We start from the raw sequence: 144,179 nt of genomic DNA on the forward strand, positions 1-144,179 counted from the left end.
CATGCAAGGGTGACAGTAAAACCCTCGTTTTAGAGATTCCATAGTAAATCACGAGGGAAACCCAGGAAAAAAACTCACATATTATGTAAAGAACTAAAAACGCATGTATTTATTAGTCACATTTAAAACATGTGTTTTACAAATTTAACTGTATTCGCACTTTAAAACACCATCTTCAATACATCAGTTAGATTTTAATTTTATTTGGTCCGCCATGTTGTTTGTTTAATAAATCAAGTACATGTTTATAGTGCTCTGGAGACAAAGTTGGAATTGAAAAGTAGTTGAAACCCATGGAGGTAGTACACATCACCTAAAAGCAAACAAATTCATGCTTAGTTATAATAATAATAATAATAATAATAATAATAATAATCCCCTTAGGTATATTATATTAATAATAATAATAACCTTATCCCAGAGACTAGACGCAATTCGATCAAAAGCGAAGTCGAACGGGAGATTAATAACCAAGAACAAGTTTTAGATCAAGTCCCTAATGAAATCCTCGATGAGCAGACTCCTGAGATTCCCATGCCAGAAACTCAACCTGATAATACACAGCAGGAAAACAACGAGTTGCGCGATAGTCTAGCAAACGAAATGGCTCGTGCCGTACAAGAGTTTAATGGAACAAACCCACTTAGCAGACCACCGCTACCACGAATAAACTCTTGTAAGAAACTAGGTGCGCTGTTACAAATTGTGAACACTGAAGTCCTACCCAACTATGTCGTAGAAGCTCACACGTTGGAATATTTGCATATGCTAATCTACTGTGCAGCAACAGCAATTGCTAATGTAATGGGCGTTAAGATCAGAACACGACGGGTTACTAATAACGAAAGAACTGGTAACAGAATTGCACCCTGGGAAAAAAGACTGCTCGGAAAGATCGAATTATTACGTAAGGATATTGGTATAGTCACAGAATACATACGAGGTGTAACAAGTAGAAAAGTCATCAGAAGAGCTGAAGATATAATGCTGACTACCGCAAGACACTCAAGATATGATCCAGAAAACAACACAGCCCATCAGTGTCTGGACACATTAAAACAAAAGCTCTCCGTTTATTCAGGACGACTAAGGAGGTACAAAGTTAGTAACAACCGCAAAAGCGACAATGCTCTTTTTGAAAGTTCTGAAAAGGCGTTCTATCGAAAACTCAATTCCACTGTAGAACGTGTCGATAAGACTTACCCAAGCCAAGAAGAAATTCATGAGTTTTGGGGAAATCAACTTTCCACGCCAGCTGCTCTTAACAACAATGCTGGATGGATAGAAGAAACGACACAAAACTGCCAACACTACATTACCACCCTTTACGAACCCTTCACTACTGAAGAAGTCTCAAATACCATCAAAGAGCTTCACAACTGGAAATCTCCTGGACCAGATGGAGTTCAAAACTTTTGGCTCAAGAAGTTTTGGAGTGTTCATGAATGCTTATCAACACTAATTAATCATGTTATTTCTAATCCGCAGGATATACCATCATTCCTAACTCAGGGAACCACTTATTTAATTCCGAAGGATCAAAATAACACCCAAGATCCAGCCAAATACCGCCCAATTACTTGTCTTCCAACTTTGTACAAATTGGTCACATCCTGTGTAGCCCGGCGTATCTACCAACACTGTGCTCTGAACAATATCATAGAGCCTCAACAGAAAGGATGCGCTAAGGGTTCCATGGGTTGCAAAGAACAACTCATCATCGACTCGGTCATTTCTAACCAGGCATATTCCAAAAAGAGGAATCTTTTTACTGCCTTCATTGATTACAAGAAGGCCTTTGATTCAGTGCCGCATGAATGGCTTATAGATATATTGAGAATATATAAAGTGAAGTCTGTCTAGCTATGAACCCATTATCTCAGCTATTGAACTCCACAGACGCAGGTTTTAGCATCAAAAATGACAACAATGTTGTGGCGAAGCTTAATCATTTATTGTATATGGATGATTTGAAATTAATGGCTTCCACTCGAAACCAACTCGATGAGATGCTAAAAACTGTAGAAACTTTTTCTAATGATATTAGCATGCACTTCGGACTAGACAAGTGCCGTATTTTAAATATAGTCAGAGGAAAAGTACAGCCCGGAGGATTCGATATGCAAAATGGCCAGAACATCGAGGCCATGGGTGAAAACGATATGTATAAATATCTTGGAGTAAATCAAGCGCGGAGAATTGACCATAAACAAATGAAAACAGAGATAACTACTGAGTTTATACGAAGGGTAAAACAGCTGCTTCGCTCACACCTTAATAGTAGAAATTTGTTTAAGGCACTAAACACCTACGCATGTTCCGCGCTTAGCTATTCATTTGGCATTGTTAAGTGGACAAAAACGGACATAGAAAATCTTCAGCGAAAAGTAAGAACGCACCTCACAAAGGCACAAAAACACCATCCAAAAAGTGCAGTAGAAAGAACGACATTACAACGGAATTTAGGAGGAAGAGGACTTATGGATATAGGTGAGCAATTAGACAAACAAATTGCTAATTTAAGATCTTATTTTCAGATGCAGGCTGAAACATCTACTCTACATCGCGCTATCTGCGCAGTAGATGACACAACACCGATAAAACTGAGGGAAGCAGAACTTCCCATAAACCACCTTACTAAGGACGAAAAAGTGCGCGCCTGGATGGTTAAACCTCTGCATGGGCGACATCCCAATGAGGTCAGCCAAGATTATGTCGACAATATAGCGTCGAACTACTGGTTGACATCAGGAAAGATGTTCCCTGAAACGGAGGGTTCATTACTGGCCATTCAGGATCAGGTTATACCAACCAGAAATTACCTGAAATATATCATCAAAGACCCTCATGTTCAAAACGACAGATGCCGATATGGATGTCAAGCCCAAGAAACCATCCAACATCTTACAGGGGGCTGCCAGGCATTTGCTGCAACTGAGTACAAGGAACGGCATGACGCAGTGGGAAAAATCCTTCATCAGGAGCAGTGGCGGCTCGTGACATCTGCTATAGGGTGTGCTGCATGAACCACGGCCAATATAAAATAATAGAAATAGAATAACATACAAAAACAAAAACAATAAAATTAGCTTTAATACTAATTAATAGTAACTAATAACGACATGCTATAAAAATCTGATTAACTTACATTTATTGCATTTTTCTAAATTGGAAATTAATACGCCGGTCCTTTTTTGTCGCAAACTTTTCGATTACTTTATCGTTACCTAAGAATTTCTAAACACGGCACAGATGCAACGGTCACGAATAACTGTCGTGAATTGCAGCTCGCAAACACATTTCCGAGGCCGTTAATCAGCCGATTGCCGAAGCACATCGGCTAAGATCGCCGTTTGCCTAATAAATGCATTTTACCGCTGCCAGTGTTTCGGTTCTTATCGACGCGGCTTCACTGGAGCAGCAAATACGTAAAAAGATTGCTTCACTGGAGCACCAAATACGTAAAAAAATTATACGGTTTCACTAGAGGAGTAAATACGTAAAAAAAATAATATTAATCATCGTTGTTGGTGAATTATTATTAACAGTTGATGTTTAATATGATAATATGGCAGATTTGAAATAAAACTATATTAATTATTCTTTAATAATTAAGATTTGCTATGGTTGTTTGGTAGTTCTGCAGCTCAGCAGCACATAAAGAAAAGCCGCCACTGATCAGGAGATAGCTATCAAGCTGGGACTTCTTCAAACCGACCATCTCCCATATTATCAATACGTCCCTGAGAGTATGCTTGAGGATGGCAACTACAAGCTATACTGGGACCGCACTGTGCTCACAGACCAAACAGTGGCGCATAATAGACCAGATCTCGTATTAGTCAATAAATTAACGAGACAAACAACCCTCATTGATGTGGCGATTCCTAACAACAATAATCTACGTACTAAATTTACTGAAAAGATCGCCAAGTACAGAGATCTGGAAATTCAAATACGGAGACAATGGAGAATGCAAAGTACCCAGACGATACCGATTATTATGTCTACTACTGGAGTCATTCCGAAGACCCTCCTCGAAAGCATAAAAAAGCTGGGTCTTAATGAACATCTTTATAAGACCATGCAGAAAGCAGTACTACTCGCAACGGCCAGATGTGTACGAAAATTTTTGGGAGATACACCTGCATACCAAGTCACCTAGGGCTCGATAACACAGAAAGAGTCCCACCAGAGCTCAATCCTTTTGATACCGTAGGTATCTGGGATGAGTCAATTTTCCCCTTAGAGGGAGTGTGAGCCGTATGGCTAAATCTGGATAATAATAATAATAATGAAGAAATAATACGGAATACTGCAAGACACTCAAGATACGATCCAGAAAACAACACAGCCCAACAGTGCCCGGATACATTAAAACAAAGACTCTCAGTTTATTCAGGACGACTAAGAAGGTACAAAGTGAGTAACAACCGAAAATCCGACAATGCCCTTTTTGAGACTGCTGAGAAGGCGTTCTATCTGAAACTCAATTCCACCGTAGAAAATCTCGATAAGTCTTACCCAAGCCAAGAAGAAATTCATGAGTTTTGGGGAAATCAACTTTCCACACCAGCTGCTCTTAACAACAATGCTGGATGGATAGAAGATGCTGCACAGAACTGCCAACACTACACTACTACTCTCTACGAACCCTTCACCACTGAAGAAGTCACAAATATCATCAAAGAGCTTCATAACTGGAAATCTCCTGGACCAGACGGAGTTCAAAACTTTTGGCTCAAGAAGTTCTCGAGTGCTCATGAATGCTTATCAACACTAATTAATCATGTTATTTCTAATCCGCAGGATATACCATCATTCCTAACTCAGGGAACCACTTATTTAATACCGAAGGATCAAAATAACACCCAAGATCCAGCAAAATACCGCCCAATTACTTGCCTTCCAACTTTGTATAAATTGGTCACATCCTGTGTAGCCCGGCGTATCTACCAACACTGTGCTCTGAACAATATCATAGAGCCTCAACAGAAAGGATGCGCTAAGGGTTCCATGGGTTGCAAAGAACAACTTATCATCGACTCAGTCATTTCTAATCAAGCATATTCCAAAAAGAGGAATCTATTTACTGCTTTTATTGATTACAAGAAGGCCTTTGATTCAGTGCCGCATGAATGGCTTATAGATATATTGAGAATATATAAAGTCGATGATAATATAGTGACCTTTTTACAACATATAATGACAGAGTGGAAAACTAGAATTCACCTTCAAATACCTGGTGAAAGTAACATCGAAACTGAAAATATCTTAATCAGCCGGGGCCTGTTTCAAGGAGATTCGTTGAGTCCTCTGTGGTTCTGTCTAGCTATGAACCCACTATCTCAGCTATTGAACTCCTCAGATGCAGGTTTTAGCATCAAAAATAACAACAATGTGGTGGCGAAGCTTAATCATTTATTGTACATGGATGATTTGAAATTAATGGCTTCCACTCGAAACCAACTCGACGAGATGCTAAAAACTGTAGAAACTTTTTCTAATGATATTAATATGCACTTCGGACTAGATAAGTGTCGTATTTTAAATATAGTCAGAGGAAAAGTACAGCCCGGAGGATTCGATATGCAAAATGGCCAGAACATCGAGGCCATGGGTGAAAACGATATGTATAAATATCTTGGAGTAAAGCAAGCGCGGAAAATTGACCATAAACAAATGAAAACAGAGATAACTACTGAGTTTATACGAAGGGTAAAACAGCTGCTTCGCTCACACCTTAACAGTAGAAATTTGTTTAAGGCACTAAACACCTACGCATGTTCCGCGCTTAGCTACTCATTTGGTATTGTAAAGTGGACAAAAACAGATATAGAAGCTCTTCAGCGAAAAGTACGAACACACCTCACAAAGGCACAAAAACACCATCCTAAAAGTGCAGTAGAAAGAACAACATTACCACGGAATCTAGGAGGAAGAGGACTTATGGATATAGGTGAGCAATTAGATAAACAAATTGCTAATTTAAGAACTTATTTTCAGATGCAGGCTGAGACATCTACTCTACATCGCGCTATCTGCGCAGTAGATGACACAACACCGATCAAACTGAGGGAACTAGAAATGCGCATAAACCACCTTACTAAGGATGAAAAAGTGCGCGCCTGGATGGGTAAACCTCTGCACGGGCGACATCCCAATGAAGTCAGCCAAGATTATGTCGACAATATAGCGTCGAACTACTGGTTGACATCAGGAAAGATGTTCCCTGAGACGGAGGGTTCATTACTGGCCATTCAGGATCAGGTTATACCAACCAGAAATTACCTGAAATATATCATCAAAGACCCTCAGGTTCAAAACGACAGATGCCGATATGGATGTCAAGCCCAAGAAACCATCCAACATCTTACAGGGGGCTGCCAGGCATTTGCTGCAACTGAATACAAGGAACGGCATGACGCAGTGGGAAAAATCCTTCATCAAGAGATAGCTATCAAGCTGGGACTTCTCCAAACAGAGCATCTCCCGTATTATCAATACGTCCCTGAGAGTATGCTTGAGGATGGCAACTACAAGCTATACTGGGACCGCACTGTGCTCACAGACCAAACAGTGGCACATAATAGACCAGATCTCGTACTAGTTAATAAATTAACAAGACAAACAACACTAACATGATCTATTGTTTAATATTACAAAATCTCATATTTTAAGAAAGAAGATATTGAGGAAAATCCAAAAATGTAAAAATATACAGGGTGTCCCATTTAAAAAAACCAAGTTATAAGCAACTTCCGGTATAACCGGAAGTTGCAAAGAGATAAAAATATTTTCATTTAATAGATCATCCCTCAAAACTTCTTTGTTCAAATTTTCATGATTCTGTTACCTTTAGTTCTCGAGATATTTCTAATAGGCCAGTTATCTGCCTCACCCTATATAGTTGATCCAGACTTGTTTGTGTAAAAGTCTGTAGCCCAATAAATGACCGTTTTGGAGTGTAATTTTCAGGGGCAACTCCGAATTGCATGAAAATTTGGATTTAGGTTCTACTTACTCTCCACTTCAAAGTTGAATTTGGGGTGACAGTCACCCATTCTCGGGGGGTGAAAAACGCGTGTTTAAAATAATCCCGGAAATGGATAAATTGGCAGATTATAAGCAACTTTCGTTCTATAAAGTTTTTTACGTAAGTCAATACTTTTCGTGTTATTCGCGATTGAAAATGTTTATTTTTCGACAAAAAAAACTACGTTTTCAGACCGTTTTTCGCAAATAACTCAAAAAGTAAATATTTTATCGAAAAAAATATTCTTAGCAAAAGTGTAGATTATAAAAAATGAAAAAAGGTGTATCAGTAAAGTCTATAAATTGAGTAAAAGCAAAGTTATAGCTCATGAAAAATACTTTTTATTTGTCTAATTCCAAATCGAATATTTCAATGCGAAATCACCGAAAAATTAAGCACTTTTAGGGAAAAGCTTATTAACATTTTAAAAGTATCTAAAAAAGCTTTTATACTTGTTTTTTTTTAAGTTTCTAGCATCAAAAATAACCCAGTTACACTAAAAAAAAGTTAGCCCCTTTTTTTGGTAAAAAAATCGCGAAAACCTCCCTCTACTTAGCACCCTAAATATAATTAATCGTTACCCCTTTACCATTTATTTTAACTGTATGTGTATTGTTTATATGATCAGTAAGTTTAATTGGTTTGAAGTGCTTATTTTTGAAAAAATTTGGTTTTATAGTAAAAAAAAATTTATAAAAATATTTGAAAAATTTCCTTTTTTCAAAATAACTTAAAAACTCTAGTGATAAGAAAAATTTTAAAGAGTAAAAAAATGTTGGTTTTGCTGTTATAAATATGCTAGTTTTATTTTGTTCTCCAGTAAGACAAACATTGGTTAAGATATGGCTGTTTAAAATTTGCATACACTCGTGATTAGTGACCCGTTCAAGCTTTTTCAACTAACGAGCGATTCAAAATTATTGGGATCAAAGCTAGCCGTGCAAAAAATTACGTATGTCCTCCTTTAATCTGAATTTATATCATTGGTTTATCAGTTAATTTTGATTAACATTATAAAACATAAAAAATCAGTCAAAACCTTTAACACAGAACTTTAATCAAAAATAAAAAGAATTAACAAAATTATAAGTAACAATAATAAATAAAATCAAACAACCAACATCTCTACATGACCTAACTTTTCTTGAAGTTGACGTACACAACAAAGTTGACGTAAACTGGTAAATCTATCTGAATTAAGAATAGACATGCACTGTATAGCTATCTCTGTCGTTCAGAGCCACCTATGGTGACAATAATTTTGGATCACACGTTATAATCCTTTCAAAAATAAGCACTTTAAACCGGTGAGACTGACAGATCATATAAAAAATAGATAAGTAAGTAAATTTTTTCTAAAGCCGTAACGATTAATTTCATTCGGGGAGCTAAACACAGGGAGATTTTCATGATTTTTTTTTACAAAAAGGGAGAGCCAACCTTATTTTGAGCGTAACTCGCTTATTTTTAATGCTAGATACTTTTTTATAAACAATCAAAATAAGGCTTTTTATAAACAATTTAAAAAACGTTTGAATGAGTTTTCCCGAAAAGTGCTTAATTTTTCAGTGACTTCATCTTGAAATATTCGATTTGGAATTAGACGAATAAGAACGTATTTTTCATTCGCTATAACTGTGTTAGACTTTATGCATTTAAATTATGATGGATGAGGGGTTAAATATACTTCTCATTTTTTCTTAAAATACGTTAGTCATCAATTTTTCTTGCAGCATATCTCGCTTAGTTTGAATGTAATCGACATTTAATATTGCTCATTTTAAAGGTATTTTCAAGAACTACAAAATGTATTGTTAGTATTATACACCTAAAATCGACCGTTTCCTTTTTTTTCAAGTTGAATAAACCGATTTGAGCATGCACCAAAAAAACAAACTCTTCTCACCTACCACATCTCTTTTTGTGTTATAACTAGAAAATTTATGAAGGTACGAATCTCTTTGTATTTTTATAGGCTACAAAAATATTTTATATAGTTTTTTTCGTTACATGCGTAGTTTTTGAGGTATTCGCAAATAACCTTCCAAAAAGGTGTCATTTTTCAATGAAAATGGTTAATTTTCAACCACGAATAACTCAAAAAGTATTTAATTTTCAAAAAAAACTTATAGAACAGTTTTTGCTTAAAATTGGGTTCTCTAGCCACTTCCGTAGTAATTTTAACCAAAAAATTTCCCGCTCCCGAGAAGGGTTGGGAAATACCTCCAAGATAAAAGCACACATCGGCATAGGGTAGACTTTGTTTCTTGAGCTATTCTCTACTCACTGTGAAAATATCAAATCGATGTAGTACGATGGAATTCGGAGCCCAATAACCTCATTTACTGCCCTACATAATCAGCCAATTTACCCATTTCCGGTCTTATCTTGAACGTATGTTTTTCACCCCCGAGAAGGGGTGACTGTCACCCCCAAGTAAAAGCAACCAACGACATAATTTCAACTTTGAAGTGGAGGGTAAGTAGAACCTAAATCCAAATTTTCATGCAATTCGGAGTTGCCCCTGAAAATTACACGGTACCGCCGTATTTCCCGTTCATTTACTGGGCTACTGGTGACAAATTTGGTTATTGCAACAGATGTAAATTACTAAAAAGCAAATTCATTAAAAATTTTGTATTTTTTTCTTTTTTTATTTATCTAAAATATTGTAAAAATCTTCTTTTCCTTGATGTGCTTATCCGTGACGTATGTTGGCGATCCTCATAGCAATCATTATTTTATTTATGATTTATGAGTTTATTATTCTCAAATTTGTTTAGAATGCGTCGTCTACTTTAAAACACTAAGTCAGGAAATTATGAGGCTACGGTAATACTTCGGACAGTTTATGAAAGAAGAACATTCATAATGTTTATTAACTTAATTTAAAAAAAAATGCCAAAAAGTAATTTTAAACAGTGTAAAATTATTTTGCGAAACATGTCGATTTTTTGCTTACTTATAAACAATTAGAATAACTTTTTAACCGTTACCCGTAGAAAAATTATTTTTTCTAGGGCCGTGCTAAAACAGCCACTTTCCCGCACGCATTTCGTTTCCGAAAGTTGCACTTTCCCGCACGCCGTACAGGTTCTATGTTAATTTTTACATAAGTTGTTATGAATATTATTTATAAAAACTCAAAATTTATCATTCATTTTGCAATTTTCTAAGCAACCAATAAGGACAGACATATTCAGCGAACGCCATATTAAAGTTTTTTTATAGAACCGTGTTAAAAATGCAATTTTTGGCACTCCATACGAGCGTTAAAAATGTTACTTTAAGGCACTAGTGCTTTAAAATAATTTTAAGCACTGCAGTTCGTATTGACCGTATAGGCAATTTTGATGTAATGTCAAAAAAATATAAAAATGGAATGTCAGTCAAGTTCAAGTAAAATTTTTTGTAGATATTGTCCTGTAATTACGTTTGTAGAAAAAATATTGTATGATATGCGTGTTAAAAAGTACATTTTTAAGGCACTCATATGAATTGCAGAACTCGCTATCGCTCATGCTGCAAACTTTCACATGCGTGCCTTAAACGTGTACTTTTAACACTTATATCATAAATAAATATTATTATATACGATTTATGAGTTTCTTACTCTCAAATTTGTTTAAAATGCTTAACTTCTTGCCAATAAACGAAAAAAGCGAAAATTTGCCGTTTTTTGAACTTCATTTGTTTGTAACTATGTATATCATCAAAATCGGCTACAGGAAACATATACGCTGTGAGCTCGTATAGTCCTGTCGCCAGGGGGGGTACAACGGCCTCCTTAATTCAGATGGACTTACCCAAGTTTTTTATATATTTTGACCCGTAGAATACGAATTTTTTTGGTAACAGCTGATCCGGATGTCGATAAGATTGTTATAGACAAAGAACTTGAGGAATTACATAACAGCGATTTCTCGCAAAACAAAACATATTTTTATATTTTTTGGGTCATTTTAAGCAAAAAATATTCCTACAAGTTTTTTCGTAGAATGTATAGTTTTCGAGATAACCGCGGTTGAACTTTCAAAAAATCGAAAAATTGCAATTTATGAACCCGAATAACTTTTGATTAAAAAATAAAGTAGCAATTCTGCTTACCGCATTTGAAAGTTTAAGTCAAATTATATCGGTTTTGATTATTTGCATTGCTAAAAATTAATTTTTTTATTGTTAAACTAATCTATAAACACCTACTCTACTCTACTACTCGTTCGATTTTAAATGAGAAATCATAGAAAATATCACTCACATACTAGGTGTTTATAGCTTTGTTTAACAATAAAATAATAAATTTTTAGCAACGCAGATAATCAAAACCGATATAATTTGACTTAAACTTTCAAATGCGGTAAGCAGAATTGCTACTTTATTTTTTAATCAAAAGTTATTAGGGTTCAAAAATTACAATTTTTCGATTTTTTGAAAGTTCAACCGCGGTTATCTCGAAAACTATGCACTCTACGAAAAAACTTGTAGGAATATTTTTTGCTTAAAATGACCCAAAAAATACAAAAATATGTTTTGTTTTGCGAGAAATCGCTGTTATGTAATTCCTCAAGTTCTTTGTGTGTAACAATCTTATCGACATCCGGATCAACTGTTACCCAAAAAATTCGTATTCTGCGGGTCAAAATATATAAAAAAAAACTTGGGTAAGTCCATCTGAATTAAGGAGGCCGTTGTACCCCCCCTGGCGACAGGACTAGTACGTAGAGAGGATATTTACAAATTCACGAGCGCCAGTAGTGGCAAGTCTGTAAACGTTTACCGGAAATTTGACATAAATGTCAAAGTGATTAATTTAAAATTAAAATTAAAAACATTAATTATAAAAAATATTAGTTGGTCAAAGCTGTGGTATATATTTTTACCTTAAATACATATACTTACGTTTTAAATACTGAAATTTTTTTTAATGTTCCGTAATATGTAATTATATTAATCTTAGCGCCATCTACACGATAATTGTGAAAGTATCCGAAGTAGGAAATTCATATTTTATCAATAGATCGTCAAAATGATTAGCAAAATCTTAAAAAAATCGATTACAATTTAATTACTTTTTTGCGTTGTAAATATTAAGCGATAACAATTAAATAATAAATTTATAAATTACCGGTGAAAGTTGAAATAGTAATCTGCCAGGAGCGACACCAGCGAAGCTCAGAGCGTATAGGTTATTATTATAGATGTCCATACTACTCAAAAAATTTGGTTTCGGCCTGGAGGGGTTGTGTCACCAACAGGATATTTTTTTCCTTATTTCTCTGAACTATTATACACAGTTGGTGGCGCCCGCGGTCGCTCGATGAGAGAACCTCTCACATGAAGCGCATTGACTCAGCAATCTGATGAAAGGATAGATAGGAGACTAGAAGGAACCTCAGCGCGTAGAATTTCCCAGAAAAAAGTTGTGCGCAATTTTCTGAAACCGTGAGAGACAATCTCATATTAGACCAGTAAGGATCTGTTTTAGGTGGATGTGAGAGGTGGCATTCAGATTTTTGCGGATAAAGTTAGGTGATAATAATTCGTTAATAATAATTGATTTATGCTCCTTCTCAAATATGCCCGGAACATTAATAAAAAAAATAAAATATTTAAAAATTTCAAAAAATTTCGTTTTTTTTTCTAATTTTTTTGCTTATAACTTAAAAACTATTCATTTTAGAACAAAGTCGTATAGGAATAAAACAAAGATAATTAAATTTTCTATCAGATGCAATTGGTTAAAAATGTCTTAGTTTATCACCCTTGCTTCAAAATAGCAATAAATATAAAATAAGGGGGCAAAACAAGCCTGTCTTTATTCAATGATTTTCCACCACTTGGACCCTTCCTAATTCGCTTACAAAATTTTTGTAATGTGCTAAAACCGTACACCAAATTTCATTAAAATTGACTTTCTAGATTTTGCATAATAATTTTGCAATCTAAACTTTTTTTTTAATTAAAATATTTTAAAATCTTGCACAACAAAAACTAGAACATACAAAGATTTGTCAATTTTTTTACATATCTGTGCTCTGTGCGTAAAGGGAGTTAAGTCCAAAAATGGTCGAAATTAGAAAATGGACTATGTGTTAGAATTTGATATCTACATGTGTGTATAATTTGTCAAGTCCAATTCCATTTCTAAACTGAGATATTAATGAAAAACAATATGTGTAAAGCGTGTTAAGTCCTGAACTTAGACGCATGATTATTTAAGAAACAGGAAGACTCAGTGTGTTAAGTCCCACGCTATTGGGACTTAACACACTGTACACTGATGAGTTATTAAGTGCACCACGGGACGTTGCAAACTTGGAAAACGGTGTTTTAGGACTAAATTCTCTTTACGCACAGAGCACAGATATAAAGAATTACTCCACCTATCTAATGCACTTTAGAATTGAAATCGGATTATTTAAGCAGCCTCAGAAATGTTTTAAAATTATAAACAATTTTTTGGCTTATAAACAAATTAGTGCTGTGGCCAGGAGGGGGTGCTACGGGCTCCTTTATTTAGATGGACTTACCCAAGTTTTTTTTATGTATTTTGACCCGTAGAACACGAATTTTTTGGGTAACAGTTGATCCGGATGTCGATAAGATTGTTATAAACAAAGAACTTGAGGAATTACATAACATCGATTTTTCGCAAAATAAAACATTTTTTTGTATTTCTTGGGTAATTCTAAGCAAAAAATGTTCTTACAAGTTTTTTTCGTAGGACGCATAGTTTTCGAGATAAACGCGGTGGAACTTTCAAAAAATCGACAAATTGCAATTTTTGAACGCGAATAACGTTTGATTAAAAAATAAAATAGCAATTCTGCTGACAGCATTTGAAAGTTTAAGTCAAATTATACTGGTTTTAATTATTTGCATTGCTAAAAATTAATTTTTTTATTATTAAACAAAGCTATTTGTTTATAAGCCAAAAAATTGTTTATAAATTTAAAACATTGCTGAGGCCCCTTAAATAATCCAATTTTAATTATGTAAAGTGTATTAGATAGGTAGAGCACCTCTTTATATGTAAAAAAATTAGCCAAATTCTAAATGGTCTACTTTTTGTTCAGAAAAATTTTAAAAAATTTGAACTTTTTTAAAAACATTTAGATTGCAAATTTATTATGCAAAATTTATTAGGTCGATTTAATGACATTTGGTACACGATTTAAGTATGTTACAAAGAATTTCCTAAGCGAATTACTAAGGTTCTAAGTACCACCAAAGTTGTTAAAAAATATTGAATAACAACAGACTTACTTTGCCACCTTATTTTGTATTTATTGCTATATTGCAGAAAAGGTAATACCTTAAGACATTTTTTACCAGTCGTATATCATACAAAATTCAATTATCTTTATTTTATTTCTCTACGACTTTGTTCCAAAACGAATCGTTTTAAAGTTATAAGCAAAGAAACAGAAAAAATCGATGTTTTTCGAAATTTTTAAATATTTTAATTTTTTTATTAATGTTCCGGGCATATTTGAGAAGGAGCATAATGCCACATCTCACATCCAAAAATAGACGTTTTTTCGAAGATCCTTACTGGTCTATATAGCGATAACTGCCGGGTTAAGTCAAAACATAAAGTGAAATTTACGTCGACGTGTATATACATTGTGTATACTGTATACTATATACTACACACATCGGCGTACGTTTCACTTTATGTTTTGATCTCATTTGTTTGAAAATGACCCATGATGCATGGGAAAAGATAAAATGGAACAATAATAACTGAACATTATATCTCCAACTACACAATATTTTATATTATTAAAATGCTTTATATACATCATTCGTTTAAGTAATGGAAACTTATAACAGGATCTTCTCAGGATTATACATAGTTTTAATAAGAAGTTAGCCATGAAAAATAAACTATTAGTGATGACTATGGTTTTTAACAACTAATTAACGAAGTAGATATACGTACCAATAATAAAACAAAAATTATTATCGACTTCATCTTAAATACAATAATGGAGAATAATTTTTCTAGAACTGTTTGAAAATTTCTATTTTTGGTTACTTTATACTGAAAAGTTGTGCGTGGTTATGATTAAAAACTATATTGATGACTATATGATTAACTTCTACCTACTAATACTGAAAACAATCTCTTATTGTCTGAGATTCACCACAATTTATTTTAATTAAAATTTTAATAAATTGACATGATCATAATTTTGTCCGAAAAACACGAAAATCAACACCCATAGACTTTATACCGTGTACGTGTTTCTCGGGACACTCAAAGATCCAAGTAGCTGATTACTTTTTTAGTTATTGTAGACCTATAGGAAGAAAACCTACCTGTTTACTGCCTAGAGTTCGCGTCCGTTTTTTAATTATTAACAATTTAGTGCAAAAATCGCAATTTTTTCGATTTTGTGCACTCCATTCAAAAACTAAATAGTTGACATAAAATTACAAAATTTAGTTTTTTAGAACATTGAAAATCCTTCAAAATTCCGATTTTCAACAGTCAAAAAGTTAATTTGTTGCTACGTAAACTGCAAAATAAGTGAAAGTCGTTATTTTTTAATAAGTTTTACTAAAACTACTTGAGAATTTTAGTGCTTCACCCAAAGTTGTGTATTGGGGTACTTAACAAACCCTCAAAATTTGAGACCGATCCATTAATTAGTTTAAAAGTTATTCTATTTGTTTATCCATGAGACCTTTATTTTGCAATAAGATAAGACAGAAAATAAGGAAGATAGTACAAAATTATGAGTATGCTAAATGAAAGTAGAAGAGTGATAGTATCAAAATGTATTAAAAAAAAAATAAAAAAATAATTAACATAGTCAAAAATCCTATTGCCAAATTTTTAAAATTTTGTAGTTTATAATCATTTAGATTACCTTTAAAAATGTTGTCCGTAGAAACAATATTTTTATATATTCGAAAAGATGGTATTTTAACACGAATTTTCAAATAAAAAATTTTTGCCTGGGCTCATTTTGGACAAAGTTAGCCATATGTTTTTTTTTAATTCACAGCTAATTTGTTTATAATAATTAAGGAATCTCATTAATGCCATTTTAAAGAGTGGGATTTGTATTTTTTCTTAAAAAAATTGCACAAACATTATACCTTCACAGCACCCTCTACGATTTTTTAAAAATGTAGTGCAAACGATTACTAGGGGGAATCTACAAATCCAGCGAGCTAAAATACCAAAAAAGTAATTTCAAACGATTCTAATTTGCTGTATCTCCGGATCAACTCAATGGATTTTGATCTTTCTTTTTTTTTAATTGGTATGTAATTTTTGCGTACATTACAAATATGCAATTTGTTTATACTTACATTTATTAATTAATAAACAGTCTAATTTGTTTAAACCATTCTTGAAAAAATATTTTTTTACAAAAATCTATTTTTTTAATCATAGTATCATTAATGATTACAGAAAAAGTTAAAGTACACTTTAATAAATAAATGATTTTTATTAGATAATTATTTATTGAAGATAATTTATTTATTAAAGTATAGCTTAATTATTTCTATGATTAATAGGGATAGTATGATTAAAATCATGGATTTTTGGGAAAAAATTATTTTTTCAAAAAATATTTAAACAAATTAGACTGTGGTATTATAATATCACCCTGTACAAAATATGTTTAAAACTCATTCAAAGTCATTAATCCATGTAGTATCTGTTCTTGTATCAATAACCGCAAGTAACATTGAATTGTCATGTTTTGTTATTATTTAAATGTGTATATAAACATTAACTCGGTGGAGAAAGATGGTTGTACTCAGTATTTAATTAACGTAAGGTAGGTCGCTACTGATATATGTAAACAGATTGTTATGGTTAGTCATTGATGGAGTTGAGTGTAAATAATATAATGTATTTGAACTGAGAAGAGAGTTTTAATTAATTACGACCTAGAAGGCAGTAACAACACACTATTTATTACATGGCGATCCTGTAAATTAATTGGGAGAATCTTCTGACAATGGGCGACAAAAATTGGAAACGGAGACGGCGAAGATGGACCAGGACGAAGATGCAGAGAACCCAGGGAACAAAGACAAAGTGATAAAATGTAAGTAAGAATGTCTATCTTTATTAAAAATGCTTCCCTCGTTTTTATATTGTTATTGAACATTGAATATTTATCTTTGCTGATTTTTGAATAATTTATGAAGTATCGATTTTTTTTAAGAATATCTATGAATTTTGAAACATGAAGTGATTTTTGAATTGAATATTTTTATCAAAGTTTATTATATATGCTATTCTTGAATTTTTATTGAATTTTGAATCTTTATTGAATTTATTTGAAAAATCTCTATCCGATTTCTATTTTTAGTACGGTTATTTTTGAATATTTTATGGAATATCGAATTTTTTTTCAAAAATTTCTATCGAATTTTGAGATATAAACTTATTTTGAATATTTTTATCTAACTTTTGCATATGCTATTTTTTCTTGAATTTTTGTCGAATATGTATACTATTATTGAATTTTTATTAGCCAGTTGTTTTTATTATTGATATTTATTGATTCTATAGATACATTTTAATCGATTTTGTGTTAAATTTTTTATGATATGAACCTGAATTAATAATTTTTGTGCGATAAATGATATATAAATTATTTTTTTAATGAATAATGATTAGTGATGACATACGTTGATAAACATTGCTATAAGCAAGAGATTTATTTTTAACGAACCGACCTGATGAGTCGAGATAAGGAATTTGAAGAAGAACTATATAGATTAGAAGAAGAACTAACAATAGTATAAGCTAAATATTATGAGACAACTTGAGACAATAAGAAACCCACTGCTCTTGTCAAATTGGAAAGGTACTAAGTGATTTATAGAAGCTTGGAAGCTTATTAGAGACCCACTCTGTGTTTTGAGAGTACCTATTTTATTCATGATTATTCGTGAATAAACAACGGCCTCAAAGCAAGGGATTGAGGTTGTGATATTTTTAGAAGAATTTGAACCGCATAAAATACCTATTTCGTGTTTTGAGTTAACTATACCACCTTAATGGTGCGTACAGATCAGGGCGAAAATTCGGGTTAATATTGGCGGAGAACTAAGACATCCGAGTGAAACCTCTTTTATTAAGGTAAAACGAAGGTATCGGAGCTAGTATATGAAGTGATGATTATGATGTTATATGAAATGATATATGAGATAAATGATATATGATTGTTATATGAAATATGTATATGAAGATGAATTATATACACTGTAGAAGTGCTATTATATGAAGAAAAATTAATTATATGAGTTGTAGTACCAGACAAGAAGAAAAGAAAGAAAAAAGAGAATTTTTAGTAAAATATGTGGGAAAAATGAAAGAAGACACATAAAAATTGCAAGAAAAGAAGCAAAATTAAGAAGATACTAAGCAAATAAGTAGCTAATCATTGAATATGTCTAAGAATTAAAGCTGTAAATTTTTTTTCTAAAGTAACGTAAATTAAATAAGTTATAAGTTTTAAACGTAGATAATGAATTCAGATTAAATTTTCGCGGAAAATGGAAGTGTTTGAATTAAGGATAGACAATATCTTACAATAGTGTTAGTAGATAGTAAGCAAAGGGACACAGAAAGTGAAATTTTTAGACATTCAGCAACATAGATTAAATCTTTATTATAGGTACAAGAGAGTTATTAGAAGTTTTTAGAGACACATTAGAAGTTTTTTAGAGAGATTACATTTTTATTATAGGTACATTATTGTAGAGTTAGTAAGACATATATAAATAAATCAAAAGAAGACTGAAATAGGAATTATTAATAGAGTAAAGGATACATTTTTTTTACTTATTCGAGTAATATTAGCTTAGCTTAGGACTTTTAGGTAGATACGAGATTTTTAGTTAGGTATTCCCCCGCTTATATGAGATGCCTATAGGCACTAAAAGACTATTTAAAAGTTAGGATCAATTTCATTCACTGTGGACACTGTTTTGATGAAGTGAATTAGTGAACGAAAAAAAAAAGGACGAAAAGACACGACGTGAAAGTACGTGAACTAGTAATAGGTTATAAAATACCAGTTTTAGTATAGGGAAAATATGAACTTTTGTGTAAAATAGGAAAAAGAATATACATGTTTAGGGAAAAATTGATTGATCTGAAATGTACCATGTTACAGTTAGTTAGCATAGTTAGGAAATTTAATTTTTCAAAATAGTATTAGGTAACCATAAACATTTTTGTAAAAGGGAAAGAGGAACATCACATTTTAAAAATATATAATTTTAACAAAACGGGGAGGTGTGGTATTATAATATCACCCTGTACAAAATATGTTTAAAACTCATTCAAAGTCATTAATCCATGTAGTATCTGTTCTTGTATCAATAACCGCAAGTAACATTGAATTGTCATGTTTTGTTATTATTTAAATGTGTATATAAACATTAACTCGGTGGAGAAAGATGGTTGTACTCAGTATTTAATTAACGTAAGGTAGGTCGCTACTGATATATGTAAACAGATTGTTATGGTTAGTCATTGATGGAGTTGAGTGTAAATAATATAATGTATTTGAACTGAGAAGAGAGTTTTAATTAATTACGACCTAGAAGGCAGTAACAACACACTATTTATTACAAGACTGTTTATTACAGAAAAAATACATACAAATTAAAAAAGAACGATCAAAATATATTCAGTAGATCCCGAGATATAGAAAATGATAGTAGTTTTAAGTTGCTTTTTATAGTTTTTGAACTCGTGCATTTGTCGGCTCCTAGCTCCCCCTTCACTTACCAAGACTAGTCACCAATTAAACTGCATTTTTAAAAAAATCGTGTAAAATACCAGCTTTTCTAATATGCTAAATGACTTTTTCTACAGACAATATTTTTAAAGTTATTCTAAATGTTTTTAAACTACAAAATTTCACAAATTTGGCATTATGCTTTTTGACTATATTAGATAATCTTTTTATCATTTTTTAGTACATTTTCATAGTATCAGTTTTCTACTTTCGTTTGGCATACTCAGAATTGTCCTATCTTCATGATTTTCTGTCTTATGTTATTGCAAAATAAAGGTCTCTGGGATAAACAATTAGAATAACTCTAAAACTAATTAATGGGTCGGTCTCAAATTTTGAGGGTTTGTTAAGTACCCCAATATACAACTTTGGGTGAAACAATAAATTTCTAAGGTAGTTTTTGTAAAAGTTATTAATAAATAACGATTTTCATTTATTTTGCAGTTTGCGTAGCAACAAATTAACTTTTTAACTTTAAAAAATCGGCATTTTGAAGGTTTTTTAATGTTCTAAAAAATTAAATTTTGAAATTTTATGTCAACTGTTTAGCTTTTGAAAGGGGTGCAAAAAATCGAAAAAATCGCGATTTTTGTACTAAATTGTTAATAATTAAAAAACGGACGCAAACTCTAGGCAGGAAACAGGTAGGTTTTCATCCTATACAATAACTAAAAAAGTAGTCAGCTACCTGGATCTTTGAGTGTCCCGAACGTGGTCTATTTCTAGCCGTGACCCGTCAAAATAGCCCGGTCAAAACAGCCCCGTCAAAAAAGCCCCGTCAAAATAGCCCGAACACAAAATAGCCTCGACAAAATAGCCCCCACACAAAATAGCCCCGGTCAAAACAGCCCCGGCTAAAATAGCCCCGGCTAAAACAGCCATTTATAAACAATTACATAATTATTTATACAAGGTGTCCAAAAACTTTTTTTTTAATTTAAATTATTTGACAAAAAGGAAGAATGTATTTAATTTATTTAATTTAAAATGCATTTTACTGTTGCCCGAAAACAGAAAAAAATGTTTATATCATAAATTAACATTGATTTCCGCTTAACTTAAATGTTCAAACTTCCAAGGGGCAGGAAAGACAGGACTCGAGTTCTCTGAAAAGACAATTTTTATTTAATGAGGTTAAGATAAACATCTGAATAGAGGATAATTACCATTTCCGAAAAAATGTATAAGGAATTATTTCATGATGAATTCTGAAGGGAGCTTTTTTTTCGGGGCTATTTTGTCGGGGCTATTTTGTCGGGGCTATTTTGTCGGCGGGCTATTATTCCGCGGCTATTTTGTCTGCAGGTTATTTTGTCGGAGCTATTTTGTGTGCGGGCTATTATGTCGGGGCTATTTTGTCGGAGCTTTTTTGACGGGGCTATTTTGACGGGGTACCATTTCTAGCTTATTACCCTGGTCTACAAAACTTATTCGATAAACCGTTGTCGATCGCGGCTGCACAGTTCTATCTTAGCGTGTAGACGGAAGTTTTGGCGATCATTCAGTTCGTTCTTAAGTTTTTAGACTTTGATTGATTGCATAATTTGTTTAACTACTTTACACATACAAATATCTCAAAAGTAATAATATATATTTATAAATGTTGATAATATGAATTTATTTTATTATCGTACATAATTATCTTGATAATTATGGTAAAGTCAGGTAATGGCAGACACGCGGCTAAATCCGGACACATTATATTTTGGCCAGACTAACTCTCTAATATTTACTTTGCCGCGCTAAGTGTAGCAATACACAAGGTCAGTCGTCTGACAAGTTTTGAATTGAGTAGTGCTACGCTTGTAAATTTTTCAAACGAAAAGTGATTTCTTGAGTGTGCATTACAACAAACTGTGTTTTTTAAAGGTAGGTAAATATTTTTAAGTATTGCAATATTTGTGTCTCCAGTGCAGTTATTTGAATGTGATTCTTTAGTGAGCATTTGAACATAATTATTTTCATTCATTTCTTATGAGGTCGCCGTTACAACCTAATATTTTTGAACATGCATTTCGGCTAATATCGGACACATGATTTTGGTTAATGGCGGACAAGCGGGTAATTGCGGACCGACCCCTTTTCTTACCTGCAGCGACTCTGAATGATAGCAGACCAAGTGAAGAGACCGAAAATAATTTAAATATTACACGTGTTCAAAAGGAGAATGAAACAACTTCTGAAAAATCATCGACTGAAGTCAAATGCCGTTCAACAACTGAGAAATCTCCCATTTCTTCGACTTCAACTAACAATGAGAACAAAGCGTCAGATGAAGTAATTAAGACAGAAAACGATACTGTAGGAACCAGTTTTGCAGAAATATTAGCATTGCCTTGTACATCGGAAACAAGATAGAAACCTCGAAACAGCAAAAAACAACACTCTAAAATTTTTACTTCAACACCGTTTAAAGCAGAAGTAGAAGAAAAATGTCTTAAGAAAAATTGACTCTTCAAAACGAATTATTGCGAAAAGAAGAATTGTGGAAGAAAAGCAATCCGAGAAGCAAGAAAAATCTAAGAGAAACAAAGGTAAAGTGAACTATGCGGACGAAACTGATCAGGAAAAATTTTTTTGGGACAGTGAAGAATACAAAGATATTAATGAAGGTATTTGCTTAGCCTGAGGTAGGGATGGGAAAAACCTACCGGTTTAAAGTTAAAACCGGTTTTTTTACTTTGCAGTAACCGGTTTTACCGGTTGTTTTTTTGTCCCGGTTATAACCGGTTTTTTCTTTTTAAAATAAAAACCGGTTATTAGGTTTTTACAGTGATTAGGATTAGGTTAGGTATTATTTTGGATCCCAATCATAATTATTATTCTCAAGTAATTACTCCAAACAAAACCATAATTAAAATTTTATTTTATAAGTACAGAAGCAAACTGAAAGTGCAAACTTACATCAGCCAGAAACAATTAAGTTTTCTTATAATATTTCGTTTAAAAGGTATTTGTAATCATAATATTTACATAAGAAGTGATCTGGTTGAAGAAGACGCAAACATCATCTATTTTTCACACTTGAAGCTTGACATTGAAAGTGTGTGAATGACTTTTTCTGATTACCAAAATAATGTTCTGACTATGAATATTGAATTACCGATTACGAATACGAATCTCCAAGGATTTCCCTACGTTTTCAAAACGATACACCCGTACAGGAAGTATTAAATGAGTTAAAATGTACCTATTATAAAAATAAACAAACGTGTTAAAAGAAATACATGATAATTTTTTTTGATGATAGTAAAAATAAAAGATAAATTGCATTGTTCAATTTAATTTTAAGTAAAATATTTATGTTGATATTATTTTTTTTAAATCCCATTTGAAAGAGTCTGGGAAATTTTTTATAAGTTGAAATGGTTATGTTAAATTGTATATTATTGCAATATGTATATATTAATCTTACGCTATATTATATTTAATAATAATCAATAAATATATAATAATAATAAAATAAAAAATAAATATAATAATTAATAGATTAAAACGGTTTTATTAAAAATTGTGTTTTATTTATATTGATATTGATGTTCTTTCGATACTACTAATTTTGATCATATTGATATCGAGTATCGAGTCGAGTGGAGTATCGCAAACTAAAGTGCATTGTAAATGTAACATTGTAACTTATTGGATTAAAAAAACCGAAAACCGGTTTTTGCAAAAACCGGTTTTTTTGGCAGGTTATAACCGCCAGGTTAAACCGTAAACAAAGAAAACCGGTATAACCGAAAACCGGTGTTTTATCAAAAACCGCCATCCCTAGCCTGAGGAGAATTTGGAAAAAACAACGAGGTATGGATGAGATGTACATTATGTGCGCTTTTTGATCATAAAACATGTATTGATGCACAAAAAAATATTTGTGTGTGACTTTTGCCAATAAAATTGGGATACGGCTAATAGGGGCCCTCTGACGCCATTACCCGACAAGCATGGCTAAAACGGACACAACTGTATTTTTTTAAATGTTTATTACATTAGTTGTATCTTTGTTTATGCTGTTTTTTAAATAAAGTATCAATAAGTAGTCTTTATCATTTAATTTGCACATGTTTTAAATACTATGAAGTAATGTTGTTCTGAAGCTATTTTCTTGTGGCATTTTTACAATTTTACCTATTTAGAATGGGAAATAAGCCACAATATTATTAAAAAATGATTTTTATTAACGTTTCGACGCCCAAATCGGGTGCCGTTGTCAAAATACAAAATACTATTAACATAAACAAAAATGTTGTTGTTTAGTAAAAAAATTCTTCTAATAATTTATTTAATTTGACTCATTTATATCGGCAATTCAGATACATATAATACATTTTAAAGTAGAAGACTTTAAAATGATATTGCCAATATTTATGAGTTGCGTTCCTGGGACGACTTTACTGAAAGATAGTTCATTCGATTACATGAAATCAACCTCAACTCAAGAATATCCGTCACAAAAAAAAATCATAGCATGTGATCTGTCTTTAAAAAGACAACCACATGCAACGGTGACATTAACATTCTCGCGTTAGAGATCTCATAGTAAATCACGAGGGAAAACCAGGAAAAACCTCGTGATACTATCCCGACATCGTAAGTATTTGGTCTTACATTTAATTTTGAGAGTAAATTAAATGTAAGACCAAATACTTACGATGTCGGGATAGTATCACGAGGTTTTTCCTGGTTTTCCCTCGTGATTTACTATGAGATCTCTAACGCGAGAATGTTAATGTCACCGTTGCATGTAGTTGTCTTTTTAAAGACAGATCACATGCTATGATTTTTTTTGTGACGGATATTCTTGAGTTGAGGTTGATTTCATGTAATCGAATGAACTATCTTTCAGTAAAGTCGTCCCAGGAACGCAACTCATAAATATTGGCAATATCATTTTAAAGTCTTCTACTTTAAAATGTATTATATGTATCTGAATTGCCGATATAAATGAGTCAAATTAAATAAATTATTAGAAGAATTTTTTTACTAAGCAACAACATTTTTGTTTATGTTAATAGTATTTTGTATTTTGACAACGGCACCCGATTTGGGCGTCGAAACGTTAATAAAAATCATTTTTTAATAATATTGTGGCTTATTTCCCATTCTAAATAGTTAAAACTATGAAGTAATAATTGATATTTTTATAAGTAAAATACCTTAAGCGTCCGCTATTACCCACCTTTACCCTATGACATAAAAAAAATCTGTGGCAAATGGACTTGCATCCAAGCCAAAAACAAGCACACACACACATACAAATATTCTTTGCAGCAAGTCAAAAATACATAGTATTTATGTATATAAAAAAGGAATATTCATTCATTCATTAAGCATTACAATTCGTAGGGATTATAGCTAACGCCATAGCGTTTAAAATCCTATTTTTGAGTGAGGTGGATTATTTCTCTGTCATTTTATAGCTTGCTGTGTGTCTTTGCTGCTATCGTGACTATTTTCCATTTCTTCCTGTCCTTGCACTGAACTTTCCAGTCTTTCACATTCATTGCTCTTATGTCTTCTTCCACTTCATCCAGTCATCTTCTTCTGGGTCTTCTTCTACACCTGGGCCATAGTGGTGTCCAGTTAGTTATCCTTCTCAACATATCTGATTGTGGGCGTCTCAGTATAATATTTCCTATCCATTCTAAGCGAAGGGATTTTATTTATCGGACTATATTTTCTCTCGTTAATTCTTCTTTAATTTCGGCATTTGTTTTCATTCGTATTTCTCCCTGTCTTGTTGCATTGTGGCCCAGTATTGTTCCCATTATTTTTCTTTAAAATTTCAGAAGACTATCTTCTTCTTTCTTGTTAATCGTTGTTGTTTCCATCCCATATGTAACAACAGGTCTTATTAAGGTCTTGTATAGGTTCTGGAAACGGCTCGAAACCGTATGAATTTGACTAAGTTAACGCGATAAATAACTCGTAAAAGATGCTGGTTAAGTGATTACAACGTGTGAAGAATATTGACTTTATTATCTTTAAGGCACTAACATTAAACAGTAAAATATAAGATAAGTCCGTTACACTTGAACTGTCTAAAGTTTTGATAAAACACGACACGACACTTTGAATGGATATGCACGATAAGGTGGGATTGTTTCGCCCAAGCCGTGGTGTTTTGACGCGTATGCCTTTACGAACCTTTTCTTGAGCAACTGCTTTGCCGACTGCATGTAGGCGACTGGGATTTATCGTATGATGTGTGGATATATTGGTATAAAACTACCACGTTGCCAGGTCATAAAAAAGGCAAAAATAAAGGAATTAAGAGGGCATAAACATGGCCCCCGCCTTGGCAAACACTGCCAACAAATACCGCTAAATAACTGTTCAAATGGCTTAACTAACTTAGTCCGAAATAGGCAAGGACACACTTTGGCGAAGGAACGAGTAATAATACCATTGTCTGTCTTTATCTTAAAAACTCTTGCTACACCATCGCTGCCGCGAATCAGTTCAATCACGCGACCTAACTTCCACCTTAATGGAGGCGAATTGTCCTCTTTAATAAGCACTGACGCGTTTTCCGTCACTTTACCATGAGTAGTAGTCCACTTGGTACGCTTCTGTAGTTCGGAGATGTATTCCTTGTTCCAGCGTTCCCATATGTGCTGGATATGTTGAAACTTCGAGAGACGATTAACTGGAATATGACGGTATTGGATCTGGATTGGTAGTAAGTGGTATATGATATATATCTGGATTGGTAGTAAGTGGTCTTCCGATGAGACAATGTGCAGGAGTCAAGGGGGAGAGATCATTAGGATCACAGGATAAAGGATGAATAGGTCTAAAAATCTATCCTTAGAAAAACTCGAAATCGTCATATTAAGATAAAGTAAGTTAAGTACATGCAAAACAGTGTATATTTCAATAATCTGACGATTTGAGTCACAAAGTTTCACAAAAAAAGCGAATATTTCGCAAAAACTAAAAAATACATGTTAAATATTTTTCAAAAATCTATCAAATGATACCAAACAGGACCCACCACGGAGGTAGGGTGGGGGGTCACTTTAAAATCTTAAATAGGAGCCCCCATTTTTTTATTGCAGATTTGGATTCCTTTCGTAAAAATAAGTGACTTTTATTCGAGACGTTTTTTCGAATTATGGATAGATGGTGCAACGATTGTTGGAAATGGAAAATTAAATTAAAAAATGGAAAGTTTCCCATTTTATGGAAACACTAACTTAACTTTTTCTGGTTTTAGGACCTAATCTTTACAACAAAATAGGTTTGCATAACTCTCGAGTAACTGCTGAACAGCTGAAAAAATAGTTGGCAGGTAACAAAGTGGCTTCTGTAGACAGAAGTCAACAATAGACCAGATATTTGTTCTGCGAAAGATCCTCGAAAAAACAAGTGAACATAACATCGACACACATCATCTCTTCATAGACTTCGAAAGCGCATATGAAAATATAAACCGAGAATTCTTAATAAAAGCAATGAAAGAATTTAATATACCAACACAACTAATAGAACTGATAAAAGAATCTCTAAAAGTAGAAAGTAAAATCCGGATACAAAACGAACTAACGGAAACAATAGATGTGAAAAAAGGACTACGTCAGGGAGACGCTCTATCATGCATCTTGTTCAACATCGTACTCGAGAAAATAATGAGGGACACAACAGTCAATACTCGAGGAACAATAATTAATAAAAGCGTGCAAATACTAGCATTTGCAGATGAGGTTGACATAATCGCAAGATCAAGAAGAGAAATGATATAGGCATTTAATCAAATAGAACGAGCTGCACAAAATAGTGGCCTTAAAATCAACCAGAACGAAACAAAAGATATGCAGGTAAGTAAAAACACAGAAATAAGGCAGCCACAACATATAATAATAGGATAATACAACATTGAGGGGGTAAAAAACTTTACATACTTGGGATCCCTAGTCACATCTGATAATAACGTAGCAGAGGAAGTGAAGAGGCGAATATTTATTGCCAATAAAAGTTACCATGGCTTAATTCGGCAACTAACATCAGATAACGTCGCAAGGAAAACAAAATGCCAAATATACAAAACCTTAATAAGACCGGTACTCACATACGGCTCAAAAACCTGGACACTCACTAAAAGAGAGGAAACATTGCTAGCCACCTTTGAAAGAAAAATCTTGCGACACATATATAAGGGCACAAAAGAAAATGGAATTTGGCGAAGAAGGTACAACTCGTACAACATACGAAATGTACCAGGATCCGGATATCATAACATTCATTAAAATAGGACGGCTGCGTTGGATGGGACATGTAGAAAGAATGGAAGAAGGCGAAATACCAAACAAAATATTCAAACAGATGCCAGTAGGAAAAAGAGCAAGAGGAAGACCGAAGCTGAGATATTTAGAACAAATAGAAAATGATATAAAAACCTTAAAAATAAAAAACTGGAGAAAAAAAGCACGAAACAAATCAGAGTGGAGAAGAATCCTGGAACAGGCCAAGACCCAGAAAGGGCTGTCGAGCCAATGATGATGATGATAAACTCTCGAGTAACTGCAAATTTAGCATCCTCCCCTACTATAATGAATGCTCGATAAACTGTACCAACGAAGTGCACAGTCATATCGCTCCGATAAATCGTTGTTTACACTGAGCATTACGGTCATGGTGGTCATGGTTTGCATTATTGTGTATGTTTGCGATCACTTTGGAGTACCATCTATACTTTATATGACTTTCCTTCAACGCTACACTCTTACTTTTTATCGTAACGACTGCTTTTGCGAACGTATACGAAAACTAGGACCAATGGTCAATTGCATTCGATGGATTTTTCTATAATCCATTTTATGCGGTGGTGGTGGTCCTTAGTGCCAAAGTTTTTCCTAAAACCTGCCTGTTCCCTAGGTTGGTAAGAAATCTAATTTTGTTTCCAGTTAACTTTTTGTGAATATCATGTAGAGGTGGTTTAACAGTTTAGTCTGTTGATATATCAGGCATCAATTATTCTGATCCTTGGTTGACTAATATTTTTCCTTAATTACAGTAATAATGAACATACATTGGCCAATATGAAAATATGATGTGATTATAAAAACCTGGTCTATAATTACGAAAATGTAAAAAGTAACTTATTTTGTTGATTGAAATTAGACTGATTTGTTTGTGGTGGGTTACACAGTCAATTAGTGTTATAACGAATACAAACTCTTCGAAATATAAACACATTTTTTATCCGAACTGTCGTTTACTAAACTACCTTTCGTTTAACAAACAATCATACATACATGTGTTCGTTCACCGAGTTATTTTTGAATAGGACGTTCTAATTGCCGAATGTTTCTTTTTGTAGTGATGTCATTTTGTAAAATTGGCAAGGCATGCCTTATATACTGTTAATGTCGTAATTGTGTGATACATTCAATTTGTCAAACCTACAAACACTTCAAAACTTGAACCGTTTAGAATATAGATTATACCTAATATAAAATTAAACTATTATAATAAAATTATATTTGATATTAGTGGGCCATAGAGAAAGGTATTCATAATATACAAAATAAGGTTTTTATTTTTTTTTTCTATTCATAATCATAGAATAGATTCGAGATATAAGCAACTAATACATAATATCTGAAAACCCAACTATGGTAGCACAACTAGACGAAAATACAAACCCCATCCCCATTAAGAAAGGAGTTAGACAAGAAAACGTAGTGTCGCCAATGCTTCTTAACCTGGCACTAGAAGATTTCTTCAAAACTACAATTTTTTTCAGCCCGGAAAACCTCCTTCGGCCAACATTTTCCTTACCTTTGATCTTTACTTTTCTTACTTTACTCGTAAAAAGATTAAAGTTAACATTTTAATGCTCTTATATTCAATTGTAAATTAAGATCAAATCAATAACAATTTTTTATTTTGACGCGCAATTTCAATGCGTGTGATCAATCACAAATTGTAGCGTCTGATCCAGAGTGGGCGGCTACGAACAGCGTCTGATCCAGAATGGACGGCTGATTAAACACTCACCAACACGTCTGGCCAGCGCGGTGTTTTAAGGCTAATAACCTCCCCAAAACTATGGCGAATTCTAAAACGATAGGAGTAGGTCCCCAGGTAGGTAAGTTATACAGTGTTGGCAAGTCCCACTCCTTTATAAAAAAAGGACAGCTTCACGGAATCTGGGGGAAGCAAGAAATCGCTAAAAACTACAAATTTGAATATAGCAACACTCAACGTAAGGTCATTAAACAAAGATGAGAAAATCTATGAGCTAGAAGAAGAAATAAAGGACCTGAACTGGGACATAATTGGTCTCGCAGAGGTAAAAAGGAAAGGCGAAGAGCGCATAACATTGCAATCAGGTAACATCTTGTATTGCAAAGGGCACGATGAGCAAAGTCTAAACGGCGTAGGATTTCTGGTTTCGAAGAAATATGCTAGTAGAATAGAACAATATGTGGGAATCTCGGAAAAAATTGCAATGATTATGATGAATATACACGAGAAAATCACCCTAAAAATTATTCAAGTGTACGCCCCAACTTCAACACATCCCGATGAAAAGATAGATGAGTTCTACGAGAAAATATTAGAAACCAACACGTGCTATCACAGCACCTATACACTAATAATAGGAGATTTCAACGCTAAGATCGGACAACGACTAGACGAAACTGACAGCTATATTGGTGAATTCGGCTATGGTGTTAGAAATGATAGAGGAGAAACCCTTGTGAACTTCCTACATAGCAACAAATATTTTGCAATGAACACATTTTATAAGAAAAAACCGCAAAGGAAGTGGACGTGGTTATCACCAAACGGAAAAACACGGAACGAAATTGATTACATCATGTGTAGCAAGAAAGATATCGTAGAAGATGTAACAGTAATAAATTCGGTCTCTCTGGGAAGCGATCATAGAATGGTTAGAGCTAAACTAAGAATTGGGTATAGCAAACGTAGAACTAACTTTAAGAACACGACACAAATAGATACAGAAAAGCTAAAAGCCGATAAAGAAAAATATGCTAGTAAATTAAAAACCGCTAAAGCACTGAATCTAGAACAACTCAGCATAAATAAAATTAACTCAGTTATAACAAAAGAACTATTGAATACCAGCTCTGAAATAGCGACCCGTCATAAAAATAAAAAATCCAAAATAAGTGCAGAATCGCAGAATATGCTGAAACAACGAAGAGAGCTCTTGTCACGAAACAAAAGAAATACCACAGAATACAAGGAACTTAACCGAGCCATACGAAAACAGATAAAAGACGATATTAGAAAACAGCAAGAAGACCATTAGACCAGGGCGCATCTGTAAAAATATTAGTACATTTGGACGTTGAGAGGTGACTCAAATTTTTTTGCAGAGATTGCTTGAAAATAAATCAAATAATAATATTTGAGTTATCCTCCCTCTCAAAAAGGTCCGCAACATTGTTTAAATAATCAAAATGTCAAAAAATTAAGGAAAAATTCGATTTTTTTCTTGGTTTTTTGATTATAACTTTAAAAGTATTCATTTTCAAGAAAAGTTCTACTAACATAAAAGTTCATCATCATCATCATCATCATTTGGCTCTACAACTCAATGTGAGTCTTGGCCGCATAAAAGTTGCGTAATGAAATTTCCTACGATATAGAACTGGTTAAAAATTTTAAAAATAGTCACCCTTGTTGCAAAATAGCAATAATTGTGAAAAAAACATACAAAAACAGGTATTCGCATTTTACGTTTTTCAACCATTTATGCTACACTTAGGACCTTCATATTTCACCCTGAAAAACTTTATGATACAGTAAAACAATACTGTAAACTTCATTAAGATTGGTTTAATAGATTTTGCAAAATAAATTTTGCAATCCAGCTTTCGTAAAAAAAATTCATTTTTTCAAAATGTTACAGGACTGAAAATAAAGCAGATAGCAAGCTGAAAATTTTTTTGCCTATAGAAAAGTACTGTACCTTTCATTTACAATTTTGCAAAATTAAAATCGATTAACACCACGGCGTCAGGAATTTTTTTAAATAAACATTAATTATTGGTGCTGCGCGCAGGACAGAGGATAGTTTGCTCTGATTGGGCATTCCAATGACCTTTGATAATGATTGATACATTTTAATTTTTATTACATTTCGATATAAATAAATAAATTTGTTTATTGCAAAATAAAAACACATACTCTATCCTTTGAAATAACACTGTTATTAGCAAAAACTTTCTTTGTTCATATATTTTAACTTAAATAATAAAAGTTTATTATTTTTAAACATATGCAACTGTTTAAACAATATTTCACAAACAATAATAAAATTAGTTTGATTTTTGTGGAATTAAAATATTAAAACACAACAAAATATAGAGTAAAAAAATAATATATTAGATAAAGGTTGGAAGAAAATTTGATGGAAATCAACTTGTGTGAATCGAACACCGCTGTCCTGCGCGTAGCACCAAAAATTATTGTTTATTTCAAAAATTTTCTGACGCCGTGGTAATCAATCGATTTTAATTTTGAAAATTTCAAATGAAAGGTACAGTACACTTCTATAAGCAAAAAAAATTTCAACTTGCTATCTGCTTTAGTTTCAGTCCTGTAACATTTTGAAAAAATGAATTTTTTTTGCGAAAGCTGGATTGCAAAATTTATTTTGCAAAATCTATTCAACCGATCTTAATGAAATTCACAGTATTGTTTTACTGTATCATAAAGTTTTACTGGTTGAAACATGAAGGTCCTAAGTTTAGCATAAATGGTTTTAAAACGTAAAATGCGAATACTTGTTTTTGTATGGTTTTTTCGCAATTATTGCTATTTTGCAACTAGCGTGACTATTTTTAAAATTTTTAACTAATTCTATATTATAGGAAATTTAATTACGCAACTTTTATGTCAGTACAACTTTTCTCGGAAATGAATACTTTTAAAGTTATAATCAAAAAACGAAGAAAAAAATCGAATTGTTCCTTAAATTTTTGACATTTTGATTATTTAAACAATGTTCCGGACCTTTTTGAGAGGGAGGATAACTCAAATATTATTATTTGATTTATTTTCAAGCAATTTCTGCAAAAAAATTTGAGTCACCTCTCAACGTCCATCTCAAAACAGATGCGCCCTGGACTACATATAAAAGAAGTAATAGAGAAAAATCGAAGTATGAAATATACCAAACCGAAATTAGGCAAGAAAAATATTATAGCTATAAAAAATCAACAAGGCCAACTAGAAACAAGCAAAGCTCAGTAATCGAAGATAATTGAAAACTTCTATACTGAATTATACCATTCAAAAAACGATCCCCCCGACTGTTCAAAGCAAAATCGGAAAAGACAAATAGCAAACGTAATTCGTATCTCACTCATAGATCGGCAAACAAACGAAGCAACCCGAAACAAAACAAAAGTAAGGGATGCCGTGGAACAAGCGGCTAAATTAAAATGGAAATGGGCTGGACACAACGAACGTCTCGAAAATGGTAGATGGAGCAAGGAAGTTGGAAACTGGCGACCGTACGAAGCGAAGTGACCAAGAGGAAGACCTCAAATGCGCTGGAGCGATGACATCAGAAGAGTCGCAGGACCAATGTGGAAACACACAACAGAGATGAATGGCGAGAAATGGGAGAGGCCTTTATTCGACATTTCGAATAGAAAAAAGGCTATAAAAAAAACGTGCCTTTACTAGTTGAATTTTTGGTGTTACAGAATAATCCTACGAATATCATGGATTCAAAGAATGTCAAACGTGGAAGTAACTAGAAGGATAGAAAATAAAGCGGAGATAATATTAACTCTCAAAAGACGAAAACTTGAGTACTTAGGACATGTGATAAGAGGTCAAAAATAGTTATTATTACAACTTATTATGCAAGGCAAAATCCGAGGAAAGCGAAATGTGGGAAGACGAAGAACATCCTGGCTTAAGAACTTAAGGGAATGGTTCGAATGCAGTAGTGCAGAGCTATTTAGAGCTGCAGTTAACAGGGTCCGCATTGCCATGATGATTTCCAACATTTGATAGAAAATGGAACTTAAAGAAGAAGAAGACCTGCCTTTACTGCTTTTGAATATATCTCTTCTCTTTTATCCAGAATCATTTCTTTTATGGCTACCAGATATTTCACTGAATGAAGAGTCACTGGACAGTCTTGGGGCTGGGGCAGTATTCCTACCCTTGTGGGTTTTATCGCCTGTCCGCAAAATAACTTATTTTCGTAGGTGATTATTTTGCTGGTGGCCTTTCTTCCTAGGTTACGTTTCTAGAGTGTTCTGCTGAGAACGATCACCCCCGATCCTTTATCTTTAACTTCAATCCCTTGTCATTATTGTGGCTTCAGGCGCTGCCATGGAGGCTCATTTCGATGATCAAGGCCTTATTTCATCACCTACTTAAAAGTTTTCTTCTCTTTGCGTTTTAAGCTTGCTTGGTTGATATCTTTTGTTCCCTATTTATTAGTACTTTTTTTATAAAAATAAAACGCAGAATAGCAATGACTAAAACTACTTTTATGAAAATGAAGTCATTTCTCTGCAATAATCATCTCAGATTACAAATAAGACCAAGAGTGGTTAAGTGCTATGTTTGGTCTGTACTTTTGTATGGTGCACAAATTTGGACACTAAAAGTGTCCATTACGAATAGAATTAAAACATTGGAAATGTGTATTCATAGACGGATGCTGAAGATACCTTGGACAGCAAGAAAAACTAATAAGGAAGTTTTAAGGAGGATCAACAAAGATAGAGAGCTGCTAAAGACAGTTAGACACCGTAAAATATCTTATCTGCGATATATTCTAGTGAGAAGAAATCCATAGAGAATTCTACAACTACTGATCCTTAAAGGCAAAATAGAGGTAGAAGTGTAGGAAGAAAACAAGTTTTTGGTTAAAAAAGATATCAAATGCACGACAATAATTGTAAGGTACATACATCCCTAACAACACAAAACATTCCAGGAATGTACTATCAAAGTTCTATTAATGTTTGAATATCCTGGATATTCAAGGAACATTCGGTGAATATCTGATTAAGTTATTGGTGGAATGTTACCACAAGACATTCTATGAACATACTACAATGTTCTATATTTTAAGAGAGGCCATTTACTATTCAATTTGCATTCATTTTCAAATTTGCCGCGCATGTATATATGTATTTAGGCAATCCAAACCACGTGACTTCTGGTTCTGGTTGGCATACAAAAAGTTACAGGTTACAGAGGTTATGTTTGTAATATCATTTCATTTTATTGTTTATCGTCGTATTTTGTCTATTTTGGATTCATTTGGATTTCGTTTGCTGTATTTTGTGAACTTTATAAACTTTACCACACTGCAATGTGATTATTTAAGGAAATTATTATTGGAAACTCCAGATGTTTGGAGAAAGGTATATACTGATATTTATCAATATTGATGAATTTTGCAAGCAATAACATTATTTCTTTTATTGTTTTAGATATTTATTGAAGCTGAAAATAATTGGGGATTTAGATCCATAAACAATTCAGTCAGAATTGGATTTTACCATAAAGTGCATTCCACCAAATTACTATTATAGATATTTATACATATCTGGTGGAGTCTCACAATTACTACTCTAAGCAGCAGATGAAAGCATACAAAAGCCTTCAGGCACATAAATATTTTACAGCTGGATTTGTTTTTAAAGTTGGGGTAAAGTTGGAAGTCACAAGCAACAACTTCGTAAGTACCTACAAGAATATTGAGGAAATCCAGCTCCTCGATACTACTGGGCAAACTAGAAGATTGAAGAGGACAAAGCCTTTTGAACTAGTTTGAGTGATAGGTGATAGTGAAAAGCAGAGGATAATGCTTGTGTGCCTGTGCATCAACGGCGGATCCAGCAACCTTGCAAGGAGGGGGCAATGAAATAAAAATTTTCTCGTCACTCGCGTACGCAGGATTCTCTTTCGGTATGGGCTGTTACTTTATTTTTCTTTATGTACCATGTCCTTTCATAACGTTGGTTACTTTCATAGCTATCTTAATTTTATTCACTGCCACCCTAAATCAACCACGAAGTGCTTTTTCGTACTGGACTGCGTTTGCCTTCTATTTTCACTTGCATAATATTTTGTAGCAACCTATATTTGAAACTTCTCATTACATGTCCAAAATACTCCACTTTTCTCTTCTTGATGCTCTATACTCTATATACTATAATCTCAGTAGTCTTGATGAGACGTTCTAGTACTGTGAGTTTCGAATCTTCTTCACCCAAGATACTTTTTCTTCTATAGAACCACATTTCGAAAGCCTCAAGGCGATTTAGGTAAGTAGTCGATTTTATTCACAGTCCAAGACTCGACATCATACAGTAAGACCGAGAACACGTACTTTGGAGAAAGAATTCTGTTTTATGTTTCATTCCGTTATTCAGTTGTCAACAGTACACAAAACTCACTATTTATTTTCAATCGTAATTATCTCTTTCTTAAAAAAAGGCGACACAATGCGAAGTCTCAAGGAGGGGGCAATTGACCCCATTGACCCCCCTTGGATCCGCGCCTGCTGTGTATGTGAGAATAGTGCGGTTAGAAAAGCAGAGCATAGTGCTTGTGTGCCTGTTAGATTAGATAAGAGACGCTATGGGGTAAGCTCTTCATTTTAAGGAACAGTAGTAATTTAGGTTAAATTAAAATTGCTCGTTGGTCAGAGTTACGACCAGATTGTAATTGTAATGTACAATCCAATACAATGAATCGTCATCGTAGTGATGATTATGGAAAAAATATATGACAAGATTTTGTGCAATAAAAATGTTTATATTCATCAAAGATGTATTATTTGGTATGGCCACATATACTTCTGGTATAACGTCGGTGATGTGACAATACCTCCTATCTGCTTTTTCATGAATTTTGTAGGAGATGAAAAACTTGTTTGGACCACCTCCTGTTTTCATATATTTTTGACTTGTTTTGTAGTAAATTCAACTATCTATTTACTTCAAAACAAGTCAAAACTTACGCATGAAAACAGAAGGTGACCTTAAAAAATGTTTTTCGCCTCCTGCAAAACTCATGAAAAAACATATAGGAGGTATTGTCACATCACTGACAATATATTTCAGAGAATGTCTAAAAAATATACTTTGAATGTCCTAAGAACATTCGTAGACATTCATGGAATGTTTCAACAAGACATTCAGTCTAAAAAATATACTGTGAATGTTCAAAGAACATTCGTAGACATTCATGGAATGTTCCAACAAGACATTCAAGGAATGTTTAAAATACTGACACAGCACTTTCCTGGAACTTTCCAAGGACGTTCGTGTACTTTTGGGGACATTCCAGGAATGTTTTCAATGTCCTGTGTGTACCTTCTAGGAACATTCCTGGAATGTTTTGTGTTATTAGGGATTGAGAAGCCTTCGCAATGATGATCACCAACGTCGGGTCGGATAAATCTGATATGATACGAAGAAATTTTTTTTTGTTACTAGAGAAACTACTTTTCAGTATTTATTGTCTCCGGTACTATGGTCTGAAACAGGACTCAGTTCCAGGGCCGGATCTAGGCTACTCCGTAAGGGGGGCAAGTTTAAACTTGCCGACCCCTTTATTGAAAAAATGGATGTAAATCATAGCATAGGTGTTGGTAAATAAAAAAAATAGTACATACAGTTTTATTGGAAGGAATGAATTTAATTGTATATTTTGAGTTTCAAAAATATACTTAGTTATTACAAATTTGCAACATTACTATATACTTTATTACGGCAAATCCACAAAAAATAGGGCTAGGTATACTAACTTTCTTTACTCATAAACCACCTTACAAAGGTAATTGTATTTTACGGCTTTTTAGAAGCAAATACTTGTATTACGTCATTAAAACTAATGGAAGATGCACGTTTGTGCTCAATAGCTACGATGCTTAAATCAGTGAGCCTTTGTTGCTCCATTGAATTTCTTAGATAGTTTTTTACTATTTTTAATTTGCTAAAACTTCTTTCTCCCGAGGCAACTGATACTGGAATAGTTAGAGATATTTGTAGTCCTGTTGTGATATTGGGATAACCCTCATCAAGCTTATTTTTCAAAATTATGTCAAGAGTTGTTGAAGCATTTGCATCCTTCAAGTTAGGATCTACTGCCAAAGCATGGTTCTTGAAACTTTCAATTTCAAATACAAAGTCTTTTGTGTTCATGTCTTTCTTGTAGGCCTTCCTTCACCTTAAGATCAGAGATGTCCATTTCATTAATTCGATATCCATTCAAAAATCCAAACTTTTCATTGGCATTTTCCAAAGCTTTGAATCTAGTACTTAACTCTACTACCAATCTGTCAGTGATTTCTAGCATTGAACTTTTGAATAAGTCTTCTTGGGAACTGTTGACAACTTCGTCATCACATAGTTCGTCAAACATGGCTTTCTTCTTCCTTTTTCTTTTCTCCTTAAATTATTCAGATACGTCGTTTAAACTAGCAAGAGACTTAGCTTCATCAAGGGCTTCTTGTGGCGAAAAATCTCTAGAAGATTTAATACATTGCAGAAGTCCCTGAACGTGTTTTGCAGCCTGATCAACTGTTAAATCGTCGTTTTGAAGAAACTTCTGCACATAATCAATCATTTTCAATTGGTAATACTAGAAACAACAAAATGCTATGAATGCAAATGTTCGCGGTCAGTACAAAGGTGTTTAAAAAATTTATGGTACTTACTAATTTAGCATAATGTTGTTTTTCTACAACCGTGTTAAAAATGCAATTTTTAACACTCCATACGAGCGTTAAAAATGCTACTTTAAGGCACTAGTGCTTTAAAATATTTTTAAGGCACTGCAGTTCGTATTGACCGTATAGACAATTTTGATGTAATGTCAAAAAAATATAAAAATGGAATGTCAGTCACGTTCAAGTAAAAGTTTTTGTAGATATTGTCCTGTAATTACGTTTGTAGAAAAAATATTGTATGAGATGCGTGTTAAAAAGTACATTTTTAAGGCACTCATGTGAATTGCAGAACTCGCTATCGCTCATTCTGCAAACTTTCACATGCGTGCCTTAAACGTGTACTTTAAACACATATCATAAATAACTATTGTCTTACTACTCAAGTTATTTGAAACCGTTTAAATCGGTTTTTTGCCGTTTGCAAAAAAATTTGCCACCCCCTCGAATTTGCCGCCGGGGGCACGTGCCCCCTTGCCCCCTCCCTAGTTCCGACCCTGCTCAGTTCCATAGTTTCCTACGTTTTTTAAGTAACGAATGGTTCTTAGTGCTCTAGTATTAGAAAATGAGCTGGAGAAGTGTAGATACTGCCGAGGTGAGTAATTTGAAGAGGATAATATATGATTTCTCCCATTCTCTGCCAGAGAATGGGTAACCATAAGCAAAAACTGGAACGAATGGAGAAAAACTGTAGGAGATGCCAAGTCACACAATCAATTGTAAAACCAAAATGTTAATGCGGACTGATTTCCCGCGACAAATAAATAAGAAGAGCCCAAAGAGGGTGGCAATTACTCCGCTAGGAGTGTAGATTCCATGATCATGAATGTCTTCTTCTTCTCTTCTTCTTCTTTTTGTATAGACATGACTCTGTCTTTTTTTTTTCAATGTGCCTCTAGTAAGTTGTCGTGTTGTCGTGGTCTTCCCACTGATCGTCTTTCTATTGGCGAATCGTCTCTCGCTGTCCTGACTACCCTATTTGTTGTCATTCAGCTTATGTGGTCATTGTGTCATTTAATATTTTTTTTAAATACAGCGTTTGAATATTATTCCTGGACCTATTAGATCACCCCTTATCCATCTGGATAAGATGCTACTGTAAAATATTTTTATGGGTTTTATTTGTAGGTTAAAATAAAACACAATATGGAACATTTTTATTTCAATCAGAAAGTGTTGACTGTTCGAAACAATATAGTTTATTGTAGTATTTTTTAATACTAAATAAATATTAAATAAATAAAAATAAAATTATTGAAATACTTGTTTTAAGACCGACCAGAAAATGTACACTTTCTGGATAATTTTTTGCCCAGAAAATACCGTTTTGCGAGTCAAAACCGCAAAGTGAACGTTAATGACCGGCAAAAGCTTTTCCGGTCCCTATATTTTATTGAATGGCGATTTTAATTTTAAGATAAGAGATAAGAACTAATTTTGTTAATACCACTACAAAAAATTTAGCAATTCCTAGCATTTAAGATTCAAGCATAAGATTCAAAAGTAAATACCTATTTTAGACCAATAAAATAAAAAAAATCAAAATGTAATTCCGTACAGGTTGAAATAAATTTTTTATTAAAGATTAGATCAAGACAAAAGATATTTTCAAGAAAGTAAATGATTCATATGAGGGGATCATTGTTTAAATAATTAAAAATTGGTAATTTTTGCAGAAAATTTACTTTTTTAACTGCCGCGGCCATTCTTATTTTTATTAAGGATTTTACAATTTTTTCCTGCAAAGATTAAGAAACAGTCTTTTATATGAGACTTACTAAATTAAATTTGACCCTTAATTTATTTAAATAATTTTAAATCAAAATTGAAAAACAAATTTCCAAAAAAATATAATTTGCATTTAAGAATTGGTTGATAAATATTGAGTAGTTAATGAGAGATTTAATTTGTTTATAAAAAATTACCATTTTTTCAATTGCAAAAACGCGGTTGTTGCCGATAAAGTATCCAAGTTTTTAAGGTTTCATTATTTTTGCCTTAATTTATGTTTTCGATAAATGTATTGACAAATTAAAATTTTAATTAAACACCCGTTCAAAATGACGTTTGAAAATTGGTGTAATTTGTTTAAAATTTTTTTTAAGAACATCACCGGGATTAAAACTTTTGAAAAAAATTTTTTTTTTTCGATATTCGTGTTCCTGGTAGTTTTTGACACACTTACAAAAGAAAAAAAAATTCTAGATCCAGTTTTTGCCGAGATAGCTTTTCCAAGTTTAAAAATTCATAATTTGTTTATTTATCAATATCAACATTTTAAAGTTGGTGAGTACATCTATCAAACCTACTACTTAACAATGTCATTTATACATAGAGTTAAAATTTTAGAATATTTTAAAAAATAATGATTTGCGTAGCGACCTTAACTGAAAACTTTTTGCATGAAGAGTGGTGCAATAGTACTTTGCAATATCTTCGTTAATAATGGACCAATTTCAATGTTTTTTTTATTTTATGGAAACTTACAAAAATATTAATATCGAAATGACACTTTTAACACATGTTTTTTTCATATTTTTTTCTCTAGATGTGAAGAATAAAAATTGACACAAAAGATTTTTTATACAAAAAATTAACAAACTAATACTGAATTAGCATTAAAAATGTGTTAAAGTCTTTTTGCTTTGTACAATATTAAAATATACAGTGAGCACGTAAAGGTTGGAATGAATTCAGTTTCTCGAGAATGGACGTTTTTGGAAAAAATCCCGAAACAGTTCAATTTTTATTTTTAAATTGCGACTTTTGCCATATATATCATACTAGTGATGTCACCCATCTGTGCGTGATGACGTAATCGATGATATTTTTAAATGAGAATAGGTGTCGTGTGATAGCTCATTTGAAAGCTAATTCAATTCTCTATTCAGTAGTATAAACATTAACATAATTATTCTTACAGGGTGTCAAAAAATGTTTAATTAAATTTATTGGCATAGAGGAATGTATGTAATTTATTTAATTCAAAATACATTTTACTGCTCTCAGAAAACAAAAAAAATGTTGATTTAAAAAATAAATATTGTTTTTTGTTTAAATTCAATATTAATGCAACCAGTCATCTGCCTTTTTAACAGTTTGAACCTTTAATTTAAGCGAAAAACGATGATTAGTTTTCAAATAAACATTTTTTTCTGTTTTCTAAGAGCAGTAAAATGTATTTTGAATTAAATAAATTACATACATTATTCTTTTTATGGCAATAAATTTAATGCAAAAAAAATGTTTTTGGACACCCTGTATAAATAATTATGTTGATGTTTATACTACTGAAGAGAAGATTGAATTACCTTTCAAATGAGCTATCAGACGACCCCCATTCTCATTTAAAAAAATCATCGATGACGTCATCACGCCCAGATGGGTCACGTCACGTGTATTATATACATATGCCAAAAAGTCGTAATTTAAAAATAAAAATTGAACTGTTTCGAGTTATTTTCCAAAATTGTCCATTCTCGAGAACATAAATTAATTCCAACCTTTACGTGCTCACTGTATATGTATTTTACATTTAATTTTATAATCTTTTTAACAGGTAATACACTAAAAATTGTGTATATATTTGTTAATTTTTTATTCACTTATATATACGTATATTTATGTAGAGGTGGTCATCCATTTTTTTTTTATATATTATATTTTGTATTCACATTATCTTTGCGAGATTTTGCTAATGATTTGTATAAAAAAAAAAGTTTTTATGATTATTTAAGGAAAATTTATTTTCTTAAATTTTAAAAAAAAAATTGTTTTGTGATTATCTTTGGTGCCAACTTTTGTTTATCACAATACTAGAGAAAAAAATTATATTAATTGTTTATAACTAATTATTGATTACTTATAGCAAAAAGGGCAATGCAGATGCTAATATTTTCATATGCTACCCCAAATTAAAAGAAAATATTGAAATTGGCCCATTATTAACAGATATTATTGGAAACAACTCCTCCGCCAATTTTCAGACAAAAAGTTTTCATTTAGGGTGCTACGAAATCATCATTTTTCGAAATATTCTACAATTTTGATTATCTGTATAAATGACATTGTTAAGTAGTAGGGTTGATAAATGTACTCACGAACTTTAAAATGTTAATATTAATAAATAAACAAATTATGAATTTTTAAACTTAGAAAAGCTATCTCGGCCAAAAATGCTTCTAGAAAATTTTTATTATTTTTTGGATATGGCAAAAATTACCAAGAATACGAATGTTGAAAAATAATTTCGAGATTTATAATCCCAGCCATGTTATTAAAAAAATAAATTTTAAACAAATTACACCAATTTTCAAACGCCATTTTGGAAGGGTGTCTAATTGAAATTTTGATTTGTCAATACATTTATCGAAAACATACATAAAAGCAAAACAAATGAGATCTTAAAAATTTGTATACTCTATCGGCAACAACCGCGTTTTTGCCATTGAAAAAATTGTAATTTTTTATAAACAAATTAAATATCTCATAAACTACTTAATATTGATCGACCAATTTTTTTTGTCAATTTATAGTTATATTATAGTGCAACTTTTTCTGCAAAACAAGATATTTTATAGTGCTTATTTATATTGCAAATCATATTTTTTTGGAAATTTGTTTTTTCAATTTTGATTTACAATTATTTAAATAAATGAAGGGTCAAACTTAATTGTATAATTGGACCTATAAGTCTCATATAAAATACTGTTTCTTCATATTTGCAGAAAAAAATTGTAAAATCCTTAATAAAAACACGAATTACCGCAGCAATTAAAAAAGTAAATTTTGTGCAAAAATTACCCATTTTTAATTATTTAAACAATGATCCCCTCATATGGATCATATACTTTCTTGAAAATATTTTTTGTTTGGACCTAAACTTTAATAAAAAATTTATTCCAACCTGTACGGAATTACATTTTGATTTACATGTATTGTAATTTTATTTGATCGGTCTATTTATCCAGTTTATGCAGTTATATTCAGTATCTGGTTTTAGTATTTGTTAATCATTATATTGTATAAAGTAAAATAAAATAAAGAATTAAATTTACATAACAGTGTCGGTCTTAAAAAAAATATTGTTCTTCACGCGACCGAAAATTAGTGTTTTTCAGGTCTCCCCAAGCTTCCAGAGCTCGCCTGCGGCTCGCCCTGGAATCTGTTTGGCCCGACCTGAAAAACACCACTTTCCTGTCTTGTAACGTAAATAACTATCTATTTCAATAATTTATTATAATTATTGTATTTTTATTATAAATTTAACTTAGAAGTATTTTGTTTGTTAATTGAAATTAAGAATTTATTACGTACCTATATAAGTGTTGATATACCAATATTGATAAAAATATTTTTTCTATGGATGCTATACAATGTGCAACTTCTCTCACTACTTACATACATTCAAAATAACCAATTTCTCAGGCAGTGGGAAAAGTCGGCCATTGCAGTGAGAAATATTTTTTCTCACGGGTTCACCGCCGGTTTACATACATATGATCGCCATTTCCATGGTAACATGCACAATACAAACACAATTATTTTTGTCAAACAAAATGTGTTCAAGCTTGTCAAAATTTATCAAAAATTATCTTCTAAGACTGTTCAACTGTGAATTATAATTTTAAATAAATAAAGTATATAAATATTAAGCATATTAAATACCTATGTGTATATATGTATTTTATTTCAATTTAGGCATATAATATACCTAAAAGCACCTAAATTATTTAATTTTGAAGTGTGAACTCTTGACAAAAACGCATCCATAGAAAAAGTACAGTGTACAACACGAGAGAAAAGGACATATTTCTCTCTCGCTTGATTTGCGGCACGAGCCGAGGCACTAGGCGAGTACCAACAAATTTCTGCGCTCGTGAGAAATATGTCTTTTTTCTCTCTTGTTGTACAATATACTATTTACATTCATGATGGATTCATTTTCACGTAAACATTTATAATAAAAATGTTAATACAATTTACATACTTCCCTCTTCAGTAACTTCTCAATTCGAAATCCAAACAGCAAGTTTTATGAGTTTTACTTATTTCTGTCATATCTAACTATAAACCAGAATAATCGTAGGGTGAAAAAATATACAATTTCAATAAAACTAAGGACACTGCATCCTAGAAAGAGACCAGCCATACCGCCAATGTATACTAAAAAAAAGTAAAGAAAATGAGTATGTTATACAGGGTGTCCAGAAGCCCTCCCGACAAACGCAGACCGAAGATTCTTCAGATAATTTTAAGAAAATTTAACCCAATTCACCTAGTTCGAATATGCTTCCTAAGGGAGCTAGAACTCTTTGAAGATGCCGTCTTGGAATTAGTTGCTCTTAGATATCTACAGAACACTTCTATTTAGAAAAACGAAAACTAGTACGCTTATTTAATTTCCAGAGATAAATCGATTCCATCAATTACGAATTTCTAGTACCAGTCATAGGCGCCCGTTTTGGGTAGGGAAACGGTTATTTTATCGCATAACTTGTTTGTCTTTAACTTCTAAGCATTTCTGATACTGGATTATTAAATTGTGAGGTATTATAGTATTAAAAGGTACTCTTGCTTTAAGTCGGTAGGATGCACCGTTTTCTAGAAAAATCGATTTGAAAATTTTTCGTTGGCTGAATTTGAAAAAAAAATTTTCAAAAAAAAACTATTTAGAAAAACGAAAACTGGTAAACTTATTTGTCTTCCAGAGATAAATCGATTTCCTCAATTGCAAAATTCTAGTACGGGTCATATGCGTTCGTTTTGGGTAGGTCAACGGTTATTTTATCGCATAACATTTTTGTCTGTAATTTTTAAGCATTTTTGACACTTGATGATTAAATTATGAGGTATTCTAGTACTAAAAGATACTCTTGCTTTAAGTAGGTAAAAAACACCGTATTTTTTTTTAATTTTCAAATTTTTTTCCAATTCAAAAAACGAAAAATTTTCAAATCGATTTTTCTAGAAAACGGTGAATCCTACCGACTTAAAGCAAGACCTTACCGACCTTTTAGTACTAGAATATGTTACAATTTAATAATCCAATATCATAAATGCTTAGAAGTTAAAGACAAAAAAGGTATGCGATAAAATAACCGTTGCCTTACCCAAAACGTGAGTTTATGACCGGTACTAGAAATTCGTAATTGATGGAGTCGGTTTATCTCTAGAAATTAAATAAGAGTACCAGTTTTCGTTTTTCTAAATAAAAGCGTTCTGGAGATATTTAAGAAAAATTAATTCCAAGACGCCATCTTCAAAGAGCTCTAACTCCCTTAGGAAGCATTTTCGGACTAGGTGAATTGGGTTAAATTAAAATTATCTGAAGAATCTTCGGTTTTCGTTTGTCGGGAGAATTTCTGGACACCCTGTATAGGTAGAGAAACAATAATTTATAAAAAAAACGAAAATGCCATTTTATTTGCCTATTTTTCTAATTTCTAAAATTCTTTCAGAGTTTTCAGAAACTGTGTGCATGGTAAAATTTTTTCTATGAACAAAAGATCTAATAGTCCATTAAAATGTTACATTTTTTAGGCCGTACCTTGCATTTCTTAGAGGAGTCAATTTTATTTCTTTAATGTGTAGAGGGGATCAGTAGAAGCTTAAGTTCAAGTTTTTGGGGTCGCCATCCTTGTCCCCCGGTCGTCATCTTGGAAATGGGGTGCAAAGGGGTTTCGCGCTATATCTCGTAAACTACCAACCCTACGGAAAATCTGATTCAACATAAAATGTAGAAAATTAAATTTTCCACAATTTTGTTTCTATTACTTTTTATCGTCAAGTGACCAACAAAAAAGATATAACCAAAAATATGTAAATTTTTTTTAACAAGTTTCCTTTTGGATGTTATAACTTTTTTTCAGTTCATTTTAAAATAAAATAACATTATAGCAATTTTGTAGAGGGTTTTTCAACGAACAATTTCCACTATAAAGTTGTTTAATTCTATTTATTTATATAGGTTTTACAGCGCTCCAAACTTGACCAGATTCTCGAATGCTCATAGGGAGCCAATAAAAACAAAAGTTAGGCTTACTTTTCTATCTATAGATATTTTTTATTCATACAATTTATTATGATTTTAACATTCCTATGCTATTATTAATCTGTTTTTGACCTTTCTTCCCACTATAAAACGTATAACTCTAAGCATATATAGAAAAGGCCCAAGAAGTTGTTTGAGGATAAATTCGCCGCTTCAGAAGAAGAATGACGCAACCGCAAAATGCAAAATTCTTAAGCAGAGCAAAAAAACGATTTTTGATATCAAGATCATAAAGTATGATAAAAATTAGCCATTCGCCACACCGTGGTCAGGATCTCGAAATATAAGCCTCTTTTTTTGGTGTGCCGCTTGTATATGAAGTAACATAACTTTTTTCCTATTATATATTTTGACTTAAAATTTTCCAAAAAACTTCTTCATGAATTATATTTTATTGTTGTGTTGGTTAAAATTATAAACTAAAAAGTTTGTCACTCAACTTTTTTAAGTAAACATGAAACTAACGAAATATGATGACAAAATGTTAATAAATTAACAACTCCTTTTTTAATGTGTATAAACATTTTGGACAAATTTCATTGTTATCTACATACTTCAAAGATGGCATAGTAAAATTTTTAAAAGGAAATATTTACAGCGACCCAAGATACAGCGAGGTAAATTTTAAAAATCATCAAAATTGATTTTTGGCATTTTTGTATAAAATTTATGTTTTTAACATGTTCCACCAACTCTAGATAAAAATAAACTTCATATTCGGATTCAGCGACCTCGAAAACATAAAAATAGACCAAAATTGATCATTCACCTTCAATTTGATTTTCATGGTTGGCATAACGGTTAATGCCGCTCGTCTAATATATAGATATAGTCCAGAAAGCCACTGCGCATCCGCTAGGAAAAATATTCTAATTCGGATTTTTTGCACAATCTTACTCAAAAAGGACTCCTTTTAACAAATTTGCATGTTGCCAGGACCAAAAGGTGGTCAAAAATTTTTTAAACGTTTTTTTTTTGTTTATTTCCCAAAATTATTCTTTTTGCATGGGAAAAAGTTTTTTTAGGTTTTTTGGATAATTCCAAACAGAAAAGGTCTTTAGTGACTTTTCTCTAAAAATGATAGCTTTGGACATATAAGCGATTAAAAATTGAAAAATTGCGAAATTGGACATTTTTAACCCTGGAAAACTATGTCAAAAACTGAAAATTTTAATGTTCCAAGGTAGGTAGATATTCTTTAAACATCGATTGATGAAATCCCGAAGAGTTTTTTGCAATACAATATTCAAAACACCTTTGGTTTTTAATTGCTAATCAAGCGTGCGCGACACTATTTTCCACCGACAGTATGGTGCAAATGAAAGGAATAAATTCGTTATTTCGTAAACCGGCGACTTTAGGGAAAAATCCCGAAACAGGTCGATTTTTATTTTTAAGTTATGATATTGTGGCATATATGGTATACTAGTGACGTCATCCGTCTGGGCGTGATGACGTAATCGATGATTTTTTTAAATGAGAATAGGGGTCGTGTGGTAGCTCATCCGAAAGGTTCTTCAATTCTCTATTCAGTAATGTAAACATTTATATAATTATTTATACAGGGTGTCCTTCTACTTCTTTATGTGTCAAATAATTTAATTTAATAAAAATTTTTTGGAGACCCTGTATAAATAATTATGTAAATCGCACACCTAGTTCAATTGCGCCACAACTACAAAAAATTCGAATTTTGGGTTAAGGCTGTAAAATATTGCCTATATAATGGCCCATCTAATGCAATACAGCCTGAACTAAAATATTGTTTTGGATAAGTATAAAGTAAGTTACTTCGGTATTTCACTGTAGCGTTTTTGGAGGTTTTGAAAATGCAATATGGCCATAACTGGTAGATGTGGCGATAATATACACTGCCACAATAAAACCGATGTAATTCAATACGTTCAATACGGCCACAACTGCAAAAATCAAGAGAGATGTGGCGATAATATACACTGTCACAATACAACCGATATAATTCAATACGGCCACAACTGCAAAAATCAATTGATTTTTTCATTATATTGCCGCCGTATCTCCTGGGTCTCGTTTTATAAATGACTTTCTTCAGAATGCAATATCGCCATAACTATCAAAATAATAATAACGTTTTATTTTTAATAAATTGTAATAAGATCCAGCCAATAAGTGTATAATTTGCTACCTAAATTGTAATTTTGAAGCTAGTCATTCTCAAAATAAATTATTTACAGGGCAAAACGCGTTTACTACATAATGTTTTGCTCATTTCTCGAGAATATTGTGTTTTGCACTTGTGGCACTATTGAACTAGGTGTGCGAAATGTTTATATTACTGAATAGAGAATTGAAGAACCTTTCAAATGAGGTAGCACACTACCCCTATTCTCGTTTAAAAAAATCATCGATTACGTCATCACGTCCAGATGGATGACGTCACTAGTATACCATATATGCCATAATATCATAACTTAAAAAAAAATCGACCTATTTCGGGATTTTTCCTTAAAGTCGCCGGTTTACGAAATAACGAATTTATTCCTTTCATTTGCACCATACAGTCGGTGGAAAATAGTGTCGCGCACGCTTGATTAGCAATTAAAAAACAAAGGAGTTTTGAACATTGTATTGCAAAAAACTCTTCGGGATTTCATCAATCGACGTTTAAAGAATATCGACCTACCTTGACAACATTAAAATTTTCAGTTTTTCACATAGTTTTCGAGGGTTAAAAATGGCCGATTTCGCAATTTTTTAATTTTTAATCGCTTATATGTCAAAAACTATCATTTTTAGAGAAAAGTCACTAAAGACCTTTTCTGTTTGGAATGATCCAAAAAACCTAAAAAAACGTTTTTCCATGCAAAAAAAATAATTTTAGGAAAAAAACAAAAAAAAACGTTTAAAAAATTTTTGACCACCTTTTGGTCCTGGCAACATGCAAATTTGTTAAAAGGAGTCCTTTTTGAGTAAGATTGTGCAAAAAATCCGAATTAGAATATTTTTCCTAGCGGATGCGCATTGGCTTTCTGGACTAATAGAAAAGCATTATTTTTCTACGAGAATTCGAGAATCTGGTCAAGTTTGGAACGCTGTAAAACCTAGATAATAAATAAAATTAAACAACTTTATAGTGAAAATTGTTTATTATAAAATCCTCTACAAAATCGCTATGATGTTATTTCATTGTGAAATGAACGTAAAAAAAGTTATAACCTCCAAAAAGAAATTTCTTACAAAATGTTCTCTTATTTTTGTTTATAACTTTTTTGTTGGTCACTTTACGATAAAAAATAATAGATATAAAATTGTAGAAAATTTAATTTGCTTCATTTTATGTGAAATTAAATTTTCTGTAGGGTAGCTAGTTTACGAGATACAGCGCGAAAGCCCTTTGCACCCCTTTTTCCAAGATGGCGGCCGGGGGACAAGGGCCTTAACTCCAAAAACTTGAACTTAAGCTTATACTGAACCCCCCTACACATTAACAAAATAAAACTGACTCCTCTAAGAAATGCACACTAAATGTAACATTTCAATGGACTATAATTTTTAAAAAGATTTTTATTCAGTTTGAATAAATTAGTCGATTATATGGTAGTGATGTAACGTTTGACCACAATATTAGACACATCGAACTTACCATTCAAAAGTTATGACGAATATACATAGTCAAAATTCACCATTCACCCTGCATATCATTAAATAATGGGAGCAGGTACTTTTTAATGGCAATTTGATATACCCATAGGGGCCTCCATACTAGGTAAGCGCGTTGTAGGAGTATGTACAGTTCCTCATGACTACCTGTATATCTAGGCAAAATGTCTGCTGCTAAGTAGACATGGTAGGAATTTAGCCTGGACCGATTGAGGCAAGACTGTTCCAGTGTCATGGTATGTAGCGCTTACTATTCACGATTTGTTAGTGTTAAAAGATTCGAAATTTATTTAGAGGATTTATTTATTAATGTCATTATTTGACAAATAATGACATGATTTCGAAGTAAGTTAAGTTTGATTTAATTAAGTATGATTAGTTATTTTTCTTATTTTCAACTTAAGTAAAACTATGGTTACCACAATTATGTTACGACTATTGCTGGTAAATGTACTTATTTGAAAACTAATAAAATTCATTCAAATTTTCTGCATAAAGAATATTTAGTCTGACATTAAACGTTGAAGGCACCACAGGTATTATAGATAATAACGCTATATAATATCCTTATAATACCCTTGGTACCTTAATAACTATAATAAATATTTTTTCTACGAGCGTGCAAAAATGTCTACTTTCGCGCACGCATTTTAGTTTAGAAAGTTTCATTTTTCCGCACGCGTGTTACTTTTCCGCACGCGTGTTACTTTTCCGCACTCGGTTTTTACTTTTCCGCACGCGTGTTAATTTAGATATGTTAATATGGCCTTAAAGTAATTATAATACATGCAATAAACTAATATTTAGATATTATTTACTAATATATTTCAAATATATCTTATTGTGTTCCTGTTTTAATGAAATTAACGTGACAATTCGATGAAATAAAATTATTTTGACATAATATTCGAAAGTCAAATCGGTAGACAATAACAGTCGTTTTGAATCATCGTCATGGAAACCAAGATCGTCGTCATGCTAACTAATTATATTGATTATTTCATTCATAGGAGATTCTGACCAATAGAAAGCTACAGAAATCTGAATTAAATCGATAATTTTTGATAATCTCCCGTCGTTAAGTATATTACGTCAGATGCCCTTCGTTGCTACGAAAAAATACATTCAGTGACATTAATGACAATTAATGTTTTAAAAATTATAAAAGTGATGACTTTCAATCGTCAAATATTTATAAAAACTGTGTGTTTAATGGTACTTACATAAATAAATTACAATAAAATTTTGGTTTTGAACAGTTTTATTCATGAAATAATCGCAACAAATTGCACTCGACCTCTGAAATTAATATAGAATTTCAGAGCTCTTGTGCAATTACTACTGATTATTTCATTCATAGGAGATTCTGACCAATAGAAAGCTACAGAAATCTAAATTAAATCGATAATTTTTGATAATTTCCCGTCGTCAAGTATATTACGTCAGATGCCCTTCGTTGCTACGAAAAAATACATTCAGTGACATTAATGACAATTAATGTTTTAAAAATTATAAAAGTGATGACTTTCAACCGTCAAATTAATATTTATAACAACTGTTTGTTTAATTGTACTAATTTGTACTTACATAAATAAATTACAATAAAATTTTGGTTTTGAACAGTTTTATTCATGAAATAATCGCAACAAATTGCACTCGATCTCTAAAATGAATAAAGAATTTTAGAGCTCTTGTGCAATTACTACTGAAAGTTTGGTTTTGACAACCTTGTCAAAGAATTAATTTGGGTATGTATTTTCATATTAATTAAATTAATTGATTAAGATTTGGTAATTTTTTAAAGATTTTTAGAAAAAATATTGTTCCTAACTCTTGCAGAAAGTCTCTTTTCCGCACTCGACTGCCTGCCGAACTCCCGCTTCGCGTCGTTCGGCAAACTGCAGTCGCGTGCGGAAAAGAATGACTTTCTGCACTTGTTAGGAAAATAACTATTCTACTAACAAGTCTGTAAAGTTGCTTACCTAATAAATCGGAAAAACCAAATATAACATCCCGCTTGAGACGCATTTTGGGATATTCCACCATTCCCCATTGGAGATTCGAACCCAAAAACCATTCTCTTTCATCTAGGAATTCGACCACATATACAGCTTCTTCACAGTTGGCTATACAAGAACATTGTTCTTTTAAAAATATTAGTTTCTCTAAAAATTTTACAAATGCTTTTGATTATGTGAATATAATAGTAAATACTTATTCGTTATTTATTATTAATTAGTTAAATTAAATTAGAAAATTGTTAAAATAAAAATTATGTGTATCAACTACTGTAATCCCATCAGGAAACGACCTGGATTAGTCTCAAGAGGCCAGGTCATTTGTATTAACTATAAATAAATAAATAATTAAACTTATTTACCTTTGTGTTTTGCTAGACAGTGTAGACCTTTGACGTCACATACCTTTTCCTCACCTATAAAGGATGTAATAATAAATTCGTTAACACTATTATTTTTTCTAAAGAACATTTTGTATCTTGTATGTGTATCTATCAAGCAAGAATAACGAAGGCACAATTTTAGCCTTCAATGCTTTAAATAAAATATGGCAAGCAACTGAAATATCAGAAACAACAAAAATCAATGTATTCAATAACTGTGTCAAATAGGTCTGGATCCCGCGTATGAAAAAAAAGTTGATTAATAGCAAGCTGAAAATTTGTTAATAGCTTAAGGGTGTCTAGTCGGATAAACTTTGATATATGGGAACACTGGAACAGGGGCAGTTTTAATTGTGGAACAGGTTAAAAATTTGGAACAGACTTAAACTCTTCGAACAGAGATTAAACTCTCATGCAAAAATCAGACTGCTTTTTATCACCAAATGGGCGTTTTAATGAGTGGAACATGTAGAATATGTCAAATGACAGGAATTATGACAAGTGATAAATAGCAGTCTGATTTTTGCATGAGAGTTTAATCTCTGTTCGGAGAGTTTAAGTCTGTTCTGTCGGACAAAATAAATGTACCGTTTTCGTTGTGTGACCGTTCCAAATTTTTAACCTGTTCCACAATTAAAGCTGCCCCTGTTCCAGTGTTCCCATATATCAAAGTTTATCCGACTAGACACCTTTAAGCTATTAACAAATTATCAGCTTGCTATTAATCAACTTTTTTTTCATACGCGGGATCCAGACCTAAAAAGCATATTACTTTACGGAGCAGAAACTGGGACGACTAGAGCACAACAAAGAGGCCACAGACTACAGACTTTTATAAATCGTTGGTTTGTAAGAAGAACAACTCAAAAATTACCATTTTTGAGGTTTACCCTCTAACCAACTCTAAATGTTAATATTTATTATGGGAAAAATTGTCAGAAGTTGCACTCATGTAATTACCGCTAGATGGCGACTTATAACAGTTTGACTTTGTCAAACCCATGCATTACATTTTATGGAAGAGCGTCGCAATATAGTTGTATTTCAGTTATTGTGGAAGTTACCACGTGTTTTTTGGAAAACAGTGTTACAAGTTAAAAAAGGAACGTATTTTTTTGGGATTTTGTGTTTAATATTTAATGCAAGAGAGTTACATTTCGTCTTAGGTAACTATTCCTTACAGTATACATAGTGAGTTTTATGTATGGAAACACTCAATTATCTCAAAAACGGCTTGCATGATTTTTATAGATTTTGGTAGGTAGAGGTTTTCTAATGCGGTAGATATTAAAGTGCTAATTACATTGTTGTCAGATCTTCCGTTTTTCTGGAAATCTAATGAACTTTCTTATTTCAAATAGAACACCCTATATATTTTTTGCGTTTTGAAATCCTTAAGAAATACTGATTATTGTTCATGTTATACTTCCTATATCTAAATGCCGTAATTTCGGAGTTATTGCTACATTTGCCCTATGTTTAAAAAAAATTTTTAACAAATTATAAAAATCCATTTTTTCGGCACAGGTAGACATTATTTTAGGTTCTTTGTTCTTTGGAACATTTGGAACAAAAAAGGTCTTTTGTAATGTTTCTCTAAAGTTAATCGTTTTCGAGTAATAAACAATTTAAAACTGAAAAAATCGAATAATGACGATTTTCAAGGTTCAAAAACACAAGTAAAAAATATAATTTTTGAAATTACAAAGCACCTAAAATCAAGCCCAACTATTCTTCTAATAGCTTACCATAAGATTTTTTGGCTCGTTTTATTCTAAATCATTGCTTTTTACTTTTTAATGAAGTGCATATGAGAGGACGGGCGATCGGGCTGCATTAACAACTAAAATAACAATGTTTTAAAATAAGACAATCTCAAATTACTTATCGGCAAATGATAAAATAAGGCTTGAGCTTGAATTTGGGTATCTTCGCAGTTTCAAAAATAACATTGTTTATCTGTCTTCTTGAACCTTGAGAATCGTCATTATTCGATTTTTGAAACGATTACAATACACGATTACAAACGATCCAAACACTAAAATAGTGTTTACCCGGGCCAAAAAAACTGATTTTCATAATTTGTTTCAAATTTCTTTTAAAAATAAATGTAGCAATAACTCCGAAATTATGGCATTTAGGTATAGGGAATGTAGCATGAAAAATAATCAGTATTTCTTAAGGACTTCAAAACGTAAAAAATATACAGGGTGTTCTATTTGAAATAAGAAAGTTCATAAGATTTTCAGAAAAATGGAAAATATGACAACAATGTAATAAGCACTATAATATCGGCCGCATTAGAAAACCCCTACCTACCAAAATCTATAAAAATCGTGTAAGCCGTTTTCGAGATAATTGAGTGTTTCCATACATAAAACTCACTCTGTATGTGCGTTTATATAGAATTATTATGAGCAATACAGTAACATTTCAACAAATTTTGGGAAAACTGTTACAAATGCTAATTACAGTTAGAAAGGTGAGAACAAGAAAGATCTTTCTATTTATATTTAAATGATAATAACGGGCTCTTTAATATTGTAAAAGATTTTACCTCTTATTTTTTACCTTACCAAAATTATAATGAAAAGCACATTCAAATTTTAACACGTCGCTCCTGAAAATTAGAACTTTTCGACTTGTAAGAGTGTTCTTCCAAACCAACGAAATAGATCATTAAAAAATATCCTAAAAATTTACTGGCCCAATAAATGCGTTCGCGGGTACCTATCGGCGACTAGTCGGTGACAATTCCTAACCTCAGCTAATATAAATAATACCGTTAATAGATAAATATACATGGTATATTTACCTAGTATAATTTAATAATCAGTTATTAATATTAATTAAAAGTTTAAAAGTAAATATTCGCGGTGTGCAAGTACTTGGAAGGGATACACGAAAAGATCGTGCGAGAATAGCGGAGAAATATTGTAACTTTCTTAAATAATTCATATTGTCAATTGAGATTGTCAAATTGACGTACATTTCATAACTATTGTCATTTAAGAAGAAAAATTATACAGGGTGTTAGTAAATAAGTATGAAAAATTTTAAGGGCTAATTCTACATGAAAAATTAATACCAGTTTGCTCTATAAACATATGTCCGCAAATGCTTAGTTTCGGAGATACGAGGTGTTGAAATTTTTATTTCAAACTGCCAATTTATTTATTGCTCTAAGACCAGTTGAGCTATGAAAATGAAATTTGGTGAGTTTTAGGAGGTAGTTATTATGAATTTTTTGACATACAATTTAGAATTTTGTATTCATCATTGGCGCGCTTACGGGCAATGGTCTGAATTTTTTTAAAGAAAAAAATAGTACGCCACTGAGATATTTCGAATTAAAAATTATTTTAAATTCCACGTCTAATTTATGATAAAAACCTTTCTTACCTTTTTTTCATATGATGCACCGTTTTTATGCAGAAAAATAAAACATCTTGGCGCGTATTTTTCATTTCTTAATACATCATCAAGAACTATCCAATATAATAATACTAAACTAGAACAATAACAGAAAAAATTACTAATAAGATTTCAACTAGGTGCAAAGCTGCAAGAAATGTTTAAAATTATCTCCTTTACAGATAACAGAAGAATTTTATATTCATCATTGGCGCGCCTACGGGCAATGATCTGAATTATTTTAAAGAAAAATAGTACGCCACTGAGATATGTCAAACTAAAAATCATTTTTGAATTCCTCGTTCAATTTACGACAAAAAATCTGTCTTTCCTTTTTTTCATGCGACGCGCCGTTTTTATACAAAAAAAATAAAACATCTTAACGCTTACCAAGTATTTGAGGTAGTTTCCATATGCATAGAAACTTAGTTCAAATACTTTGTAAACGTTAAGATGTTTAATTTTTTTTGCATAAAACGGCGCCGCATATGAAAAAAAGGCAAGAAAGATTTTTTGTCGTCAATTGAACGAAGAATTCAAAAATGATTTTTAATTTGACATATTTCAGTGGCGTACTATTTTTTCCTTCAAGAAATTCAGACCATTACCCGTACGCGCGCCAATGATGAATATAAAATTCTTCTGTTACCTGTAAAGGAGATCATTTTAAACATTTCTCGCAGCTTTGCACCTAGTTGAAATGGTATTAGTAATATTTTCTGTTATTGTTGTAGTTTAGTATTATTATATTGGATAGTTCTTGATGATGTACATATGTATTAAGAAATGAAAAATATGCGCCAAGATGTTTTATTTTTCTGCATAAAAACGGTGCATCATATAAAAAAAAAGGCAAAAAAGGTTTCTATCATAAATTAGACGTGGAATTTAAAAATAATTTCTAATTCGAAATATCTCAGTGGCGTACTATTTTTTTCTTTAAAATAATTCAGACCATTGCCCGTAGGCGCGCCAATGATGAATACAAAATTCTTAATTGTATGTCATAAAATTTGTAATAACTACCTTCTAAAACTCACCAAATTTCATTTTCATAGCTTAACTGGTCTTAGAGCAATAAATAAATTGGCAGTTTGAAATAAAAATTTCAACACCCCGTATCTCCGAAACTAAGCATTTGCGGACATATGTTTATAGAGCAAACTGGCATTAATTTTTCATGTAGAATTAGCCCTTAAAATTTTTCATACTTATTTACAATGATGCAATTATTATATGTATAAAGGTAAATTTAATTAATTGTATTTTGCTTGCCGTACTGCATTTTCTAACCTAAATCATATTTTTTCTTCTTATTATTTTTTTTGGACGATGGCCTTGACAGTTATCCAGTAACCAGGACTAATATAATTGGCCAATATAATTAAAAGTGCCAAAAATGTTACTGAGCTATGAAACCAGGTGTCGCTTTTCCGAACTTGCACGGTCCCAATACCTTGTATATTTATCTATTAACGGTATTATTTATATTAGCTGAGGTTAGGAATTGTCACCGACTAGTCGCCGACAGGTACCTGCGAACGCATTTATTATAATGAATATAGAAGTATGGAAAAGAACAAAACAAACCAACATAATAAAAGCAATTAAGCAGAAGAAATGGAAATTTATTAGTCATACGTTAAGGAAAGATACTAATAACTTCACAAGACAAGCACTCAAATATCTGAGGGGACAAGAAAGAGGGGAAGACCAGATAACACCTGGAAGAAAACAGTAACCAGAGAACACAACAGAATCGGCTTAAGATAGAGGGAATCAAAAAGCAAAGCAAGAAATAGAGGAGAATGGAACGAACTGGTACGTAGATTAACCATAGAATAAACATAAAAAAGAAGCAATTGGATATAGGAATTGAGCCAATACTCGCAATCTTAAATTTTTATATTATTAGTTGTTATATAATCATGGGGAACCGGTTTCGAGTCTTACAATTTATGACTCATCTTCAGGCCCAGTACCAAAAGTCTTCACAATACAAATTACAAGCTAAAATCACAAAAAGAGACAAACCTGTACATATACATATATAAAAAACATAAAAAACAACTATGTCTTGGATTTAACTACATACAATAAAGCCAAACAACTGTATAGTATTGAACTTGATAGTCTATATAAGTCTATAGCATGTATACTGAGACATTTTGCCATTGGGAGTGACCAATCTGATGAGAATTGCTTGGTATATCATTTAATATATACTACCATCAATCCTTAAATAGTTAAGGGTTGATGGAGTCTTGACAAGTTGATGGAGTCTTGAACATAACAAATAATTAAGAGACTAAGAGCTATTTGACTAGTCAGCTGTTTTTGATGAGGCTGGTGACTTCCACGTACATCTTTTGCTGGAGAACGGTTTCCGTAGCTGATATGTAAGTACATACCTATTACTACAAACTTTATATATTTTATGATCACATACCATCTTGTCAAGACTCCATCAACCCCTTAACTATTTAAGGATTGATGGTAGTATATATTAAATTATATATATACCAAGCAATTATCATCAGATTGGTCACTCCCAATGGCAAAATGTCTCAGTATACATGCTATAGACCAGCGTTTCCCAACCGGTGGATCGCGACCCACTAGTGGGTCGCAGGCAGATTTCAGATGGGTCTCGGCGTGGCTCTTACAGTAGCTGAGTGAAATACAGAGTACAGAATAGCGTATCATCATGGGAGAGGGATGGGTCGCGAATATGAAAAAACATCAGAAGGTGGGTCGCCAGACATAAAAGGTTGGGAACCACTGCTATAGACTATTAAGTTCAATACTATACAGTTGTTTGGCTTTATTGTATGTAATTAAAACCAAGACATAGTTGTTTTTTATGTTTTTTTATATATGTATATGTACAGGTTTGTCTCTTTTTGTGATTTTAGCTTGTAGTTTGTATTGTGAAGACTTTTGGTACTGGGCCTGAAGATGAGTCATAAATTGTAAGACTCGAAACCGGTTGCCCCATGATTATGTAACAACTAATAAAATACAAACTTAAGATTGCGAATATTGACTCAATTCCTATATCCAATTGTATAATGGACTCGCATTGGTAACCCTTTCATCACTTATAAAGAAGAAGCGCTGAGCTGGCCACAAGCCGCCTTACACCGCCGGTCAAGAAACGCAGATGCACACAATACTCCACTAGGAGTGATTGTCTAAGAGAGAGGGATAGATGTCTATCTTAAACAAACCCCTTGTTAGTGATTGTACCACATTATTATGCTGTGATAGTACTCAGTAATCAGTGATCATCCACCTCGAGAACTAGATTTAGTTTTACTCTCTTCACGACCAATGTGAAATTCCAAACTAGAGCAATTGCTAGTTTTATATCTTTCTTATCTGTATACATAATAATATGTCTCGTTTCTGTTGTCTGTATATTCTTAATATCATTTCTACTCCCCTAAACTTTGATTAAAAAATTTCATTCTGAAGTTTTTTTTGCGGAAGCACAAGAGTTGGTTCCCCTTGTCTGGTAGTCCTTCACATCTGAAAAATATTATATTCTCATGTATACTGAATACTTTAGATCGTACATAATTCAAATTTCATAGTAATTTCTTCAACGTTGTCGATATTGGAAAATTGGAACGAAAATGTGGACATTTCTGTTTTCTTGCTAAAGATATCTACTTACAGATGTTACTCATCTTACTCATTTTATGAGCATTATATAAAAAAATAAAAGCAAGGGACCTGTAAAAAATATTTTTTACTGTTTTATACATTATCAAGCTAACAATATCCTCAGAATGTCCTTGAATCTTGAGTTTTAGTGTTTAAAAATTGTAAAATGACTGTTTGATTGATTAAAAAAATAAATAGTCATCAATCAAAGTGTTTATATTGGGTTATAATTATGTTTTCCCAATATAAAATTTAATTCAGTCTTAATTAATTACCTCTATAGCTTTTTATCAAAAAATAAACTTTTCTCATTTTTGTTGGCTGATGTATCAAATATCCGAATCAATAGTCCAGGGCGCATCTGTTTTGAGATGGATGGTGAGACGTGACTCATATTTTATTGCAGAAATTACTTGGAAATAACTCATATAATAATAATTGAGTTATCCTCCTACTCAAAAAGGTCCGAAACATTGCTTTAATAATCAAAATGTCAAAAAATGAAGGAAAAATTCGATTTTTTTCTTCGTTTTTTGATTATAACTTCAAAAGTATTCATTTTCGAGAAAAGTTGCATTAACATAAAAGTTGCGTAAATAAATTTTCTACAAGATAGAATTACCATAAAATATTTAAAATTGTCACCCTTGTTGCAAAATAGCAATAATTGCGAAAAACCCATAAAAAACAAGTATTCGCATTTTACTTTTTAAACCATTTATGTTCCACTTAGGACCTTCATATTTTACACAGAAAGACTTTATGATACAGTAAAACAATAGTGTAAGTTTCATTAAGATCGGTTCAATAGTTTTTGCAAAATAAATTGTGCAATCCAGCTTTCGAAAAAATGCATTTTTTTTCAAAATGTTGCAGGACTGAAAATAAAGCAGATAGCAAATTAAATTTGTTTTTACTTATAGAAGAATAATGTACCTTTCATTTGCAATTTACAAAATTAAAATCGGTTAATTACCACAGCGTCAGGAATTTTTTTAATAAACATTAATTTTGGTTCTACGCGCAAGACAGCGGATATGTTAGCCCTGATTGCGCATTCCAATGACCTGTCAAAAATTATCGAATACTGTGGATGTGGAGAAATATAAATGTGTTATTAATAATTGTTAAGTTGGTGTGTTTTAGTTTTTATTGTTTTGAGAACAGAAACAAAAGTAAGTTTATACTTGTAGTGATTTTTAAATAGTTTTTAAAAGCAACAGGTACCTAAGTGTAAATATTTTAGCATTGTAATAAAAAATTAAATATTTTATATGGAAAATATAAAATGTTCGATTTACACAAGTTGCTTTCCAACAAAATTTCTACCAATCTTTATCTAATATATAATTTTCTTACTCTATATTTTGTTGTATTTTAATATTTCAATTCCACAAAAATCAAACTAATTTGATTATTGTTTATGAAATATTGTTAAAAAATTGCATATGTTTAAAACTAGTAAACTTTTATTCTCTAAGTTAAAATATATGAACAAAGAAAGTTTTTGGTAAAAAAAGTATTATTTCAAAAGACGGAGTAGGTATGTGTTTTTATTTTGCAATAAACAAATTTATGTATTTATGTCGAAATGTAGGTACTAAAAATTAAAATTTATCAATACGTTATTTGTAATTTTCGCTTTGAGTTACATCAATCCTGGCCTTTTGGCTATGCCAGTGCCATTAACTTAGTAAAAAAAAAGTTACATCAGTTTAAAAAAATGATAAAAATCGCATCACTAGAACCCAACATAATGCAATTTTTTATGTTTCCATTTTGATAGTTAGATTTCATTTTTTTTTTTTAGCTCAATAATTAGTATTTTTTACTGATCCGGAATATGTTTATTATTTTTTTAAGGTGTTTGGGGACCATTTAAGTATTACGTAACGCAGGTTGGGCGGGGGTCAAAAATCTTCAAAAATTGCGATACGCAATAGTTAAACTCCCATAAGAGTGCATTACTTAGGGGGGGGGGGGGTTAAAAATCTTCAAAAATCGCGTTACATAATACTTGAACGCTCCCTTGTGATTTTTACACATTATGAAAGTTTGTACATAGAAAAAGCTTCAAATGACAAACATTTTAGCGCAAGAAAAATTCACCTATTGTTTATACTTTTGTTGTAAATGGCACTCAACTTTGAAAGTCTATATCTCGGAAACAACCGAACATAACCTACCTTTTTTAAAGAATCGTTTTTTAAACACCTCTCCAATGAGATTTTATAAATTTAATTTGATTCCGTAGTTTAAAAGATATTTTAATTGTTTATAAGCAAAAAAAATAATGTTTATTTAAAAAAATTCCTGACGCCCTGCTAATTACCTAACCGATTTTAATTTTGTAAATTGAAATTGCAAATGTAAGGTACATGTACAGTACAAGTTTTTCTGGGTGGAATATGAAGGTCCTAAGTATAGCATAAATGGTTGAAAAAAGTAAAATGCGAATACTTGTTTTTATGGTTTTTTCGCAATTATTGCTATTATGCAACAAGGGTGACAATTTTTAAAAAATTTAACCAATTATATCTTGTAGAAAATTTAATTACGCAACTTTTATGTCAGTACAACTTTTTTTGGCATTGAATAGCTTTAAAGTTATAATAAAAAACGAAGAAAAAATTCGAATTTTTCCTTTATTTTTTGATATTTTGATTATTTAAACAATGTTCCAGACCTTTTTGAGTGGGAGGATAACTCAAATATTATAATATGAGTTGAGTCACCTCTCAACATCCAAATGTACTAATATTTTTACGGATGCCTCCTGGTCTACAAATGAAGTAAATAAAATCTAATGAAAGTTTTTAATGAAGTTTCTTAACTGTTTCTTTTTCTCAAGGGGTACAATTCGACGTTGAAGTAATTTTTAGTAATTATTGTGAGTTGAAGTATTTTTATCTTATTCGGATACAGTTGTTAATTTTACAAAATCTTTTATTTTAAAATTTTTGTTGAAATTTACGTATAAATCTACCAACTTTGCTATGTCGAGATGCACATTACGTGGTGAAAGCTAAGGTAATTTTACCTAGGGCGTAATGAGATTGTCCCAACGAGGGGCGAGACAAGGGCCGTTCAAGAATTACGTAACGCTGGTTGGGGGGGGGGGGAGGGTCAAAAATCTTCAAAAATTTCGTTACGTACTACTTGAACACCCCATTACGGGGCGTTACATAGGGGGAGGGGTCAAAAATCTTCAAAAATCGCGTTACGTAATACTTGGACGCCCCCGGAGAGTACATATATCGTTGAACTTAATGCATATAAGTTATTATTTATGTCTTCAATGTAGTTTAGGCTTATCTTTTCTATGACTTTCGGTCGGTGTTTCATTATCCCCCGCCCCAGGTAAATGTCTAGATCCTCCATTGGTTTCATCTGCATTTTTTGATAAAAGAATATATTCTTACCTAATCGCCGGTAGAAATGAGGTAAACATCCACATAGCTTTTTAGACAAAGCAGCACGGCATTCCATTCTGCAAAGAACGTAAGAGTACACAGGAAAATGAGACAAGTTGCTTTCGTAATAAAACCGACATTTTCTTTGTTTCGGACTTTGAGTGAAATACAGAGTACAGAATAGCGTATCATCATGGGAGAGGGATGGGTCGCGAATATGAAAAAACATCAGAAGGTGGGTCGCCAGACATAAAAGGTTGGGAACCACTGCTATAGACTATTAAGTTCAATACTATACAGTTGTTTGGCTTTATTGTATGTAATTAAAACCAAGACATAGTTGTTTTTTATGTTTTTTTATATATGTATATGTACAGGTTTGTCTCTTTTTGTGATTTTAGCTTGTAGTTTGTATTGTGAAGACTTTTGGTACTGGGCCTGAAGATGAGTCATAAATTGTAAGACTCGAAACCGGTTGCCCCATGATTATGTAACAACTAATAAAATACAAACTTAAGATTGCGAATATTGACTCAATTCCTATATCCAATTGTATAATGGACTCGCATTGGTAACCCTTTCATCACTTATAAAGAAGAAGCGCTGAGCTGGCCACAAGCCGCCTTACACCGCCGGTCAAGAAACGCAGATGCACACAATACTCCACTAGGAGTGATTGTCTAAGAGAGAGGGATAGATGTCTATCTTAAACAAACCCCTTGTTAGTGATTGTACCACATTATTATGCTGTGATAGTACTCAGTAATCAGTGATCATCCACCTCGAGAACTAGATTTAGTTTTACTCTCTTCACGACCAATGTGAAATTCCAAACTAGAGCAATTGCTAGTTTTATATCTTTCTTATCTGTATACATAATAATATGTCTCGTTTCTGTTGTCTGTATATTCTTAATATCATTTCTACTCCCCTAAACTTTGATTAAAAAATTTCATTCTGAAGTTTTTTTTGCGGAAGCACAAGAGTTGGTTCCCCTTGTCTGGTAGTCCTTCACATCTGAAAAATATTATATTCTCATGTATACTGAATACTTTAGATCGTACATAATTCAAATTTCATAGTAATTTCTTCAACGTTGTCGATATTGGAAAATTGGAACGAAAATGTGGACATTTCTGTTTTCTTGCTAAAGATATCTACTTACAGATGTTACTCATCTTACTCATTTTATGAGCATTATATAAAAAAATAAAAGCAAGGGACCTGTAAAAAATATTTTTTACTGTTTTATACATTATCAAGCTAACAATATCCTCAGAATGTCCTTGAATCTTGAGTTTTAGTGTTTAAAAATTGTAAAATGACTGTTTGATTGATTAAAAAAATAAATAGTCATCAATCAAAGTGTTTATATTGGGTTATAATTATGTTTTCCCAATATAAAATTTAATTCAGTCTTAATTAATTACCTCTATAGCTTTTTATCAAAAAATAAACTTTTCTCATTTTTGTTGGCTGATGTATCAAATATCCGAATCAATAGTCCAGGGCGCATCTGTTTTGAGATGGATGGTGAGACGTGACTCATATTTTATTGCAGAAATTACTTGGAAATAACTCATATAATAATAATTGAGTTATCCTCCTACTCAAAAAGGTCCGAAACATTGCTTTAATAATCAAAATGTCAAAAAATGAAGGAAAAATTCGATTTTTTTCTTCGTTTTTTGATTATAACTTCAAAAGTATTCATTTTCGAGAAAAGTTGCATTAACATAAAAGTTGCGTAAATAAATTTTCTACAAGATAGAATTACCATAAAATATTTAAAATTGTCACCCTTGTTGCAAAATAGCAATAATTGCGAAAAACCCATAAAAAACAAGTATTCGCATTTTACTTTTTAAACCATTTATGTTCCACTTAGGACCTTCATATTTTACACAGAAAGACTTTATGATACAGTAAAACAATAGTGTAAGTTTCATTAAGATCGGTTCAATAGTTTTTGCAAAATAAATTGTGCAATCCAGCTTTCGAAAAAATGCATTTTTTTTCAAAATGTTGCAGGACTGAAAATAAAGCAGATAGCAAATTAAATTTGTTTTTACTTATAGAAGAATAATGTACCTTTCATTTGCAATTTACAAAATTAAAATCGGTTAATTACCACAGCGTCAGGAATTTTTTTAATAAACATTAATTTTGGTTCTACGCGCAAGACAGCGGATATGTTAGCCCTGATTGCGCATTCCAATGACCTGTCAAAAATTATCGAATACTGTGGATGTGGAGAAATATAAATGTGTTATTAATAATTGTTAAGTTGGTGTGTTTTAGTTTTTATTGTTTTGAGAACAGAAACAAAAGTAAGTTTATACTTGTAGTGATTTTTAAATAGTTTTTAAAAGCAACAGGTACCTAAGTGTAAATATTTTAGCATTGTAATAAAAAATTAAATATTTTATATGGAAAATATAAAATGTTCGATTTACACAAGTTGCTTTCCAACAAAATTTCTACCAATCTTTATCTAATATATAATTTTCTTACTCTATATTTTGTTGTATTTTAATATTTCAATTCCACAAAAATCAAACTAATTTGATTATTGTTTATGAAATATTGTTAAAAAATTGCATATGTTTAAAACTAGTAAACTTTTATTCTCTAAGTTAAAATATATGAACAAAGAAAGTTTTTGGTAAAAAAAGTATTATTTCAAAAGACGGAGTAGGTATGTGTTTTTATTTTGCAATAAACAAATTTATGTATTTATGTCGAAATGTAGGTACTAAAAATTAAAATTTATCAATACGTTATTTGTAATTTTCGCTTTGAGTTACATCAATCCTGGCCTTTTGGCTATGCCAGTGCCATTAACTTAGTAAAAAAAAAGTTACATCAGTTTAAAAAAATGATAAAAATCGCATCACTAGAACCCAACATAATGCAATTTTTTATGTTTCCATTTTGATAGTTAGATTTCATTTTTTTTTTTTAGCTCAATAATTAGTATTTTTTACTGATCCGGAATATGTTTATTATTTTTTTAAGGTGTTTGGGGACCATTTAAGTATTACGTAACGCAGGTTGGGCGGGGGTCAAAAATCTTCAAAAATTGCGATACGCAATAGTTAAACTCCCATAAGAGTGCATTACTTAGGGGGGGGGGGTTAAAAATCTTCAAAAATCGCGTTACATAATACTTGAACGCTCCCTTGTGATTTTTACACATTATGAAAGTTTGTACATAGAAAAAGCTTCAAATGACAAACATTTTAGCGCAAGAAAAATTCACCTATTGTTTATACTTTTGTTGTAAATGGCACTCAACTTTGAAAGTCTATATCTCGGAAACAACCGAACATAACCTACCTTTTTTAAAGAATCGTTTTTTAAACACCTCTCCAATGAGATTTTATAAATTTAATTTGATTCCGTAGTTTAAAAGATATTTTAATTGTTTATAAGCAAAAAAAATAATGTTTATTTAAAAAAATTCCTGACGCCCTGCTAATTACCTAACCGATTTTAATTTTGTAAATTGAAATTGCAAATGTAAGGTACATGTACAGTACAAGTTTTTCTGGGTGGAATATGAAGGTCCTAAGTATAGCATAAATGGTTGAAAAAAGTAAAATGCGAATACTTGTTTTTATGGTTTTTTCGCAATTATTGCTATTATGCAACAAGGGTGACAATTTTTAAAAAATTTAACCAATTATATCTTGTAGAAAATTTAATTACGCAACTTTTATGTCAGTACAACTTTTTTTGGCATTGAATAGCTTTAAAGTTATAATAAAAAACGAAGAAAAAATTCGAATTTTTCCTTTATTTTTTGATATTTTGATTATTTAAACAATGTTCCAGACCTTTTTGAGTGGGAGGATAACTCAAATATTATAATATGAGTTGAGTCACCTCTCAACATCCAAATGTACTAATATTTTTACGGATGCCTCCTGGTCTACAAATGAAGTAAATAAAATCTAATGAAAGTTTTTAATGAAGTTTCTTAACTGTTTCTTTTTCTCAAGGGGTACAATTCGACGTTGAAGTAATTTTTAGTAATTATTGTGAGTTGAAGTATTTTTATCTTATTCGGATACAGTTGTTAATTTTACAAAATCTTTTATTTTAAAATTTTTGTTGAAATTTACGTATAAATCTACCAACTTTGCTATGTCGAGATGCACATTACGTGGTGAAAGCTAAGGTAATTTTACCTAGGGCGTAATGAGATTGTCCCAACGAGGGGCGAGACAAGGGCCGTTCAAGAATTACGTAACGCTGGTTGGGGGGGGGGGGGAGGGTCAAAAATCTTCAAAAATTTCGTTACGTACTACTTGAACACCCCATTACGGGGCGTTACATAGGGGGAGGGGTCAAAAATCTTCAAAAATCGCGTTACGTAATACTTGGACGCCCCCGGAGAGTACATATATCGTTGAACTTAATGCATATAAGTTATTATTTATGTCTTCAATGTAGTTTAGGCTTATCTTTTCTATGACTTTCGGTCGGTGTTTCATTATCCCCCGCCCCAGGTAAATGTCTAGATCCTCCATTGGTTTCATCTGCATTTTTTGATAAAAGAATATATTCTTACCTAATCGCCGGTAGAAATGAGGTAAACATCCACATAGCTTTTTAGACAAAGCAGCACGGCATTCCATTCTGCAAAGAACGTAAGAGTACACAGGAAAATGAGACAAGTTGCTTTCGTAATAAAACCGACATTTTCTTTGTTTCGGACTAAGACCTTTAGTTCTGTCACTGGCGAAAATCGATAACGCAGAGAGGTACATCTGGAGAAAAGTGCTCTCTTCTGTGTACAAGTTCTTGCTAGCGATGTCGACGAATTCGTACGGACCGTGAAAATATATCTGAAAATAATAGATTTTTATTCAACACACCTTTATTTGGCAATCTGTTTATAGAGACAATCAATTTGATTACAAATAAATGAGAGCATATCCAGAAAACAATTGGACATGCTTGTCAATCCGTGCAACAGTGGCCGATATCAACGTTCTTATGTTAAATACAAAATTTCGTATATTATGATACATTGTCATATGGTACACATCGTATAAAAACGTTTTGATGGAAACATGCGCAACTACCACGTACAAATCAAACAAATACAAAAGAATACCTGATATCCACTTGTTATATTAATAACGTTTGCAAATACTTCGCCATCTAAAGGATTTATGTAAAATATGTCTTTTTCTGGTAATAATTTCCAGCTTCCGTTGCTCCAGTATCTGAAATAATAAAGAGACATACTAACATTTAAACACAAAATTATTAGACATGATTAGACTTGGCAAATATTATGCAAATAAAAAAGTATGAAATATGCGCATAAAATATGCAGTATTTTATGCAAAAATATACAGTATTTTATGCAAAATATGCATATTTATCTAGAAAATATGCATGTAATAAAAAATATTTACAATATTTTTTTATTTACAAAAATACTTACAATATTATAAATACATAACATATACAAATATTTTAACATATAAATATTATTTTGAATTGTGGTAACAATAGATTATCAAATGATGTTATGGCTTCTATCTGAATACATATATTTGTAAATATAAAAACTTCTTTCGACATCAACTGATGTAACTGGGGCATTTTCCAAATTCACTATAATAGATGGTTCTAAATTAAGTGGTTCGGAAAATGTCCCAGCTAGTACTTACTTGAACCACTTCAGAAAGAACCTAGTAACCACTATTTTTTCCATGGTTACTTTAAATTTTTGAAAAATTTCCTTTCCAATAGTACCTTTAACGTTTTGACAGATGACCCAAATTCTTTTATTAAAACTGTACTCTCTAACAATGATAATTTGGACATAGGCGTAACCAGGGGTGGTTTTGGGGGTTATAACCCCTCCCCATTGGGATGTACTTTGAGCTCTATACGCTTAACACCATAGCCCTCAGAGACCTTTCAGTAGTTGTAACCCCCCCTTAGGATCATCCTGGTTACGCCTATGAATTTGGAGGATTCTAATTGAGTTATAGTTTTCTGGACAAAACTATAATTTGATTTTATGAATGACAGTTGCTGTTGGAAGATGTTATTTTGGAAGGCTTGCTTAGCTTCCAATAAAGATTGGCAACTATCATCCGTTAAAAGGGTAATTATTTTTTTAAATCAACAAAATGATCAGCATAGAAATTAGCTGCTTCCAACCATGTTCCCCAACGTGTTAAAATGGGTTGCGGTGGCAGTGGAACAGCAGGAAGCATATCTCTGTAACATTGTATTCTTACAGGTTATTTCAGGAATACCTTTTTGACGCTCGCTATTAAACTGTTAACTAGTGGAAATTTTTTTCTTACTTCCGCCTCAACTCTGTTTATTCCATGCGCTAAACAGTTGTATTAGTTGTATAAGTGACATGTATTAAGTTTAGATAAAATATTTTTAAATTTTGTCCTGTTTTCACCATAAGTATATGAATCAGATAAAATAAGCAATAATTTATCATTAGGCACAGCAGCAGGAAGAAAAAAGTTTGCTATGCTTCTTGTAGAGATCGTGATACGTAATAATGTTAGAGCGTTGGTTTTTTCCACTTGCTTGCAGGAAATTAAATACGATTTTGGAAAGGTTTCATCGCTAAGTACACCAATCAATAAGTGCACAATGTATCTTCCTGACGAGTCAGTGGTCTCGTTCACACATATCGCACCTTGAAATCCATATGGCAATATCTGCAATTTTTTCATGAAATGACCTTTGAATGCAGTCTAATAGGAAAAAAAAATCTATTTTTAATGCTATATAGCAGCGTCTGCAAAAACTTTTAAGTTTGGCACCAGAAAGATACATCTCTATGGCTTTTGTCAAAAATCGATTCTTTTTTTATACCGTCAGGCATTATCTGCAGTAGTTGATGCTCTACGGTTCTAAAATTGGAACAAAACCCCAGATCTATATGGCAATATGTGCAAAATGTGACCCACGCTCGTAAAATGAAAGCAAGATCTACTAAGTAAACATCCTTTGAATGCAACAAAACATAGAGTGCTGCATAGAGATTTGATTGCAACACTGGAAATAAGCGACAAGACTATAACAAATTGATATACAACGTCGTACTGCAGATGGGTTTATCCCAAAAGAAAAGCGAAATATAACCGACAGACATTATATAAGCGACCGATTATAATATGCAAGACTTTGAGTAAGTGTTAACACTAAAAATTTGTAATAAATAAGTACAATCAATAAAAAAAACTTTGTAACTTAATTTTTGGAATTACAGTAAATAAAATTAACTTTACAAAAACTTAAAATGCTCATAACTCAATATTATGATATTTGCAGTTACTGCCCTATGGTTTTCAAGGTGCGATATGTAAAAGTAATTATTAGCTATTTCGGCTTTTATGTTGTGGATAACTGAGGAGTATAACAAATTGACATTATTTCTCTTTAGAGTTCGTTCATTGGGAATGTTTTGTTTGCAATATTTAAAAAAATAGAACTAAAGTTTTCATTAGATAATTTTGAAAGCGGTATATACTTACTTTCCGTGTCCGGAACACCAACAACTTTAAATTCTGTATTTCCAATGGTTGGCCACATAGATGGCCCTGTCATTTGCTATAATTAAGTCTTGTTCTGTGCAGGTCTCTCTCATCTCTGTGCATGATAGTAGATGCCGGCTGGTCTGAACCGCGCCACAGTCGCAGGTATCGTCCTCCTGGTATCCCCATTTTTTCAGGTTACTAGCACAACGTGAAACGCCGGTTCTTAGTCTGTTTAGCGCTTTCCAAGTCGGATACGGTAAATTGTGTCCAGCAGCCATTTCCTCCGAGGGAGGAAAATGTGTCGCAGTAGTTGACGCTTGCCATAGGTGTATTCGGCGCGTCTCTGGCGCTTCGGGGATGGATCTTGATGTTTTCAGGAAGCTTTTCCGAGATCTTAGTCTGCTTGGCTGAGTTTGGTGGTCATATAAGGGGTGTCTTCGGTCCGTCTCCTGCTTTTTCCGTTCTACCTCTGACGTGACCTTTCTCCTGATTGGTGGTGGAGCAATTCCAGCAATGGGGTATACCTCTTCGATAGGTGTCGGTTTCAGGCAACCCGATATTATACGGACCGTTTCATTTAGAGCCACGTCGACGTTCTTTGCGTGAGCAGAGTTTGCCCATACTGGTGCTCCAAACTCCGCGGCCGAAAAACATAATGCCAAGGCAGAAGTGCGGAGAGTGTGTGGTTGTGCTCCCCATTTTGTATTAGTTAGCTTGCGGATGATATTATTTCTGGCACTTACTTTCTTCTTAACATCTTGACAGTGGTATCGGTAAGACAGAGTTCTATCCAGACGGACGCCAAGGTATTTTGGCGTCTTGTTGTGTTCCAGCATCTGACCACGCCATTCCACCTCCAGCGACCTTCGGGCATGCTTGTTTCTCAGGTGGAAAGCACATACCTGGGTTTTTGTGGGATTGGGTTTCAGATGGTTTTTATCATAGTATAGAGCTAAGTCTCCCAGGGCATCTGTCAGCTTCACTTCGACTTCATTGAAGGTTCTTCCCTGAGCTGCCACCGCTGTATCATCAGCGTAAATAAATTGCCTTGTTTGTTGGTGTATGGGTTGGTCGTTGGTGTATATGTTGTATAGAAACGGCGCGAGGACACTTCCCTGCGGTAGCCCATTTTTTTGGTCCCTCCACCGACTGTTCTTGGACTGGAGCGTTACGTAGAAGCGTCTATTCTGGAGGAGACATTTCACTAACCTTGTTAGTCGGAAGTCCTTTGTAGTTTCGTAGAGTTTTGCGAGTAGCCGTTGATGGTTAACTGTATCATAGGCGGCAGTTAGGTCTATGAACGCTACTCCTGTTATTTCCTTCCGTTCAAAACCATCTTCAATATGTTGGGTGAGATTAAGAATTTGACTGCAGCAGCACTTTCCGGGTCTGAATCCCGCTTGTTCTGGAATAATTTTAGTCTCCACATATTCTGCGATCCGGTTCAGTATCATTCTTTCAAAGGCCTTGAAAAGGTGGCACAAGAGAGATACAGGTCTAAAACTCTTTGTATCCGCCGGATCCTTCCCTGGTTTTAAGAGGGCTACCACTCTAGCTCATTTGTCAAATAACTGTCAAAGTGTGGACACGAATTTTTATTCTCCGCAGTTTAATAGTTTGATTTTAACGATACAAACGAGCAGTTCTCGGTGTATTGTGTGTTATTGTGTTAATTAGTGTTCCTTTTGTTAATTTTCTTTATTGTTTATAATAGGTAGGTTAGGTAAGTGATTAAAAAAATATATAATGGATGAGACCTCGGGTGGCACTTCGCCACCCGAAAATAAGGACGCAGAGGAGGATAGGTATGTAAATAATTTTATAGATTTAAATAATAGATATAGAACTGAGGATAAAGGTCCATATTTTGTATATATTGAGAGTACTGATAAGCATTTGGGAAGAATTTTCCCAATCCGGATTGGTCACGTTTTGTTGACTGACAATTATATAAAATCCGATGTTCTTGATATCAAATCGATTGGTCTTAATCGCGTTAAAGTTATTTTTAAGTCTTATGAAAAAGCTAATTATCTAGTTAATAATAAAATTATGTCTAATAATAACTTAGTAGCGTATATACCCAAATTTTTTACACACAAGAAGGGTGTGTTGAGGAATATTGACACATACTTTTCTGAGGAATATTTAAAAAATGCCATAATATCTAATAAAGAGGTGGTTCAAGTTCAACGCATGAAACGAAAGGTAACAGATAAAGACGGTAATATTTCATATGTAAACAGACAAATGGTTATTGTTCAATTTGTAGGAAATGAACTTCCTCAAAATATAACAATTAATTTATGCAATTTCTCTGTAGAACCATATATATTCCCCGTTGTTCAATGTTTTAATTGCCTGCGATATGGGCATTCTGCCAAGCAATGTAAAACCAAATCTTCTCACTGTCGAAACTGTTCTAGCCTAAATCATACGTCAGACTCTTCTTGCGAAAAATTCTGCATTTATTGCCAAAATAATGAACACTGCTCTACATCCAGAGATTGTCCAGTATATAAGAAACAAAAAAATATCAAACAACTCATGGCCAGGGAAAATATTACATTTAAAGAAGCTGAAAGATTGCATGATAATCCATCTTATGCCAAGATTTCTACAAATAATAGATTTTCAGTTCTTAATAATTCCACTAATTTTCCCTCTCTGCCACTCCCCAGTACGTCCCAAACTCCAAATTCTAGCTTTTTGCTACGTAAACCCATTGTTCGAAATACTTCACCCAAAAGACAAGTGCAAAAACGTAAGCCATCTGCTCCGGAGTCTCCACCTATTTCTCCGTCTCTGCCTACTTCTTCCCATTTTCAATCAAAAAAAACCAAATCTTCACATAATCCCATCATACCAAATCCTCACAGAGATGACTTTATCCAATATAAGGAAAAACTAACAAGTCAGATAATAACCGTAGTTAAACAAGTAGTTAATTCAGATTCATCCGAAACAAATTACAATTTAGAAGAAAATATTAGAAAAATGATCTCCTCTATATTAAGTCCTTCAAATCTAATTCCAGAAATCGATATTGAATCTTGTTCTGATGATTCAATCCACTAATAAGATAAGTACACCCAATAGTAAAAACATTAAAGTTATCCAATGGAATATTCGTTCTTTCTCTAAAAACCATCCAAGTTTATTAAATTTTTTACACAATAATCCTGTAGATATTATAGCTTTATCAGAAACCTTCAAAAAACCAAACCATTCTTTTAAACTAAAAGGGTATAAGATTATCCGACAGGATCGTGCAAATGGCTTTGGCGGTGTTGCCATTGCAGTTCGCCAAGACATTAAATTTATAAATTTTCCTATTACTTTTGCATATAAAAAAGATTTAGAACTTTGCGCAGTTAAATTTCCGTCCTTAAATATCATACTTGTATCGGTGTATAAACCACCTAAATTAAATGTTTCTAAATCAGATTGGTCAAATATCTTTCGGCAATTTAATTCTCCTGTTATCTTCTGTGGCGATTTTAACAGCCATCATACACTTTGGGGATCTCATATTAATAAAGCTTGTGGTAATCAATTAGTAGAAGCCTTAGATGACAATAACTATGTTGTTCTCAATAATGGTAAACCAACTAGAATTTCTCGTCCAGAAGAGCTACCTTCGGCGGTAGACATTACATTTTGCTCTGCTAGTTTGGCTAGTGATTGTTGTGTATGGGATGTCGTACCAGATGCGTTAGGTTCAGATCATTGCTTAATCAAATTTGAAATTATTAGGGATAGAGTTATAATAAATAAAAATCCAGCATCTAAATGGAATGATAAATTAGCTGATTGGTCTGCATACTCCACTATACTGGAAAATTCGTTAATTAGTACAAACCAAAATCTAAACTCCAATCTACTAAGCTTCTCTATTTTTATGGAAAAGGTCTCAGAGGCAGCATCCGCAACTATTCCCCTAAAAAGAGCAAGACAACAAGTAACTCAACGTCCAATATGGTGGGATACCGAATGCTATGATATGTTTCGTCGCAGAAAAGAAGCCCTGAACCAGTATAAACGTGTCTCAAACTATACAAACTATTGTCAATATCAAAATGTAGCTAGTCAAACTAAATTACTATTTTCTAAAAAAGCTCGAGGTAGCTGGATATCTTTCATAAGCAATATTAATAAAAACACGCACCCTACTAAAATTTGGCAATTTATAAAAAAAATATCAAACAAAGACTCAACGGGATCGGGCAGTATATCAGCTGATATGGTGGACGATTTTTTTGAGTTTTTTATTCCCAAATTTGCATCAAATAAAATCGACTTCAGTAAATTTAATAGTAATGTAGCATGCAATGAATCATTTTATATGCCTATCAGTTTGGAGGAATTACGATTAGCAATCAAACAATCTAAAAGTACAGCACCGGGTTTTGATAGCATTACATATAAAATGATTGAATACTTGCCTGAAATTGCTAAAGGAATTCTTTTAAATATTTTTAATAGTTGGTGGTTGCAAGGATTATATGACCAAAGTTTAAAAAAAAACTGTAATTTGCTTACTTGCTAAACCCAACAAAAATTTAAGTCTACCTAACTCTTACAGACCAATTTCATTAATATCATGCATTACAAAAACATTTGAGAGAATTATCAAATTAAGAATGGAATTGCATTTTGAAAGTAATTGTTTATTACCTATTAATCAGTTTGGATATCGCAGAGGCAAAGGCACCTCTGAAGCATTAGCTCAATTAGTTTCCGACATTCAGAATGCACTTTCCGTTAATCTTATAACGGCATGCTTGTTTTTAGATATTAAAGGGGCTTATGATACTCTGGATATTGATATTTTAACTGTTCAGCTCATAAAATACGGTCTAAATTATAAATTCGCACAAAGAATCACAGATTTGTATAGGGACAGAGAAGTTTTCATTCGAGATTCAGAAAATCACATTTACGGCCCTCGATTATTATCAGTCGGAATTCCGCAAGGTTCAGTCCTAAGTCCAGTACTTTTTAATATCTATACTGCAGAATTGCATGACATGTTAAATGAAACAAATAATACAATTAAAATTATTCAGTATGCAGACGATTTCTGTATATACAGCAGCCGTAAATCATATAATGAGTGTTTATGCGATTTGGATCTGATAATGCAATGTGTAAAAAGATGGTCTATGGCTTTTAATTTCACGTTATCCCCTGAAAAATCTAGCATCACCTTTTTCACTAGACATAGGTTAAGTTCCCCTACCAGTATAAATTTAAGTAATGTTGATATTAATGTATCCTCTCACCATAAGTATCTGGGCGTGGTTTTGGACAAAAAACTAACCTGGACACTCCATGTGAATCACATTATCAACAAATGCGAAAAAGGTTTAAACATGCTTCGTTGCATATGTAAAGCTAGATGGGGTGCCGACCCAAAGATAGCATTAATGTTCTATAAATCGTATATTCGGTCAATCATTGATTATGGATGCTTTTTATATGGTTCAACGTCAAAATCTAATTTATCAAAAATCGATCATATTCAGTATAAGGCAATACGTATATGTATTAGTGCGTTTAAGTCAACGCCATGTGCTGCAATTCTAGCAGAAGCGCAGGAACCTCCTCTAAACCTTAGAAGAGAATTCTTGTCTAATAAGTTTCTATTAAAGACCAGGACTTTAGACTCACATAAATTATTAAGTAAAATTAACAGTCTCACTGAATATAACTTAACAAATTCTTATTGGAGAATTAAAACTTCTCCCCCTCTTACAGATGCTTATCTAGAAACTAACAACTTTAGCATTAACACTAAACAAATATTACCCATATATAACCTTTCTATTGAGGAAATCGCAATCTTTCCAAAGATCATAAAACCTACATATAGAAACCTACCATGCCAAAACAATAAAATTATAAAATCAATCTTATCTGAATTTTCTAATTATAAATACATCTATACAGATGGTTCGAAAACATGTAAAAGTGTAGGTAGTGCTTATTATGTTTCTAATATAAAAAGTGGTAATTCTTTTAGACTACCTAAATGTACATCTATCTTCACTGCCGAACTTTATGCTATTGAAAGAGCCCTAACTTACGCGGTTGAACAGAACTTTGGAGACACGGTTATACTATCAGATTCTTTATCTGCTCTTGAGGCAATATCACAACCAATAACCAAAAAACACAACAATGAGTTGTTATGCCATATTAGAAAGACAATCGCTCGATTTAAAAATAAGAGTAGTGACTTGGTCTTTATCTGGGTAAAAGGACATGCTGGAATCAAAGAAAATGAGATAGTGGATGAAATGGCAAAGAATTCGGCAACTTTAAATGAAATAGTAGATTTAACAATCTCCAGCGATTACATTCCAGAATTGCATAAAAAATTAAGAAAGAAATGGGAAACTATTTGGCTTAAGTTTGTACAAACTTCGAGGAATCCATACACTTACATATACCCACAACTTCCGCAAAATATCCCACACATATTTGATTATCACGTTACTCGGTTTTATTCCACATCCCTAAGTCGCTTAAGATTAAACCATGGCAATTTTCCTGCACATTTAGCTAAAATAGGAATGCGTATCAACTCTCTCTGTTCATGTGATAACTACTCTACTGCAGATTTAAATCATATAATCTTTAATTGTGAACTTAATAAAAACCATACGAAAGCACTAATTGCTAGACTTCAGGAGCGGAATGTAAGTTTACCGCTGAATATTTCACATCTACTAAGCTTCAATACCAAAACTATTAATGATATTATCATACAATTTCTTAAAGATTCTAAAATAAAAATTTAATATGACATCTTCAATCTTCAACTTTCAAATATCTGTGGCAAAAAGTTTATCTAATGCCATCCCCTCTTTGTGAACACACACACACCACTCTAGCTTTTCTCCAGATTTTGGGGATTTGTAATGTACGGATGCAGCAATTCATCATTTTTACGAGCCACTCTACGGTTTTTAGTCCAAAGTTCTTTATTTGCTCTGTTCGTATGTCGTCCAGGCCAGCCGCTTTATTATCTTTCATTTGATGGATCGCGCCTCTCATCTCCTCTAGACAAAAAGAGGTACCTAGAACATCTCTTTCTTCGTCGATATTCCGTTGAGCTCTCACCTTGTTCTTTCTTGATGTCGTCTTACCGTTCATTAGAAGATGATGGGCTATCTGATCGGGTGTGACTTCTGTCATGTTGACTGCCGGAGCAGCGTGATCGTTGCCAAGATTCCGAATCAGCTTCCAGGCACGTCTGCTGTTTTGTTTTATGTCCAGACTCGTGACCAGCTTGCACCACCTTTCCGTTCTGTTGGCGGATATCGCATGTAACATTTCCTCCCCAGCCTGTATTGTCGCTTCCGAGAAAGGGTCTTCTTCATATAGCTGTTCGTATCTTTTAAGTAGGGGTTTAGATTCTTCATTGAGCCCCGCTATGTACTCAGTTCGACAACCTCTAGGGATAAATTTCCGTGATACTTGCTTTACGATTTCTACAAATTTATCGTATGAATCAGGGCAAGGTTCTAGCTGGGAAACTTCTTGATCCAATGTTTCAGAGAATTTTTCCCATTTTGCTTTAGTAAAGTTGAACCTTCTCTTGAAAGGAACAATTTCGTATCTGATTGCCGCGTTGGAAAGACAAATTATTGGTCTGTGCTGTGTCTTTGGGAGAGCGCTTCCAACGATTTTTGTCACCTGGTCTCCAATTCTGTCGCTGACAAATATATTGTCTGGGTTGTAACCTCTGCGCCATCTTCCGCTGTTGAACGACGCAGGCTGCTTTGGATCGTGAATAAGTTTTAGGTTCATGCTTTCAGCCCATTTTTCTAGTTCTTCGCCATTGTAATCTGTTTCGTTGTAACCCCACGCGACACTGTGACAGTTGAAGTCACCCAGTACGAATTTGATTTGCTGTGATTGAAAGTTATTCGGTTCCTCAAAAGCAAAGTCAGCGTTTGGTGGTTTGTACATTGACATTACTGTACAGGAGTTTATCTCCACTGTGAGGATCTCGATGTCATTTTGATCTGTTAGAGATGTGGATGCTACGTCGATATCTGGTCTGACGAAGACTGCGCTACCATATTGGTCGTGTGGTCTCTCCAGTATGAGCTTCATACCCCGAATCCTTGGTCTGCGGCTTGCAGTACCTCTATGGGTTTCTTGAACCAGTAGAACATCGACACCATGTTCTCTGCACATATTAGACAATAGGTCTTCTTTATCTGCTGATAGTCCTTCAATATTAATTGAGGTCGTCATCAAAAATGGCCTTGATAAAGACCGTTTTGATTTTGATTGCATCTGTGTTGTTGGTGCACCGGTGTTGAAAGGATTAGCCGACATTACTCGTTTCCAGGGGACGCCCGATTGTATTCACAAGTGATCACAATCTACGTGGAGGCTCCTTTCATGTCCCCCAGCGGTATATTAGAAAATACTAATGCAAGACACAAGTCTTCGTTAAAAGTTTCTTGTTCGGTTTGTTTTTTGGAACTGGACTGAAAGCACTTGGACACTGAAGGTTGATATTTTTCACCGGATGTGCTCTTTACTTTTTTAGCTAAATGTTTCGCGGTTCTGACATGCTGATCTATTTGAATTTTTTTTTTTTCAGATGAAATCTAAAAAGGGATATAAATATTCTATAGTTGTACCCATTTTAAAAATCTAAGATTGTAGAAATAAACTAAAAATGAACCGTTTTTGCATAACAATTAAAATATTTAAATTAAATCAAATAAAAATCGGTGTAGTAATCTTGAAAATATCAAGGAATGACTGTGCAAGAAGGAAGAACCCCCAAATATTTACAAGCGGCTCTTGGTCTTTTCTGTTTACATTTAAAGAAAAAATACTGTGAGCATAAATTAAAAGCACTTAATTAATTTAGTCCAATATATGATATGTTTTTGTTTTTAGCAAAATTAATGCAAACTATGCAATTGTTAGAAAAAAAAGTTAGCGACCTTTCAGTAGACTATTGAATGATTTGAATTTTAAATAGGTATCCTCTTTTTTAACGCAAGGAGTTTAAAAAATGCTTGAAAAAAAAAATGTATCGATTTATTGCGAACTAGCCTTGTGTCGGTACTTTTCTTAAACATAATCTTCAATTTTAAAATCTTTGTTTGTACCACCGTGTAAATTTTTAAAATAAAATAAAAAATATTACGTATGTACTTACGGTTTTGCCACAACATGAGCAATAAACTTTATCCATATCCATAGATAGCTCTTTGTAAGGTTTTATCCAAGTTGAAACATTGCTTATTTTCGGCATTTTCAAAGCACAATAATTATTCACAATTAGAAATACACGTTGTTTACGCCTCCAATTTTACAACAAAAGTGAAACCAAGTGAAACTGACCGTCAAAATAAAAATTTTTACCTAGAGACATAAACTAGCAAACACAAACCCTTAATTCCAGGGCAAAACGTGACAAAACTATAAGCCGCTGTCTTTTATTAGTTACTATACCAAGAATTTGAATACCAAGTGATTATAAAACAAAATTAAACATTGGCATTTTCATGCATGTAAGTTTGAATATAAAAATATATAGTTAACACCAAATTTTAAAATTATATGCACTTTATGCTCTTCTTCTTCTTTAAGTACCGTGCCCAAATTTTTAGGCGTGGGTAGCTTCCATAACAATTTGCCGATATCGTTCTCGATCTTGTGCGGCATGTAACAATTGATCTGCTGATAAGCCAGTCCATTGACGAAGGTTTCGGAGCCATGAATATTTCTTTCGACCAATTCCTCTTTTTCCGTCGATCTTTCCATTGAGTATTAACTGCAGCATCCTGTATCTGCTACCTCTCATTATATGCCCCAGATATTCAAGTTTTCTCTTTTTTATCATCTTCATTAAGTCACCTTCGCCTTGACCTACTCTGTTTAAGACTTCTCTGTTAGAAATGCGTTGAACCCAAGATATTCTGAGCATTCTACGATATGACCACATCTCAAAGGCTTCTAATTTGTTCATCATGTTAACCTTCATGATCCAGGTTTCACATCCATATAGTAATACAGGATACACATAACATTTTAGGAACTTGATTCTTAGTTGTAAGTTCAGCTGAGAGTTGCTCAGAATAGATCTAAGTTTCATAAATGCTCCTCATGCAATTTCTATACGAGTTTTAATTTCTTCATCCGGATTTAGTGTCTCGTTTATCCAACATCCTAGGTATTTAAAATGGTTAAATTTTGTTATTGATTCATCACTGACAATTAGTTGCATAGGGCCGACGTCTTGTTTACTAACCACAAGTAACTTTGTCTTTGTTGCATTTATGTTAAGTCCGTTATTGGAGCATTCTCTAGTGACTCGATCAATAAGGAATTGAAGATCTTCGATATTTTCAGCCATGATCGCGGTGTCGTCTGCATATCTGATGTTGTTAATAGTTTCTCCCCCGATTCGAACTCCACATTGTCCTTCCAAGGCTTCATTAAAAATTATTTCTGAGTATACGTTAAACAAAGTTGGGGATAACACACAACCCTGTCTGACACCTCTTTGAATGCAAATTTTGTCTGTTTCTTTGCCGTCTACCAGAATAGAAGCTTCTTGATTCCAATATAGATGTTGTAAAAGTCTCAGATCTTTATCATCTATTCCAATCATTTCTAGATATTGAAACAACCTATCATGTTGAACTCTATCAAACGCCTTCTCAAAATCTATAAAGCAGACGTAAATTGGTTTCTGTACTTCCCATGATCGTTGAAGTAATGTTAACATTGAGAACAAAGCTTCCCTTGTTCCCAATCCTTCTCTGAAACCGAATTGTTTGTTTCCCATTGTCTCTTCACATTTCTGCTTGATTCTATTAAGAATTATCTTAAGAAGTAGCTTGAGAGAGTGGCTCATGAGACTAATTAGTCTAAAGTCTTTACATGATGATGTATTAGGTTTTTTTGGGAGTGGAATAAATGTAGACTCTAACCATATCTGTGGCATCATTCCAGTCTCGTATATATGGTTATAAATGTTTGTTAGTTGTGAGACATTGTCGTCATCCAGAAGTTTGAGCCAGTCTGATGGTACTTGGTCAGGGCCTGGAGATTTCCCATTTTTGCTCTGTTTGATGGCTTTCTCTACTTCCGCTTTTAAAATGCTAGGACCAGTATTCGTATACTTTGTGGTGTTAAGTGGTGGCCTCGTATCCAGGAAGAGCTCTTTTATATAGTTAGTCCATTCTTCCTTTTTTTCATCCAAGTCGAGAATTATTTTACCTTTGGAGTTTCTCATAAAGTGAGGAGTTCTTTTTCTCTGAGTGTAGGTAATTTCTTTAAGCTTTTTATGTATATTAAACTCGTCATGTTTTCTTTGTAGTTCTTCCATTTCACGACATCTTTGTTCCATCCAGTCCTCTTTTGCTCGCTTAACCTCGTACCTTATTTGTCGATATATCTCACTATACCGAATCTCATCTTTGTTTTTCCAATTTCTTCTTTATTGAATAAGGTCTAGTATTTTATCGGTCATCCAATCCTTTTTCTTTATTGAGTCTTTTTCTGGTTTCAAAACTTCGTTTGCTATGGTGACCATGGCGGAATTCATGATATCTAGATTTTGACCGATATTTTCTTGTTCAGATCTTTCTAACTGCTCTTTAATCTCACGATTTATCTTATTTTCGAACTCATCTGCTATTACGGCATTTCTTAGGAGTCGAGTATTAGGTTTCTTCTGCGTTGTGGGGGCATTTATTCTTTTTAGTTTTAGTTTGAATCCAGCACAGAGCAGATTATGGTTAGTTGCTGCGTCTGCACTTGGGTATGTTTTTGCAGATGTAATACTGTTTCTAGATCTTCTATTAATGATAATGTAGTCAATTTTATTTCTGACTATCTTTCCCTCTTGATCAGCTGGAGATTTCCAGGTATATAGTCGTCTTTTAGGTTGCTGAAACAAAGTATTTGATATAATGCATTTCTCTTCTTGGCAGAACTGTATTAGTCTTTGCCCTCTTTCGTTCCTTTCTCCAAGTCCATACTTTCCGGTTATATCTTGTGTGATTTCGGCACCGACTTTTGAGTTGAAGTCTCCCATAATAATTGTAGCTTCATGTTTTTTGTGCTCCGGAGAATTTGTTTAATTTCGCTGTAGAATTGCTCAATTTCTTCATCAGGTTTGTCAGCTGTTGGTGCATAGACTTGTATTATATTAATATTCAGTAGTTTATTTTGCAGCTGAATCATCATGATACGATCATTGAAGGGGACGAAATTTCGGATACAGTTACGAATTTGTTCTTTGACAATGATTGCGACTCCGTTACGTCTGGGTCCTTCTGCCTTTCCCGAGTGGTATACAATGTATCCATTACTCTCAAATATGTTTGACCCTAGCCATTTCGTCTCGCATATACCTAGGATAGGAATGTCTAGTCTGGCCATTTCTAGCTGAATATTTTGTAATTTCGCACCTTCAAACATAGTTGTTACGTTCCACGTAGCTATCTTGTGAATTTCCACGACACGGGGTTTTCGTTTGTTGACGACCTGAGAGTCCCCGTGGTCTGGTTGTGATCTTCCTCCCCTGCCGGATCTTGGATTCCGAAGTCCATGATCATTAAATGTATGTATAGTTTCCTTATCTGTCATGGGAAGATGTACTAGAGATATCCACAAGGATCTTTAATGTAGTGGTTTCTCCTGGCCTTCTACATCCTGATGCCGTTGACCATTTCCTGGTTCCTCCGCCTTTGAGACCGATTTCTCGGTCTCAGGACAACAGAGTGCCCTACCACTCACCAACTCATCCGCCCGAGGCCGTTGGTCAGTAAGTGGGGGATTACTTATACCGGCAATCATTCGGTGATATGTGACTTTATGCTCACTTTTATAAAAATATGCAAAATTTGACATTTTTGCATTTTTTATGCATTATATGCAAAATATGCAATTTTCATATTTGCCTAAGTCTAGACATGACACTACTTAGACCAGGGCATTTAGCACAAAATAAATCAATTTTTAAATACAGCACCTAGAAACTTGCAACTTTTTGCATTATGTTCAGGATGATATCTAGAAACAAGACTGCTTAAAAAAATGGGTCTAAATGCATAATTGTATTTTAAAGTGCATATAATGCATCCAAAAGAGCATAAAAATGTTAAAAAAGATGTACTAATTGCAAGATTTTGTTACTCGGGAGGTTTATGGGGTCGCTGAAGACGAATATGGCATCAAAACCGATCACCGGAGCACCTGGTGCCCAGAATCACTGTTAAGTCACGTCATCTGAAGTTTTGAGGGTTTTCGGCACTAAACTGATGCAAAGAGATTGCTGTGCAAACTCCAGAAAATAACATACCTTAACAGTGACCTTGAGCACCAGGTAGTCAAGCAGTTCTGATAGCGTATTCGTCTTCAGTCCTTCAGCAACACCAAATCCCGCCGCCCTCCCCCCCCCCCTCCCCGTAATCTGTTTGCATCAATTTAGTGCCAAAATCACTGGAAGTTAAGTAACAGATTGATAGGGTACTGCGCTATGTTAAAATATATTTTTAATTACCTACTTACTCGTATGAATTGTATATAGCAATATGCGAATTTACAGTGTAGCATATGCCCATTTCAGTATACGTCGGTTCAATCCTCACTGCTTTTTCCTGTCCGGCAGAATTGGTAGTACTGACTTGAAAGCGGAATTTGAACTGATTTATTAAATTAATAAACTCTTCCCCTGGAATCCCTTCGTAGTCTACCACTGTTTCCAGATTTAAATAACTAGCTTGCGTCAATGAGATAATAAACTTTTTAAAAAGTTCTTTGTCTTTTATACTGTCATTCTTTTGTACGTAATCATCTAGTACTATAGGATCGTACTTTTTTGTGGCGCAAATGGTTACGGGTGGGAAAGAGGTGTTCCAGCTAAATCTGTCTCTTTCCATTGATATTACTGTTGGATTCTCGCGGTATCTAAAATACAATAAGAAAATAAATTAACTATTGACTTTATGCAAGTATGATGCAAAAGTTGAGTTGATTTGCAAATATACAAATGAGCAGAGAGATCCCAACTAATAAAAACTACAAGCCCAATTATGACAATTGTTTCTCAAGTATTATATTAGATTCCGATTTGTCAAAAGGGGAATAAAATATTTTGCAACCATCCGAAAAGACCATCTTATAACAAGAGAAAGCTTTACTTTTAATAAAATTAAAATAATATTTTTTTTATGTAATTATGTTTATTTACAATCTACATCATTAAAGGAGTATTAAATGAATTTGTTCCATGTTTTTGGGCATGAAGAAGAGACTTCCAATGATGTCTCATCTTATTCTATTTATGTTTAAGTTTTAAAATAGGTCCTGAGGCCAGGTTCTGTCTAGTTTCCTTGTGGCAGTGCCATTATGGAATAATTCCCTTACTAAGTCATTGTCATGGTGAATGGTACGCTCATTTTGTGACTCCGTGGCTCTATGGATTTCTTCTCTGATGAAAGGTATATTTAAGTCTTCGTGAAGTGTTTGATTAGTTACGTACCATGGTGCGTCCACTATTGATCTTAGAACTTTAGACTGAAATCTTTGGTTGATATTCAGTGATGTTGACTTTGCACAGCCCTAGAAGTGTAGTCCGTAGTACCAAATAGGTTTGAGTATTGCTTTGTACAGAAGAATTTTGTTTTGGATGTTGAGTTTTGATCTGCGTCCAAGGAGACAATACATTTGCCAGAATTTCAAGTCTAGTTGTCTTCTTTTGGTCTGGATCTGTTTCTTCCAAGTAAGACGTTGGTCAAGATGGAGGCCAAGGTATTTAGCGTCTGTTACTGTTGCTATTCGTTCATTTTCCATTCTTACAGGTGGGCATGTGTTGTGGCGGTTGGTAAACGTTATTTGAGATGATTTTGTTTTGTTTACTTTTGTTCGCCATTTTGTGTACCATTCACTGAGTATGTCCAGATGGTGTTGCAGGTCTTGTGAGGCTTGTATGTGATCTTCATTTACAGCTAGTATTGCTACGTCATCAGTAAAGGAAGCGATCGTAGTATTATGAGACTCTGGTATATCGGCTGTGTAGAGTGAGAACAGCAGCGGCCCGAGAACACTACCTTGCAGAACTCCGGAGTTAACAGGACAGAGGCTGGATTGTTGGTCTTTGAATTTTACTGAGAAATATCTATTTGATAAGTAGGATTGGATTAGGAGGAAATAGTTACTAGATAGTGCTAATTTTACTTTGTAAAGCAGACCTCTGCGCCAAACTTTGTCAAACGCTTGTGAGAGATCTAGGAATACAGCGTTGCAGTATTTCCTTTCTTCGAGAGTTTTTGATATTTAATTTACTATTCGATGGACTTGTTGTGTAGTAGAGTGATTTTCCCGAAAACCAAACTGATATTCTGGTAGTAATGTTAGGAATTCATGACCTGCGTATATTCTTTGTAACAGCAATCTTTCAAAAACTTTGCTAACGATTGGGAGTAGGCTGATGGGTCGATAAGATGTTACTTCATTGGGCGCTTTGCCTGGCTTAAGGATCATTATGATTTCTGCAAATTTCCATATTTTTGGAAAGTATGACAAACTTAGCGATTAAATATTACTGTCAGCATAATAATGGCTATAAAATAAAATAATATTAAAAATAAAACTTTATTGGGACCAAGTTTTCTGATAACATTTTCGTGGTTTCTAAAATTTGCAAACCAACGAACACTGAAACAAAGAAGGCTGAGGGAGATCTAAAAGTTGCATCTTACTTCTCGCCTGTCCAGCGCGGTAAAATTCCAACGAAAAAGTATGCGGGACCCAATAAAGTTTTATTTTTAATATTATTTTAATTTTATTAAAAGTAAAACTTTCGCTTGTTTTAAGCAGATATTGCCACAACACCCGTATCATCATGTTATTTCGTTGTGAATCGATACTAGTAGCCCAATTTTTAGTTCAGAGTTAGTCATATGATATGCACTCTCTGATGATAACATAATAAGGTTTGAAACCGTTTAGGGTGCTTATGGCGTTCTCTGAACGAACTGAAGAACTGTCTCAACAAACTGCTAGCATAAAGTAAACTGAGAAGGGACTATGAGATTATTTGTTATTTTTTTTTCAATATTACTTGAGAGATTATCAATGAAAAACGAGTAATTTAAATTAATTTAAATGACAAGTGTTCTTTTTAGTCTTGCAGATTAATAGAATCTAATATTCAGATCTAACAGCACACTTTTCTACGGTACAACCACTTGACCTAACGCAAAGTTCGAGTAATCCATTGACTAAATGAATAATTCTTAAAAAACAATTTAGAGTGGGTGTTAATAAATATTCTAATTTTTGTGGGGAATCACGTCGATATCTAAGATCCCGACGCGACCTAAACTGGCCTCTTACACCAGAATAATCTAACACCAAAACGATTAAAAACGGAACTAAAGTGAAATACTCCTCGCTGCGATGATAATTCTCCTTACATTGGTCCTTGATCCGTTTTGATGCTCACGCCTTTCGCCTTTATTGATTGAAAACTCATATTATTTTCAAAAGCACCTCAGATTTGCAGCCCATGCTGATTCTAGCAGATATGGGAGCCGGAATAAACCTGGGTCCCAGAAACGCCGAAGACCAGGTCCTTATGGACCTAGTTCATATGATAGATGTGATACAATGGACCCGTCGCAGGAGGTCTAAGTGTCTAAAGGGCTAACAAGTGGGCCATGTCCCGATGTACCATAATCATAACAACAACCTATATAATTTTAATTTTGTGACCTAACGAGAGGAAAACGAAGAAGGCAGCACTAGGGGCAATTTGGCTGTGTAAATAAACATTTAGATTATACTTATTATCCTCGTTTAAAATTTTAAGATGCAATTTTCAAAGTGGTAAATAAAACCTTGATAAAGGTTTGTGAAGCGTTTTATTTCTAAATAAAACTATATTATATTATCCATCAAAATGAAAATACATTTTTTCGCCACGTAATATTCAGTACAGCTCTTTTGTAGCTGGAGTATTGTGAGCGATTTGGTCATACTTATGAGACCTATAACTTAAAAATTCAAATATTTCCAGATATAGGGGACTCGTATATACAGACACCCAAACTTATATGGACTCATCTGATATTTCTTACTATTTCGTGCGAATTTAAAGAAATGAACACACGAAGTCAAACAATATTTATTTTAAAGCAATTTAATAACAAATACATAACAATTAAATAAAACAATAAAGTATTTAACAAGCAAATTGAAAGTAGTTGTTTTAAAGTCAATAGCATACAAAATTTCAGTGTAAAACGAATAATGTTTAAATTGCTTTTATTTATTTTTTTTTTGTATTTTGTGGTATACAAATATTCGTATTGAAAATGATTCAAAGCAGTACATACGAGCAACAGTTAAAGTTAAACCTCCTCTTTATAGATTTCAAACAAGCTTACGATTCTGTGATAAGAAGGCGTTTGTACCAGGCCCTAAGAGTACTTGGAATTCCGGAAAAGATGATTAGACTCGTAAAAATGACCTTAGTGAAGACCGACAACAGAGTAAGGATAGAAGGAAGCCTATCAGGAAAATTTGAAGTTAAAAGGGGATTAAAGCAGGGAGATCCGCTGTCCACAGTACTTTTCAATTTCTTGTTGGAGGTAATATTGAGAGAGAGTGGAATACGAACGAAAGGTATGATCTTTGACAACAGAAACCAGGTTCTGGCCTTTGCGGACGATATAGTGCTAATGGCAAGAACGGAAAGGGAACTGCTGAGGATTTACAAACTCTTTGAAGTAAAGGCTAAGCAGTATGGACTGAGAATTAATGAGCAAAAAACAAAGTATATGGAAATGGGACAGACCTCAAATGAAGACACCCAACTGAAAACTACCACAAACAATGAGAATAAAGAGCATTGCTTCAAAAAGGTGACGGAGTTTGAGTATCTAGGAGTAACGCTAACAAGTAAAGGGGAAGAAAGCCAGGAAATCGAAAAAAGAATCTCGAGAGGAAGAAAGACAGTCGGAGCCCTACACAAACTACTAAAACCCAAAAACATCTCCAGAGCGGCAAAATTAAGACTTTATCGAACAGTGATCCAGCCCACAGTTCTTTACGGGAGCGAAACATGGGTCATGAACAAAAACCAAGAAAATATGCTGAACATCTGGGAGCGGAGTGTCCTAAGGAAGATATTCGGGGGAGTAAAAAACGATGAAGACATTTGGAGGAGACGAACAAATGCAGAGATCAGAGAGCTGTACCGGAAACCAGAAATAAGCCAGATGGTCAGAACAAAGAGACTAAGTTGGTTAGGTCATCTTGCGAGAATGGCTGACGGAAGGTGGGCAAAGGACTCAGCAAAGGCTGAGAGGGGAAGGAAAGAGGAGAAGAGGACGACCCAGGAAAAAGTGGCTAGAAGCATGTAAGGAAGACCTGCAAACAATCGGGATATCAAATTGGAGAACTGCGGCCATGGACAGGAGAAAATGGAGAAAAACCGTGGAGAAATTCCAAGCCATGGGCCTTTAAGGCCTGTTAAGCTATATTATATATATATATATATATATATATATATATATATATATATATATATATATATATATATATATATATATATATATATATATATATATTTATTTTTAGCATCTTATGACGTCCCCCCATGTTAAACCGTAGTCTCTCGTGGCTTCCAGGTCTTCGTGAACTCCGATATACGGTTGCCACGAGGACTTTCCCTAAAATGTATCGCAAATGAAAGGTACCACTTTCTACAATGCTTACACAAAATATTGGCCGGACGTCCTCAGTCACGTTATCTGTATAATAATATACACATTACTTGGAGCAATTGCCGTCAGGCGCGCCATGTTCGCTTGCTGTATATCTAAAGTCACTTTAACGGTTTTGATGGCATCCAAATATATATTTATTCAGTTTGCGGTTGTAGTGGTCTCCGTATATTTGAGTTTATGTCCTCATGGCTTCCACTGCGCTGTTGTCACCTCAAATGTTGGAATTTAGACTTCGGATATTTTTATAATTGATTATTGTAGTATGTTGAAAAAAATATTGTTGTGATATATTAATGATATTTTTTGTATAATTAACAATGTATTTTTTTTCACTGCAAAAATAAAAAATTAAAAAGTATGTTCATTAAAATTGACGAATTTATCATAACCAGTTGCCGAATCTGCTGGTCTAATTTCTCAATTGTAACATATTATAGAAGTGTTAAAATTGAATTCTTAATTTTTTATTACAAAACTTTTACCTCGACAGCGTAGGGTACAAGAGGACGGCTTAAGTAAAGTAAGTACAAAATTTTTAATAATATAATTTGTTCAACTAATAGGTGCAAAGGTGTCTGGAAAATAATAAAAATGTTTAAAACATTGCTTACTTATTTCATAAACTCAATGTATTTTTTTATGTAAGGATATAGAAAATAATATTTTGAAAAATATTTAAAATATAGTAGTAAGTCTTAAATTTCACATTACATAAAGTAGTTAAGTCTGCTAGTCTACAAAATTAAAAACAAATAGAATACATACTTAAAAAAAATTAAAGCACTCATGCCATACCAAACGAACTACATTCTTACATATTTTAAAAAGAAAAATCTTTAATTTTGCCCAACCCGACTAAACTATCGGCAGGTAAAAAGTCTGCAGTATGCGGGGGCCCTACTGTTGAAATAGATTAGAAAATTAAAATAAACTTATCTACCATTATGAAATTCTAATTTGACACAAAAAACTGTATCCTGGATTAAGAACAAGTGTGTAGAATACTCTCGTGAATTAAGAATCGTTTCTACTGTAGGGTGACCATATCATAAATTTGAAAAAAACGGGACACATCCAAGCAGCAGTAGCGCACCTATAATTTTTCTCTGGGGGGAAGGGGGTTGGCTTGGGCGTCGAAATTTTTTTCTATATTTTGTGAAAGACAAGTTACATTTTCCTGCTATTATTTGTATATTTTTCATATACCCTGGGGGAAAGGGGGTTTAACTCCCAAACCCCCCCCCCCTGGGTGCGCTACTGCCAAGAAGGGTTTGGAGCGATAATACACAAACAGGGATTGAAACACCGTCTTTTAGCTAATTTGGAACCTATAAATCCTTTTCAATTTTAAATGTGTAATTTACGTACGATCAAGACTGCGAAACGCAGAAAACTAAAAAACTACGCTAGAATGACGTGGATAAACAAGCAATCCGTCAAAACGAAACAGGGAAGAATAAAAAATAGCGAGAAACACAGCAAACTCAACAAATAAAAAGAAGAAAAATGACGGGTTTCGCTGGAGGACATTAAAAAGACAGAAAACCATCAAATATAACAATTTTACAAAAAAGTCAGATAAAAAAATACGTCCAGCATTAAAACAAGAGTACTAAAAAACAAAAAAAAAAGAGAAACCCTGTTTGAAGACAAACAGATCAGCAGAATATGAGAAGAATATTACGAAAAAATGCTATTCGGTATGAAGGAAACAGATGAAGAAGAACAAGATAACAACGAAGTAGAAATTTTCACAGAAGAAAACGTACAAAAACAAATATTAAAAACATAGAAAACGGAAAAGCAGCAGAAGAAAATAAAATAACAGTGGAAAAAAATACAGAGGAAGAGAATTACATAAGGAAATAAACCAGCTAATACAACAAAAAATATGAACAAAACAGACTACCAGCCGATTGGAACGCAGATATTATAGTAGGTACCTATATACAGTAAAACCCCGCAAATCCTAACTAATTGGGGGGACAGCCTGTTCGGATTCCGAAAAGGTCGGATTATCCGAAAGTTAGCCTAACTAATAATTGAAAGTTTACTTTGTCGTTGATTTTGAGTCGCTGTGCCTGTCTCTCTCCCTCTTCCACCCATCTCAGATTGATGTCACTGATGCAGAGCCAGTGTCATCATTTGTGCTTAGTCGTTAACTCCATGGCTTGATTTCTAATTTGAATAAGCTCCATTTTTCCCCGTTTCCCTATACAAGATGGATCAGAAAACTAAGAAGAAAGTGTAATTACAGAATGGATTGAAGCTGACGAAAAAGGGAGCGAAGAATTTACGGATGAATACATTGTAGACTTGGTTCAACCTCAAGGCAACCCTAATGACTAATGAAGATGAAGAAAGCGAGGAAGAAGTTTCCCTGTCATATTGAGTGTCACACGCAGATGCCACTAAAGCTCTGGGTGTGGCTCTACGTTACGTGGAGCATAACTCTGCTGCATTACCAGTAGATGTAATGTTTATGTGTAAATAGAATTAGAATTAAACAATGGTTTCGAATTCACCTGTATAAGTTGCAAGTTGGGAGGGTCAGGTAGTAAAAAAGTTACGAATTGACCGGTGTACATTTTGATTTGAAAAAGTTTGTCATTAAGAGTTACGAGTTGGCGCGTGTCCATTGGAAGAAGGAGAATGTCACGGTTAAAGAATTTAAGGGACTGGTTTAGATGCAGTTCTATAGAACTCTTTAGAGCAGAGGTGGATAGATTAAAGATAGTGATGATGATATCCAACCTCCGATTAGGAGACGGCACTTGAATAAGAAGAAGATATTAGATTTTACTGATTATGCCGCCCCCTTGTGATGCCGCCTGATGCGGCTGCCTCACCGCATCATAGAACGACACGGCCCTGAAAATTACAGTCTTTTCGTTTATGTCGCTACAGGTAAAAATAAGTAATTAAATATCTTATATCAGATAGAGTATTCATTTTTAGTAGATGAACAAAGGTTTAAAATGGCAGTTTTTGAATTTTGGTACGATTATTTGTTGCTTCGGAAGTTGCAAAAATAAACTTTTGCAAAAATAAACTTATGACTGATATTACATGAAAAATTGGGTCAAACAGTCCATGTTCAGTCCAGATATAACAAAAAATTTCAAGGTGATTCGTCAATTAGTTTACATTTTATTCAATTTGTTTAATAAAAAATCCTTTTCTTTGCAATGATAAAGCATGCTTTTCTTCATAAAATAATAATGATACAGCAATTTTGTGGAAACTGCATGAAAGAAGAATACTTATGTTTTCAAAGTTTTTAAAAAAAATAATAAAAACTCATTTTTATCATTCCGAAAATATTTTAGTAAAGTAGAGTCATTTTTGGCTTATAAACAATTTGAATAACTTTGTTAGTATTGACTTCAAACTAAATTAATCGACTAAGGGATGGAAAAAACCTACCGGTTATAACTTAAACCTAGTTTTTTTAATTCGAAACAACCGGTTTTACCGGTTGTTTTTTTGTCCCGGTTATAACCGGTTTTTTTCTTTTTAAAGTAATAACCATTGAAAAACCGAATAAGTTGCCTGTGGAAAAAAATTAATTTAGAGAAAAATGAAGAAATTTCTATATATTTTCGATCTTAATCATATAATATTATAAATAATAAATGCGAAGTAATTAACCCAAACAACCATAATTCAACTTTTATTTACTAATAGAGAACTGGACGAAAGTGTCACATCAGCTTTTATGAAACAATTTTGAGAATAGTTATTTAGATTAATAAATATTTCAAAGACTGGTGAAATGGTGCATGTGATGATAATATTTACATAAAAGTATGTGATCTGCTTGAAATCGATATTCCAACCATCATCAGCTAAAAAATTGTTTATACTTGGGTACTTGAGACTTGAGACTCTTGTATAATGTGAATACCGAAATACGATTAGGAATCTCCATTATGTAATTTTTAAACAATAAATAATTCTTACCAAATAAATGGTAGGTATTATACAAACGTATTAAAAAATATTACCTACTGAAATTTTTTGATGGCAATAGAGAAGTAAATACTGAATTGGTTTATCGAATTTATTTTGTAAAATACCTATAAGTCATTTGGACATTTTTTAAAACTTGATAGATCCAAGGGACATTTTGATAGATCGATAGGATCATCACTTTTGGGAATATCCCAATTATTGACAACGCAATATACGCCGACGCCGTCTACAACGAGCGACGAATCAGAGATTGGGGTACTCTGGCCCATTTTTAGGGTAACTTGAAAGCGCCTGGGAAAATTTTTATAGGTTGAATTGGTTGGGGAATTTTTCGGGAGGAAAATTGAGCAAACTAAAGTGCAATATAAATGTAACATTATAACTTATTGAATATTTGCTTTTGATTAAAAAAAAACCGAAAACCTGTTTTTGGAACAACCGATTTTTTGACCGGTTATAACAGCCAGGTTAAACCGTAAGTTAAAAAAAAACGGTATAACCAAAAACCGGTTTTTTTGTTCAACAAGCGCCATCCCTAGACTTTAGGATTTAAAAAGCTGGTACTTTTACATTATTATTATATTATCGGTTTATAACGTTCTTCGTCTTCCGATACCCGTTCGCCATTCCTCTCTGTCCGTACATTGATCTACTTGCAGACCTCTTTCATCCATGGCTTTGTTTATTCCTGCCTGCCAACTTTTCCTCGGTCTACCTCATCTTCTTCTATCTTGCAGTTTCCATTTTTGCCCTTGTTTTGGGATTCTGTCTTCATGCATTCTTTATACGTGACCAAACCATCGTAGTTGTATTTCGTTGGTTTCGTCATTTATTGTATGTGTGACCTTCATTATTTCTCGTATCCGTTCATTGGTGACATGTTCTCTTCTTGATCTTCCTGCAGCCCTTCTCCAGAAATCCATTTCGGTGAACATTCGTTTTGATTTTTCCTTCATATGCCATACTTCGCAGCTGTATGTTATAATGCTTTTCACTACGGCGTTATAGATCTTTTTCTTGTTTTGGTTGTTTACCTGCTTGTCCCAGAGTACTGAGTTTAGGAGCCTAATTGCTTTCCTGCCTGAGTGTTTCGTTCTTTAACGGCTCCGTCTAGTGTTCCATCATTCGTGATTTTCATATTCATACCCAGGTATTTATATTCGTTACATTCACTGATTGTTTCTCCTCCTTCTATAGTCGAGGAAATGAAGCATTTTGACTCGCAATTTTTTCGTCCAGCATGGATTTACTTGAAATTTTCACAGAAGGTAGGGCGTAGGGAATAGGCCAAGGATCATTTTCTATATCATGCCGCTGTACGCTACAAGCTTGGGGTGGTTGCCACCCCATCTCGGGGACGGGAAATTTTTATTGCATTTTAACCATGTAAATCGATGTAAAAAGTAATTCTAAGAAAGAAATGTTTTTTACATTTTCTTCGTAAAACTAATATTTATCGAGTTATTCGCGCTTGAAAGTAACAGTTTTTCGACTAAAAAATCGACTTTTTTAGAGGGTTTTTTGAGAATACCTCGAAAAATATGCATTTTATCAAAAAATACTGTAGATATGAAAAATTTATCTTTTAGTAACACAAATTACCCCTGTAGTTATCACATTGTTTTCGATGTGTACTTTTACATAAATGTTAAAAAAAACTTTTACCTTGATTAATTACGGTCAAAGTTAGGCACTTTTTTTTATTTAATTCACAGCTAGTTTCTTTATAACAATTAAGAAACCTAACTAGCGCTATTTTAAAGTTCAAGGTATGTATATAGTTTATGTGTAAAAGTTTGAGTAAACTTGAACAGAGTTGTTAATATATCTTTAAAAATGACGTCCTAACGAAATCGACTCGTGGTCTGTGGAGCGGAATTATTAAAATCCGTGCACTCAAAAAATGAAATTAACTTTTCAAAGATATGTTGCGCTTAATATCTCCGGAGTTTGTTGATGGACTTTGATCATTATTTTTTTAATTTATATATACCTGTAGTTTTGTAGAGTATGTTATGTACACATATACCCACCTAACAATACAAAATGTTATGTATACATATACAAGTATATGTATACATATATAATTTCATAAAAATCGTTCAAGCGGTATCGGAGGATTATGGCAACTAACATTACGACAGGAGAATTTTATAGATGTAAATAAATAGATAACTATTAAAAAATAGGGGTTGGTGGTAGAAAGGTGAAAATTAAGGGTTGTATATATTTTTAATGGTACATAATATAAAATGAAGGTAGACAATTTTCTCCAAAACAATAAAAAAGTGGCAGGGGACAACCCCCCTTATAACGTATGGGTGTAAATAATAGATTACCACCTATTTTCAGTCCTACAGAATATACGTGTAAAATTTCATAAAAATCGGTCAAGCCGTTTCGGAGGAATATGATAACTAACACTGTTACAGGAGAATTTTATGTACATAGAAGTAACTGTGAATTAAATAAGTAATAAAAGTGGCTAACTTTGCTCGTAATTAACCTAGGCGAAAAGTTTTTTTTTTGGAAATTCGTGTAAAAATATCAGCTTTTCAAATCCCAACGCAGATTTAGTCAATATGTTAATATGGTTATTAAAATTGTTTAGAAGCCAAAAATGATTCTACTTTCGTAAAATGTTTTCAGAATGCTAAAAATGACTTCTTATTGATTTTTTATATAAGTTAAAAATATAAGTATTCTTCTTTCCTGTGGTTTCCACAGAATTGCTGTATTATTATAATTTTCTGAACAATAACATTGCAAAAAAAGCTCTTTGTGATAAACAAATCGAATAAAATTTAAACTAATTGACAAATCGTCTTCAAATTTATTGTGCATTATGGACTGTTTGACTCAACATTTCATGCAATATCAAAGTCTTAATTTCATTTTTATAACAATTTTTTTATAAGTTATAACAATTTTTTTATTTTCGAAATTTAGTTTTATTTTGCAATTTCCGAAGTAACAAATAATCGGATCAAAATTTAAAAAATTTTAAACCTTTGCTTATCTACTAAAAGGTGAATAATCTAAATAAGATATTTAATTACCTTATTTTTACCTGTAGCGATTTAAACGAAAAACTGTCATATTTGACCCTTATTTGTTAATTACTAAAATTCTCGTCCGAACTGTGACGGGCATTGTTGTATTTATAATGTAATAGGTATAACTCCAAAAAACCCATTTGCAACCTGGCTGGTCAAGTGTCCCGACAAAAACCTTATTTTTCTGGACTATTGCAACTAAGAGAAGAAAGAAAGAAACTTAAAAAAAAATGTTACAAAAAGAAGCAACCGAAGAAGGAAAAAGCAGTAGAAAGGAAATACAAAGAAAAAATATAGCGGTTAAAAAGCAAGCCAGGAAAGACAAAAGATACTATGTATATGATATGGTAAAAATTTCAGAAAAAGCTGCGCAAGAAAACGACCTGAAGATAAAGTACAATATCATCCGAAATTTGACAGGGAAAACACTAAACAGTAATAAAGAAATCAAAGATAAACAAGGAAATATAATTAAATCAGAACATAAAATAATACAAAGATGAAAACAACACTGCGAGGAAATATACTCCAAACACCAGATATAGACGAAGATAACGTAATACAGAAAATAAACATTAGAACAATTGAAATTACGAAAGAAGAAATACAAAACACACTGAATCAACTAAAAAAATGGCAAAGCCGCTGAAAGCGGCAGCCTACCGATAAATTTAATAAAGGCGGGCGCAAACAAATTAGTAGAAATGTTACACAAACTCAAGATATGGGCCGACCAGGAGCTCCCACAGAAATGGAACGAGGGTGTAACCATTAAGACACCAAAAAAGGGCGATTTAAATAAATGCGAGAATTGGCGAGCAATAACACTGCTAAGTGCCACATTCAAAATAATGTCAAATATCATATTGAATAGACTGAAGCCAGAAATAGACAAGAAACTAAGACTAAGAAGCAACCAAGAAGGCTTTCGCGCAAAACGCTCCACTATCGACCACATTTGTACTCTATCAGCACCTCTGTATCTTGTACCTGTACCGCTGTATCTCCTGTACTCTATAATTATCTTGGAACAAGCTAGTGAATGCAAAAAAATATAAACATAATGTTTACTTTGACTTTGACTTTGAAAAGGCATTCGATAGTATAAACAGAGAACAAATGTGGAAGATTCTAAAACTATATGGACTACCGATAAAATACATCAACTTAATCAGACTATTTGACAAGAAATATACAGCCAGATAGAACATGCGGGAAAAATGGTAGTAGATGCGGAGTTAAGCAAGGATGTGTGCTATCCCCGACATTATTTCTAATAATAACGGACTGGATCATGCAGAAAGTAAGCAATAATAAAACAGGTATTAGATTGAAATTGCATGACTAGTTGGAGGATTTGTAGTTCCCAGATGACATTTTTCCCCTAACCGAACATAGCAGCCATAAGCAAAAGAAGCTTGCAAAATACTCCAGGGTAATGGGCCTAAAGATAAAGACAAAACAAAGCAAAACTTAAAAAACAGCAACCAATAAACTAAAATTAAAATACAAGGAAGACAAATACAGGAGGTAGATAACTTTACATATTATCTGGGATCAACCATGGAAAAAAAGGCGCTAGTAGATCAGATGTAGAAAAAAGGATAGTAAAGGCACAATATGCACTCATTATATATTCATAATGCATTAAGGAGAATCTTGAACACACGCGATATATCAGAATTAACCAAAATCAAAATATTTACAGGAAGAGACAGGAAGAAACAACTAGCAAAAAATTAAAAACCTTTATAAATAAATTGTTGAGGAAAATCCTAAAAATATACTGGCCAGATAAAATAAAAAACATAGATCTACGGAGAAGAACAAAACAAGAGAAAATAACAGTCACGATTAAAAATAGGAAATGGAAATGAATTACACGGACTCTGAGGAAGGATCGAAATAATATAACCAAACAAGCACTCGAATACCAACCAGACGAAAGAAGAAGAAGAGGAAGACCTGATAATAGCTGGAGAAGAACTGTAATAAGAGATCATGAAAGAATTGGCCTGAGATGGAGAGAAGTCAAACAGAGAGCGAGAAACAGAGAGCAATGGAAAATACTTGTATAGCAAATTTCGAAAGAATAAAACAGATAAGGATGCGCTGGGAAGGGATTACAGGAAGAGAGAGAGAGAGAGAGAGAGAGAGAGAGAGAGAGAGAGAGAGAGAGATAGAGAGAGAGAGAGAGAGAGAGAGAGAGAGAGAAACAGTACCGATTATTATCAAAATAAAATTTAATAATATACCTAACCTAACTTATCGAAAGGCTCATCAAACAATTATTAACTTTAAAAAATAAAAATTTGTCAAGGGTATATAGTGGTATTGTTAAGTATATTACAATATAACTTATTCCATCGAAATCTTCCGAAATCCATAATCTTCTTCCATCGAAATAAAATAGAAAATCTAAAAGTTTAGAAAATACATCATTCATAACTACACCCAAGAAATAAGTTTTTCTAACCTGATTTAAGAGTATAAAAAAACGAAAACAAACAATTTACAGCAAATCCTTATCGTATATCCGAGCAAAACCACCTAATTGGCAAAAGTTATAAATAGAATTTGTCTGGGTTCTACAACTAAATTTGCACTTAAACACGACCAAGGTTAAATATTTTACTTGATATTATAAGTACGTTGTTGCCAGTATAACGGATGCCAAAGCGAGCGCTAACTGTATGAAATTATTCTTGTTAATATACACGCTGTATATTGATCGGAAGTCACGAAGAGTCAAAACTATACAGAAGCCACGAGGGACGCAAATACAATATATATATATATATATATATATATATATATATATATATATATATATATATATATATATATATATATATATATATATATATATATATATGTTAATGTGATATTCAAAGATCGGTGTGCTCAAAGCACTTGATTAGATAATTAACTAATTAATTAAATTTAATTTTAATGATGCACTTATGATTTAATCACACTATTTAATGCTCTAATCTCAGGGTTTTATATTCTCGTGCTTCAATATCTCCTTTGCTTTACATATGATAAATAAGGTCAAAGATTAACGGAATAAAACACATATATGGTACAAAAGCATCTATTGAAATAAATTCACCCTCAAAATATCCTCTAAAAATAATATCTCCTATTCTGATTATTGAAATAACCCTACCACTATCTAAAGTACTTATTGAAATTTGCGTTATGAATAATTCTACAAAAAAAATAAAACTGTCTCTCGGATGATGAGTTGTCCAAATTCTTGTCTCTGGTCGCCTACAATTTACTCTTAGCAGCCCCCTATGTAGTCAGCAATCTCGCAACAAATTATTGCAAGCCTATTGTCATTAATGACCCCCTACAGATGCACGTATCTTTCAAAAAACAATGCTAGCCTTTTCTCCTCTCGATAAACTGAATCTATTTCTCGTTCCGGCATGCAACGGTGACTCTTGGAATATAAGTAGAACAATATAACTTACAATGCTTTACGTGATGAGCTTCCGTCAGAACACTTATTTCAACAAACTCACAACTATTCACTTATCTGCCTTACTACTTCAGGAGACTCTTAGAGATCACCACTAGTCGACTTAACGATCATTTAACAACTGACTCTTCTTCCACCCTCTAACATTTCGCTAAACTCCCATTCTTCATACCTAGCCCCTCCTTTTTCCTTCTTCACCAATCCGAGTTCCTCAATTTTATCCCCATCTACCTTTCAGATAACAAACACCAATTTTCCCTACCATTAGAAATTTCCTAAAACTAATTACATGCCAATCGGTTTTTTTTTTCCTTTCTTAATATCTAAACAAAGATTACATTCATTTAAATTTCTAAATACAATTATTCCCTCGCCGCAAAAGTCCATTTGGGAAACCCGGTCTCATTGTCCAAACACATAACCACTTTCTTATCATACTAACTGTACAAAGAAAATACTTAATCCCTATTTAAATTTTGTTTACCTACGGCCATCCAAAGATAATTGACTTTCATTTCTTCGAAATGAATTTTGGTATATTTTTATTATATGTTTTAACTTTTCTAAAATATTAAGATCGAAACCATATTAATTCAAATTTTACATATCTTAACAATATATATATATATATATATATATATATATATATATATATATATATATATATATATATATATATATATATATATATATATATATATATATATATATATATATATATATATATATCTATATATATATTTTGTGGTAGTCAGTGTTATAACCTCTAGTCCTTATGCAAGCTTCAGTTTGCGTGGGCACGCTCCTAATCAAATTATCAACATTTTTTTGTGGTAGGTTGCTCCTTCCTTTAAGAGCAGCTTGTACTAGTCGTGCGGTGTTTTGTGGATTATCCCCCCGAGCACTAATTTTTCTTTTAAGCATATCCCACAAATACTTTATAGGATTAAGCTCGGGTGGGCAAGCAGGCCACTCCAAACAAGGGATACCTTCTGCTTCAATGATGTCTGTAGTCACTCTTATTGTATGTAGAGGTCCATTATCATGCAATAAAATTAAATTTTCTCCTGTTGCGCCTCTCCAGAGCCTGACTACAGATTATCAACATACCTGTGAGCAGCTAAAGTTGATTGGATAAAAATTAAAGGAGTTTTTTTACGGATCACAATTCCTCTCCAGAACATTACATTTCCCCTTGCATATTTGTGAACAGATCTGACAGTTTTCGTTCTTGCTTGTCTTCCTCGACCTTAAGTACACGATTTCGTGGGTCATCTGATTTTACACAAATCCTGACTTTTTTTGAAAATAGTACATTTTGTCAATTCCCAATGTTCCAGTTTTGGTGGTGAAGACACAAATTTAGGCGATCAATCTTGTGCTGCCTGGATAACTCGGGAACCCATAACTGTCTCCTTCTGTATACTTCTTGGTACGAACTCTTCTTCTTATCGTTTCAACTGAAACAGTTACACCTGTAGCTTCCAAAAGCTGCCTTTGGAGCTTCAGGTGAGAAATGGTTGGGTGTCTTTCAGCTGATTGGAAAATTAAACGATCGTGGAGAGCCGTTATTACTTTTGGTGACTTTTCCTTGCTTTATTTTTGAGCTTTCCTAGTTCCTGTTACCTATCATAGGTTTTGGACAGAACGCCCTGTATTACGCCTAGCTCTACAGCTATGTCCCTCTGAGAACATTACTTTCTCCACAAGACCAATAATATTTCCTCGTTGTAAGTTCTATAACCCCGCATGAGGCATATTTTCGTTTTTGGACGCAAAAGTTAGTTTATTTATTGTCGTTCAATTTGCAACTCAAGCAAATAACTTATACCGTACTGAGTTGTACTATCTGATTATCCAGATTTAGCCATACGGCTCACACTCCCTCTAAGGGGAAAATTGACTCATCCCAGATACCTACGGTATCAAAAGGATTGAGCTCTGGTGGGACTCTTTCCGTGTTTTCGAGCCCTAGGTGACTTGGTATGCAGGTGTATCTCCCAGAAATTTTCGTACACATCTGGCCGTTGCGAGTAGTACTGCTTTCTGCATGGTCTTATAAAGATGTTCATTAAGACCCAACTTTTTTATGCTTTCGAGGAGGGTCTTCGGAATGACTCCAGTAGTAGACATAATATTCGGTATCGTCTGGGTACTTTGCATTCTCCATTGTCTGATTATTATCTCCTATCTGATTATTATTATTATCCAGATTTAGCCATACGGCTCACACTCCCTCTAAGGGGAAAATTGACTCATCCCAGATACCTACGGTATCAAAAGGATTGAGCTCTGGTGGGACTCTTTCCGTGTTATCGAGCCCTAGGTGACTTGGAATGCAGGTGTATCTCCCAGAAATGTTCGTACGCATCTGGCCGTCGCGAGTAGTACAGCTTTCTGCATGGTCTTATAAAGATGTTCATTCAGACCCAGCTTTTTTATGCTTTCGAGGAGGGTCTTCGGAATGACTCCAGTAGTAGACACAATAATCGGTATCGTCTGGGTACTTTGCATTCTCCATTGCCTTCGTATTTGAATTTCTAGATCTCTGTACTTGGCGATCTTTTCAGTAAATTTACTACGTAGATTATTGTTGTTAGGTATCGCCACATCAATTAGTGTTGTTTGTCTTGTTAATTTATTAACTAGTACGAGATCTGGTCTATTATGTGCCACTGTTTGGTCTGTGAGCACAGTGCGGTCCCAGTATAGCTTGTAGTTGCCATCCTCAAGCATACTCTCAGGGACGTATTGATAATACGGGAGATGGTCTGTTTGGAGAAGTCCCAGCTTGATAGCTATCTCTTGATGAAGGATTTTTCCCACTGCGTCATGCCGTTCCTTGTATTCAGTTGCAGCAAATGCCTGGCAGCCCCCTGTAAGATGTTGGATGGTTTCTTGGGCTTGACATCCATATCGGCATCTGTCGTTTTGAATCTGAGGGTCTTTGATGATATATTTCAGGTAATTTCTGGTTGGTATAACCTGATCCTGAATGGCCAGTAATGAACCCTCCGTCTCAGGGAACATCTTTCCTGATGTCAACCAGTAGTTCGACGCTATATTGTCGACATAATCTTGGCTGACCTCATTGGGATGTCGCCCGTGCAGAGGTTTACCCATCCAGGCGCGCACTTTTTCGTCCTTAGTAAGGTGGTTTATGCGCATTTCTGGTTCCCTCAGTTTGATCGGTGTTGTGTCATCTACTGCGCAGATAGCGCGATGTAGAGTAGATGTCTCAGCCTGCATCTGAAAATAAGTTCTTAAATTAGCAATTTGTTTATCTAATTGCTCACCTATATCCATAAGTCCTCTTCCTCCTAGATTCCGTGGTAATGTTGTTCTTTCTACTGCACTTTTAGGATGGTGTTTTTGTGCCTTTGTGAGGTGTGTTCGTACTTTTCGCTGAAGAGCCTCTATATCTGTTTTTGTCCACTTAATAATACCAAATGAGTAGCTAAGCGCGGAACATGCGTAGGTGTTTAGTGCCTTAAACAAATTTCTACTGTTAAGGTGTGAGCGAAGCAGCTGTTTTACCCTTCGTATAAACTCAGTAGTTATCTCTGTTTTCATTTGTTTATGGTCAATTTTCCTCGCTTGCTTTACTCCAAGATATTTATACATATCGTTTTCACCCATGGCCTCGATGTTCTGGCCATTTTGCATATCGAATCCTCCGGGCTGTACTTTTCCTCTGATTATATTTAAAATACGACACTTATCTAGTCCGAAGTGCATATTAATATCATTAGAAAAAGTTTCTACAGTTTTTAGCATCTCGTCGAGTTGGTTTCGAGTGGAAGCCATTAATTTCAAATCATCCATGTACAATAAATGATTAAGCTTCGCCACCACATTGTTGTTATTTTTGATGCTAAAACCTGCATCTGAGGAGTTCAATAGCTGAGATAGTGGGTTCATAGCTAGACAGAACCACAGAGGACTCAACGAATCTCCTTGAAACAGGCCCCGGCTGATTACGATATTTTCAGTTTCGATGTTACTTTCACCAGGTATTTGAAGGTGAATTCTAGTTTTCCACTCTGTCATTATATGTTGTAAAAAGGTCACTATATTATCATCGACTTTATATATTCTCAAAATATCTATAAGCCATTCATGCGGCACTGAATCAAAGGCCTTCTTGTAATCAATAAAAGCAGTAAATAGATTCCTCTTTTTGGAATATGCTTGATTAGAAATGACTGAGTCGATGATAAGTTGTTCTTTGCAACCCATGGAACCCTTAGCGCATCCTTTCTGTTGAGGCTCTATGATATTGTTCAGAGCACAGTGTTGGTAGATACGCCGGGCTACACAGGATGTGACCAATTTATACAAAGTTGGAAGGCAAGTAATTGGGCGGTATTTTGCTGGATCTTGGGTGTTATTTTGATCCTTTGGTATTAAATAAGTGGTTCCCTGAGTTAGGAATGATGGAATATCCTGCGGATTAGAAATAACATGATTAATTAGTGTTGATAAGCATTCATGAGCACTCGAGAACTTCTTGAGCCAAAAGTTTTGAACTCCGTCTGGTCCAGGAGATTTCCAGTTATGAAGCTCTTTGATGATATTTGAGACTTCTTCAGTGGTGAAGGGTTCGTAGAGAGTAGTAGTGAAGTGTTGGCAGTTCTGTGCCGTATCTTCTATCCATCCAGCATTGTTGTTAAGAGCAGCTGGTGTGGAAAGTTGATTTCCCCAAAACTCATGAATTTCTTCTTGGCTTGGGTAAGACTTATCGAGAATTTCTACGGTGGAATTGAGTTTCCGATAGAACGCCTTCTCAGCAGTCTCAAAAAGGGCATTGTCGGATTTTCGGTTGTTACTCACTTTGTACCTTCTTAGTCGTCCTGAATAAACTGAGAGTCTTTGTTTTAATGTATCCAGGCACTGTTGGGCTGTGTTGTTTTCTGGATCGTATCTTGAGTGTCTTGCAGTATTCCGTATTATTTCTTCAGCTCTCCTGATGACTCTTGTACTTCTTACACCTCGTATATATTCTGTGACTTGACCAATATCCCTACGTAGCAATTCAATCTTTCCGAGCAGTCTTTTTTCCCAGGGTGCAATTCTGTTACCAGTCCTTCCGTTGTTAGTACCCCGTCGTGTTCTGATCTTAACGCCCATTACATTAGCAATTGCTGTTGCTGCACAGTAGATTAGCATGTGCAAATATTCTAATGTGTGGGCTTCTACGACATAATTGGGTAGGACTTCAGTGTTCACAATTTGTAACAGCGCCCCTAGTTTCTTACAAGAGTTTATTCGTGGTAGCGGTGGTCTGCTAAGTGGGTTTGTTCCATTAAACTCATGTACAGCACGTGCCATTTCGCTTACTAGGTTATCATGTAGCTCGTTGTTTTCCTGCTCTGTATTGTCAGGTTGAGTTTCTTGTATGGCAAGCTCAGGAATCTGCTCATGAACTTCATTGGGGACTTGATCTTCAATTACAACATCGTTATGAATCTCCCGTTCGACTTCGCTTCTGATGATATTGCGTCTAGTCTCTGGGATAAGGTTGTTTCTTATAATTACCCGGTATTGGTCTGATACTCGTTGCTCCGATACTTGAATATCTGGGTACGTCCTGCAAAATTCGGCATACAGCTGTTGTCGGTAGCCGATTGTTTCTTGACCGAGGTTTGTCACCTTGTAGTAGAAGCGCAAAATGTTTTCATTAATGGACACAGTCCATTTCATGCGCTGCCTCGGCCGTCCCGCTTGAGTGAGCGCCGGCTGATGATCCAGCGCAGCACCTTCGGCGGGTGGAGCTCTTGTTGTTGTTTGGCTCGCTTGTGGTTGTGGTTGTGGTTGGGCTGTAGCTGATTGTATGACAGGGGCCCGCCTCCTCAACACCCTGCCACCGACGTCCCGCATGCTGTCACGTCCAGCGCCGGCTCCAGACGTGCCCTGGCGATCCCCAGGCAGCGATCCTAAACATAAATTATTATTCTCCATTCTCATGGGTGTGCATTTTATACCTACTGCCAGGTGTCAGTTTTTGTTCCACGGCAAGTATCCCTGCTACTCTCTGGGTACTGGCGCTACGAATACCCAGAAAGCATCCCCCATTCGCAGGGGGCCGCGCCTGATAGAAGAACTGACAAAAACTCCCACAGGACAAAAACTCCCACAGGAGTTATTATTATTATTATTATTATTATTATTACATAACAAGTAAGGGCAGAGGAGCGAGCTCCTATTATGCCCAAAAACAAAGAAAAATAACAATGTAAAATAACTACTGACAGTTACATAAAATAAGAGATATTAGTAAAATATCCATAGAAAATTTAACATCGTGCAATTTTTATGTATGAAATATAGTCGTATCCAGTCTGTTTTTAAACGTATTCACTGTAGTTGCTGATATGGTGTCTTGATCTAAATTATTCCAAATATTAAATATCCTGTTAGGCAAGAAGTTTACTCTGGACCGTGCTATTGCCTGCTCCTTCTTTAATTTGTATTGGTGGCCTCTTAATCTATCATCTCGGTTTATGGTAAACATGGTATTTAGGTTTCCAAAGTTGTATTTCAGAATTCGGAAGCACAAAATTAGATCACCTCGAAGACGTCGACGCTCGAAAGTCGTTAGATGAGCCATGGTGAGTCTATCTTCATAACAAGGTCTTACGCGGCCGAATGCGAGTCTTGTAGCTTTACGCTGCACATTTTCGATTAATACCTTGTCACGAGCGAGATCTGGATTCCAAACCGGTCCTGCAAACTCAAGAGTAGGTCTGACGTATATTGAATAAAGTCTGCACATGGAATTTAAAGAAATACGTGTAAAACACTTACGTATCAGAAATAGTTTCGAGTTTGCACGTTTACACACCGACACAATATGCTCCGACCAATTTAAGTCACTGTTAATTATCACTCCGAGGTCGTTGTGGGAGGTTACCGAGCTTAAGGGATGTCCATTTATAAAGTACGGTAGTGACGGGTTGTTCTTGCCAATGTGTAGTACAACGCATTTCTCAATGTTAAGAGGAAGTAACCATTCCAAGGACCACTTCAATATTGTATCGAGATCATGTTGAAGAACATGTTGGTTAACAATAGGATTAACGTACAACTTGGTATCATCAGCGTAAATGGAAACCTTACTAGATATAATGAGTGGAAGATCGCTTGTATAGACACAGAAGAGAAGTGGTCCAAGTACCGATCCTTGTGAAACTCCGCTCTTGACAGGTTTATCTGATGAATATGCTTCCCCAACACGAACTCGGAAATACCTATCAGATAGGAAATTCTGAATCCAAAGGTTTAACTTTCCGCGGATACCAAAGTGATCCAATTTAGCTAGTAGTCGACGCTTGGGAACACGGTCGAAAGCTTTGGAGAAGTCTAAGTAGACTACGTCAACAGGATGCCGATCGTTTAAAGATGACGACCAACCGTTACCACAATGGAGTAAATTCGTGATTGCTGAACGACCTTTAATAAAACCATGTTGTTGGTGAGGAATCACATTTTCGTGAAGGAGAAACTCAGACATAGCTTCAGAAATAATGGCTTCCATGATCTTGCTGACAATAGGTACTAGGCTGATTGGGCGATAATTATTGCAATCAAGTTTATTGCCTTTCTTAAAAATAGGAGTAACCGAAGCCAATTTCCACGATGAAGGGAGATAACCCTGATTAAAGGAAGTATTCATCATAAGGGATAGAGGGATTGCTACAGAATCTGCGCATTGTTTTAGGAAAAAGGAGGTTAGTCCGTCCAAACCAGGCGATGAATTGTTGCGTAGTTTCCGTAAATGTTGTTTAATTACCTCCGGTGTGAAAGAGATGTCATTAAGAGTTGCATGCAAACGTGGACACATTATTTGAGGAACGGGATCATTAGGTTCATCTGTAAAAACCTGAGTGAAAAACAGCGATAAAGCATCAGAGGATTCTTTATTCGAAGAACATAAAGACCCGTCGGCTTTTTGAAGCAATAGTATGGAGACTTTAGATGATAAAGATGTGCGAATGTACCGGAAAATTTTCTTACTATTATCACTTGCAATGATAGATTCTTCAAAATCTTTCCTTAGGTTTAGCAAAGATTGTTTTACTCTATTGGAAAATCTACGGTGAACAAGAAAATCATCAAGGGAACCTTTGCGTTTATAAGATTGCCAAAGCTTCCGTTTATGTCGAATTAAGCGTGTAGCGGCAAGGTTGATCCAAGGTTTTAATTGATTTCTAAACAGCTGACGTTCAGTTGTATGAACTGTGTCTCACTGTGTCTCACTGAACTGTGTCCCACATTGACGAGGGATCGATTAAGTTATGAAAAAGGTTATTCCAATTAAGTTGATGTAAAGCGGAATTAACTTTAAAGAAATCTGTAACTGTTATAGTCTTTGTATACATTTTGTTAAGACTTTTCGATAAGTTAAACTGAATGTGGAAAGTTATCACTGCATGATCGGATTTTCCAATTGGAGCAGATATGTCTATCGTTGAAATTAATTGTTCTTCGTTTGTAATTACCAGGTCGACCGTTGATGGTTGATTATTAAGTCTAAATCTAAATAAATTATGAGAGCTAACACCGTCAGATAACGAAATAGCTGGCCATGAGATATCGGGAAAGTTAAAGTCACCTACGATAACAAGATTGTCAAGAAGTGATATTTCCTCAAGTAATTCAATAAAAAGATTATCAGTTCCTGGTTAGGTATCAGGGGGACGATACAAGCAAATTAGATTCATGGTAAATGAATTTCTGGTGATAGTCAGGTGAAGAATATCTAATCCGGCAGTCTGAATATCTTTAGCATAAATAGAAAAGTTATTAGTAATTAACTCCGAAAGATAAATACAGACCCCACCTCCTACGCGATTTTGTCGGTCTTTACTATAAATAGTGTAACTAGGTATGGCAATTAAAGAGTCAGGAATATTATTATTCAACCAACTTTCAGCTATACAGATAATATGAGGTGTTATTAATTGAATATTACATACAAATTCAGTAAATTTAGCATTAAGTGAAGCAATGTTTGTATAAAGAAGTAGCCAATCGTTGAACATAGAGGAGTTTGGGTCAATGGCGAAATGTAGTAATTTTAGGAATGCCTTGTATGTACTTAATTGTCAAGTCCCGTTCACCATTGTTTTTTCTAGTTTCCAGTTCGCTTCGAAGGTCTTTCAGACGTTGTTGTTGAATTGGAGTTTTGTCGTCAATTATGGAGAAGGATTCGGTGTCTTTATCTTCTAGAAGCTTGGATTTGTTGCGTAGAATTTGTTTAGCAAAATAGTCGGAAGACATAACCACTTTTAACATACGAGGGAAACGTTGATTAGGTTTGCCAACCCTGTAAAAACTCAGCGGAGTTTCTTGACACCCAACAGAACTCAATACCGATGTAATAACATTATTGTCATGATCTTTTTTAGCCTGAGATGTAGAACCCACTTCGGGGACGCCTCTGATTAACACATTTTTGGCTCTTGTAATACGATCAACAGCTTCGTTAGCTATATTATCCGCAAATTCTACTGATTTAAGAGAGTCAATCTGCTTTAATTTTTCATTTAATTCGGCCAGTTTATTATCAAATGCATCCATTTTACTGTTAATATCTAATTTGAGATCAGATAAAAGATCCTTAATTTGAGAAATGTTAGCAACGTTTGTGTTACAAGAATTGCACAGAATACAAATACCACGAACTTTCTGTCTGGTTACCCGATCGTCAAGTGAAACCTCTGTGCAGCCCATGTGAATTTGTCGTTTACATCCATCGCACTGAAGTTTTCGATCGTTGGCAGGTATCGGTTTTAAACAATTCCCACAATTAGGTGACGTAGGCATTGTAAAGTTTTTACTGTGAATATGCTGATAAGGTTTACGAATAATGGGGCCTGATTCTAATTCATTTCGACAGTCGCAATTTCATTTCGACACCGCCATGACAGCCGGAGAGTATAGCGATTCTTGGGGATATTAACCTTATTATGTTGAGACTGCTCAGAATTTGGGTTGGTGCTTCGGTTTCTTGGATTTTGTTGATAGTCTGGGAAAATTATCGAAAAAATACCATTTTTGGGAAAAATTATTTACCAGCTATTTTATTGCTAAAATCGAATCTTAAGATTGCATATATTAGTAATATGGGGTATGACAAGTCCGCAGAAAGTGTGTTATTTTATTTATAAACAAATTAGCACTCCTAAATCTTCTTTTTTTTTCAATTAGTGGTCTGTAACTCCTATAATTTTTCCTTTGAGCCAAAAACACTCAAATAAAAATTCACCGTAATTTAGTTCTGCACAAAGTTATAATTTTACTCAGAAAATCCGAGTTTTCCCAAAAAATCTGCCATTTTCAATTAAAATTTTAGGGAAGTACCTAATTATTTATCAATAATTAAATAATTGAAGACATGAAAGATTTATTATAGTAGATTATACAGAGGGGCTAAATTATGGAATAAATTCATTTCTTTAAAACGGACGATTTTGGAGCAAAATCCCGAAAGAGGTCGATTTTTATTTTTAAATTACAATTTTTTGGCATATATTTCATACTAGTGACGTCATCCATCTGAGCGTGATGACGTAATCGATAATTTTGTTAATGGGAATAGGGGTCGTGTGGTAGGTCATTTGAAAGGGCGTTTAATTCTCTATTCAGTAATATAAACATTAATATCATTAGGTATTTATACAGGGTTGCCAAAAAAAATTTTGAATTAAATTAATTGGCGCAAAAAGAAGAATGTATGTAATTTATTTAACTCAAAATACATTGTACTGCTGTCAGAAAATAGAAAAAAAGGTTTATTTCACAAATAAACATTTCTTTTCACTTAAATTAAATCACAAACAGCCTCCCTTCTACCTATTGGCAGTTTGAACTTTTAATTTAAGCTAAAAGCAATGTTTATTTGCAAAATAAACATTTTTTTCTATTTTCTGACAGCAATAGAATGTATTTTGAGTTAAATAAATTACATGCATTCTTCTTCTTGCGTCAATTAATTTAATTCAAAATTTTTTTTGGCCTCCCTGCATAAATAATGATATTAATGTTTATAATACTGAATAGAGCATTGAACGCCTTTGTAAATGAGCTACAACACGAACCCATATTCCTATTTAAAAAAATAATTACGTCATCACGCTCGGATGGATGACGTCACTAGTTTGAAATATATGCCAAGAAATTTAATTTAAAAATAAAAATCGACCTGTTTCGGGATTTTTCTCTAAAATCGTCCATTTTAGAGAAAATGAATTTATTCCATAATTTAGCCCCTCTCTGTATATCAGGAGACCGGCGACAATCTAACCAATAGTTTAGCAATAATTAAAATGTTAATTAAAAAATTTCGGTCGAAATAATAACCAGAAAGATTATGATACACCAGAATAACTATGATTTTCATATAAAAAAGCACTATACCTATTCAACGTACCTTACAGGATTGAAATTGGACCATTTGAGCGGTCTCAGGAATGTTATAAAGAAACAATTTTTTGGCTTATAAACAAATAGAACCCCTCAGAAAATATTAGATTAAATTAAATTAAGTTAACGCTGTTGAAAAGAGCACGGCTTCTGTGTCCTTTTCGAAGAAAAACAAATTGAATTGCGAGGAGTGATTCCAGGTATAACCGGTCAAATTTGACCGGCATTTGCGACAGAGTTATAAACAACAGGATTTTAATCTTTGAACCATTAGATACCTTTTAATTCCGGTCCTCTTTGTACATACAAATTTTCATATCTTCAAGACACTCATAACAAAAAAGATTTATGTCACTGTCACCAAATTATTTAATTATTGATAAATAATTACTTCCCTCAAATTTTAGTTGAAAATTAAAGATTTTGTTTGGAAAACCCGAATTTTCCGAAGAAAATTTCCGTCGAAGGAAATTGGAATAAATTATCAATGTGCAGAATTAAATTACTGTCAATTTTTATGTGAGTGTTTTGGTTTAAAGTTAAAATTTTCGGAGTTATAGAGCAATAATAAAAAAAAAAGATTTCGGAGTGCTAATTTGTTTATAAACAAAATAGCACACTTTCTGTGGACTTTGCACAGCTATATTACTAATATAGGAAATCTTAAGATTTGATTTCAGCATGTCCAGCAATAAAATAGCTGGTAATTAATTTTCCTTGTTTTTTACTAATTTTCCCAGATTATTACCTCACATCTTTCATTGAGTTGATGATTCATGTTGTGGACATTCTCAATTATTATATTTCTAATTTAATACTATTCTATCTAATTCCTCAAAACAAGCAAATTTCAATTAAACCCAGCTATATTATAATACCTTTTGATTTAGTTTTCCTTGCAAGAAATAAACAAAACACATCTAAACTAAACCTAACCTCGCTTTTGGCCATTCATTCATCTCCGTGTCAAATAATTTCGACAGTCGCCATATTGAAAGCGACTTGTTTTTGGTCGAAATTTGATTTAGAATCAGGGCCATGATAAAATGTACTCACAAAAACTGTTCCAAAAGGCACTTTAGATTGCAAATTTTACACTAACTAATTAGCACTTTTTGTAGAGTTTATTGCACTTAATAGGATAGTTTATGTCTAATGAATTAATAATTAGTATATTATACAAAATCAAACGATTTGTTCGGAGCTACGAAATACGTGGCGATTGACTTGCCAGTAGCTGAAAAGTCTCAAAATTGATTGTCTTATCGAGTTGTTTATTTTCAATAAAAACCTTTATTCTTCGCAAAAATAACAAGTTTTTTCAATATTGGCTCAATTCGTAGTAGTATGGTATAGTTAGACCCAAACCCAGATATCCAAAGTGAAAGTTATCCTCCAACACCAAATTGTTCTATATGGTCCACATAATGTTCAGAAAAAAGTCACACCATTTTGAGTGTCGGGTTTGGGGAGGAGAGGGGGGAGAAATCTGCAAATTCGTAGTTTTTTAGGTTTTTCGTCAATATTTCTAAAAATAAGCGGTTTAGCATGAACAACCCTCTACACAAAATTGTTCTACATTAAATTTGAAATAAAAAAGGTTCTATGCATAACCCTTCTAAAATGAACGGTTCCAAAGTTACGGAGGTATTATAGTATAATTGGTCCAAAAAAGGCCTAACCCAGACATCCAAAGTAAAAGTTTTCCTTCAACACCAAATTATTCTATATGGTCCACATATTGTTCAGTAAAAAGTTACACCATTTTGAGCGTCCGGTTTGGGGGGAGATGGGGGAGAAGTCGGTAAACTAGTAGTTTTTTTAAGTTTTTCGTCAATATTTCTAAAACTATGCTTTAGCGTAAGGAATGTTCTATAGAAAAATATTCTAAATAAAATTTAAAACAAAAAAGGTTCTATACATAGTTGTTATAAAATCAACGGTTCCAGAGTTACGGAGGGTGAAAAGTGGAGGTTTTCGATACTTTTTATATTTACCGATTTCTCCCCCTCGCCCCCCCCCCCCAAACCCGACGCTCAAAATGGTGTGACTTTTTTCTGAACATTATGTGGACCATATAGAACAATTTGGTGTTGGAGGATAACTTTCACTTTGGATGTCTGGGTTTTTGGTATAGTTATATCATTAATATTGCCCAAAAAATATAAAAAGTATCGAAAACCTGGACTTTTCACCCTCCGTAACTCTGGAACCGTTGCTTTTATAACAATTATGTATAGAATATTTTTTGTTTTAAATTTCATGTAGAACATTTTTGTGTATAACATTGTTTACGTTAAAGCATGGTCTTAGAAATATTGACGAAAAACGTAAAAAAACTACTAATTTACCGGCTTCTCTCCCGTATCCCTCCCAAACAGGACGCTCAAAATGGTGTAACTTTTTACTGAACAATATGTGGACTATATAGCACATTTTGGTGTTGGAGGAAAACTTTTACTTTGGATGTTTGGGTTAGGCCTTTTTTTGGACCAGTTATACAATACTACCTCCGTAGCCTTTTTTATTTCAAATTTAATGTAGAACAATTTTGTATAGAAGGTTGTTCATGCTAAACCGCATAGTTTTAGAAATATTGGCGAAAAACTTAAAAAATTACGAATTTACCGATTTCTCCCCCTCTCCCCCCAAACCCGACGCTCAAAATGGTGTGACTTTTTTCTGGACATTGTGTGGACCATATAGAACAATTTGGTGTTGAAGGATAACTTTCACTTTGGATGTCGGGGTTATGCCATCTTTTGGATCAACTATACTATACTACAGGTGGAAATTTTGACTAATTGTCGAAAAACCAAAATTTTCAAAGTTTAATTTTTCAGTCTTTCTGCTATACTGAGCTGTGTGTATGTTCTATCCTGATCACTTAGGCGCCGTTTGAAAGCTGAACTCAAGCGCTACAATTTGGTGTATTTGCGGTTTTTCTGTCTGTGTTTGAACCTGAGATACATTCACCTAAAAACACGCCCTGTTGTACCTATCCAGTCATATAGCTGGCTGCTTATGGGTGGTCAAGTGTCACAAACTATACCGGCGTTAAATCGGCCCTGACCCCCTCTTGAAACAGAAAAAAATTACGATCAGGGTAACTTTTTTACATACATACTTATCCACACAGCCACAAACATGTTCCCATTTTTTAAATATAAATTGAGTTCCATAACTTTTGAATTGTTTAACCGATTTTCAAAACTAGACCTGCGTTAGAGAGGTATTGGCCAATACTATCAGAATCCGTAAGTCGGAATTGAACTCTCGAAAGTTTTGTGAGTTTTGGGAACGAGCTCGAAAAACAGACCTCAATTGGGGAGAACCGTAAAACCCACACCCTTGAACCAAAATGGATGATTGGCATATGGAATTGGAGGGCCTGTCCTAAATCTAAAGATGTCTAAAAATCTAAAAAAACTAAGTTTTCCTTTTTAGTCACAGCATCCGTTATGGCTTGCAAATTGTAGAAGCCTCGGAGGTGTTACCAGATAAGGTTCCCATTGTTTTCAGTCTGGTAGGATGTATAATAGCATTTTTGAATGTTGTGTTATGTGCTATTAGAATGAAAACTTAGTTTTTTGCTAGCAGTTGCCGCTAGGACATCCCTGTCATTTCGTTCGTTGCAATCCGTGACTGCACGGCGGGGTTTGTCCTAGTTGGGTCAGACAGAGCAGCATATGTGCCTGCTGATGAGAGACTAATAAGTTTCTAAACCGGTAGAGGTGCTTGCTGCACTCTCTGATTAAACTGGAATAATGATGCGGCTGTAGTTTCGTGTTGCAACGAAATTGAAAATGATTATTCATTTTTGTTTTACATGTTTACTCTGATTGGAGTACGAAGGGAACCATTCTCGTTGGAATTTAACCGCGCTGAGCAGATGGGACGTGAATTATAAATTGTAAAATTCCCTCTTCTTCCTTAGTCTCAGCATCCGTTGCGGCTTGCAAATTGTAGAAGCCTCGGAGGTGTTACCAGAGAAGGTTCCCATTGTTTTCAGTCTAATAGGATGTAGAATAGCATTTTTGGATGTTGTTTTATGTGCTATTAGATTGAAAACTTAGTTTTTTGCAAGCATTTGCACTAGGGCATCCCTGCCATTTCATTCGTTGCAATCCGTGACTGCACGCCGGGGTTTGTCCTAGATGGGTCAAAGATAGCAGCATATGTGCCTCCTGATGAGAGACTAATAAGTTTCGAAACCGGTAGAGGTACTTGCTGCACTCTCTGATTGAACTGGAATAATGATGCGGCTGTAGTTTCGTGTTTCAACGAAATTGAAAATGGTTATTCATTTTTGAAATTAAAATCTAGTTAATCTTACCTGGTTAACGTCAAACTGCTTAAAATAGCAGCTCCATAGACAGCTACAGCTACGATGGCTACCCAAAGGACACGTTCTATAGGATGACGTCCTTCTTGCGAGATATGTGGAAAGCCATGGATTGAACTCATATCGAAAAATAACTTATTGAATTCTGATAACATCGTCAAATAGGAGGTTTTGTTTTTAATCTCCTTTTTATACATTTTTGATTTATGCTTTCTTGTCATATTTACGAAGTGAATAGGCTATTAATATATCCATAAAATAGAAAAGGGAACATTATTTTAACTTGTTTAACATATTTTTAGGTAGAGCTCTTGTTAGGAAATATACATCTCTGTAGAATATTACTCGTATTTTATACACAATATTCTATAACTAAAATTATGGAAAATTCATACAAAACAAAAATCTACATCTAAATTCATTTTTTTTTGAAAACTCAAAGAACTTTTGTGGTAGAGGAGTAAAGTATGCTAAATTTGCAGTCACTCGAGCGTTATGGGGACCTATTGGGTTGTGATTATTAGGTCCTAAAACCAAAAAAAGTTAAGTAAAATTTTCCATTTTAGTGGGGCTTCCCATTTTTTAATTTAATTTTTCATTTCCAGTAGTTGTTGTTTCCGATTATAGCGCCATCTGTCCGTAATTCGAAAAAATGTCTCCAATAAACGTTGCTTATTTTTACGTAAAGAATCCAAATCTGCAATAAAAATTTGGGGGTCCCATTTAAGATTTGAAAGTAACCCTGTGTTAAGAGCCAATATATGGTAGAGGTACATCTGCAGGGTACCAGGTTTCTCCCCATATGATAATCTGACGCGCTCGAGTAACTGCAAAAATCCCTGCTTGTACTCCCATACCATTAGTAAAAAATAGAGTCGAATTTCAAGAACATGTAAACCAAAAACAAAATCGAATTGCAACAGTAGGCTCGCCAATAAGATTAACAATAGAAGAAATTAAAAATGTATGTAGCTGTAAATAGCTGAAGAGGAACAAAACACCTGGACCAGGGGATATACCAGGAGAATTGTTTAAATGCGGAAAGAAAAAAGTATACGAACATCATCGGCAACTATTTAATGATTTAAAGAATGCATAAAAACAAGTGAAATTCCAATATGGAATAAAATAATTGTGAAAATTACCAAGGACTAGCTGTAACCGGATCTATGAGTAGAATATATGGAAAGGTTTAGAATAACCGAATCGAGAAAGAATATTTAGATCCTGAAGCAGAAGAACAAGCAGGATTTCGTAGGGGTCGGTCCAGTATTGACCACATTTTCTCCTTAACCCAGATAATAGAAAAAAAGATGGCACCGAATTAAGAAATTCATATGTTGTTCGTCGACTTACGGAAAGCCTGTGATAGCTGTCCACTGAAGACGTTGTGGAAATTAAAGGAAATTGTACGAATAAAAGCTTTCAAAGTAAAATACAATCAACCCAAAACAAAAATAAAAATCGGGACATCAATAATAACAGGATTTGTAACATCTTTATTATTATATCGTTTTTGTAGCGTTCTATACCTTTCCGTTCCTAATCGCCACTCCTTTCTATTGTTGAAGTCTTCCTCTCTTAAAGGGACTAGCCGGGTAAGATGATGAAAAGTGCCCCCAACTCGATTCGAATTCCATATAGGTCACCGTTTAGCATATATAGTGAAACTAAATTTCTGAAATTTTTAGCCCTGTAGGTGGTCATATGACCCACCTAGAGCCTAATTAGGCTTTTTATGTTTTTATTTTTTATCTCAGCCGCATCGAGAACTAGCGAAAAGCTTTAAATAAAAAATTTGTAAGATTTGAAAAGTTCCGTGAGAAATTTTTTTTTTTTAATTTTTGGCGGGAAATTTAAATTTTAGAACGATTTTAAAATTTTAAATGAGTATAAAAAAATAACTAAGACGAAAAAAACGAAAAACGAAAGACACGAAAAAAATATATACCGTGTATTTTTGCATAATATTTCACCCTAAATTTTTTCAAATTTTTAAAATTGATGAAACGCACCTTCAGAAATAAAAAAACCGCATTTTTTCGGTTTTTTTTTTCGTTTTTTGATACAATTTTGTACATATTTTTCAAAAAAGGTAACACCGTCACTGGAGCAGGTAAAAAATTTAAAAAGAATTGGGGTTTGCTTAATAAAAATTTTTTGTAACACCATCCATTTTCAAGATACAGGGCGTTGAAGAAAACAAAATTCTACACATTTTTTACGATTTTGCCGAAACTACTGGCAACATTGTAATAAAACTTGGCGAGTTTTAAGAGGTAGTTATTGTGCATATTTTGACATACAATTAAGGATTTGATATTCATCATTGGCGCGCTTAGGGGTAATGGTCTGAACTTTTCAAAGAAAAAAAGATAGTACGCCACTGACATATTTCAAATTAACAATCATTTTTAAATTCCTCATTCAATTTGTGATAAGAAAACTATCTTATCATTTTTTCATACGAGGCGCCGTTTCGCTGCAAAAAATAAAATATCTTAACGCTTCCAAAGTATTCGAATTAGTTTTTATAATGGACGTACGAGTTTGCGTATGTAGATGTAGAAACTACTAATAGAAGTTCGAATACTTTGTAAGGGTTAAGATGTTTTATTTTTTGAATAAAAATGGCGCGTCATATGAAAAATTAGAAAGATAGATTTTTTGCCACAAATTAAACGAGGAATTCAAAAAGGATTGTTAATTTGAGATATATCAGTGGCGTACTACCTTTTTTCTTTAAAAAGTTCAGACTATTACCCGTATGCGCGCCAATGATAAATATAAAATTCTTAATTGCATCTCAAAAAATGCACAACAACTATCTCTTAAAACTCGCCAAATTTTTTTACAATGTTGCCAGTAGTTTCGGCATAATCGTAAAAAATGTGTAAAATTTTGTTTTCTTCAACGCCCTGTATATTGAAAATGGATGGGATTACAAAAAATTTTTATTAAGCAAACCCCAATTATTTTTCAGTTTTTTACCTATTCTAGTGACGGTATTACCTTTTTTGAAAAATATGTATAAAAAATTATATCAAAAAACGAAAAAAAAACCGAAAAAATGCGGTTTTTTATTTTTAAAGGTGCGTTTCACCAATTTTAAAAATTTGAAAAAAATTCAAGGTGAAATATTATGCAAAAATACACGTTATATATTTTTTTCGTGAAAACGAATGTGTTAGTTATTTTTTATACTCATTTAAAATTTTAAAATCGTTCTAAAATTTAAATTTCCTGCCAAAAATTAAAAAAAAAATTTCGGACCGAACTTTTTAAAACTTACAACTTTTTTATTTAAAGTTTTTCGCTAGTTCTCGATGCAGCTGAGATAAAAAATAAAAACTTAAAAAGCCTAATTAGGCTCTAGGTGGGTCACATGAGCACCTAGGGGGCTAAAAATTTCAGAAAGTTAGTTTCACTATATATGCCAAACGGTGACCTATATGGAATTCGAATCGAGTTGGGGGCACTTTTCATCATCTTACCTGGCTAGGCCCTTTCTTTCCGACATCGTCTCGAAGATGCCTTTTATCCATGTAGTTGCTGGTCTTCCTCCTTTTGTTTTTGTGTTTCTGTGAGGATCCATTCCAACACTTTTTTGTGGATTCTCCTTTCATCCATTCGTCTTAGGTGTCCGTACCATACTAGCTGTTGTCTTTCGATGTCATCTATGATTGTTCTTTCTATTTCCATTTGTAACATCAAAAGAATTAAAAGAATAATGTTGCCTGTCTCCTACCTTTTTTAAAATATATCTTAAAAGTGCTTTAAAAAGATGAAAACAAAAATGTAGAAAAATGGGGATATCACTCACCAACATTATGGTATAAACGCGCAACTTTGCAGACGATCTAGTAATACTGGCTCAAGATTGTGACGATTTAAACTATATGGCCCGAAAATTAATTGAAGAGTATGGTATATGGGGTCTAGAAGTAAATAAAAAGACAAACCGAATACCTACTTGTGCTTTGGAGATCTACCTACAAAAAGATATCGTATTAGTTGACAAGACCACGATAAAGCACCGCTGCTACCACAAATATCTAGGTATCAATATTTCGCACGATAGGCTAAGCAATAAAGCACTAAAATCGGCCTTACCTCCGAAAAAAAAGGACAAGACGGATCTTAATTAACTCTTTTTACATTCGATTCGTGAATGCGCCAGGAAACTTTGTGACCCAGTGCCATGATATAATATTGAAAAACTGCATACAAAAAATTCATTCTTAAAGTGCATCTCAAACAGACAATAAAAAATTCAGAACTCGTCAATTATCGGCGGAAATGAGTTCAATTTTGTTACTCGGGAGGTTTTTGAGGTCGCCGAAAACAAATATGACGTCGAAAGTGATCTCTGGAGTACCTGGTGCCCAGGGTACCTACTGTTTGCCTCGTCTTGTGGAGTTTTTGGCAAATTCATTAAAAAAATAGTCAAAAATCACTATTCGTGGGGTTTTGGGGTCGCTAACGACGAATATGAAACCGGAAGTGATCTACGGAGTACCTGGTACCCAGTGTACCTACTGTTTACCTCGTTTTCTGGAGTTTTCGGCAAATTCATTAAAAAATTGGTCAAAATTCATTACTCGGGGATTTTTGGGATCTTTGACGATGAATAATATGACATCGGAAATGATCGCCGGAGTACCTGGTGCCCATGGTACCTACTGTTTACCTCGTCTTCTGGAGTTTTAGTAAAATTCATTAAAAAATAGGCAAAAATCATTAGTGACGAGATAAACAGTAGCTACCCTGGACACCAGGTACTCCGGAGATCACTTCCGATATCATATTCGTCGTCACAGACCCCAAAAACCTCCGAGTAATGATTTTTGGCTAATTTTTTAATGAGTTTGCCGAAAACTCCAGAAAAAGTAGGTACCCTGGGCACCAGGTATTCTGTAGAACACTTCCGATGTCATATTCGTCGTTAGCGACCTCAAAAATCCCCGAGTAGTACTCCGGAAATAACTTCAGATGTCATATCCGTCGTTAGCGACCCCAAAAACCCCGAGTAGTGCTTTTTGACTAATTTTTTAATAAATTTGCCGAAAACTCCACAAGACGAGGTGAACAGTAGGTACTCTGGGCACCAGGTACTCCGGAGATCACTTTCGACGTCATATTCGTTTTCAGCTACCTCAAAAACTCCCCGACTAACAAAATTGAACTCAATTCCGCCGATAATTGACGAGTCCTGAATTTTTTTTATTGTCTGTTTGAGATGAACTTTAAGAATGCATTTTTGTATGCAGTTTTTCAATATTATATCATGGCTCGGGGTCACAAATTTTCCTGGCGCATTCACGAATCGAATGCAAAAAGAATTATTAAGGTCGTCTTGTCCTTTTTACTTTATCGTACTACATACGCAGTATGAGTATAATAGATAAAGTTATAGGATCGTGCAAAAAAATTTTTTTCAGATTTCACTTTTTTTCGACGTTTTGAGTCCCCCTGAGTCTAAAAAGCAAATAAAATAAAACATGTCGAAAGTATGTACGTATGTACGTACGTATGTCGCCACCGCCCAGCAAAAACTACTGGACCGATTTCGATGAAATTCGGTATGAGTAAGTTTAAGAGAATTTTGTCGAGAAACTAAGCTTTTGAAAAAAACCTCTCAAAGGGGGGCCGAAATAGGGGGGTTATTTTGGGCCCATTTTTGCAAATTTTGACCGAAACGAATGAAATTTAACTTAAAGTTAGCTCATCGATAGGTAAATAGAAATACGGAATTTGACATTTCCAAATCCAAAATGGCGGCCAGCATGGCCGACCGCCCACCCGATACATTTCCCTACCAATCTAAAAACTTGTTTAAGATAAATTTAATTTGAAAAAACATTTATATAGCCTAAAGATGGGACTATAACAAGAATATTATCGTTTTTCAGAAAAAGTTATGGGTTGCCTATATTTAAGGGGTCAAAATTTGATATAAATTTGAACTAAATTTTCTCAAAAATTACTCCAAGGAATTTGTTTGTTTTTTGATATATTTTTGATATCCTATCGGTAAATTGAATAACATTGGTCAGATTTCTTAACTCCTTATAGGAGGGGAGTTATGAATTTTTTATAAAAAATATTCGAGTGCCCGTAACTACCTCTATAATAGAAACTAAAATTTGAAATTTGGTAGACATATATAGTACTTTGTTATCTATTAGCACAATAAATTTTACCCACAACATGGCTTCCGGTTTAACCGGAAATGAAAAAAAATCTTAATTTTCTACATACGCCCTATATTTTTTTACATATTTTGAAAGAATATAAAATTATCTTTCCAATGACAAAACTCGTTGCTGTAACTCAAAAACTCGAAAATTTACAGAAAATTGAAATTTTGCTAGAATCTTGTGTGTGTCCCCTCTCACGCGAGCATAGCAGAGCATTATTATAGGGCAGTCAATGAGGGTATTTGGCTCCGAATTCCATCCTACTACATCGATGTACTTGATATTTTCACAGTAAGTAGGGAATAGCTCAAGAAACAAAATCTACCCTATATACTATGGCGCTTTTATCTTGGGGCAATTCCCACCCCTTCAAGGGGGTGGAAAATTTATTGGTCAAAATAAGCATGGAAGTGGCTAGAGAACCTATTTTTAAGCAAAAACTGATCTATGCTTTTTTTGAGAACTCAATACTTTTTGAGTTATGCGTAGTTGAAAATTGGCCATTTTCACAGTAAGTAGGGAATAGCTCAAGAAACAAAATCTACCCTATATACTATGCTGCTTTTATCTTGGGGCAATTCCCACCCCTTCAAGGGGGTGGAAAATTTATTGGTCAAAATAAGCATGGAAGTGGCTAGAGAACCTATTTTTAAGTAAAAACTGATCTATGCTTTTTTTGAGAACTCAATACTTTTTTAGTTATGCGTAGTTGAAAATTGGCCATTTTCATTTAAAAATGACACGTTTTCGCACGGTTTTTTGTGAATTCCTTAAAAACTATGCATCAAACTAAAAACACTGTATAAAAATTTTTTTTTAATTATAAATAACAAAGAGATTCGTTCCTTCGTAAATTTTCTATTTATAATACAAAAAGAGATATGGTAGGTAAAAAGAGTTTGTTTTTTGGTGCATGCTCAAAGTGCTCATGCTTTTGTAGTGTTTGAAAAGGCCTTTAAAACGAGCACCGTTAAATGTCGGTTACATTCAAACTAAGCGAGATATGGTGTAAAAAAATATATGACTAATGTACTTTAAGGAAAAATGAGAAGTACATACATTTAATCCCTCATTCACCAGAATTTAAATGCATTGTTTTTCTTTTGCAATACCTCTTAATATAGTGTTATTTCTACTTTCAAAAATTTGGACGGGTGAAAAAAATAAGATCAAATTATAGAGCGCATTTTTAAATTTTCTTAAAATTCTTCCTTTTGCTCCATGCAATTCGAAAATGAAAATGTTCTATCCCCGAGAAGTGGTGAGAACCGCCCCCATGATAAAAGCGCCATAGTATATAGGATAGACTTTTAATTAGGAGATTGGGCTTTGGGCTACTCCCAAAATTTCATTACAATCCATGCAGTAAAATGCAAATATTGTAAACTATTAATTTCTCAGAAAAATGGACTAATTTGAAATGAAAGTATGACTAATATTCTATTGATTTATGCAATAATCTATAGTGTGTCCCCGGACATTTTCTCAAATGCGGGAATTAATGATGCGTAGAACCATAAAATATTTTCAAGTATACAAGGTGTTTCTAAAATATCAAAATAACTTTGTTATTTTTATAGAATGCCAGTATCTAGTACGATAACGATAATAGATCGGTACGATAATAGATCGGTACGATAAAGTTCTCGGGCGGCCCTTCCGTCCAGCGTTTTTTTCGGAAGTTCAGTGCTTTATTGCTTCGATTACGATGGAACATTAGGCAAAGACATAAGAGAAAGAAATACATCAGGTAGAAAAGACATCACAATGTTAAACAGTATTTTATGAAACCAATCCATCAGCAAAGAAAATAAAAAGAGGAAGATCTAGCAGATAAAGGATTACCAAGAACTTATTAGAGAAATACTGGGAATCAAATGAACAATCACGGATGACTTATCAACAAAGCAACTTATCTGGTTCGTACATGTAGAAAGAATGGATGAACAACGAATAACAAACGAAATACTAAAATGGCAACAAGAAGGAAAGTAAAAACGAGGTAGACCGAGAAAAAGTGAAGCGAAGAAAAACAAACAGAAACAGAAGTGAGAAAGAAAGATAGAAGAAGACATATAGAACAATCAGACGAAGTGGCGATTGGAAGTCGGAGAACGTTATAAACTGAGATGTAGGTAGTAGTAGTAATAGATGTCACACTTGTGTGAATAGTGTGAATTGTCACACTTAATATATTATAATGTGGTAAGATTTACCTTTCTCGAAAAATAAAAATGGCTCTTGTCTCAACTGTATTTATATTGCTTCTTAATGACTTGATTACAAAGTGACTTACAGCTTCAAAATATATTACCTTGGAACAACCTTTATACAAAATAAACATACAAAAACACCATGGAAAAATATTTAAATCTGAAACATCATTTGTAATATTTTATTCATTAGACAATTATCGTTTCAATAGAGTCCATGAAAATCATTGTCGATTATACGACAATACATGTTTTGTTGGAAAATAGAATACCTAAAATCATTATCGTACTGTATAATTTATTAATAAAGAGAAAAACACAGCTTGGTAACATACTTTTTTGATGGTATCTTAAAATTTGCCTTTTATGTACGACAAATCCCTCCGTACATTCAAATAATTGATTAGATAATAATTATTTTATTTACAGTTTTTTACAGCACGTGTTTAAAAAGCAAAAGTGAAGTGTTCTGTTGATTATTTTGATCAACTTGCTTAAATATCGGATGTTTACTTATAAGTAGTGTAAATGTATTTACATTATCAGTTATCTTATCGTTGTCATTTTTTTATTATACTCGCATATCGCGATTTTGATCTCTAATATAGGTAACTTCTTCTTAACTGGCTTTACAACTCAGAGTGAGTCTTCACCATATCCACTATAGCCCTCCATCTTCTACGAGCTTGCACTTCCATTTTTTTCATTGTTGTACCCCAATTCTAGATAATTCGGCTTTAACATCACCCTTCTATCTTTCTCTGGGACGGCCTACTGATCTACTTCCGTCTGGTATCAAAAAACACTGTCTTTAACACTCTGTCTTCCTCTGATCTTAGCACATGACCTGCCCATCTTATCTGGTTAGCTTTTATATGTCTGACAAGGTTTTCAGTACCATACAGTCACCAATTCAACATTACAGCGCCTTTTCCATTCTCCTGTCAATTTATCTCTAATTAGTCCAGGCTAATAAGGTTTTCTCCATGACACTTCAACAGCCCGGGTACTGAAGCGTTTTTTCGACAGGTAATACCTATAAGAACCAATTGTTACTATTTGCTGCTTAGGATCTGGCGGCCATTTTATTTATAAACAATGTAGTGTTAAACAACGGTCCTTTTTCCTTTTTTTTCAAATTAATGGAAAACAGAAAGATTTATGCTTTTCTTAGTACAAACATTTTCGAGAGAACTGAAAAAACTTTAAAATGGCGTATTACAAAATACAACACACTCATTTATTGTTAATATAATTGCGAAATAAATTCTAAATTTCAAAAAAAAATAATTTCGCAATAACTATTGTAAAAATAAGTGTACAGATTTGAATTTTTTGTCAAGTGAGCTTTTTTTGGTGCTTAATGTGTGACAAAAATTTCAACGTCTACTAATACAGTACTGTAGCTAAAATTTTTCACTCGGAGCGACGATCGGCCGCGCGACGTACACTTTTAATAAATAATGTATGCTGCGTGTCAGTCGCTTCGAGTGAACATTTTAGCTCCGACTCTGTATCAGGCCTACTTTTGCGCTAAAAATTACAAAAATAGTATTTTTAATCTTTGATTAAAATATAACCATTGCACTAATTTTTGACATTCTTTGTGAGTAATTAGATTGTACCAAAGACTCACTTTTAAGCTTTGAAACAATTAAAACAAATTATAAACAACGGAGAACACGTATATTTATTTAGCTGTTTCATAACTTTTTTGCAAATGGTTGGAAATTTTTTTAAAGCATTCATTGTCAAGACCTTTGAAATACGGATTTTAAGTATTTTTTTAAAATTAGAATATAATAAACAATTTCTGAGAAATGTTAATTTGTTTATAACAATTTTTTTTAAACATTTAAAGATTATGCAAAAAATTAAAAATTTATATTTTGTCGACAAAATATTAAATAGGCATCACACCTTTATAATCTTTCTAAGTTTGATCAATGTCTCATGATTATTTTGGTTGTTATTGCGACTGTAAATTGTTAATTAACAATTGAATTGTTGCTAAAATATTCGTTTCATTTTCACCGGCTTCTGAATTTATAATCTATACCAAGAAAGCTTTTATTTCACCAAGCTATATAATTATTGATAAATAACCACTGGCCCAAAAAATTTATTTGAAAATTCGAGATTTTGTTGGGAAAACACACATTTTCCGAGGAAAATTTTCGTCGGAGCAAATCGAGAAAAACATGCCTCTATGTAGAATTAAATTGGGGTGAATTTTTATGTGAGTGTTTTTGGTGTAAAGTTAAAATCTTCGGAGTTATAGAGCAATAATTGAAAAAAATACGATTTGTCGGCGCCATTTTGTTTATAAAAAAAGTAGCACACTATCTGCGGACTTTGCATACCTATATTAATAATATATAGGATCTTATAATTCGATTCCAGCAATAAAATTGCTGGTAAATAACCTTTCTTTGTACCTTACTAATTAGACCAGCGTATTATAACTATTTTTTTTCAAAATTTAAAGATTATGCAAAAAAAAGAAAAATTTATATTTTGTCGATAAAATATTAAATAAGCATCTCATTTTTATAATTTTTATAAGTTTGATCAATGTGTCATGATTATTTTGGTTATTATTGCGATCGAAAATTGTTAATTAACAATTGAATTGTTGCTAAAATATTCGTTTAATTTTCACCGGCTTCTGGAATTACAATCTATACCAAGAAAGCTTTGATTTCACTAAGTTAATTAATTATTGATTAATAATTACTTACCTAAAACTTTATTTGAAAATTAGAGTTTTTGTTAGGAAAACCCGCATTTTCCGATGAAAATTTTCGTCGGAGCAAATCGTACATATCTCTATGCAGAATTTAATTGCGGTGAATTTTTATTTGAGTGTTTTTGTTGTAAAGTTAAAATCTTCGGAGTTATAGAGCAATAATTAAAAAAAATACGATTTGTCGGCGCCATTTTGTTTATAAAAAAAGTAGCACACTATCTGCGGACTTTGCATACCTATATTATTAATATATAGGATCTGATAATTCGATTCCAGCAATAAAATTGCTGGTAAATAACTTCTCCATGAATTTTGCTAATTAGCCCAGAGGGACTGGGCTAATTTCTGGGACTTTCCGAAATACGAAGAAAAGGAGAAAACCAATTAGTTTTAAAATCAGGGCATCTGTTACATTCCATTGGAGAAGACGATAAGGCAGTTGGCGGCGTAGGTTTTCTCGTCCACAAGAAACACCTAGATAAAATTATAAAAATAGATAGTGTAAGCTCAAGAGTTGTGTACCTCATACTAAAATTGAACAAGAGATGCTATATTAAAATTATCCAAGTATATGCACCCACGACGAGTCATAGCGATGAAGAAATAGAAAACTTTTATGAAGATATAAATAGAGCTATGGAAAAAGATAAAACCCACCACCTAATCTTAATGGGCGATTTTAACGCTAAACTTGGATATAAAGAAGATAACGCAGAAGTGGCTATGGGCTCATTTGGATATGGTGAGCGAAATGATAGAGGAGGTATGCTACAAAATTTTTTTGTTGCATCATCGGCTATACGTGATGAACACATTTTTCAAAAAGAACCAACAACGTAAGTGGACGTGGGCTAGTCCAGATGGCATAACAAAAAACGAAATTGATTGCATCATCACAAACAGAAAAAATATTATCCAAGATGTTACAGTAATCAATAAAATCACTGTTGGGAGTGACCATCGGTTGGTTAGAGCAAAAATATTGATCAACATTAGACAAGAGAGGACAGCAATGATAACAGAGAGGCATTCTAATAAATGGGAATCGATAGAAGATAGTGTAGCTTATCAGAATCTCATAACTTCAGAACTGAAAGAAGTAGAACATCTAAATGAAAATGCATTAGATATAGAGGTGACAAACATGCGAATAAACAGTGCGATTCGAAACGCTCATAGCAAATATAAGGAAAAAAGAAAAAACAAGATAGATAAACTTACTCAAGCTACTAAAGACCTTATAAACAAAAGAAGAGAATTGAAAAACAAATACACAGATAATTTTGCAGCACTTAGACAGTTAAACAAATATATAACAAAATCCATTCGAAAAGATGTCAGAAATTACAACACTGAACACATAACTCAAGCCATTGATAAAAATAAGAGTTTAGAGGTACTGCGCCGACAAATGACTGAAGGATCGAAAAATATTTGTAAACTTGTAAATAAAAAAGGAGAAATAACAACAAATAAGGAAGATATTTTAAAAATTGCTCAAGATTTTTACTCAGAATTGTATAAGCGAGAAGAACTTCCAGATCCTGATCAAAGTCAAATACCAAAAGTTCAAAATGTAGGCTCAGAAGACATCCCAGATATCACAACAGAGGAAATAAAATCAGCTCTCTCGGAGATGAAAAACAATAAATCACCTGGAGAAGATGGGATAGTCATTGAACACATCAAAGAAGGAGGAGAAACGTTAATAAATGTGTTGAAAAAGATGTTCAATGTTTGTTTGACAAGAGGCGTAACCCCCTCTCAGTGGCATAATGCAATAATCACCATAATGCATAAAAAAGGTGACATTTCAGATCTGAAGAACTACAGACCTATTAGTTTGCTCTCCCATACATACAAACTATTCATGAAGATAATAACAAAACGGCTTGTGAACAAACTGGATAGTTACCAACCTTGTGAACAGGCTGGGTTCCGCTCCAGATACGGAACAAACGATCATCTACAAGTTATAAAAACGCTAATAGAAAAGTGCACAGAGTATAACAAGCCTATCTTTCTTATATTCGTGGATTATGAAAAGGCGTTTGATACTATAGATCATCATAAAATGCTTCGAGCATTGGCGGACTGCCGCATTGACTACCGATATATCGCCTTGATTAAAAGTATCTGCGAAACTGGTACAGCTTGTGTTCGACTTCATGAAGATACCAAGAAATTTAGAATAGAACGTGGAATTAGACAGGGTGATACTATCTCCCCGAAATTGTTTACAGCTGTTCTTGAATATATGTTCAAGCAAATGGAAGGAGAGGATAAAATGGGAATCAATATAAACGGGGAGGATCTGAACCACCTAAGATTTTCCGATGACATCGTTTTAATATCTGATAGAGTTGATAAAGCTACAAAAATGCTACACACGCTCTATAAAGTGTCAAAAACAATTGGTCTTAAAATTAACACCTCAAAGACAAAATTTATGACCAACCTTGTAGTCAGCGATAAAATTCAGATTGAGAGTCATAGCATCGACCAAGTAATAGCTTACAAATATCTAGGGCATGAGATTCGCTTAGGCCGAGATAACCAGACAACTGAAATACAAAGAAGGATAGGTCTCACATGGGCTGCCTTCGGTAGATTAAATAACATTTTCAAGTCTAATATTCCAGTTTGTTTAAAAAGAAAGTTTTTTGACCAGTGTGTTTTGCCGGTTCTTACATATGGTGCAGAAACACTAACTCTGACAAAAAGAACAATAAATAAAATAAGAGTTACACAACGCGTTATGGAAAGATCAATGTTAGGTATTACCATCAGAGATAAAGTACCAAACCTAGAAATAAGAAGAACAGGAGTCACGGAGGCAGTTGAAAGAATAGCCATGGCTAAATGGGCTTGGGCAGGACATGTTGCCAGACTGACGGATGACAGATGGACCAAAAAGATTCTGGAATGGCGACCAAGGCAGGAGGCATATCGAAGCAGAGGACGACCACCGACTAGATGGACGGATGATATCAAGCGCATCACCACAAATTGGATGCAAGAAGCTCAGGATAGAAATAGGTGGAAATTTTTACGGGAGGCCTACGTTCAGCAGTGGACAAATATAGGCTAGTTGATGATTGACTATTCTTATTCTTATTTCTCTGGCGTGTTTATTTGAATAGTTAATATTATTTATTCCTTCTCCTTCTTGTTGTTGTACCTCTTTTTAAGTAATTCTGCTTATTCATTAGCGGATTGATATCTCAATGGAAGGTTGTCACTCCCTCTTTTACGCGGTTGGACGATACTTCTTCTACTAATTGGTGATTTACCTCTTGCTATTTTGACCTCACTTTTGTCCCCCATTCTGTGGTTATTCCATTTTTTTTTTCTATTTAATGTCCATTCGCTTATACACTGTACGTTACCTACTTTTTATTCACTGCTCTTTGTATTTCTTAGCGTATTTCCTGTAATTCTTCTCAGTACTCTCATCTCTGCAATAGACTTTGTCTTGTGGCTTTATTGAATAATGTTTCTGATGCATATGTAATTATTGGTCTTACACTGTAGGGATGGAAAAAACCTACCGGTTATTATAACCTTAAACCGGTTTTTTCCTAGGCAATAATCGGTTTTTCCGATTGTTTTTTGCCCCGGTTATTACCGGTTTTTCTTTTTAAAGTAGTAACCGGTGAAAAACCGGATAAGTGGAAAAAATATTGAATTCAGATTACTGAATTCAGTTATAACCGCCAGGTTAAACCGTAGGTAGAAAAAACTGGTATAACCGAAAACCGGAGTTTTGTCAACAACCGCCATCCCTATTACACTGGCTTTACAAATTCTTGACTTCATATCAGTGTTAGTATATCGGTTTCGCCATATAGTATTATTAAAGCATCCTGCCAGTCTATTTGCTTTTTGTACTTGATATATCACGTCTTTGTCAAGGTCTCCATAGGTGGATAGTGTAATACCAAGGTATTTTTATTTCCATTACTTGTTCAATACTACTGCCATCAATTTTTATTTTACATCTGATTGGTTCTTTACTGATTACTATTGTTTTAGTTTTCTACGATTCTAACTGATTCTAAGATGAAATTGTCACAATTAAGTCTTTTGCTTTTATGTTAAATCTGTAGACTAATCTTTGCCTTCTTCATCTTAGGCTATCAATATTGCGTCGTCTGCGTAATAGAGTATTTTTACTTCTTTGTTTCCTATTCTGTATCCTCTTCCTTTGTTGACGCTTTTCATGATAGTTATGTTGACGCTTTTCATCCATGGTTTTACTGAAGAATATAGGGCTATACTCTTTAATTTAATGTATATTTATTGCTAGATAATTGTAATTTTGTACTCGTTATATAGGGCCATTAGGGATGGTGTATTAATTGAGAATTCAACTAATCAAGGACAATATGCGTATAGAGCTAAATTCGAATCCGTTCTATAAAACCAAGAGGTGATGAAGGACCAAAATATATACATACCTACAGTCTGCTGTATCAGTGTGATGAAATAATGAAACCAGTAGTACATTTTTATTATTTTTGAGTATATGGCTTGTCACCACCATGATATGGTGGAGAACATATGTGCTCCAAAAGCAAAAAACAGAGGAACCTACACTGCGGACTTTCACAATGGTCATAATTGGAGGCAATCCTTTTCTTCGGGACTGATTCGTACCCACAATCATATGAAAAAAAAGTACATAAACGAACGGCGGTGGTCTATCAGGACAAAGTAATTTTTTTGAAAAAAATAAAACGTGGTTTTTATAAAATATAATGTAAAATGTACGTCTTCATATTTATTTTTAAAAAACTAACGTTTTACGTCGCAACCTTGGTCTGACAGACCACCGTCATCTAACTTGGCGAGTGTGAAGAACAATTATCAAAAATAAACCAAACCAAAAAAAAAACGAAATAACAATATGCGAAGAATTTTTAAACATCAAATTAAAAAAAGTTGATACCCAAATAAATATGTTATATCTTGAAAATAATCCTTCACTCTTCTCCGGTGGTATTCAATTTCATACCATATGCAACTGTCGGCCGTACATACAGACTCTTTTAATGGATTGATGTTTATTTTATCCCGATGTCACTCTTATTGCTCTGGTATCAAATTCTGAAAAAATATCGACCTTTTTAGGCAAATAGAGGCCCATATTTTGTCCCATAATGACAACGAGAAAATAAACTTGTATTGTTTTAATTCTACTTGAGAATTAGTCGTATCAAAAAATATAACGGATAAGTTTGTATGAAACATTATGTCATATGTTTATAGTTAAATTGTATTTTGTTGCAGTTAACGTTTTTTAGTAACTCTAAAAAACGGGCTCTACATTCTCGGCGAAGTTACTTCGTCAAAGTTGACCGAAGTCCGAAGTACCCTCTCTACACACTCGTTCGAAGTGCGATATCGACAAAGAGCGGTGCGATACCGATAAAGATCCCTTTGACGAGACCGACAGATTTCGGAAGTAGAGCGAAGTCAAGCAAGGTTAGACAAGGTGGCATTCTTCACTCTCGTACTTGTTGAACTTCGATCGACTTCAGCGAGATTGAAGTGGGCGCTTATAAAACGGGCTTTACATTCTCGGCGAAGTTACTTCGCCAAAGTTGACCGAAGTCCGAAGTACCCTCTCTACACACTCGTTCTAAGTGCGATACCGACAAAGAGCGGTGCGATACCGATAAAGATCCCTTTGACGAGACCGACAGATTTCGGAAGTAGAGCGAAGTCAAGCAAGGTTAGACAAGGTTGCATTCTACACTCTCGTACTTGTTGAACTTCGATCGACTTCGACGAGAGTGTAGACGGCGAATTAGAAGGAACAGCAATTTGGACGAATCAGTGTAAACGGTCAACAATAATAGAAAGAGTAAAAACATACACTTACCTTGGTACGAACTATGTCCTTATGAAGGGAAAAATCCAACGACCTGGTCCATTTAGGTGCTGCTCGGGACGAACAGCCTGAAAGAAGTGGGCGATGTTGTGAGTCACATACACTTGACCATGTCCAGTCTAGAAGTCCCTCTTCGCCATGGTAAAATTTAAATAACTCATTCTATCGATGCGGAGGAAGTACTGAGGAGAATACAGAACAGCAGGGAGATGCTGGATTCCATCAAAATAAGAAAACTTCAATACTTGGGTCATATAACACGTGGTGACAGATATGAACTCCTAAAATTAATTATGCAGGGAAAGATTCAAGGGAGGCGCAGCATAGGTAGGAGAAAAATGTCCTGGTTGAGAAATCTCAGAGAATGGTTTGGATGCAGCTCAACTGAACTCTTTCGGGCTGTAGTGTCGAAAGTGAGAATAGCAATGATGATTGCCAACCTTCGTCGCGGAGATGGCACGTAAAGAAGAAGAGAAGAATCGATGCGGAGATGAACTTCGAGAATTTATGAATTTCTCGTCGCCCGGTAAGAGCGAGACCCTGTTGGGCTGCGTTGCGATTTCGCAACGAAACAACGCAGGGGCGACGCCCCATTAGAGCGTTGGGTTGCGATGTCTCAACGGAACAATGCATTGTATGCCACGCCTGCCTTGCGATGACACTGACATCGAAGAATACCCTTATCCGTCAATCCGTTGAAACATCGTAACTAATCGACGCGACGCAGTGCTACGCACTGATGGGGCCTCGTTCCGATGCGTTGTTCCGTTCAGATGTCGCAACGCAACGCACTAATGGGGCCACGTCCCGATGCGTTGTTCCGTTGCGACGTCGAAACGCAATGCACTAATGTGGCCTCGCTCTTTGTGCGTTGAGCTGCGACGTCGCAACGGAACAACGCATCGATACGAGGCCCCATCAGTGCTTTGCGCTGCGTAGCGTCGATCAATTTCGATGTTTCAACTGATCGACGGACAAGGGTGTTCTTCGATGGCAGTGTCATCGCAAGGCAGGTGTGGCATAAAATGCGTTGTTCCGTTGCGACGTCGAAAGGCAACGCGCTAATGTGGCCTCACTCTTTGTGCGTTGCGCTGCGTTGCGTTGCGACGTCGTAACGGAACAACGCATCGATACGAGGCCCCATCAGTGCTTTGCGCTGCGTCGCGTCGATCAGTTTCGATGTTTCAACGGATCGACGGACAAGGGTGTTCTTCGATGGCAGTGTCATCGCAAGGCAGGTGTGGTATACAATGCGTTGTTCCGTTGCGACGTCGAAACGCAACGCACTAATGTGGCTTCGCTCTTTGTGCGTTGCGTTGCGACGTCGCAACGGAACAAGGCATCGATACGAGGCCGCATCAGTGCATTGCGCTGCGTCGCGTCGATCAGTTTCGATGTTTCAACAGATCGACGGACAAGGGTGTTCTTCGATGGCAGTGTCATCGCAAGGCAGGTGTGGCATACAATGCGTTGTTCCGTTGCGACGTCGCAACGCAAAACACTAATGGGATCTCGCCCTAAGCTGTTTTCCAAAACAATTCATTATTTTTTAAGCCAGCAGAGGCGGCCTTTAATGATTAGTATATAGGTTCTACGTATTATTGCAAATTATATTGTAAGCGATAATTATGTAATAAGTAATTGCGATATTTGTAATTATGTGAGTTTTTCAGTTAAATAAACTTAGTTAAACCACCTTGTGATTCACTTAATCTCTGACCACAAAGTAACAGCGGATACAGCGACCCATAATTGAAAATTTATCATTTTCCTGGTCTGATATGTTACTTAAGTGAGAAATCCCTTAACGGTCTATCAAGGTTTGGATACGTTTTTTTGGCAATTATCATAGTTTGGGTCACACTAAATTAATACATTATTTTTTCTACAACCGTATTAAAAATGCAATTTTTAGCACTCCATATAGACCAGGGCGCATCTGTAAAAATATTAGTACATTTGGACGTTGAGAGGTGACTCAAATTTTTTTGCAGAAATTGCTTGAAAATAAATCAAATAATAATATTTGAGTTATCCTCCCTCTCAAAAAGGTCCGGAACATTGTTTAAATAATCAAAATGTCAAAAAATTAGGGAAAAATTCGATTTTTTTCTTGGTTTTTTAATTATAACTTTAAAAGTATTCATTTCCGAGAAAAGTTGTACTAACATAAAAGTTGCATAATTAAATTTCCTACAATATAGAATTGGTTAAAAATTTAAAAAATAGTCACCCTTGTTGCAAAATAGCAATTATTGTGAAAAAAACATACAAAAACAAGTATTCGTATTTTACGTTTTTCAACCATTTATGCTACACTTAGGACCTTCATATTTCACCCTGAAAAACTCTATGATACAATAAAACAATATTGTAAATTTCATTAAGATTCGTTCAACAGATTTTGCAAAATAAATTTTGCAATCCAGCTTTCGTAAAAAAAATTCATTTTTTCAAAATGTTACAGGACTGAAAATAAAGCAGATAGCAAGTTGAAAATTTTTTTGCGTATAGAAGTGTACTGTACCTTTCATTTGCAATTTTACAAAATTAAAATTGATTAACACCACGGCGTCAGGAATTTTTTTAAATAAACATTAATTATTGGTGCTACGCGCAGGACAGCGGATAGTTTGCTCTGATTGGGCATTCCAATGACCGTTGATAATTATTGATACATTTTAATTTTTATTACATTTCGATATAAATAAATAAATTTGTTTATTGCAAAATAAAAACACATACTCTATCCTTTGATATAACAATTTTATTAGCAAAAACTTTCTTTGTTCATATATTTTAACTTAAATAATAAAAGTTTATTATTTTTAAACATATGCAATTGTTTAAAAAATATTTCACAAACAATAATAAAATTAGTTTGATTTTTGTGGAATTAAAATATTAAAATACAACAAAATATAGAGTAAGAAAATAATATATTAGATAAAGATTGGAAGACATTTTGGTGGAAATCAACTTGTGTGAATCGAACACCGCTGTCCTGCGCGTAGCACAAAAAATTATTGTTTATTTCAAAAATTTTCTGACGCCGCGGTAATTAATCGATTTTAATTTTGAAAATTGAAAATGAAAGGTACAGTACACTTCTATAAGCAAAAAAAAATTTTAACTTGCTATCTGCTTTATTTTCAGTCCTGTAACATTTTGAAAAAATTAATTTTTTTTGCGAAAGCTGGATTGCAAAATTTATTTTGCAAAATCTGTTAAACCGATCTTAAAGAAATTTACAGTATTGTTTTACTGTATGTTTTTCTGGGTAAAATATGAAGGTCCTAAGTGTATCATAAATGGTTGAAAAACGTAAAATGCGAATACTTGTTTTTGTATGGTTTTTTTCGCAATTATTGCTATTTTGCAACTAGGGTGACTATTTTTTAAATTTCTAACCAATTTTATATTGTAGGAAATTTAAATACGCAACTTTTAGGTCAGTACAACTTTTCTCGGAAATGAACACTTTTAAAGTTATAATCAAAAAACGAAGAAAAAAATCGAATTTTTCCTTCAATTTTTGATATTTTGATTATTTAAACAATGTTCCGGACCTTTTTGAGAGGGAGGATAACTCAAATATTATTATTTGATTTATTTTCAAGCAATTTCTGCAAAAAAATTTGAGTCACCTCTCAACGTCCATCTCAAAACAGATCCGCCCTGGACTAATAGGAGCGTTAAAAATGCTACTTTAAAGCACTAGTTAAAAATTCGCTTCACTCGTTCTGCAAACTTTCACATGCGTGCCTTAAAATTGTACTTTTAACACTTATATCATAAATAACTATTAAATTCTAAAAACAAAATGTGTAATGTGATAGAGTTTCTTAAAATTTTTAAACTATATCTACTGTAAATTTATTAATTCGATGTAACCTAATTATTTATAGTCCATTCTTTCACGGTTTTTGCCCTAAATTTTAAAGAACCGCTTGGATTGACATGAAATTTCGCATACATATAGCTTACATGTCAAAGAAAAAAAGTGATATTGTGCCGATGTGTGCTTTTGCACTGGGGGTGACTTTCACCCCTTCATGGGGGTGAAAAAATATATGTCCAAAATAAGCCCGGAAATGGGTAAACTGACTAATTTTAAGTAACTTTTGTTCTATAGAACTTTTTCGCCAAAACAGCACTGTTCGAGTTATTTGCAAGTGAATATGTTCATTTTTCAACAAAATAACCACATTTTTAGACGGTTTTTCGTAAATAACTCAAAAATTAAGTATTTTGTCGAAAAAAACGCTCTTAGTAAAAATATAGCCTATAAAAAAGTTAGAAAATGGTGTACGCGTTAGGTCTCTGGATCTCGTAGAACCAGAGTTATAGCCAATGAAAAATAGAATCATATTCACCAAATTTCAAATAGAATATTTCGACCTGAAATATGCAAAAAATTAAGCACTTTTTGGGGAAAACCTATTATAACTTTTTTAAGGTGTTTAAAAAAATCTTTATTTCTGATTTCACAAAAAGTTTCTAGCATTAAATTTAAGCAAGGTACGCTCAAAATAAATTTGGTCCCTTTTGTTTTTGCAAAAAAAAATCGGGAAGACCACCCCTTAATTAGCAACTTAAATTAAATTAATCGTTACCGCTCCACAAATTATTTTACTTATGTTGTGTTTATATGATCTGTAAGTTTCATCGATTCAAAGTGCTTATTTTTGAAAAAATTTTGTTTCAAAGTAAAATTTTTAAAAATTTAAATTTTGAAAAATATACTTTTTTTCAAAATAACTTAAAAATTGTTAGAGATACCAAAAATCTCTAAAAACAAAAAAAGTTAGATTTGCTTTTCTGAATATCATGTATTTTTTTGTTTTTCTGTTGAACAAAAATTTATTAAGATTTGGTGTTCCTAAATTTGCATACATTCGTGATCAGTGACTCGTTTAACCCATTTTAACTACAGCCCTTTCAATAATAAGGACTTTGAACCGATGAAACTTACAGATCATATAAACAATATATACAGGAGTCAAGAAACTTATGAAGTCCTAACGATTAAGTTCATTTAAGATACTAATTAGGGGGTGATTTTCTCGATTTTTTTACCAAAACCAAAAGGGACTAACTTTATTTTGAGCGTAACTTGTTTAATTTTAATGCTAGAAATTTTTTTTATAAAACAAAAATGAAGCTTTTTTTAAACACTTTAAATACGTTGTAATGAGTTTTCCCCGAAATGTGCTTCATTTTTGGTTATTTCACGTTAAAGTGTTTCATTTGGAATTTGACGAATATGAACCTATTTTTCATTAGCTATAACTCTGCTTCTACTAGGCGTAGAGACGTGACGTATACACCGTTTTTTAAAATTTTTTACAGGCTATATTTTTGCTAAGAATGTCTTTTCGACAAGATACATACTATTTGAGTTATTTGCGAAAAACCGTCTAAAAGCGTGGTTATTTTGTTGAAAAAATGAACATATTCACTGCCAAATAACTCGAAAAGTATTGACTTAGTGAAAAAACTCTATAGAACAAAAGTTACTTAAAATTAGCCAGTTTATCCATTTCCTGACTTTCTTTGGACGAAAATTTTTTCACCCCCAAGAGGGGGTGGAAACCACCCCCAGGGAAAAAGCACATATCGGCACAATATCACTTTTTTTCTTTGACTTGTTAGCTATGTGTATGCCAAATTTCATGTCAATCCAAGCGGTTCTTTACAATTTAGAGGTTTTGCAATATTTTACCGTTAAAGAAGGACTATTATTGTCATTCTGTAATACAGTTCCCTGTCATAGAGTTATATATTAGTATAGAGAGAGTGTCATTCAGAGCGAACTGACGACACCATCTTTTTTATTTGGATTAGTGCTGTTTCACTCTTACGCATAGTAAAGCTGCTACAGTTGTCCTTCCCTTCCGTACCTATACTCACACTTAATGTCATCTTAGTTTATCGATACAATGTGCTAGAAAGATATGCCGCAACGGCCGCAAACCAATCCATGAGACCTTGTCGTCAGGAAGCGCGGAAGGTAGGCTCACTCTATGTTAATATACATATGTTATTGCTATTCTTGTATCACATTTATTGTGGATATTTAAGCGACCGTAAATTTTTAATTAACAATTCAATTGTTGCTAAACTGTTCATTCAATTTCCATCGGCTTCTGGAATTATAATTTATACGAAAAGAGCTTTTATATTACCAAGTTATTTAATTATTGATAAACAATTACTTATCTAAAATTTTATTTGAAAATAAAAAATTTTGTTGAAAAACCCGCATTTTCCGGGGAAAACTTTCGTCGAAGTAAATCGGAAAAACACGTCTCTATGCAGAATTTAATTACGGTGAATTTTTATTTGGATGTTTTTGGATATAAAGTTAAATTCTTTGGAGATATAGAGGAAAAATTGAAAAAAAAAGAAGATTTTCGGGCGCTATTTTGTTTATAAAAAAACTAGCACACTATCTACGGACTTTGCATACCTATATTATTAATATATGTATACCTACAATCATAAAATTCGATTCCAGCAATAAAATTGCTGGTAAATAACTTTTCCTTGTATTTTGCTAATTAGCCCAGAGTATTTGACGTACTTTAACAATAATGTAATTTTAAATGCTAGATACATATTCGACTTAAAACAACTTCATTAAGTAACAATACGGGTGAAAATATTAACAATATTTCCCATTTACATATAAATTCTTATATTTTTTTATTAAGGTTAATATATTTTTTCCAAAAAAGGGGAACCTACGTAAAATAATGGTACCAGCGGATATCACTATCAGTAATAAATTTTCCAACAGTTATATTGATATTAAAATACTTTAAAAATCCATTTTGTGCAGTCAATATTTTAAGCCAAAGTGAATATAAAAACTATTAGTAGAGTAATTTTAGATATTAGTAAACTCAAAAGAAAAATGAAAACAGTTCCGTGTACTTGTCAGGTAAGTAGAAAATTGTATATTATGTCTTCTTCTTCTTTATCAACCATTTTCCATCCACTAGTAATTGTAAGTCTCCTCCAATCGTTTCTACCTTTCCCTATATTGTGCCAATCTAATCCACTGTTTGCCTTCCACTGCTCTTACGTAGTCTACGTATCTCTTTAGAGTTTTATTATTTATTTATTTATAGTAAATACAAATGACCTGGCCTCTTCATAGGCGTAACCAGGGGGGGTTTTGGGGGTTGTAACCCCCCCCCCCATTGGGATGTACTTTGAGCTCTATAAGCTTAACACCATAGCCCTCAGAGACCTTCCAGTAGTTGTAACCCCCCCCCTTTCAGGTAGTTGTAACCCCCCCTTAGGATCATCCTGGTTACGCCTATGGGCCTCTTGAAACTAATCCAAGTCGTTTCCTGATGGGATTACAATAGTTTATACATATAATTTTTATTTGAACAATTTTCTAATTTAATTTAACTAATTAATAACGGTCCTAATCTATTACTAATTCTGAAAATTATAAATTATGAATAATTCTAATAAATAATTCTAATAAATAATTCTAATAAACAATTTTAATAAACAATTCTAAACAATTTAAATAAACAAAATATAATCTTTAATTAATTTTTTTTATTTTAAATTTTATTTATTTTTTTTTGAAAATAGTTTTTATGGTGCTACAATTCTCATTTCCAGATGAGAAATTATTAATCTAAAAATAGTCAGAAATAATTGTAAGTGTAGATCTATTTGACTTGTATAATATTCCCAATGGTATTTCGGTGAGCCTCAGACCCTTAGCCGAAAATATCTATTGAATTTTTTATTTTCGATTTATTTTATTTTATTTTATATTTAATATTAATTTTTAATTTTTAATTTTTTTATTATATAAATATTTATTTAGCTAGGTTAAATATTTATTTCATTCCATATTTTTATATATAATTTTTATTTTATAATTTCTTATTTAAATTCATATAGGTTGGATATTTACTTGATTTCTTCTTCGTCTGATATTATATAATTCTAATTGTTTCTTTGATATTATGTCCGCTAAATTATTTAATGTATTATATAATTCTTCATTTTGTATTATGTTTTCTATATGTATGCCAACAAGGTATCTTCGGATTCTTTGTGATTCTTGTGTATTTGTTTGGCTTTCGCAATCAAATATGTGTTTAGACCAATAAGGATCTGTTTTTAGGTGGATGTGAGAAGTGGCATTCAGATTTTTGCGGATAAAGTTAGGTGATAACTTCGTTAAAAATAATTGATTTATGCTCCTTCTCAAATATGCCCGGAACATTAATAAAAAAAATAAAATATTTAAAAATATCAAAAAATTTCGTTTTTTTTTCTAATTTGTTTGCTTATAACTTTAAAACGATTTGTTTTGGAACAAAGTCGTATAGGAATAAAACAAAGATAATTAAATTTTATATCAGATGCGATTGGTTAAAAATGAATTAATTTATCACCCTTGCTGCAAAATAGCAATAAATATAAAATAAGGGGGAAAAACAAGCCTGTCATTCAATGATTTTCCATCACTTAGGTTACACTTGGAACCTTCCTAATTCGCTTAGAAAATTTTTGTAATGTGCTAAAATTGTACACCAAATTTCATTAAAATTGACTTACTAGATTTTAAATAATAATTTTGCAATCTAAACTTTTTTTAAAAAATTAAAATGTTTTAAAATCTTGCACAACAAAAACTAGAACATACAAAGATTTGTCAATTTTTTTACATATAAAGAAGCACTCCACCTATCGAATGCAATTTACAGAATTGAAATCAGATTGTTTAAGCAGCCTCAGCAATGTTTTAAAGTTATAAACAATTTTTTTGCTTATAAAAAAATTAGTCCTGTGGCCAGGAGGGGGTGCTACGGGCTCCTTTATTAAGATGGACTTACCCAAGATTTTTATGTGTTTTTTGACCCGTAGAACACGATTTTTTGGGTAACAGTTGATCCGGATGTCGATAAGATTGTTATAAACTAAGAACTTGAGGAATTACATAACTTTGATTTTTCGCAAAATAATACATTTTTTTGTATTTCTTGGGTACTTCTAAGCAAAAAATGTTCTTACAAGTTTTTTCGTAGGATGCATAGTTTTCGAGATAAACGCAGTGGAACTTTCAAAAATTCGAAAAATTGCAATTTTGAACGCAAATAACTTTTGATTAAAAAACAAAATAGCAATTCTGCTGACAGCATTTGAAAGTTTAAGTCAAATTATACCGGTTTTAATTATTTGCATTGCTAAAATTTAATTTTTTTATTATTAAACAAAGCTATTTGTTTATCAGCCAAAAAATTGTTTATAAGTTTAAAACATTGCTGAGGCCCCTTAAGAGGATCGGTACGTTTTTTCGGCTGCAATGCTATTCATATGGGGATTCATTTTTTTCGAATCCTGAGAAAACTAATAAGTATTTTTTAAAAATTTAAACGCAGAATGAAAGACTACGTTATTAGCGAGGGTCAAAAGTCCCTGAGAACTTCTATAATATTTATTTTAATAAGTTACAGGGGTGAAAAACTAAGAGAAAATTTAGTGTTATTTTTAATTTCAAATATCTCATTCAAAATAAACTTTTTATTTATTCTAAGGGACTTTCGGCCCTCGGTAATAATTTAGTCTTTCATTCTGTGTTTAGATTTTTCAAAAATATTTATTGGTTTTTTCAGGATTCGAAAAAAATGAACACAATGTCCGTGATAATATTTTCCAAATCTATCTTTGTCATACAACGCACTTAGTCGAATAGAATATTGTCAGTCAGATACTGACAATCAGTGACAATTTTAAATAATTATTTGACATGAATCGGGAATATTTTTAGTTGTTGATTAAATAATATTTATATATAGTGTATTTGATAAATAATTTATTTAAGAGGTGAACTTTATAAAAAGTTATTTATTGTGTATTATTTATGGAAGATAAAAGCAGAGAATACATCAAGATATATTCTGTGATCCAAGTATTTTGTTGTTAAAGTTGTTCAAAATTGTTAGCGTTCCATAGTAACAATATATTATTAAAAAATCACTTCAACACTTTTCCTCTTTTCTCGATTGAGTATTAGTTTTTGTTGTAGGTACATATAAATTATTACAATCACTGAATAAATAACTAGTGAAAAAATTATCACATTTATTAACTGAATTAATAATTTGCAATTACACAAAAAATAACAGTTATCCAAGAACATTCAAAAGCCATCTCTTTAAGCTAGTTATGACATTGTCAAGTAGAATGACATTCTAGTAATATGTACATATCCATACCAGTGTGAATTTTACTACACGTAATTTGCCATGTAAAGACAGAAAAGGTAGGGATAGCCGTAAAATATTTGCGAATTATGTACCCATAGCCTTAAATAATCCGATTTTAATTCTGTAAAGTGTATTAGATAGGTAGAGCACCTCTTTATATGTAAAAAAATTAGACAACTTCTAAATGGTCTACTTTTTGTTCAGAAAGATTTTTAAAAATTTTAACTTTTTTAAAAACATTTAGATTGCAAATTTATTATGCAAAATCTATTATGTCGATTTTATTGAAATTTGGTACACGGTTTAAGTATGTTACAGAGAATTTCTTAAGTGAATTACTAAGGTTCTAAGTGCCACCAAAGTGGTTAAAAACATTGAATAACAACTGGCGTATTTTGCCCCCTTATTTTGTATTTATTGCTATATTGCAGAAAAGGTAATACGTTAAGACATTTTTGACCAGTCGTATATTATACAAAATTCAATTTTATTTTATTTTTCTACGACTTTGTTCCAAAACGAATCGTTTTAAAGTTATAAGCAAAGAAAGTAGAAAAGAATCGACGTTTTTCGAAATTTTTAAATATTTTAATTTTTTTATTAATTTTCCGGGCATATTTGAGAAGGAGCATAAGTCAATTATTATTACTGAAGGTGTCACCTAACTTTACCTGCAAAAATCCGAATGCCACCTTTCACATCCAAAAATAGACGTTTTTTCACAGATCCTTACTGGGCTAGTTCTGGTGTGCCTATTTCTCCACATTCGCAGCATTCATCATCTTTTAAATTAAATCTATGCAGGTATGTAGGATACGGACTGTGCCCTGTAAGGAAATGTAATAATCCTTTTTTGGGTTAAAATAATTTGGTATATTATTTAAATTTGAAATAAAATGATAGAGACGTCTTGCTTTAGGGGAATTATCCCATTCGTTTTGCCTTTTTCTATATACTATTTCTTCTAATTCTCTTTTTGTTCTTATTTCCATTCGTTTTTAATTATTTTTGAAGTTATACTTCTTTAGGCGCGATTTCATTGAGGGTGAAATTTTATTAATCTGCGCGCATGCGCACACCGACAGTATGTTATTAGTACTCTACGGGCTCTGATTGGGTGTTGAAATGATCTGTCAATAATTGTTCAA

The 144,179-nt window shown here is 33.4% G+C and overlaps 1 protein-coding gene across 2 annotated transcripts; it reads right to left on the reverse strand.

The window, feature by feature from the left end:
• Nucleotides 1-43,401: 43,401 nt before the first annotated feature.
• On the reverse strand, nt 43,402-116,046 carry LOC126880062 (sodium channel protein Nach-like). 2 transcript variants are annotated; one of them, XM_050643718.1, is made up of 7 exons: nt 115,715-116,046; nt 84,206-84,604; nt 68,233-68,344; nt 67,684-67,960; nt 52,591-52,644; nt 52,193-52,336; nt 43,402-44,683 (listed from the first exon to the last, which is right to left on the reverse strand). In XM_050643718.1, exons 1-7 carry the CDS (start codon nt 115,942-115,944, stop codon nt 44,562-44,564), a joined length of 1,338 nt encoding a protein of 445 aa, XP_050499675.1. In that variant the 5' UTR covers nt 115,945-116,046; the 3' UTR covers nt 43,402-44,561. The 2 variants fall into 2 exon arrangements, with proteins under 2 accessions (XP_050499675.1, XP_050499674.1); XM_050643717.1 differs by having other exon boundaries at nt 52,193-52,375.
• Nucleotides 116,047-144,179: the final 28,133 nt, after the last annotated feature.

The sequence above is a fragment of the Diabrotica virgifera genome, chromosome 2, assembly GCF_917563875.1.
Source record: "Diabrotica virgifera virgifera chromosome 2, PGI_DIABVI_V3a".
Lineage (NCBI taxonomy): Eukaryota > Metazoa > Arthropoda > Insecta > Coleoptera > Chrysomelidae > Diabrotica > Diabrotica virgifera.

What these genes read in the sequence shown, in the direction of transcription:
- LOC126880062 (XM_050643717.1), bottom strand. Translation starts at nt 115,944, where the DNA reads ATGACAAGAAAGCATAAATCAAAAATGTATAAAAAGGAGATTAAAAAC. An exon ending in ATATAACAAGTGGATATCAG is followed by an intron (nt 67,961 to 68,232) that starts GTATTCTTTTGT and finishes TATTATTTTCAG; the next exon opens with ATATATTTTCACGGTCCGTA. An exon ending in TGGTTTTTCCGATTTATTAG is followed by an intron (nt 44,684 to 52,192) that starts GTAAGCAACTTT and finishes ACTTTTTTTTAG; the next exon opens with TATACATTGGCGGTATGGCT.